Source organism: Zeus faber (genome assembly GCF_960531495.2).
Source record: "Zeus faber genome assembly, chromosome: 6".
Taxonomy (NCBI): domain Eukaryota; kingdom Metazoa; phylum Chordata; class Actinopteri; order Zeiformes; family Zeidae; genus Zeus; species Zeus faber.
This window is the reverse complement of record NC_137201.1, coordinates 33009677-33153855: the sequence shown is the minus strand read 5'-3', so window position 1 is coordinate 33153855 and position 144179 is coordinate 33009677. Positions and strand designations below refer to the sequence as shown.

General features: G+C 44.6%; 5 protein-coding genes and 1 pseudogene across 6 annotated transcripts in view; 1 reads left to right on the top strand and 5 right to left on the bottom strand.

The window, feature by feature from the left end:
- Positions 1-1629, bottom strand: part of stra6 (signaling receptor and transporter of retinol STRA6) — a gene marked incomplete at both ends in the record, with an annotated part of 15821 nt that extends 14192 nt beyond the window's left edge. The window contains 2 exons of the mRNA XM_080002958.1: positions 206-272; positions 1559-1629. Coding sequence (XP_079859084.1) covers positions 206-272; positions 1559-1629 — 138 coding nt within the window. The remainder of the gene's footprint in view (positions 1-205; positions 273-1558) is intronic.
- A 51106-nt stretch (positions 1630-52735) lies between these two features.
- Positions 52736-56061, bottom strand: LOC307232077 (cholesterol side-chain cleavage enzyme, mitochondrial-like; the record flags this gene model as incomplete). Its single annotated transcript, XM_080002957.1, has 9 exons — positions 52736-52858; positions 53079-53270; positions 53454-53532; positions 53622-53788; positions 53875-54035; positions 54804-55007; positions 55108-55307; positions 55402-55557; positions 55793-56061. The coding sequence occupies 9 exons, from the start codon at positions 56059-56061 to the stop codon at positions 52736-52738; spliced, it is 1551 nt and encodes a 516-aa protein (XP_079859083.1).
- An 830-nt stretch (positions 56062-56891) lies between these two features.
- stoml1 (stomatin (EPB72)-like 1) lies at positions 56892-63870 on the bottom strand. The gene is made up of 7 exons (XM_080002170.1): positions 63635-63870; positions 62692-62798; positions 62449-62598; positions 59579-59782; positions 59019-59229; positions 58641-58838; positions 56892-58477 (listed from the first exon to the last, which is right to left on the bottom strand). Exons 1-7 carry the CDS (start codon positions 63786-63788, stop codon positions 58281-58283), a joined length of 1221 nt encoding a protein of 406 aa, XP_079858296.1. The 5' UTR covers positions 63789-63870; the 3' UTR covers positions 56892-58280.
- A 2057-nt stretch (positions 63871-65927) lies between these two features.
- Positions 65928-68710, bottom strand: LOC307232076 (photoreceptor-specific nuclear receptor-like; the record flags this gene model as incomplete). The annotated part of the gene is made up of 8 exons (XM_080002956.1): positions 65928-66060; positions 66177-66282; positions 66383-66623; positions 66753-66940; positions 67313-67570; positions 67727-67830; positions 67944-68094; positions 68515-68710. The coding sequence occupies 8 exons, from the start codon at positions 68708-68710 to the stop codon at positions 65928-65930; spliced, it is 1377 nt and encodes a 458-aa protein (XP_079859082.1).
- Positions 68711-90925: 22215 nt separating this feature from the next.
- Positions 90926-95069, bottom strand: LOC307232075 (beta-hexosaminidase subunit beta-like; annotated as a pseudogene). The gene is made up of 5 exons: positions 95020-95069; positions 93047-93160; positions 91757-91835; positions 91389-91461; positions 90926-91122 (listed from the first exon to the last, which is right to left on the bottom strand). The product of its transcript is annotated as a beta-hexosaminidase subunit beta-like (transcript).
- A 1380-nt stretch (positions 95070-96449) lies between these two features.
- Positions 96450-113550, top strand: arih1 (ariadne ubiquitin-conjugating enzyme E2 binding protein homolog 1). The gene is made up of 14 exons (XM_080001781.1): positions 96450-96856; positions 101872-101939; positions 102059-102206; positions 104160-104252; positions 104343-104398; positions 106774-106840; positions 106989-107095; positions 107664-107706; positions 107976-108047; positions 108608-108738; positions 108942-108999; positions 109978-110238; positions 110804-110916; positions 111253-113550. The coding sequence occupies exons 1-14, from the start codon at positions 96554-96556 to the stop codon at positions 111335-111337; spliced, it is 1605 nt and encodes a 534-aa protein (XP_079857907.1). The 5' UTR covers positions 96450-96553; the 3' UTR covers positions 111338-113550.
- The last annotated feature ends 30629 nt before the right edge of the window (positions 113551-144179 follow it).

Here is a 144179-nt window from a genome sequence, read left to right as displayed (position 1 = left end):
GAGGTAAAGGCAGACTTTTTGCAGCTAAAGGTTAAATGCAAACTATGGGAGTCTGATGGATCCAATAATGAGAGTTATGTGCAATCCATCTGGTCGACCAAAGCAGACTTTATGGATCCGGTCATTAGCTGAGCATGGCATGCTTTAGCCAAACAAAACGTTAAAAGGTCTGGTTGCCAGTGGGCCGGAGCGCAGTTCAACTCACAGATATCGCAGAGATGCATACGTGGCAGAGCCTCTCGTCGGCGGTGGGGTCACATGGCGGGATTATTCTGGGGGGGGGGGAGAAATAGCATAACAAAACAATGGCAACCTTTAGGAACTGGAAAGTGAAAGCTGCTTCAGTGAGCACAGCCACGCCGCTAAACCCCTCACACCTCAGTGTCAGAAGACCATTTGTGGCGAAAACCTCGCAACTGAAATCGCATACCAGAGATTTACATTTAAACGGATTGCTTTCAGCGTGACAAGGAAAACAACAAATGTCTACGTTCCGTTTCGTGCACACCATGAGCGCCGGCTCATGAGACCCTCGGGCGCCGCGCGGCATGAATCAGGTCTTCAGGGCGGTTCCAGCCGGTCCCTCACCTTTAAGAATACACACGCCTGCCCGCGGTCAAACGGGGGGCGGCCGCCGCTACATACTTCAAAACCATCCCCGACCCGTCCAAACAGTCTGCGCTTTAGTAAATTTGCACCCAGGATGCTGGTGTATACTACATTTTGAGATTTAAGGCCCTGTCAAATGACCCAATTGTGTAACCAGAGAGTTGGAAGCACGGAGAAGGAAACTCAACAGGACATTTGCATGTTTTAAACGGGCGCCAGATATGTTCTCGTCGCCCAGTGTTGCGTGAAACATTAGTTGTTCACTCGATCCAGGGGAAGTAACTTCTCCTCAGACCACGGCTCGCCAGAGCCTTTCGATTTACAAGACAGAGGGAGGATTTATTAACCAACCATGTGACTTGGTGATGTATTAACACATTCCATCTTTCCTGTGTCTAATAAGCACCTGTAGCCTTTTCAAAACCCTTTCCAGAGTCTGTAGTTTTCATTCTGTTTCAGCAGAGTCAGCGGAATTTCGAAAGTGAGAATCGAATTCAACTTTAGCACAAATAAATTGAGTGAAACTCCTGCACTGGACCCAGTGCAGTGTGGACGGGCTGATGGTGTCAAAAATGGGCAACTCCAGCAAAGCCCCGTTCCCCCTGAAAACATTGGATCTGGGTGAGGCCAAAACGGACACTTGGATTGAGGAGAACTTGGAGTGCGCACATGAGAGATATTGAACCGACGTGCCAAGTGTCATCTAATACCTCCGTGAGAGCGCGTTGCCCCGCGAACGTGAGGAGACGCGGCAGGAGCGTGACCGGCGACTCCAGCACCTCAAATACACACCAACCCGGCACGTCGCCCAAATACATCCCAGGGATTGTCCTCACATTTTCTTTGACTTATCTTGCAAAGTAAACGGATTCAAAGCACGGGGAGTGTGACAGACATGGAAGAGCAGGAGTGTGTCATGGTGCCAAAAACCAAAGAACCATGTACTCACTCCACTTGGACCTTGGGGGGAAGCGGGTCCAGCGACGGGTACTCGTAGTCGAACAGAGCATCCTCCTCCATCCTGACGGGTCTCGCAGTGAAGGGTGCGGAGCCGCGATGCCCTCGAGTCAAAGGGAGAGAGTTTATCCCAAGTTGGGCTGCGCTGCTGCAACTGTGTCTCCCAGTGTTTGCTCTCCCTCCCTCTCTGCCTGCCTCCCTCCCTCTCCCTCCCTCCCTCCCTACAACTCCCACTGAGCCTGTGTTCAGGTGCCCCGTCCCACTGTGGCGCTGCGGTGACGCGGCAAGGTCCCAGACTCCACACTCCACGGCTCTTTTCTTCTCCCGGGGAGGATTCAGCGCTGCACCGGGAACCTGGGGAAGAGGAAGAGTGTGAGGAAGGAGTGGCAGAAATGATACAATCCGGGCGGCCAATCGGGGTGACCCGTGCCGGGGTTTTCCGGGGGATTAGATCTACTTCCGTGGGGCCGCGTTGCGGGAGCCACGGTCCTTTTTAAGAACGCAGGCGGTGTACTGGGTGGGCGCTGCTCCTATCAGCGTTCCATCCAGATAACCGGGGGAAGCCGGGACTCGTTCCGTTCGGCCGCTGTGTTTATAAGCAAAGGTTGCGTCTGTCGTCAGGGAGCCACTTTGGAACCAGACAGCCGAGCTGCGCCTTTCCTCGCCTCTGTGCCTCCATCTTGATAAAAGAGCCGCAGAGAGTTCAATCACCCCAGAACTTCTCCTTCAGCAGATTAAACCATTAGGTTACCGATAAAATCTCTTTGATTTACAGGAAGATGACTGATGTCAAAATTGCCATTATACCTTTTTTTATGACACTTTTGAATGAATTAAAAGCTCGAAAATCTGAAGTCGTTCCAAAATGCAGCTGATGCATATGGGGAGAGAGCAATGCATCTTTGGGTAAACAATGAAAAAATTGAAATCACTTGGACCCACATCGGCACTTAAAGGGGCATTCTGTAAACATGACTTTGTATGAACAGCACACGTCACACACTTCTCAAACTAGTCAACTGACAGAACTGCTGCCGATAGTGATATTGGATTGTCCGATGCTGATAACGTTTCCCTGCATTTCCAATGGAAACGGTTTAGACATCGCAACAACAAACAAACTCTAACGACCTATTTTGGTCCTTTTATGCCAATGCCACATTCACAAGGAGCCAATAACAACAGAAAGAACCACGGGAGTAAAAACCAAACACAAGATAAACCAAACTGAATCCTAAAACTATCTTCATTAAGTGCAATCGCTCCTATCCAACATAGTTTTGTTTTCCCGGGCCCCTCTGCAAACCAGCGTTAGAATAATGAACATGTAGATAGAGATTAGTTCTGCCTCTGGATTCAGTGCACTCATTATACTGGGATTAAAGTCAGGGATTGTAAAAAAAAAAAAAAAAAAGCAACCAAAATCCATCTGAAAAACTCCTGAGAAAACAGGGTTGAGCGGAAGAGCGAGCCACCGAATCAGATGCTGCCCCAGACAAAGAGAAGGAGAAGGATAGAGAGAAAGAAGGAGGACGAGGAGGAGGGAGGCTCACGGAACAAAGAATGCTTTGAAAAGTCAGAATAGCCTCAGAGAGATGGGAGCTTGATTATGTCTGACGCTTTAGTTGTTTCTGTTTGAGCTGCAGGTGTTAAGTTGATAATCCTCTGATAGAAGGTAATTAGATAGATAGACAGATAGAAACTTTATTCGTCCCCAGGGGGTTATCTCAGTGGCATAGCAGCTCTAAATAGGCAACAATAATAATAATAATAATAATAATAATAATAATAATAATTATAATAATAATAAGGCAATAGAAAAACATTTTTGAAAAGAAAAGGCAATGTGCGATAAACCTCAAAGTTAACTAGAGGATGGAAAAAGTGGGATAACCTCACAATCAACAATAAAGTTGAATAGAAAATATGTAAATATATAATAATCCTGTTGATAAACAATACCCAAAAAGTTACAAAAAAAAACAATACATTTACCAAAAAATTCATAAATGAGAAAAAATGTCAATGTAATGGATCAATTTGCCATGTGTAATAAACACAATAAGTGAAAAATAAAATAAACCTAACAATAACTTATATACACACACACACACATACACACACACACACACACTCATGATAAATGGCTTTTCTCCAGTGCTTAATTTTAAACAAGTTAAGAAGGTGGAGGCTGTGATGGTGCAATATGAACTGGTGTTTATTATTGGAATAGAGCAGGAGGAGCTCACAGTGGAAGATGGATGCTCCTCTAATGACTTTCATTTGCAGCATCATCAGTCAGGCTGCAGAACACCTGCATCCATCTCATCCTGACACTTCCACCATTCATCTGCTGCACGTCTCTACAATCAACACACTGCTTTGTCTCCATGTTTGCATTTGGTTAAACTGTAGTTTGGAGTCAAGCAACTTAAAAAAAATAAAATAAAATAAAATAAAAAACTGGCATTTCTTCACTTTCTCAGGGATAAGAGTCGTTTTGACTGGATATAGAGACTGGATCCTGGATCCATGCGGTCAATGTTTTTATTTATTTACTGTTTTGGTGACAGTTTGTTCCAGATCGAGCAGGTGAGTCCACAGCAACTGAACCACCAACACCTGTGTGATCGATCCGACTTATTGGACTTATCAATCACTGATTAATGTTTTTTTTAATTATTATTATTATTATTATTATTATTACTACTACAGCATTTATATTTGAACCTAAAAACTTTAAAGCGATTTGGTTTGAGTGCGTTTCAAATCACATCAAATTAAAAATTGTGTCCAGGGAAACGCATGAAACTCATTTATTTATGATACATTCATGTTTGTTTGTTTGTTTGTTTGTTTGTTTGTTTTGTTTTTTTGCCTTTTCAGGTCAATAAAAGTAAAACAAAGTGCCTCGCAAACCTGCAGCTGCGGCACCAGAGTTTGATCAACTGAGGTCCAATCCACTGCACATACGTCCAGGAAGCTTGTGATGCTGAGAGCGCGGCGTCAACGCTGCTCCACCCAAAACCACAGCGTTGACGGAGGCTTTTGGTGCCGAGTCCTCCAGGTTCTCCTGCGCAGGGAACGAAGCCGAGCTCTTACCTCCCGGGAGACGCCGTCACACCATAAATAACCTTGAATAAAGTTCCATTTAAAGTGACAGGATCCAAAACTCTGTGAAGTTACACGAAGGATCCCCCACAGGAAACCTGTCAAAGTCGTTATCTGAAGAGAGCAGGTTGTAATACAGTGATTAAAATGCAGACTTCGACCTGAGCTATCTCACGTTTACAATGCATACAAGTCATGTTGTCAAGGCCTGAACTATGTGTGTGTGTATATATAATTTATATTAATATTTGAATACGTGTTTTCCTTTGTTTCAAACGTAATTTTGAACTAAATTCTCGGACAAGTTGTATTTCCGTCGTACATTGTTACGCAACTTAATGTTTCATGTTGTTTAAATATTGACCCTTTGTTGAAGACACCGGGGGTTCTCCTTATCTCTGTCGCTAAAGAAAGCTGTTAAAATATTGATTTGTCCCCAGAACACACGTCAAATCAAGTCATACAGATTCTGAAAGCACATGTTATTCCCGACATTTTACATTGCATTTGTCACAATACATTAAGACAGAAATGGACCGGCATAAATCTGCATTCTGTTTACCAAAGGGTGTGGCACAAAAATGATTCAAATGGCTTTTTATTGTAGAGTGGTTATTTTATTTATTTTTACATTCCCCCGAACTGCTGCTAGTGTTTTATCTTTTACGATGTATGTTTTTGCTATTCTCGCCGTATTTTTCTGGTTTTGCTCACATTTTCTCTTTTTAACAATTTTAATATGCCTTGTCACAAGACCTTCACTGGTCAGAATGACCCCGTTTTTCTGTGCATCTGATTAATAAAACACTTGATTGTAATATATTTTTAACACCTTGTTCCCTCCAGGAAGGAACCGTGATGTCCAGCTAAAATAGAACCCCTATTTAAGTTGCCATTTAAGTTGGAATTTCAGTGCTGATCGATCCCTCAGGATAATGGACGTGAGGTCACGGCAACATGGCGGCCCGCACCGTTAACGTCGTTCCCTTCGAATAGATCACAATTCATTTTAACACGTATGACGTTGTTTTTGAACAATTTCTGTAGATTGGATGTCATGTTAACATCGGGACTACCGACACGAATTCCAGTTTTCCGAGTTCCCTGGACCGCGGCATCACTTCCTGCTGCCTCTGGACCCGTTACGACCTCGCAGCGCTTTCCAATCCACCTGAAGCAGAACGGTGGAACAGGACCGAGTGAAACCAGCTGGTTCCAAAAAGGTGCGAAATAGAAAGTGCAAACGCAGACGCCCACAACTAAAGCAATCCCCCGTGCATGTCCATATATGGTCAATGACAAAAAAGAATGCGTTCCCACTAAATAAAATGTAATATATCTGAAAACATGTCCACTTTGTTTACTTGGGAAGGAAGAACAGACGCCGGCAGCTTGTTAACCTTCTTTTTGCTCGTTTTTCTTTAATATGAAGTGTTTGACTGCATTGAAGCCCGATGAGAAGCCTTCTGGTAGATTTGCGAACCCTGTCCCTTAAGTTCAGACACAGAGTGTAACTGAAAACCATGACTTCAGTTGTGCTTTGGCAAATTTTCTTTTCCTTTTAGAGAGAAAAATAAAAATAAACAAAATAGATGACTTGATTTTTGACGTGATTTTTCTTCTTCACGATTCATGTTTGATATTCATTAATGTATTTGGGTTTGGACTCGATCGGCCTTGAAATATGTTGAGTCAAGTCTGAGTCAATACACGAACCAGTCCACACTGGAATGCTATGACACTGCCCGCTTATAAAGAGGTTTGAAACATTATTTTTATGTTATGTTTTGCTGGAATCAATATTAAATATAATATCCGTTGGTCGTAAAATTCATTTCCCAGTGTTCCCGACCCAGATGGTGTAGCGGATAAATCAATCCGTATGAAAAGGCATCATTCTTTAAACTAAATTGGACTGTAACTATCATATTTATAATGCAAACACGTTTTACACAAATAACGCACTTGCTCCGTTAATTTGTCATTTCAATTATAAATTGTATTAAATCACCTTAAATGGAAATCCCTCTGGGACTTGCAGCTAATTGCTTGGGCCATTTTTCACGGCTCAGTCCATTTTTCCGGCTCCGTCGTCATCAACGGAGCTGCTAACAAGCGATCAGGAGGTAATTGGATCGGCGTGTGTTCTCGGTCGGCCCGACGACCCGACGCCAACATGACACCTGAAATGAGTGAGAAGTGGATTGGTCTATTTCAAAATCGGACAGTATTTCCCGTCATTCAGGCGTCAAGCTCATTGTGCTAAATGGCCGCAAAGTCGTGCACAATGCGCTGTGGGTTTGAAATGAACGCTGATGTAAACTCTTCTCGGACGCACTGTAATGGTCATATCGCAGCTCCACTTCCTTGAGGCGTCTCCCCTTCACAATGCATTATGGGATACGCTCGGCAGCGCAGTGTGCAGTGTTTGCATTATACGATATTTCACCAGATGTAGGTCATCCGGGTCATTTTCACACACTGCTCGATGCATAAAATGGTTTTGGAGATACTAAACACTAATTTGGCGAATTAAATAGCATGCCACAGTTGGATGATTCACTACTCTGTGAAAAGGTTCAAAATGCACCACAATTACAAAAAAAATGCACCAATCTGCCGAGAGAGAAAAATCAATTTTTTTGGCATGAAAACCTGACTGGAACTTTGTCACAGTCACTTGCACGTAGTTACTTTTTTAGTCGTATTGGTCGTTTTGGTTTGTTGTTTGATGTTACTTAAACGTTTTTTTCTGGCTGTGAAAGATATACTGTATGTACTGCATATGACCAGTGGGAGCAGGATGTTCCCACTGTGGGGCCTGGACATGAACGCCCCGTCCTGGTAGGCAACCACCGCTGTCACGTTCATGCTCAGATCGGCTGAATTTTGTCTCATAGTGCAAGCCCCAAACAGATATCAAATGCAAAATATGAAAAGGACTCAATCAAATGTTTGTGTATGTGCATGTGCATATATTTGGGGTGTCGTCAGGGTGACCGATTTCGTCCTGACTGTGACCTGTGTACAGTCCGTGTGCACGGAGGCTTCTGGGCGCTTTGTCTCTGGAGCAGATTGTTTTTTTTTTTGAAGACTGGACTTTCTGAAGATGTTTTCTAATCTCAGGACAAACACGATGAATAATCTGACTCAATCGGATCAATACCATGGATCTGACATTATTCATTATTTTTCTAAATTTAGATGGAAATAAAGTACACATTTAAATATCCGTTCGCCTCCACAAAGTACAAAGCATGAGCATATACCAGCGATTTGCATTCAAATGTTTTCTTTACCCAGATCATCCCAAGAACAGCGCTATGAATATTAATTTCCCTGCCTGAGCAATCTGCACTGCACGTCTCTTTCGGGGGTGTTTGCATTTGTTAATCCTGAGAGTTTTTAATTATAAATACATTCTCACCCGGCATGCCAAACATAATTCAATCAAAGGGGTGATTGGTTAAGATGTCCCAAACAAGCGATTGGGGTGCAGAGAACTCAGCTCTGTAAACGTCTGGTGTTTGAGCCCCTGCAGACGCCGTATTTCGGCTTCGAAATGGAAATTCACGAGGCTCAGCAGAGGCATGGAGATCCCATCTTTCTCGAATAATCACCAGTTTTGAATACATCAGCGTGCAGCCATTTTGATTACAGAAACGTTTGAATGCAAAACACACAGATTTATGGAATCGCAGGAACTCGGTGAAGTGTGTTTTAATCTTAGGATTCAGTGCAAATGTTTCTTTTTGAGGATTAGTGATTGCATTCGGCCTTGTTGCGCCTCCATCATCACAGCAGCCTTTTCTCCATGGAAACGGGTGATTGGGGGCTTCATGGAGGGCTGCCGTCTCGCTTTCCATCCAGAAGATTTCTCAGATGAATAATGGATGGTCGTCTGGGGCTGCAGACGGCTCTGGGTGTCCAGAGGTGTTTCAGGGAATCAGAAGCTGAATCAAAGGCCCGTCTTGGATTCCAGCAGCTGGGGGTGGTGTCGTGTTTTACGCCGAGGGATTTGGAAAGAAAAATATGGATTTTTGAGGCGTCTTTGCTAATGAAGCCCTTTCCCCAGCCACACAGGTCCCAAGCACGCCTCCCTGAGACATTTAAAGTGCAAGCACGTGAGATCATTTCTAATACTCTCCTTTCAGCTGCCATCAAAATACCAGCTGAAAACATGGGCATTCAATGTATTTGCGTTGTGCATGTGCTCCTCTTTTTGTTGCTTCCATCGGTGGTGGCGGGGTCCGCCGCCTCTCTTCTCTTCTAATCAATCCATCAAAAGAAAGCAAACCTCAATGAAAACAAGGCGACCGTCTTGGAGCGAAGAGGGAGGGTAAACCATGAGGTTTCTTGGAAAAAAAAAAAAGACATCACCATTTATCAGACGCTTTCTCCAAAGTGATTCATACAGCGATGGACACAGCTATCAGGAGCGTCTTGCTCAGGGACACTTCAGCATGCTCACTGGAGGAGCCAGTGGTTTAGTTTAGGTTTGGTTTACTGAGCTACCGCCCGTTCATAGCGTTGCACTTTTGAATGGAATTCTGGGACTTCCCTCAAACATAGACTATGTGACGGATTTCCACTTTAATGTGAACACAGGGGTTCTGTTTGGATCGACGTTTGCATATATTTGAATGCTGCCAATCTGAGATTGGTATTTGTTTCTTATCTCTTTCCCATTCGACGTCATGAATTTGAGGGAAAGTCCGGAGAGAATTCCTCCTTGTAGTATTTACATAGCACATCAGCGATGGTATTTAAAAGTCAGACCCCAAACAGAGGAAGTGGTTCCTGTTCACCCTGGAAACGCCAGCGGAGGAATAGTTTCACGAAAACAATTTGAGACAAGTTGAATTTGTTGGGGATGGTGACATCAGGAACGGTGCTGCTTCCAGGAGCTTATCTAATCCGACCTGTGAGTTCCGTCTCTGACAGAAGAGCAGCTCGTCCTAAATCTCCAAAGGAGTTTGACCCACAGTCGTAAAACGTCGGCGTTACGAGGTTTGTTGTTCAAGGCGACGTCTTCCCGGGACCGAGATAAGCAGGTTCCTCTGGGACTCGGCCACACAATCAATGCATGGAGAGATACGGTGTACGACACGTTCTGGTCCGTAACCTCTGGAGAATTTACGTTAAACACTTGGGAGTTTGTATTGGCAGTTTATATTATATTATATTATATTATGTTATGTTATATTATATTATATTATATTATGTTATGTTATATTGTATTATATTATATCATATTATATTATATTATATCATATTATATTATATTATATTATATGAAATTATATTGCATTATATTAAATTATATTATATTATTATATTATATTATATTATATCATATTATATTATATTAAATTATATTATATTATATTATATTATATTATATTATATTATATTATATTATGTTATATTATATTATACTGTACTTTCCTGGTTCCGAAATCCACATCAGGGCAGTTGGTTTCTTTGATGATTTATAAATGTGACAGCCAGATGACACTTGGTCCGGGTGGCCTGACCCTGCTGGGGTCCAGAGCCGCCCCCAGACCCCCGCGGAGATCACTCACACCGGCAGCAAAGGGCCGCCGTGCACACCTCACCATTTGAACGAAGACGCCTCCATGTGACAGTAACGGATTCCTTCCGGGTCATAAATGGGGTTTTTGTGTTTTCTCGTGAGAGGGGAAGGAGACCAGTTGGAATCCATCTTGTGTAGCTCGCATCCCGCAGCGTTGTGCCGGCAACCGTGTTGGGAGTTAAAAGGGTTCACACAGGAGATGAAGGCTTGTTCTGTTTTGAAATCCATCCTTCAATGTGCGCTTCAGTGGAGTCAGACTTCATTATAAATGGATTGTTCCACCTTCTGTTGAAATATCTGAATAAAATAAAAGTAATTACAAATTCTGCACTGTAGACATTGTATCTGATTTTGGATTGTAGATATAAAATATAAGATGACCTACTATCATTATTATTATTATTATTAATATTATTATTATTATTATTATTGTTATTACAGTATAAGGGTAGGGTTAGTGTATAATTGTTTATATAATGATTATGCTATATATTTTAAATACCCCATAATAATAATGTTATTACTGTATTATGATAATTTTGTATAGTTTTTAACATAATAATACACCTTTATTGTTATGCAGTATAAAAATAGCAATCCTAATTTACAAATGTAATAATACAGTAATAACGCTTATGATATAAAAAAAGTTATTATTATGTTGTAGTATTATAAAAATAACAATTGGCAAATACCAAATTTTAATAATACAGTAATAACACTTATATTACATATTATTACTGTAATATTATTGCAATTTTATAAAAAGGTATTTCTGATACATAATGTCATTACTGTATTATTATTATTATTATTACTTTACATAAAACTAATACAATAATACTTTATCTTCTGGAAACATCTGCTTTCATATTACATTACATGATGTGACATCATGGCTTCCAGTTTTCATATTCACCTGCCGTTGAACTGACATCATCGTCCTATTGATTCCTCGCGGTGCGTCACGCTTCCTGGAGGGGCTCCGCTCGCTGCCAGTAAAACCCCCCAGGGACACAGCACATCCGCGCTGCTTATCTTTCCTTTTTACTGAAATACTGAGTCTGAAAAGCTGCTTCACATTGACCCCACATCCCACTACGAGGCAGAGTCCTTGACTGCAGAGGAGGAGTTAAAGCAAAAATACACACACTCCCCGGGGCTGGAGGAGTCAATCAGCCTCCACTTTGTGACCTGGACCTTAATTAGTGAATTAGTACAGTAACAGATTGTCATTTACATATATAGGCCCTAGTGGTGTGTGTGTGTGTGTGTGTGTGTGTGTGTGTGTGTGTGCCTGAGGGCGAACGCTCTGCAGAGGTGATAATAACGACACTGGATGCACTTATTCTGTCTGTTTTATTATGCTGTACATAATTATCCTCACTCCCATGACATTACAATGCGTAACGAGTGATATGGAATATGATACACTCACAAAAATGTTGCTGTTTGGAGAAAATGTGAAAATTATATAAAAATATAATTCCATCATCACCATGTAACGGCTGGATCGTCAGACATGAGATGAGATAAGACGAGACTTTATTAATCCCTGTGGGGAAATTCAGGTGCAGCAACAGGAAAGGGTAAAACAGAAACACTCGAGAGAGAGATTAGAAGTAAGATGAAAATAAAAATGACATATGTACACGTCCACATTTATTTATATTGTCGGTTTTCCATCAGATTTCCATCATCTTAATTTCACCCGCAGGCAAAAAAAAACCCCAAAATATTCCAAACTTTATCTTCATTCACTTTGAAAATGTTTCTTTGTGTCTTAGCTTTATTCAGGGGGTCACAGTTCTCCTGGAGATTCTCCATCAGGAACCATGAGGGACCATGAGGGACCATGAGGGACCAGAGCCTTCAGAGGGTCCACCTCTCTGCTGCCTGCTGGCACTTCCTGAAAGCTGCATGGCGTGGTCTGGCTGCAGTTTGAACAACAGGAGCTGGTCTAAAATTCTAGTGAAACTGTTCTGAAACACAGAGACTTCACCGGTTTATGTGTCGCCCCGTCTGACCTCCAGGGAGCCCGGTCCGACCTCTGACCCGCGTCTCTGTTTTGTTTTTATCGTTATAATCATTTGTCCGGGGCTGGCTGTGGAACGCTAACCGTGTTATTTTAATGCAAACCCTCGTCCGCAGTGATTGGTTTGCTTTGAGGCCGCTCGCTCCGTGGCCGTTAATTTGATCCACTTTCCTCCCGGTGTCGCTGCGTCTGCAGGAGCGGCAGCCGGAGAAAGGGAAGCAGAGCGGCGTTTTGCTCCCTGTGCTGGACGAGTGGATGATGGACGGATGAAATCCCTCCGGTCCTCTGTTGACTTGTTATTGCTCAGGGTCGTTGGAGGCAGACCGCAGTAAGCCCCCCCCCCCCCCATCCCTCTATCTCCACCTGCTTCCACTGTGTTTCTTATTTCTTTCTGTTCATGAAATTTCTTGCCAGCGCTGAATTATTGACCAGGCTGAATCCTCTGAGACGGAGCTTGTCCGTCTTCTGCAGCTCCAGCACAAAGCAGCGGCCTGCAGGCTTATCCTGCTCACGTATCGCACACAGCCGCGCAAAACCCTGCACAATACGTGGTTTACCGTGAGAGGATGTTTTTTGGCATTGACAATCTCGTGTTATTTTCCCAGTTTCTGTATTTTTTTTTCCCATCATATTCGGCAGGATGTTCCCTGGAACCTTTCACCTGCTGCTGCAGAGTAAACAGTGTTCGTTGCCCATTTGGCTCCAGGACATATTGATTTGTTTGATTTGTTTGTTGCACATTCACACTTTTAACATTCAGGGTCAATTTTGCTCAAGAAAAACAGATTTAAAAAAGAAATGATCAGCATTCCCAGCTCGGTCACAATGCGACGGCCGAGCGGACGACGCACCAGGCGGCACGTCGCTCGGCTTGGAATACTTCAATCTGCTGGTGAGATGGCAAGAAAAATGAAGGGACTGTAACACGCCCCAATACAATGGAAGGAAGGAATCCTCTGGAGCCAAGTTTAGAGACAGACAGACAGACAGATAGACAGACAGATAGATAGATAGACAGATAGATAGATAGACAGACAGATAGATAGACAGACAGATAGATAGATAGATAGACGGACAGACAGACAGATAGATAGATAGATAGATAGATAGAGAGATAGATAGACAGATAGATAGATAGACAGACGGACAGATAGACAGACAGATAGACAGATAGATAGATAGATAGACAGACAGATAGATAGATAGACAGATAGATAGATAGAATGACAGATAGATAGATAGATAGACAGATAGATAGATAGACAGATAGATAGACTGATAGATTGATTGAAATTTGACAATTATAATACAGCAAAGGAATAAAGAAATAGAAAAAAGAAAACGGCAATTTATGGAAAAATGTGGTAATATACACTGAACCTAATGATAACCTAACAAATGATAACAGCGAAATATATAACCTAAAATATATACAGTATATATACAACTAAAAGATAAAAATGACCCAATGACCCAAAAAAACAAGCTGTTCAAGTGTTCCACGTCGTGTGAAGAGCACTATGTTGTTGAAGTGGACCCTCACATGTGCTCAGTTTGGTTTGCCAAAGGAAGGTTGGAAACTTTCCCCAAAAGGTGATTTTGGGGCCAGAGGTGTTAAATGGCTTCCCTCTGGGAAACGGGCGGAGGAGCAGCGGAATGCGGGGTCGGAGCTCCGGCCCAAGACGGATGCCGCGGCTTTGTCCCGGCGTTATTGTCGGGCTGTGAGAGCGGAGGCGGCTCCGGAGCCTCCGCCGCCGCCGCCCCGCGTTGACGTTCCACAGAAGGCGTGTGCGTGTGCCGGCGCCGTGAGATCAGCTGTTGCTTAGGAACCGACCGAGCCGAGAACTCGGGAGGACGCTCCGCCAAGGTCTTCCTCTCAAGACCGGGGGGGAGAACCGTCATTATTATTGTTTTTTGTTTCAGACGTTGTGGGAGAAAGGAGACGGTTTGATTCTCGCCTCCTCACCGTCAACCTGCTCTTTTGTTCATTTATTTACCAAACATAAAGAAAATATCTAGAAAGGTATATTTCCAAGGACGTTGTGGCTCGCGGTGCACTGCTGTGGCTTTGTGCTGATGTTCTGAGGCTTGAAGGACTGCGCGTGGACTTATATAACGCTTTTATAAGCGCTACGACCACGCAAAGCGCTTTAAAGTTAGCGTTAAATTCAGCCACATCACAACTTATCCGCCCGCTCTTCCAGAACGGTCTGGGGTTTGGTGCCTTGCTCAGGAGCACCTCAAACCGGCGACCCTCAGAGCTGCACAGCTGCAGCTGGTGAATAAAAAACCCGCTCAGCTTTGGTCTCATCTTGGTTCGGTTTTGTTGTATTGGGCTCATTTCCATTTGAAAAGATTCCAGCAGAGGTGTGAACACATGCACGGTGTGCGCGCGTGCGTGTGTGTGCGTGTGTGTGCGGTACACTCTGACGTGCACCAGGTTCCTGCCGACGCAGCAAGGTCAGGAACAGAGGATGATGCCCCGCCCCCCACAGAGCATCAACAACACCTTCTCACAGGAGGCGTGGTCATATCACAGCCTTCCTAATGAGAGGCCTGCTTGGCACAAGCCTCGCGTAATTAGTCAGAGAAAACAACTCTCATTTTGAACAAGGCAACAGTCTGGTTCCCAAGTCAGACTCCAATTTAAACACCAACATTTTCTAAAACGGCTTAAAATTCATTTTAAAGAGCGTCCCCTAGTCCACTCCATCTTGTTTATCTTTTTTCTTTCTTTCTCCTTCACCGAACAGCGGGCGTGTACGGGGTGTGACAGCTGGAGTCCCTTGTTCTCATAATACGTTTTTCATTACTGCAGCCAAAAAAAATAAAAAATGGAATCCTTGACTGGGCCAAAGATGGCGTCCAGGTCCTGAGGACGCCCTGCTCTCCCTGATTCGCACTCCCACCGTGCGCAGCAGAAGGGGGGCGTGGACACAGGCAGCAGACAGAGCGGCACTTCAAATGGAAGCTGAGTGCTTTTCAAGGCTTTTCAAGGCCTTTCAAGGCACAAGTCATACATTTTTCATCCGCGCCCCGGCGTTGGGGCGGCAGCGGGCGGGGCCGAGCGGGTTCGAGCGGAGGCTTCCAACGGCAAAGCAGCGCTTTCAGAGACAACAGGCGGCGGGGGAGGGGATCAAAACAACAGCGGACAGGTTGTTTTTTCTGTTTTTATAAATGAACAAAGGGATCAGACCCGAGTCGGCGTTGAGCTGTCGTACAAGAGGCCAATTATCCATCTGAGTGGGAGAGAAATCACAAGGCAGCAAAGAGTTGAACAGGAGAAGGGAAACAGCCAGTCGTCGCTTTTTGCTTCAACATTTGATGTCATTTGATATGTTCTACCTCTTCACACCTTTATCTGGGAGCAAAAATATCTCTAATCCATCCCAAGTTTTCTAAATCGTCCACGAATTCCTCATAGTGTAATATAGTGTATCACTATGATGCACTTTTTAGGATGAGAATGTATCACCAAGCATCTACAACCACCATCCGACACAAAACGATGCGGTTCGGCTCGGCCCAACATCCGCAAAATAAAACAACAAAATAAAACTTGTGTTTGTTTCAAAGGAAAGCCGTCGGTTTCTGCTCAATTATTTAAAAACATTTTTTTCAGAGTTGAACGTTCTGCACTTAACGGTTTGTTAATTCATGACGTTGTCAAAACACACACCGCTCAGGAACAAGAGGCAAATATATATTTTGGCACAGTATTTTTAGAAAGCGGCGTAAATATTTCATGCAGGCCGTGACGACCCCGTGACCTTTTCAAGGACGGAGACGGAGCCGCTCATGGGGCAAACTGAGCTCAGCTCCGGAGCCTGGTCCCAGCAGGAGGCGGTGACCTGAGCGGGCGGAGTCTCTCTGCTCCGACCAGATTATTTGACCCCATTCGGAAGGACTGTGACCGAGCGACGGCTTCCAAAGCAACGCGGCGCTGGTGACGTGTGGAGGATTATTCAGCTTTTTTGAGAAATGTCAAGATGAATCATTTCAGGGAAATAATTTGCAGATGAATGGACAAGACGCTCGAGTGTCAAAACTACAATTTGAGTGTGTTCATGTCAATGAAATGCCTCATGCGGTGGAACACACTTTAAAATGCCCCCGTGTACGGAAGAGACCACTGAAATGAACCTGCTTTGCCTCATCTCATCTCATCTCATCTCATCTCATCTCATCTCATCTCATCTCATCTCACCTGTTTCTCTGTCAAATACGAAAAGTGAACCTGAGTGCAGCGTGTCGGGGGGGGGGGGAGTCTAAAGAGCGGTTTCCCAGCATGCACTCTGGCTGGACGTTAATGCGGACTGACGTCTCCGTCCCCGTTTGAACAACCACGACGCACAAAACAAAACATGAGTAGGACCCTGCCTCCATCCGTTCAGTTCCACTGTCCTGCCGCTACGCTGCACATACGCCTTCCACGTGAGGATGTGCATCGTAAAAGGTGGTTTCATTATATCAAACTGAAGTCATCATGAAATGAACCTTCGCTGATGCCTTCATCCACACGATGCTCCCTCCCCTTGGTTTAGGAGTCACAACTGCTGTGTTTCAAGAGGAGCTTGACGGTCCAGTCGCTTCGGATTCACGGCTCAGATTTAACGTTTCGACCGATTTCTTCGGGTTTTTAACTTTTAAAGTTCAGCATTCCTTTATTTCCCTGGGAGCGTATTCCAAACGACCGAACCCCGGCTCCAGCTGCCGCTCACGTTTTCTTCCTGGGATCAGACGCCGCCTGCGCAGTTCCAACGCTGCTTCGGAACGCTGCTTCGGAACACTGCTTCGGCGCGCTGCTTCTGAACACTGCCTCGGAAAGCTGTTGGGGAACACCGCTTCAGAACGTTGTTTCAGAATGCTGCTTCAGAGCGCTGCTTCAGAACGCTGCTTCGGAACGCTGTTTCGGAACGTTGCTTCGGAACGCTGCTTCGGAACGCTGTTTCGGAACGCTGCTTCGGAACGCTGTTTCGGAACGCTGCTTCGGAACGCTGCTTCGGAACGCTGCTTCAGAACGCTGCTTCAGAACGCTGTTTCTGAACGCTGCTTCGGAACGCTGCTTCGGAACGTTGCTTCAGAACGCTGCTTCGGCGCGCTGCTTCTGAACGCTGCCTCGGAACGCTGTTTGGGAACGCCGCTTCAGAACGTTGTTTCAGAATGCTGCTTCAGAGCGCTGCTTCAGAACGCTGCTTCGGAACGCTGTTTCGGAACGTTGCTTCGGAACGCTGCTTCGGAACGCTGCTTCGGAACGCTGTTTCGGAACGCTGCTTCAGAACGCTGCTTCAGAACGCTGTTTCTGAACGCTGCTTCGGAACGCTGCTTCGGAACGTTGCTTCAGAACGCTGCTTCGGCGCGCTGCTTCTGAACGCTGCCTCGGAACGCTGTTTGGGAACGCCGCTTCAGAACGTTGTTTCAGAATGCTGCTTCAGAGCGCTGCTTCAGAACGCTGCTTCGGAACGCTGTTTCGGAACGTTGCTTCGGAACGCTGCTTCGGAACGCTGCTTCGGAACGCTGTTTCGGAACGCTGCTTCAGAACGCTGCTTCAGAACGCTGTTTCTGAACGCTGCTTCGGAACGCTGCTTCGGAACGTTGCTTCAGAACACTGCTTCGGCGCGCTGCTTCTGAACGCTGCCTCGGAACGCTGTTTGGGAACGCCGCTTCAGAACGTTGTTTCAGAATGCTGCTTCAGAGCGCTGCTTCAGAGCGCTGCTTCAGAACGCTGCTTCGGAACGCTGTTTCGGAACGTTGCTTCGGAACGCTGCTTCGGAACGCTGCTTCGGAACGCTGTTTCGGAACGCTGTTTCGGAACGTTGCTTCGGAACGCTGCTTCGGAACGCTGCTTCGGAACGCTGCTTCAGAACGCTGTTTCTGAACGCTGCTTCGGAACGCTGCTTCGGAACGCTGCTTCGGAACGCTGCTTCAGAGCGCTGCTTCAGAGCGCTGCTTCAGAACTCTGCTTCAGAACGCTGTGTAACGCCTACCAGCGCTGAAGTGGGGCTCTCAGGGTGTTTGCTTTGTGTGCGTTGGGAGCGTGGGGTGGATGTTAGGTGGGTGGAGGAGTCGGGGGGGGGGGCAGCCGGGGAGCGACGGCAGCAAATAGGATCAAATGATTGGGGAACTCTGCGTGGGATTGAACGTTACAGAGAACAAAGAGCACAACCAATAAGATCTGTCTGGGTATTTTATTCCCTTGATTCATTCTGTGATATTTATTTCTCTATTCCCAGGACGTGGTGGACATGTTGTTTTTTTTAAAACCACAAACTAAACCTGGACAGAGGAGACAAAACGCCGGCTTCTCAGTGTTTAAAATGCCAAAACATCATTGTCACGACTGGTGGAGCGACGGGCAGGACGACTCAATAGCACGACAGGGATCTCGAAATGAAAACCGGTCTTTACTTGCAACAGGTTGGGTACACAGGAAGTCAGTCGGTAGGTCAAACAAATCGGGCAAAGGGGAAGACAAAGGCGTGGTCCAAGAATGAAATCAGGGATCAAAAACACCAGGAGAACTCCATACGAGGAACGATGCCGGAACCCTTGCAACCAGGCAGACCAACTGGCACAGAGAGCCGGGAACACACGGAGAACATGCACCGGAGGGAAAGCTAACGAGGGACGGGGGAGAGGGATCGGAGCGGGATGGACAATCACACAGGCGGGAAACACACAAGGACAGGAAGTGATGTTGCAACCTTAACAATTATCATACCATTCATTATTATCATTACCATCATTCATCAGAAGTGTTATCATCCCAGTATCTCAGAATAAAACCAGCAGCACCAGCAGTTCAGTTCTCCGCGGTGTCTAATAAACCAAAACAAGATGTGTAGTAAGACCGCCATGTTTTTGAACAATTTAGATTCAGGTTTTTTTTTTTTTACAAAAAGATATCAACTGGCCATTTAACCAAAACACCAATCATCCTTTGCATGACTTTCATTTCACCTTCTCACTTTTGTTTGAACTGCCGTGATGGAAATGAAAACCCAACAGTCTGCTGGTCTGATGTCCCTCCCATTGAACATGACGATGATCAATTTTGTCTGTCTGAGAGAGAGAGAGAGAGAGAGAGAGGGAGAGAGATCAATTGTTGCACAAAGAATTTTTTCCTCTGTGCTTCAGCAGAAAGCGTTGCAGCAGAAAGCAAATCGCTGTGAAATTGCTTCGCCTCGATCCGCCCCCAGTGCTGCTTCCTGTTAAGTGACAGAATAATTACACACGAGGTTTAATGGCAGAGGGAGCGAGGGAGGGAGCGAGGGAGGGAGTGATGGAGGGAGAGATGGAGGGAGCGATGGATGGAGCGATGGAGGGAATAGTGATGGTCCAGACCTCGGAGGGAAGAGAGGCGATGCAGCATCCCAAACAGGCCATCGGGTTCCGAGCACATCGCTGCAGCACGGTTTGAGGAGCGCCGTTGATGATGACGATGATGACGATGATGATGATGATGATGATGATGATGATGATCTATGGTTTTAACCTTTACAAACTCATCTTAATGCTAGTGTTCTGTATTGGATTGGACAAAAACTGAAGTGAAATTACGTTCAAGGGGATCATTTCATCCAGACAATGTGTGTAAATGGTTATTTGGTTATTTTCTTATTCGGGTTTTTACTTATTTACTTATTCTGCTCCTCCTTCACCTGCTCAGTGTCAGGACAATGTAAAAACTCTCTGTTGACCTCATCCCGACACTTTGAAGCATCCGCTGCTCTCTGACGTGTCTCCCTCTGCGATCCCCGCAGGATCTCCGACGCTAAATTTAGCTCGTCCACCGGCCCGACGTGCTGCAGGCAGGGTACATTTAAGTGGAGCAGGATGGAAGTTTGGGTTCACGCTGAGTCCAGCGGTAGAGACGCTCTACCTCCAGTTATCTGCACGTGGCGTCTCCCCTCAAATGCTTTGGTTCTTGGCTCCGATTGGAATTTAATGCTTGAGATCTCTGACTCGTGGGAGGCATTTAAAATGTGGAGGGGGCGGCTTGAAGGGGGTCCGATGTCCATAAGATTTGAATGTAGATGTCTTTTCCTCTATTCTGGTACAGTTTAGTGTGTGTGTGTGTGTGTGTGTGTATGTGTGTGTGTGTGTGTGTGTGTGTGTGTGTGTGTGTGTGTGTGTGTGTGTGTGTGTGTGTGTGTGTGTGTGTGTGTGTTTTCGTTTGGCTTTAGCTGCAGAGACTGTGCAATGTGTCCAGATATGAGTAAGAAGGAGAAATACATCTCACATTGGAACACAGAATGATGCTCTAAAATTCAACATGCTGAGAGGGGGCTTTTAAAATGATAATTCAACATTTCCCCCTTTATAATAGACTGCTAAACCCATGTTGCTGGTACAATACAGTACGTATGTATATTTATCACTTTGGAATGGAGTACTTACACAGACAGAATTAATAAATCACAAACAGAGATCCTATATATGATATGATATGATATAATAATAATAATAATAATAATAATAATAATAATAATAATAATAATAGAAATAGTGATAGTAATAATAATACTAATACTACTACCGATAATAATAAAATAATAATGAGAATAATAAAAATATATATAATAATAAATAAAAATAATAATAATAATTATTATTATTATTATTATTATTATTATTATTAGTCGTAGTAGTAGTATTAGTATTAGTATTAGTATTAGTATTAGTATTAGTATTATTATAATAAAAATTATATAATAGCCTAATTCCTCTGAAGGGAACCTCGATTGCAGTAATCAGTTTGTGGCCGACCCCTCAACATAAAAAACATTTTTTTAAACATGTCTTTTTTAAAACATGTCTTTTTTAAAACATGACTTTTTTAAAACATGTCTTTTTTAAAACATGTCTTTATTAAAACATGTCTTTTTTAATGGTGGGAGGAAACCCACAAATGTCGTGTAAAGCTGTTTCGTGACTTTTTAGTTTTAAATGATTCAGGTCTCAATCTTCACCCTGATTACAGTGGTGATTTCAGGATCTTACATTATGAATTGTGCTTTTTTTGATTGTTCCCCCACATGAAGCTCCTTGATGCTTCTGCTCCACTTGTTATTTATCTGCATGTAAATCTGTAAAAACAGCCTGGATGTTCCCTCCATATCCACAGAAGAACCCCAAACCCACTCTGCTTCTGTCTCCTCTGTCCGTCTGCTGCAGGACTCCCCCTGTCTGTCTGTCTGTCTGTCTGCCTGTCTGCCTGCCTGCCTGTCTGCCTGCCTGCCTGCCTGCCTGTCTGCCTGTCTGCCTGCCTGCCTGCCTGCCTGCCTGCCTGCCTGCCTGCCTGCCTGCCTGCCTGTCTGTCTGTCTGTCTGTCTTCTCCTCTGTTAAATCACAGTTTGGATGCAGGCCCGTCTCAGACCACGCACCTCATCACATGGAGCGGCCGGAGGCTGAGCAGGAAGGAGAGATGGCCACCGGCACGATCCATCACACTGTGGCAACACAACATGAATAATCCATGACCCTTTACCCTGCACTGAACAAATACTCTGTCTGTCTGTCTGCCTGTCTGCCTGTCTGCCTGTCTCTCTCTCTCTTCCGAATGGACTCAGTTTATGGCCACATGTTTAAATCTTACAGTAAATTCAATGTAAACACATTGAGTGTTATTGTTGTGAATGACCGTAGAACCAAATGACGTTTAAAATCCAATAAAATGGAATTCTCTAATGACTGCGTGCAGCATGTGATCCTCCATCTACAGGGCTGTCGACGGTACATTAAGCGATTATACCCTAAGACGTGATTGTGAAGAGTAGACCATAATAATAAATATGCACACTACTGAGTGCTGTAGTTGCTCTTTTCAGTCATTAGACTTTTGACGAGACAGTATATTTACCTTTTCATTGATATCACTGCGGGCAATGATATGAGATGATTATTTAAAATTGTATTTTGCTCGTATTTTTTACCAAACCCTGGCTCAGTTTGAAGTGGACGTCGACACCACCGCAGTGTTTTAGCACCACCGCAGTGTTTTAGCACCACCGCAGTGTTTTAGCACCACCGCAGTGTTAAAACAACGTCCAGCGTATTGAGTGTGAAGAACAGTTTTTATGCTTTTCCCCCGGTTGAAACAATGTTTCGCGATCGCTCTAACGATGGATCTCTGGAGCGTTGTTTCAGCAGAGCGGTCGCCAGAGGGGCCGAGCTGTAACCATGTGTGGTGGTGGTGGTGGAGGACGGGGCTGTTATCACCACCAGTTCACCACTCACTTCCAGCCCCTGCGTGTTTCTACTTGAAGAACCCAAAAATCATCAGACATCAGACGATCACTAACTCAGAGGGAGACTGAGACGCTGCCTTTTACGTCTCCAGGGATCTTATATCTGCTTTTTGATACCTAGTCTCATAGTGTTTTGTGTTTATTCATGTGTTATCAGAGGTTCACTGCTGCTTTTATTGTAATTATTGTCTTTTGATTGATTGATTGATTGATTGATTGATTGATTGATTGATTGATTGGTTAAGTGATTGATTGAGTTCAAAACACATAATTACGACATGCTGTCAAAGTTCCTCGTACACTGAGGCTGGAATTCAGCGTCTCTCATGCCTCTGGGTTGTTTTAACTTTTAATGACTTTCTTGTATTTTTATCGACCTTGGAATCGATTGAACTCGTGCGTCTGTGTTTGTGTGACTGAATTCTATCCAAAAGGAGCCGGGATTTCTCAGGTGAGTAAATTCAACATTTGAGAATATGGAAAACCCCAGAACAAATCCAACTGATAAGGAGAAGATACACATTTTATACCTATAATTTGTTCTCTTGTCTTTCTGGAGACGTTTGAGAGAGAGATGTTCGGTTGGATGGAGCTGAACTGGGCCGGCGTCGTTGTATTTCACCAGGTTGGAGATAATCCTAAAGCCGCCATCGTTACAGGATTAATATGCAGGAAAAAAAAACATAAATTCAAAAGAAGGAAATAATAAAAATCTATAAATAAAGCAGATATGTAAAGCACAAAACACAGTTACTAAGAAAATGATATTCATGTAAATAAAAGTAAATAAAAGAGATATCCATTATTTATTCTTTTAAAATGAATACTAAAATATTGTTTAAATATTGAACATTTAACAGTAAAGCGGTGATAACCACCTTGTTGTCGTCTTTTAAAACATTGAATTTAATTCCTTGGAGGTGTTAATATCCAATGTGACACGACCAGTGGCTAATTAACCCCCACGTCTTGATTCAACACAGAAAATAAATGATTTGGCTGAAATAAGATCTCAGATCTCTTGACTAAGACACCAAAACCCTGTTTTTCCTTCTCTAGACACCTTGTCGTGAAAAAATAAGAAAGCGATGCAGACTTAACGAGATGCAGTCGGAATGTGCCGTCGGCTCCGCGGGCGTGTCGGGGCTTTCAGCGGCTTCATGAGGCTGCATCACTTATCCAGATCCCGAGCGGAGGGACGGGGCGTGTTCCCTTCACCACCCGCCCCGCGCTGCTGCTCCCCCTGCGTCCAGCGGGACCCCTGACCAGAGGGGTCACGCTCTGCAACGTCCTCTTCCCACGACACGGTCGTTCAAAGTCTTTTAAAAAACAATATTTGTAAAATCTCAACACTGTTTTTATCAAAGTGCATTGTATACGATTGTACCTACAGGGTAGGGTTAGGATTGAATGGTGTCGGCTGGAATCGTGTACTAACGTGTATATAAACATGTTGATCTCAGCTTTAACTATGTATTCTGATACACGGATTGAATTGCAGGAAGAACTAAAAAGTGAGTATTTCAAGTTCAAGTTCAAGTTCAAGAGATTATTTGTCACATACATACACATACGGTCATACATATATGCAGTGAAATGTCATGACACCCGGTGATTACGCACAATAAGCCCTATCAGCTGTAAAAATACTAAAAATACTAAAAGGTGCGTAATCGACACAAGGTGCGATTCTGGGTTTCTATAATTATATAATATAATTAATTGTTTGTGTAAATGAAACTTACCTTAACTTACCTCCAGTACTTACCTCACAGAGTAGCGTATTCGTCATCTCAATTTCAGTTTTTAAACACAGAATTAGAGACCTCTCTCAATATGAATACTCATGTCTCTAATGTTTTTTTAGTACTGTGGTTGTTTTCTTGGCCTTGACCCCTCTGGGAAAAGAGAATCCATCTCAATGTGGCGACCCTGGTGAAATAAAGGTTAAATAAAAGGAATAAATTATAATGAAAATAATCACCAGGAACATGGCTTTAATTCATTACATTTGATGGGGGCAGCAGTAAAAAGATGGAATCCAAAGTCATTTCTGTCGGTTACTATGAATGAACGTCCGCTTCTAGCGCATCGTGGTCAAAGGAATGTTACCAAGATATTTTCACCACTTTTCGCACGAGCAGATTTTGCTTGACTGGTTATTTGTCGTCACGGCGATGTGTTGGCGGTGCGAGGTGTCGGTGGTGGGGGTCGGACTGAGCAGCACTCAGAGTCACAGGGACCCGCGGCGTCTGGACTCCTTTACGTGAAAGCACTTAGCGGGTTTCTAATAATAGTGAAGCTGTTGCCAAGGCAGGCGTGGCGGGACTCCATGTTTTATTTATTGTTTCTCTCAAATGGATTTCCCAGCACGGCGTCGGGGCCGTAATCTCCCGGAACCTCGGCTGTCTCCGCCCACCTCATGTTTTCATTTATGGCCTCGGCGCGCAGAAATAACCGAGACACATTCCCATCCTTCTAGCGATGGAGGGAGGCGACCTCCATTTCCATTTCCACGCCGTTCATTTTTCTATCCATCACAAAAGACAAAACTGATGCCATCACAACAGGGACAACAAGCATTCCTTTGTGGAAATCCCATATTTGATATAGTGCATATCCCATATCTATTGAGCTGGCACTTAATAGGAAACAGGCTTTCCATGTATTGGCTCCCTTGATATGCTGTCTCCACTGTTGGTGGCGGGGTCCGCCTTTCCCGGCAAAAATGTAAAGATGCGGAAAAATGAGGAAGGGAGAAGAAAAGCTTTGGAGGGGAAACCTGGATGTCGTCACAAGTCAATGGAATTAAAATAATCCAAAATGTGCGGAATTCTGTTGGAGCAGAATCCACCCAGCGCAGACCACCTGATGGACTGACATTTCAACCTGAAACGCGTTTTGCTTTCTGAGATCCTACGTTTTGGTGTTTTGTTGCATTTTTCTTTCTTTTTGTATTTCTCATACAAACATCTGCTGCCTTGCATCCCTTAAAGGTGCAGTGTGTAGAGTTTAGTGGCCTCTATTGGTGCGGTTGCAGATCGCAACCAACTGAACACCCCTCCCCCCATGGCGGTGCAGCATGGCGGCCTCCGTGAAGCGTACCCGCCCCCTACCGAGATAACAACGCCTCATTCTACGGTAACGCCAACGCAACCATTCTTATTTTCATGGGATTATACACTAATCAAAACCTACTTGTGAATATAACATTCCATTTCTGCCAAGTCCCTTCTGTAAATTCTACACGCTGCACCTTTAAACAAAGTCTACTGCACGTCATTATCCCACCTCGCTGCACAGGACCAAACCCTGGTCTCGTCTTGGCCAAGATCCAGAGCAGCCAAATTAGGAAACACACTTTTCTGGGCTCCAGATCCGATTCAAAAGCCCTTCAGTTTGTTTGCATCAGTGTGTGTGGCGGAGCCAGTGGGCGGGGCGTGGCTCGGGCCCAGTGTGAAGGCGGGAAGCAAGAATATGGCAAAGCGACGGGTCCTCCGGTGCCGCTCTCCATCGCCGTCTGTCACGCCACCGCTCTGCCTCGCCTCCCAGAGCCCGGGCTCTGAAGGGGAAACGTGTCGTGGCTCTGTCCACCGCTAAAAAGCCCCGTCCTCCCCGGGGATCGACGCTCTGCCTCCGCCTATCGATCCCTCCGCCTTCGTTCATGCGCCTCCCCTCCATCCGTCTTCCCTCCTCATGGCTCTGTCTTTTCCCCGTCTCCCTGACCTGTTTGTTTTTCCTCTGCGTATTGATCAGAGCTCAATGTCCTCTGAATACCAATCAATGCGTCGTGTGCATTCTTACAATATTTATATTAATGGTGTTAGCGTGGATGCTAATCCAGCGTGGATGCTGTGGCGTTATTACAAGATGTAATAACAGCAGAGTGTGTGTGAGCCATGGCTCCATCCGCCTGTTTGGGTTCTGCTCCTCCTCCTTTCCAGTGTTCCTGGAGATTGCTCTTCCTTCCCTCGGCGTCCAGCCCCCGGGCGGCGTATTGATTGTTCCAGACAGTGCACTAATTATTCTGCATGGTCGGCCGCGTCTCTGCAGGACGCTGCCGTGCATGTGGAATCGGCACGTCAGCGGTTTTCCTGGATCTGGGTTCCATAAACAAAACCTTTTGAAGAAGAGGAAACATTTCCGATTCAGCCGTGTTAGAGGGAACACGGCATGCAACACGCTGTTGGGCCAGCAGATCAGCACCTATGTGCATGTGAGCGTCTATCAGCACACACACACGCGTGTGTGTGTGTGTGTGTGTGTTTGTGTATACGGGCATGCGTGCGTGCGTGCATGTGTGTGTGTGTGTGCGTGTGTGTGTGTGTGTGTGTGTGTGTGTGTGTGCACGCATGGTGCACATGGAACATGGCAGAAGCACAGATCTGTACATCCTCCTCTCCCACCATCTGTGCCCAGGCGGGCGGGCAGGCCACACACTCCACACTGTAGGTATGAATGGATGTTTTTGCTTATATTGTTAATATTGTTTTGCAATATTAATTGATTTGTAGTTTTGATGATTTGTAGTTTGTTGATTTTGATTTTGGTCATTAAATTGACGAAGGTAATAACATGGAGTTGATGCTGGTACAAGAGTTAATGATATTTTTCTGTCCAAAACCCCTAAACCTCTTTTTTTTTTCAGTACATCATTAGTTTCACACCAAATACAAAACAAAAAAGATTGTGAGGGATTGATGTGAAAAGATGTGATTGAAAAGGTACAAACACTTCGGTACAAAACAACATTTACACCTCAAAACATGGAAAAACCCAAAAGTGCACATCATGTTTCGCTGTCCAGAGTTGAAACCATCACCGTGAACATATTCAAAAACCCAAATCCTGCAGTTTTCATCTGCTTTGTGACTCGTTCCAAACTGCTCGGCCAGAGAGCTGGACTTGCTCGTCCTGTTGCTGAAAAAAACAACAGGAATCACTCTCCTCCGATCGCCGTCTGTTGACACCACTTTACAATTCAAGATGAACCTTTCGGACCCAAATGAATTGTCGTGATTTGCATGCAAGGCGGGTGTGAAATTGTCAGGTATGATGGGAGGAGATTGGGAATCAATACAGTGTTCAGCAGCAAGTGGCCGCTGACCTTTGTGTGCGCTCAGGGAGAACCAGATGAGCTCCCGTTTGGAAGACGACCCTCGCCGCCGCGGCCGCCTCCGTTCCTTCTGCAAACAGCGCTTGGCCCGGTGGAGCGTTGGGCGGCACCGGAGCAGTCGGCGCCGCATATTCAGCGCCAGACGGAAGTCAAGCACGGTCGTAGCGCCGCACGGGTGTTGGAGGCAGGTTGCGAAGAGAAGCAGACGAGCCAAACGTAAATAATTTAGCTGCGCGATGGAGCCTGCAGAGCAGCTCCGTAAACTCCAAAGAGATGGAACAGCTGTCCGCCTGGGGGCATGATTTGACCCTGTCTCACCCTCCACAGCCTGGTCTGGTCCACCCCCATGACCCCTCGCTCCACCTGGTACCAGTGGCTTCCCTCGTCACCTGCAGGTCTCCTCCTTCTGAACTCCACCTCTGGCTTCTGGGAGTGGGCTTGGTCCCCGCTGGGTGTGTGGGGACGTGCACCACGTGCCAGGACCATCTGGCAGCCCCCGGTAGGACTGGAGCCAGGTACTGGGACGCTCTCAACCCTGCGACGCCACAACAGCCCCGCCCGCTGGGAACAGCATTAGAAGAAGAAGACAGAAGAAACAGTCTTTATTCATCACACAACACACCACACTACAACACATGCTTGCACACACACACACATGCACATGCTTGATGGTGGCCGGTGAAATGGACTCTCTGCTTTTGACCCATCCTGGCTTGTCCTTCCTCCGGGGGCACAGCCAGGAGCAGTGGGCAGCATACGTGGACGCGCCCGGGGACCAGGTGATAAATGTCCATCGCTGGTCAGACCATGATGGGTGCATGTTTTTGAGGGGGGTCCTTACTGACGTGAGGTGGAGGAAACCCCATGTGAGCACGGGGAGAACATGCAAACTCCACACAGAAAGGCTCCTGTTTGGGAGATAACCCACTGGAGCACGGTGCCAACAGCGCCCCAGGCGGGAATCGCACCCAGGACCTTCTTGCTGTGAGGCAGCAGTGCAATGCACTGCGCCACCGTGCCACCGTGCTCCATTACCGTGCCAACTGTCGATCGGATCAGCCCTCGGTCTGATCAGGAACAGATTGAGTGCAATAATGTTTCACGTTGGGACAATGATGATGGCATTATGTCTTGATCAACACTGATCCTCTTGAATTAGTCTGCGTTGAATGATGTTTTTTTTTGTTTTGTTTTGTTTTTGCTCCTCCTCCTGTGCAGGTATCCTTGGTTACCGTCCCGGAGGAGCGTCCTGCACAGAATCGTGGAGCCTGGAGAGTCTGCTGGAGCACTGAGCAGTGTTAAAAAACGTCCAAGGTCTCGGGGTTACGTCTGCACCTTGTTATTCACCAGCTTGTGACGGCCGTAGCGCATTCTCTTCTTCTCCACTTTGTGTAGAGATAAGACAATATGATGTTCCCACACGCAGTACTTTTCCAAAGGAGGAGCTCCGTCTATATCACCGACCCTTTTACTAGAATGTTTTGACTGCAGCTTCCTTGCTGTATGCCGTGAAACTCTTGAGATATCTCAACAAACAAGTGTTTGTATTATTGTCTTCTGAGAGCCGAGGTTAGTCACTGTGTGGAGCTCAGACGTGAGTTCAGCTCCTCACTCTGAATTTCCACAATTCGGTTGTTTGTTTAATAATTATTTATATTATTTATATTATTTTACATATTTTTAATTGCATATTTTTACCCCTACACGGTAGGAGGTGGAGTGGGTAGGGGTGGAGTACAGGGAGATGGAGGGAGAGTAGAGTAGGAGCAGAGTAGAGGGAGGTGGAGATAGAGCAAATGCAGAACTGAGGCAGAGCAGAGGTAGAGGTGGAGCAGACGCCCTTGTCCCCTCTTCTGGAGGAACAGTAGATATAACTGCCTTTTGGAGTAAATCTGTTATTTTTTCATAACAGGAGTTTGCTGCCGTCAGTGATCGTTTATTATATCGACGTAAAAAATGATCAATGTATAAAAATGAGGACAGATAACATGCTTCCTGCTTCGTGCAATCCTCCCATTGAGCCACTGGCTCCGAGCGGAGACTCCTCCGCTCGGACCATAAAAGAAACGTGCTGGAAGCCTCTCCCCCTGGAGGGCACTAAACTTTATTGCTCTTTAATAATTCCAATACAACACTATGATCTTAATGCAGCCTCCTTTACGACCTGGAGGAGAGTGCGTGCAGTTTGCAGGCTCTCTAACTGAGAGGACGGGAGCATCTGTCTCCATCCCTGTCCCCCGTTCCAGCGTTCCTTCATGAGGCCTGATTCATCGGCATGCTGTGTCCATCTGATATTTATAGATCTGCACAGCCAGGATAAGCCGCTAGATAGATTCCAGCCTCCAGTGTTTGGCTACAGGAGGATGATATAAGAGGAGCATTTCATCATAAATGTTATATTGACCCCGCAATGACTAACGCTGTGTGTCCGTCTATTTCACAAGCTGCTTTGTGTAATACCGTTATTGCTCCATACAATTTGGGAAGTAAGTGATTGGTTTTCCATAGTAAATCTTGGCCTTGTTCCTGAGGTCATAATGCAAAGCTACAGGGAAAGAGTTCCTCCATACATAATGCAGCATTCCTCTCTAATTAGCAGGAACATGAAAGGGTGTTTCCCGGTTTCATCCTGATTTGCATGGAGATAATGGGGCACGTGAGAGGGTGAAGTCCGTCTGCCGTCCCCGGGGGTGGAGGAGGTGTGATAGCTGACACCGAGCTGTGATCACAAACTGAACGGAGTGGAAGGAACAAAGGCTCCAGAACCTCCCAGCGAGCAGCACCAACAACCTGACGTTGAGTTTGAAGCCGTTGAAAGAAAGGGTTGTTTTTTTTAGTTTTTTTAACCCGTGGAGTGATTTTGTGAAGTGCGTCTTTTGTTTTTATGGATGGACTTTTCTCCCGTATTTTTAATTTTGAGACAGTGCGTGATGTAAAGTGAACTTTGGGTGAATCTTTTAATTTCACATAATAAATGACCTTCCTGATCACATCACCCGGCAGCGCTGCCTTAATGCGAGCAGCTTTGATGGAGCCCTCTAACAGCTGTGTTGCCTACAAATGGGAGTCGTAAAATACAGATCGAATAATGGTGCTGATTTTGGGTGACGGGGGGGGGGGGGTGATACATTATTCACGGGGGCCGGCAGTGGGTGGGGGGTGGGTGGAGGAGAGCGGGCTTCTAAGTGCCAAATTATTATTTTTTCTTTTTTTCATTCCCAGTCCGACGGCAGAATAAATGGGTTCTACCATTCGTAAAATGCCATGTGTTCATTGTGACAAGTGTTATTGCTGCAGTGGTGTGTGTGTGTGTGTGTGTGTGTGTGTGTGTGTGTGTGTGTGTGTGTGTGTGTCTGGGAGGGTATAATTATCTTGGTTCCTCTGATACCAGTGATTGCTGGAGGGGCCGGGGAGGTGGGGGGTCCAGGGCTTAGCAGGTGTGCAGGTTTCCGTGCATGTCCTGCCGCTGCGGGTGCACGGAGGCATATGGACGGGTGGCGTGGTGCACGTACACATTATTTTTGTATAAGTGGGCGTGTGTACTCACTTCTCCATCGGCGCCTGGGATTAGTGGTTGCAGAGTACAGTCAGTATTTCAATGATTTCATTTAAAGGTAATAACCTGAGACTGACATATTGCACTGTTGGTAATGTTGTCATGGAAACCATAGGAGTCAATGCAGTTCACATTACTCTCATTTAACGTTCACATCTTTACATCATATTATGTAGATTAGCAGGCACTGTTGTCCAAAGCCCCTTACGATAAATACAGTTCAGTTCCTTAATTTCATTCCATGGATCAAAGTCTTATCTTATCTTACAGTTGTCAGCATTAATGGAACTATAGTCGTGGTCAGTAGTATATGTATTTCATATTCCTGCCATCAATAGAAACAAAAGACCTCCCTGTGTGTATAAAACAGACGCAGCAGACGTGCAGAGCCACACAGATCTGTTTTCTGTTCCGATTTCTACGAACCACATTTCACGCTCCTGCGTTATGATTCATGACATGTTCTGAATGGATTGGTGTCGAACAGTAATGTGCTGCACCGTGTAAAGCCAAACCTTAACAGGTGTTCCCATTTTTCCTGTTTTTAAATTCCACCGTCACTCCCGAGCAATTGTGACAGCCCGAAAAAAAGCAGAAGCACGGACATCTGTTGTGTTTCAAAGGAATGGCGCGGTCGCACATGAATACTAATGCAGGAGCAGCGCGTTCATCGGCCCGACGTTCAGCGACACTAAGCGCTCTGTTTATCCTCCGCCTCGCAGAGGAAATTGGAGAGACACGGCCCAGGTTGTAACTCACTGATATGAAAGATGTTTGCAACAGATAGAGTCGTAGGGATGTTCAGACACAGAGCGACTGAACCAGCTCAAATATTAGGAACTTTATGAAAAGAGATTGAACATTAAACTCTAATAGTACAGCCCCTCTCACAAAGAATAGAAAGAATCCAGATAGATAGATAGATAGATAGATAGATAGATAGATAGATAGATAGATAGATAGATAGATAGATAGATAGATAGATAGATAGATAGATAGATAGATAGATTAAGTACAGTGTTACAGCAGCTCTCATAACAATTGGGCAACAAAACAATAAATCTAAAAATAAACAACAAACTCGGAAACCTCAGTGAACAATTTGAAGTGTAAAAGTTGGGAACTGTGGATGTGTGCACGAATAAAGATATATTCAGTATGAATACTGTGTGTATACAGGACACAGGCTGTTTGATACGTTCCACAATCTGCTCTCAGCGTGAACGTCAGCAGATGTGTCCCCTTCAGACCGCTGGGTGAGCTCGCTTTGGGATGCACAGTTTGGGATGCACGCTTTGGGATGCACAGTTGCTCTGCTAATGAGCTGGATCTAGCCGGGGCACGGGGTGGGGGGGGGGGGGGGGGTTTGAACGTCTTTGTTGGGGCCTGCAGCCCCCTCTCAGCGAGCCCGTCCCAGGGGAGGCCTCCAGACGGGATAATTGAATCGAGTGCACGTGGTCCCTCCTCCTCTCGGAGCCCGGCCCCTCCCCATGTGAGGAGGAACACTCCGGCTTTAATGCTTTGTTCTGCTCAGCACCACGGACAGCGCCGCGGGCCGAGCTGCAACCGGTGGCCCCGCCGGGCGGAGGAGAGCTGCGTGGGTGGAGGACCGCAGCATCCTGCGACACGCTGAGGGTCTTACGTGTGAGTGTCTGTGAGTGTCGACGGCTCGGTTCTCCGGCTGGTTTTTCCGACTCCACTGAGCAGCTCTGCTTTGTCCAGGAGAAGCTGCAGCCCCGCCCTGAAGAGTGCAAGGCCCACATGTACAATCTGTGTGATTGAGCATCTGATGGCTACTGAGAGGACCGACACAGGGCGGGGTGCTTGTGGATATACCGCAAATCAGATACACACACACACACACGCACACACACACACACACACACACACGCACGCTGCAGAGATGCTTTGTAGAGAGGTCTTCTGATTAGATTGTCTGCAGAGGGCAGGTTAATGGAGCTGGGTTCTGTGTTGCAGGATGCAGAGCAGCCTTTCCACGTCCGTCCGGCTCTAACGACTTTAGGCACATCATTGCAACTCTCTTCATTCCCTCTGACGTGCTTCTCTTGCTGTATTTGAACTCTTAAACTTTGATCTGGTTCCTTGTTCTAAACAACATCTATTTCAGGGGTTGGATTATAATGGGTTTAATCTGTATGGTACGTATGTATGTTCAAACAATTTGCACCAGATGGAGTTCAATGGAGTTTCATTTCTTCATTTGAATTTGTGTTTTTTTGTTTTGTTTTTTTCCCTGCTGCGCTTCGTATTATAAGGAGGCATTTCGTTCCCATTTTGACGCTGCAGCCTTCGGGTGATTATGACAAACGAAGGCCTTGATATATTAACACGTTCTGTATTAATATGGGGGGGTCATGTGTTTCATAGTGTAAACTCACATAATTGTACTTTCATGCAACTCAAGTCACATCCAGAAAGCACAGTTAACTTCTATCAGCTTTTTCCATTCCCAAATAAACGTAAAACTGCAATTACATAGCTGTGTTTGTACTGCAGTTTGCAGCCCAGCCTCCCTGTTAAATGTCAGAACCCCTTCCATCGATCACTGTCCATGGTTAAATAATGGTATAAGTACGAAAGGGTTAACATATAATTGTGTAATATGAGTTTAACATGGAATTGTCTGATGGTCTGAATGCATTCTCCTGCATTGGTTTTCCAGCATCATTTTCCTTCTGCATTTTATGTGCACATGGGCTCGTTTGATGGAGACTGATCAATATTTTGCGTGGGTACAAATTTCACAATCATCAGGCCTCCTTATGTGGCATTGATTTTTTGCGACTGAATAGACAACAGAAATCTTTTTTTTTTTTTTCATCCATCGGAACAAACAGAAGCCTGGCGACAGGCGTCCTGTAGATCTGCCGAGATTCCATTATTATGTCCATTAGGAAACCTTTTTTTTTGCGCCTCCTTGAAGAATATGAATGGAAATGGGTCCGAATAGTTATACACACACAGTACTTGCACTTCAGTGTTGTTATGGTATCTATTTATTAGCTTTTTATTTCTATGCTTTGATTCTTCATTGCTTTCGTATAATGTATTTTATGTGTCATGTGAAGCATTTTCAGTTGCCCTTGTGTATGAAGATTCAAGATTCCAGATTCAAGTGGTTATTTGTCACATACATATACATACGGTCGGAAATGTGCTGAATAAATAAACTTCCCGTGTCTTGCAGTGTGGAGAAAAAAAAAAATCAAATGAGCGTACTGAGCGTTTAAAAAAGACACGCAGGCTGACATCGCATTGACCTTTCCAACAAGTCAGAATTTAATTACTACACAACTTGTCAAAAGGTATGATTAAGATGTGCGATTACCATACAATGGTGTAAAGCTGGTGGTTATCCTATCCACTATATGCGTTGCACGGTCATTTTACAGGATAAAACTCGTTAGAATCCTGAAATGAATGCGTGTGAAATCCTTTCTGTGTATTCAGCGGCAGGGCTGGGGTTCAGCCTGGAGGCCGGACACATGCTTCATTTTCAGTTTAATGAACGTGGCTCTCCTCCAGCTGCAGTGTGCAGTGTGTGTGTACGTGGGGGTGAAACAGGTCCTGAATAGTAATGTAGACGCAGGCACTTTCCACATATTGCAGACACAGCGGTGAGAGCATCCCGTTACAGGAACTCTAGTCTCCAAGCGCTAGAGCAGGGGTGTCAAAGATAAGGTCCGCGGGCCGAAAGTGGCCACATCTCTGCGCGACTCGAGCCTCGGTTGGATGCGTTGCGCTGGAATGAGGCCACAGTGACATCTTGTGGTATTTTGTTTGTTGAGCGCCGTCAACCCCAGAGGAGTCATTTCATATTTTGTTCAATTATTGTACCATATGAGAATTATATGAGCGACTGTAAACACACTACTTGAAAATCCGCCACCATGTTAATTGCCATCATCACAGCGTGTTAAAAAAGCTGCTTTGTTTGACGGAGCCGCTGGAGCGCAGCGGCTCCAACCCTGATCCCCGCTGTCATGACGCGGTGCACGCCTCCGTCACCTTGAGCGTCTGGGTGCCTCCTCCGTATCTAACATGTTGTTTTTCTCGCGGCGCTTTCCGTGCGTGCCGGCACCGAGGGAATTGAATGATGCCGCTCCCCTATGTCACCGGCTGCAATATTCCCAGAGTTAGATTATACGAGGAATAAGGCCAAGAGGTGTTTGGAGGAGAGACGCCTTCTTTGGATAGAAGTAGTGGGGCTGCAGGCCTTGAGCCAACGAACTGAGAGAGAACCTTGAAAGATAAAAAAGCAAAGCGGCTCTGGAGAGGATGGAGGGGGGTGTGGGTGGATGGCAGATGCGTCCTGCTCTGAGCGCTGCAGAGACCTTAACCAAGGTTATCAACCGAGTCAATGACAGGCCCTGATGCACATATCACCACGACCAGGAATGCGCAGCGTTTACCGGAATGCAACGCTCGCATTTCCCCCGGAAACAGCGCCCCCCCCCCTGCAGCGGCCAGGGCTCGGCCACAAAGCGCTCACGAACGAAGTCCCCGCTCCTCGGTTTTGAGAGGCAGCGGACTCATTAAGGCGCCTGACACGGTGTTTGTTTCCCGCCGTGTCGGGCGAGCCGCCATGTGGCGCCCAGATAAGCGACGCGGGAGGCGGGGAGCTGCTCCGCCACGGCGTTTCAAGAGGCGGGCGGGGTCCGTATCTGCACGCCGCAGATGGAGGACGGAGCGCTCAGAGATTTAGAGCCTTCCCCCCGTAGTCGCCCTGCCTTCACCTCTGAATACAGATGTACGGCGGCACAATGAAGCCGTCCCAGCGCTGTCAGCCGTTGTTCCGCTGCCTTTTTTTCCGGCGCTGCTGCGGCTAATAGTCCACCGGGAGGCCGGTGAACAGCACAACGTGGCCATTAATGATGCCAACATCATCCAACACAAAAAGGGTTGAAGGGTTAACTGCTTCATTCTGTGTTTTATCCGATTTTAGAAATGTAAATGCCGCACCCGGAGTGCAGCTTCCCATCAGCCCCCGCTGCCTCCGCCCCTCTTGGTTGACAGGAGGCTGATGTAGGTCTTTAACCTCGCCTTGGACCCCCTTCACTCCCTCTGCAAATGACTGATGGGCTTTTACGAGGCTGCGTCGGAGCTGCAGCTGGGGAACGGCCGCCCAGCAGGAAAACAGCCGCGACCTCCGGCGCTGCGTGGGACGCGGGAGTTTATCTGCTGATAATGCGCTTTTTTTTTTACTTTTATACTGTTCGATTGTGTTTCTCCGCTTTCCCGTCCGGGCGGAGGGAGGAGGAGGCGCCAAGAAACAAGGGCAAAATCACCGTAATGCTTCATGCCTCCAGTCGCGGCGGAGACATCCATCCCGTGACAGCTTCTGATGGGGGTCACGTGTCGCCGCCCGCTCAGCGCCTTAATCGCATCAGTTTGACTGGTTGACCTCTGACCTGTGCTTTAGGGGGGGGGTGTTGACATCATTGCGCCCCCCCCCCCCCTCGCTCTGCACCGTGATTTAAATTCAATCCCAGCGACGTTTCCTCCAAAACACCACTGATATATGGCTGCACGGACACGCCCGCAGCGCTCATTAATCATGCCATCCGTCCTGCCGCCTCACTTCCTGTTTATCCTCAACGACAACACATACATTCATATGGTTGTTGTTGTTGTTTTCTTTTTTGGTCTCCTTTAATCCAGTTTTAAGACAATTGGTCTCCCTTGACCTTTCTTATAAGTCTTTATAAGGTCTGCAGCCTTGACGCTTTTCATCTGTACAGTGTCCTGTGTATTACACCGTGTTTTTATATATTTTGTGTATTTATTTCATTAAGTGAAGTTTAATTCTTGATCAGCTGAATCCATTTCACTGCACTTTGGTTCACATTTGTCGTCCTTAAATGACAAAATAAACGTGACTTTCTATCCTCGGTGGCTGCCGACAGTCCAGTCAACATGACTCTGAGGAGTGTGTCAAACTGCTGGAACCATTTCAATAAATCAAATCAAAATATATATGTTTAATTTTGTTGTGAAAAACGTTACACTATAGGAACCTTGGTGTTGTATCCACATCTCTCGTCCCTTTGGGGAAGGAGCGACGTGACGGCTTTTGCTGTTTCTTGGACACGCTGAGCTGCCGGCCTGCTTGTGTAAATGTCAGCTGGTGTGTTAGTCATTAAGCTTTGGATTTACTGCGATTTGGAAAGGTCAGAATGAGCTTCTGGGGAAACACAGGAGCTGATACTGCTGCGGCTCAGCGTGCCGCGCTGGGCTCCAGGCTCCAGGCTCCAGGCTCCAGGCTCCAGGCTCCAGGCTCCAGGCTCCAGGCTCCAGGCTCCAGGCTCCAGGCTCCAGGCTCCAGGCTCCACGGTTCCACGGCCTCCTGGGACCTGCTGCTTAACTACTGCGTGACGGGAAACAAAAAGACTGAAGCTGTTAAACACAACATGTGGCTCGTCTGTTTGCCTGAATAATCATTTATCGTTGTTTACGCTGCCTAATAAATGTCGAACCTGTTGGTGTTTAATATTTGTCTTCAACTGGATTTCTTGTAAAGGACTCAATGAGGCATTAGAGCAAGACGCAGAATAATTAAAGCTATTTCAATCGATCCAAGGAACTCACAAGGAATGTACTGTTCAAATGTCTGAGTTGGAACGTTGGCACATTAAACCCATAAAAGCAAAGTGATGGGGACCTGCGTGTCAACAGCCTTCATCAGGGGAAATGGACGAGAACGTTTCCACGGCAACAACACCACAGTGACAAACGTAAAGACGAGACGGTTTTAACGCCAGCGAACAGACGTGCGCGTGTTGGTTCAGGTTCGTCCCATTTGAAGCTCCTAATGACCCTCCGTCGCTGCCCCGGGGCCCCAACTCCACCAGGCGGCGTGGGGCCGACCCTGCGTCAGCGCTGCCTAGTTTATTCACAGACGACGCCCCCTGGCAGGGCTGCCTTTACACAGGTCCTCGGCTTTACTGTTATTGTGGAGCTCAAATGGCTTTGGCTGTCAGCCACACGTCCTTCACTGGAGGCTGCTTGGTGACCTTGAAACACAGCCACAGCCACAGCCCCCCACCACCGCCCCCCACACAGAGTGAGAGCCACCCGCCCCCCCATGCAGCCACAGACCCCCACCCAGTCCTTCATACCTTCCACATCCACATCGGGTTACGAAGCAGTCAGCCGTGTTGTGGTGGGAGTCCAATTCACTTTTTAGGTCTTATTTTGGACAAACATTTCCATTATAGGAGCAAATTTGACACAATGAGACGGAATCGAGGGATTTGATTTGATGAATACAGTGAAGATGACGACGACCACGTCGACAGGAGCAGCTCTGGTGCGCGGACGTTTGCCGTCAGCCATGAAGAGGGTTTGAGGTCAAGAGAAGCAACGATCAAACAGGCCAAAAAGTTTCCTTTTCAGAAACTTAAATGTGAATCAAACACAGTTTCAGTCCTAGATGAGTTCAGTGTTTGTGTGGCAGTGGAATGAATTTCCTACAAATACAGCTGATCCTGAATAGAAACGATGCTTCTTTTTCTCATTTACGTCCCTTTCCACTCATTATCTGCTGCCATGTCGCCGCTCTCGTCGCCGGATCATTTATTTTGTTTTATTTATTTTTCAAACGGAATCCAAGCAGCAAATGAACACAAAGCCATTGTGGGTTACGCTCAGTGGCATCATCCAGCTCCGAGCTGAGCTGCAAACGCAGAGCCACATATTGTTCCGCTTCCGTGAGCACCGAGCTCTCCCGCAGAAACATCATCGTCTGGGCTGCGTCTCCATCAGCTCCGGCCCCGCCCGCGCCGCGTCGTCGGGAGGGTGGAGGGACGTGGGGTCAGTGGAGCGGAAGGAGGGAAGAGGGAAGTGGGACGGAGGAGTGGAGCGCCGGAGCGGGCGAAGCGAAGGGGGGAGGAGCGGGGGAGGTGGCCGGGCGGGGGAGGATGGAGCCGGCCCCGGGGGACCCGCCTGGCCCCGTGCGGGCGGGGCCCGGGGGCCCGTCTGCCGCGCTTTGCCGGTCGGTGGGCGGAATTGGGATTGGGACCCCGCCCGTGCCGGGTTGACCTGGAGCCACCGCCTGGAAACACACGCTGCCCTCACGGATGATGTAATGGTCCTGAGACGTTTCAGACCCTGGAATGCGATGCCTCCATACTCACCCAACTCTAACGGGGGGTGCGTTATTCTAACACCACATGACAACGCAGTGTGATGATGTTGGAGTAAGTTAAACGGGGTGTGTTTGTAGTTTTATGGCGTTTCATTGCTGGGACGTTAGAGATTATCCCTCCAGCCGAGCACATAGCTGCGAGGTCGCGGTGAATAATTCATTGCGTTTAAACAGTCCCTGATGAAAATATTGATGTAGAATCTGAGCAGACCCCGGATCAGGCTCAGGCGGGTTGTGCGGATGAGTTTTTGGGTGTAGGTGGACAAGCGGCGAGTTGTGAATAATATGGATCCGTGATTGAATAATCCTAAATAATCTTTTGGGTTCAGGGCTTGAAAAGACTGCTGACGTTTTGGCTGCGTTATACCTGATTTGCATTCGTTCTTTAAAGTCACGTTCATTTGTATAAATCGTATATATATTTACATAAAATCTTCATTATGTATTAATTTAGATTCTGTTAATTATACAACTTTTTAGCTCCTGTTTGCCGCAGAGCTGCGTGATGTTAAGTGTACACATAACATTGGTTCATTGTGATAAGTTCTTCCTGTAATAAATAAGACTCGTTGCTCCTCGGGCTACATTTTGGGAAAAGGTTGCGCCCGGACTCCGTGATAAACACTTGTAATAAACAAGACTTCGCTGGGTAAAAGTTGAGCCCGTGTGCCGTGACATTGTGATCCAATGCCGTGACCCGGATTCGAACCGGGGTTGCTGCGGCCACAACGCAGAGTACTAACCACTATACGATCACGGCGAGCTACCGGGGCCTGCAGGGCTGGAGGGGGGCCAGGCCTGAAGGGGGACGCGCTCCGTGACGTCATCCGGCAGTGGACGACAGACGATATTCTGTGTGATCGTCATAGTCGATGCTTCACGCGGGGGAATGAGTATAACTCGTGGTACGATCGTCGTCACTGCGAGCGGAACATTTTCATACTGACGTTTGCAAACTGTGGTGATCACGGGTGAACTTCAGAGTTTGTTTCTGTTTAGTCAATTTACATAGTGTAAGTTATAACCTCCACCTTGTTACACACAGTGTATGTATATATATATATATATATATACACTGTATATAACATATATACTGTATATAATACACATAAATACTGTATATAATACACATATATACTGTGTATAACATATATATACTGTGTATAATATACTGTATACGCAGCATTTCGTGCATAGTTTACCTGCTACTACCGCCGCCTCCGTGCTGCCCCCTGTGGCCGGAACTCGCGTCGCAGCTGATTTACCGCCCAGAGCCCTTTGTCGTACGTCACGGTGACGTGGCTTGCAGTACAAGCTCCGGCCACGGGCGGCGCAGGAGCGTCACAGCGTCCTCCAGGGGGAGGAGCGTCCTCGGGGTGAGATTGTTCGATGTTCCTCATGACGGAAGCTTAAAAATGAACAAATGTTAGTGTGAAAATGTTGTGCTTGACGTGACGAGGACTGTTTTAGAGTCATTTCAATGCTGCTGCGATGAACTGTGCTTACTTTAGCGTAGCTGCCACCTGTCATACTGTGCTACTAATTAGCATAGTGCGACTAATTAGCATAGTGCTACTAGCATAGTGCCATGTTAACTTGGAGTGGATGTATGAATTATGTTATTTTTATTTCATCTGTTGTTTTGGACGTGGCCCCTGCTTGGCAGCCTTCACAAATGGGGCAGTAGCCCCGCTCCACTGTGTGCTTGTGGAGAGGAGCAAACCATGGAACACGTCATAGAAGTTTGCCCTCTTCAAAAACTGAAAGGAGGAGTAGTCACCTCCACACAGCAGCGGGAGGCAACTGCTTGGCTTAGGGACTTTGCATTCGCTAAATAAATAAATAAATCTGTTGTTTTTGCTGTAACACTTACATTTTTAATAAAGTTAATATTGATAATGTCTTCATTCCTCGATTGTATCGTGTGATAAAGTAAGCCTTCATCACACACACGTTGTGTAGCTCCCCCTCGTGCCGCCACAACAGCTCTGACCCCTTTCTATCATATTCACTTCACTCCCCACGTGCATCAATGAGCCTTGGGCCCCGTGACCCTGTCGCCGGTTCACCGGTCGTCCTTCCTTGGAGCACTTTTGGTAGTAACCACTACACAGCGGAACAGCCACAAGACCTGTGCTTGTGGAGATGCTCTGACCCAGTCGTCCAGCATCACAATGTGCTCCTTGTCAAAGTGGCTCAGATCCTTACGCTGCTTCAACACATCAACTTCAACAACTGACTCTTCACCTGCTGCCTCATGTAATAATAATATACAACACTGTATATATAATGTTAATATACAACTGTGTGTGTGTGTGTGTGTGTGTATATATATAAATAATATAACCTGCCCCTTGACAGGTGCCATTGGAACCAGATGATCAATGATATTCACTTCCCCTGTCAGTTGTTTTAATGGGGTGTGTGTGTGTGTGTGTGTGTGTGTGTGTGTGTGTGTGTGTGTGTGTGTGTGTGTGTGTGTGTGTGTGTGTATCACATATATGGAGTATTGCATTTCCCTCGCACTGGTTTGACATCATGGCCTGCTGAGCTAAGTGCTCAGCAGGTTCCTCACAGCAGGTGACTCAGTCTCCATCCTCCTCCATCTCCATGTTGATGAGCAGGGCAGCATCTGGGAGTCTCCCTCCATTACAGTGATTTCACATGAATTAAAGACTCTTCTTGCAATATAGCATCAGTATCATTATGTTGAAAAACAAGGTCTTTGTGAAAAATAACATTGCAGAATAGTATAGTTGCTATGTATTGAGGGTGGAGGGTATTGCAAGTGGGCCACCAAATCATGGGCAAAACACCCATTTTATTGAAAAAAGAAATACTCAATTATTAATTACAAAAATGTTTTCTCGTGTAAGAAAAGGAATAATCATTTCATGGAATTCTTCTTTAAAACCTTCAAAAATGCATCATCACTGATAGAAAAGAACTTATGGTAGGGTGAACTACGTCCAAACCAGCCCACGATGGACGTGGCCCTGTACATTTTAGAACTTGAGGTGATAATCAAAATGGATCGGACCGGCGGGACAGTCCCCGTCGAACAGAAAAGAAAGATTCTGAGAAAGTACAGCGCTGAATATTTATCATTGGGATTTCTTTGGACACGCGCTGAAGACGAACCGTCACCTCCACACAAAACACCAACAGCGCACGTCCAAGCCGCTTGAATTTTTCCATAATGAACTCAAGGAGAATCAGGGCGAGAAGAAAGTCATGGAAATGTCATGCGTGGGCACCGAGAACGCAAAGGCAGCAGAAGCGTCCAATCAGGTCGCCCGACTCATAGCCAAGCCTGCTAAGCCGCGTACAACGAGGAGAATTCAACTCTTCCTGCCACAAAAGAGAGGGTGGGGGTGGGGCTGGTGTTGGGAGAGAAGGCGTGCGGGACAATCAACCTCACGTCAATGTCTGATTACTCAGTCAGACGCAGGACTGACCAGACGGCAGAGAATGGGTCAGAACAGCTGATAACAGTGAATGGACACAACCTCAACCTCATCTCCAAGGGAAAAGCAGTGACCGTGTTCAACATCCAGAATAAAATAGAAGCGACCGTAAGAGAAATTGACACGTGGACCAGGCGAGTTGAGCCGTCAAACTCTGACCCGTTTGAGAATCCGTCCGATTTTTTGACAAAGGAAGAAAGGCGGCTTCCTGTCACCGTGATCAATCATGTCAAAGAGCATCTGCACAGCTTGAGGACCAAGCTGAATACTTCCCCCTCCCAGATGTGCAGTGCAGCTGGATGGAAAAGCCCCTCTCCAGCCACAGTGACGAGACCCTCACAGGCCTGAGTCAAAAGAGAAGGACGGTCTGTGGATCTCTCCTGCGACAGCGCATTGTAACTGTCTTTCTCACAGAAGTAACTGACAAACTTTTGGCATCATGTTGCCTCTGAGTATCCAGATCTGTCCGACAGAGCTGTGTGATTTCTGATCCCTGAACCCGACAACGTACAGTGGGGCAAAAAAGTATTTAGTCAGCCACCAATTGTACAAGTTCTCCCACTTAAAAAGATGAGAGGCCTGTTATTTTCATCATAGTTATACCTCAACTATGAGAGACAAAATGAGGAAAAAAAATCCAGAAAATCACATTGTCTGATTTTTAAAGAATTTATTTGCAAATTATGGTGGAAAATAAGTATTTGGTCAATAACAAAAGTTAATCTCAATACTTTGTTATATTCCCTTTGTTTGCAATGACAGAGGTCAAACGTTTTCTGTAAGTCTTCACAAGGTTTTCACACACTGTTGCTGGTATTTTGGCCCATTCCTCCATGCAGATCTCCTCTAGAGCAGTGATGTTTTGGGGCTGTCGATGGGCAACACCGACTTTCAACTCCCTCCAAAGATTTTCTATGGGGTTGAGAGCTGGAGACTGGCTAGGCCACTCCAGGACCTTGAAATGCTTCTTACGAAGCCACTCCTTCGTTGCCCGGGCGGTGTGTTTGGGATCATTGTCATGCTGAAAGACCCAGCCACGTTTCATCTTCAATGCCCTTGCTGATGGAAGGAGGTTTTCACTCAAAATCTCACGATACATGGCCCCATTCATTCTTTTCTTTACACGGATCAGTCGTCCTGGTCCCTTTGCAGAAAAACAGCCCCAAAGGATGATGTTTCCACCCCCCATGCTTCACAGTAGGTATAGTGTTCTTTGGATGCAACTCAGCTTTCTTTCTCCTCCAAACACGACAAGTTGAGTTTTTACCAAAAAGTTATATTTTGGTTTCATCCGACCATATGACATTCTCCCAATCCTCTTCTGGATCATCCAAATGCTCTCTAGCAAACTTCAGACGCGCCTGGACATGTACTGGCTTAAGCAGGGGGACACGTCTGGCACTGCAGCATTTGAGTCCCTGGCGGCGTAGTGTGTTACTGATGGTAGCCTTTGTTACTTTGGTCCCAGCTCTCTGCAGGTCATTCACTAGGTCCCCCCGTGTGGTTCTGGGATGTTTGCTCAACGTTCTTGTGATCATTTTGACCCCACGGGTGAGATCTTGCGTGGAGCCCCAGATCGAGGGAGATTATCAGTGGTCTTGTATGTCTTCCATTTTCTAATGATTGCTCCCACAGTTGATTTCTTCACAACAAGCTGCTTACCTACTGCAGATTCAGTCTTCCCAGCCTGGTGCAGGTCTACAATTTTGTTTCTGGTGTCCTTTGACAGCTCTTTGGTCTTGGCCATAGTGGAGTTTGGAGTGTGACTGTTTGAGGTTGTGGACAGGTGTCTTTTATACTGATAACGAGTTCAAACAGGTGCCATTAATACAGGTAACGAGTGGAGGACAGAGGAGCCTCTTAAAGAAAAAGTTACAGGTCTGTGAAAGCCACAAATCTTGCTTGTTTGTAGGTGACCAAATACTTATTTTACAGAGGAATTTACCAATTGATTCTTTAAAAATCCTACAATGTGATTTCCTGGATTCTTTCCCCCCATTCTGTCTCTCATAGTCGAAGTGAACCTATGATGAAAATTACAGGCCTCTCTCATCTTTTTAAGTGGGAGAACTTGCACAATTGGTGGCTGACTAAATACTTTTTTGCCCCACTGTATCTCTGTGAGACTGAACTTTTTCGGCGCTTGAAGACAAAATACAGGAATAAAGTGAATGTTGATCCAGATCTCCTCCTGACTCTGTCGTCCCTTAAGCCAGACGTCAAGCATTTGGTGTCTGCCATGCAGCATCAGCTTCTCATGAGGTGAGTTCATATCAATGTGCTCCTGTTACTGTTGGTTTTATCAGCGCTGGCGTGAGTCTTTAGGCGACATTCAAAACAGCGCCCCCTTCAGACGCCGCTGACTAGACACTGTTACTAACGTGACGCAAAAGTTCCATAGACATAAGGTTATTTTTAACCCTGTTTTTTTTTTTGTTTTACCACTACTGCACTGTATGTATGAGAATGCATGTGATTGTTAAAATAAATGTCCCCTGACAACGCACTGTTTGTCTCCTGTATCACTTGTGGTGGGATGTGGCCGCCAACACTTTGAGATTTTCAAATTGGCCGCGAGTCCCAAAAGGTTGGGAACTGCTGGAATACAATATACCAATTGCTTTTCATTTATTGTAAAACCATATATTTTGCATAAAACATTTACTATTATATTTTAATATATCTGAATAGAATGTGTTGTACATTAATTATATTTTGTGATATATTATTAAAATAAATTACAGTGTATGGGCATGTATTACATGGCTAGTGAGTCCTACCAAATTTCTATATACAGTATATATTTTCTAATGTATTAGATTAAAGTAAACAGCATAGAGCATAAACCCAGAGCTGCCAGCTTGATTACTTTGTATTCTGTGTTGTGTTTTATTTAATATATTCTCTGATTTCAGAGCGTGAATAGAATTTCAAATAATGCTTTGTTCACCATCGTTGGAGTCTCGCTCACTGAGTTGAAACGTCGCCATGGAGTGTGTTGTGGTTACCTGATAACTGTTGATATTTGATGGAAGATCTGTCATTCCCTCCCTCAGTAACATGTTCACGTTGATGATGAGCAGACATTTCCTCTCTGATGAAGACGTCAAAAAGCACAAAGTCACTTTGAAGCCATTAAACCATGAAGGTAGGTTTCTATTTGACTTGGTTGACTGAATTTGGGGCTTGTTGGTACTGGAGAGAGGCAGTGGGCACAGATAGAAAATACAGTCTATACTGTGTGCTTCATATCACCTTTCTGCTGCCTAGCAACCGTAATCATCGATGGACTTCCGTGTGTATTTGAAACTTAGATGTATACAGTACATTAAGAACCTGCTAGAGTGTAGTTTTACAGAGAAACACAACATGCAGAAGTACAGTAGTTTTCGCTGTGTTGATAACCCTGTTTACATAACATTACACATGGAATTCTATAGAATAACAGTGGCTTGCAGATCCCTTCAGTCATTGTTAACATTGTCAAATACAGTAGTTCCACACAAATTGAGTCAGATGAATTCTTACAAAGCTCGCCAGGAGGAGATACAACCTTCCATCCCCTGACGCTGTGGCTCGGATCCTGCCAGATCACAGCACCAGAGAGATGGAGCTTTGCGCCTCGGGGCGTGGACCTGCACCCCCCTCTAGCCACAAGCAGACCTACCAGGTGCAGCAACCACACAAACGGTAGGGTCACAATACACCTTCAACTTGATTTTTACTGGAGCAACACAGTGTGTAACTATACAGTGTGTATATATATGTATGTATGTGTATATATATATATATATATATAGTTATAGTTTTATATACATACACACACACACACACACACTAACTTTGCAATTTTTATGTTTAGGAATCTCAAATGTATTTTTCAAACCTCAGGCCTCCCCTTCCTGACTTTCAGGGGCAGCTACACGCTGCAGCGCTCACTGACCTTCAGACAAAGGTGAGTTAACATCAACCACATGGAAATTCTCCAGGTGAGTTCATCCTCACGAATCTGCCGTGGCCACTCCTTGAGTTGTGTCCTCATGAGGAACGAGTCACTTATTTCTATTTGTTTTTTTGGCTGGAACTCTTTCTGAAAATCACTTGAGTGGTGATCTTTCCTTCCCTCGGTCAACTGTCTTTAAGTTACGAAGGACAAATTGATTGAAAGTGCATTTTCACCTACGGGGGTCTCAACAAACGCCATAAAATTAAAAAGGACAATAAAGACAAATAGAAGTGCATGTACATGATAAGGATGCACCAGCACAGCCTATGACAGTCATAATGTACATATAATACATAAGCATATATACAAAGTCACAAATGACGCCTAAATGCCTAAAAATGTGTGCACGCAAGTAGAGTACAGTTAGTGAAACAAAGATTAAGGGTCAATGCTTTTTCATTAAAATTGTTTTATTTTATAATGTTTTGATGTGGATCATAATGTTAAAGCAAAAAACATTTTTAGGTAAAAATCTTTTTTTTTTTAGAAATTTAGAAATTGTCAAATATTATATTGTATAATATTTGACAATTTCTAGTTTTCTGAAGTGAATTGTAAACAGTCTTTGGTATCCTGTTCGTGGTTGAAAATATTTTGGTTTAGTCAAGATATCCACTTCCAAATACCTAATGATTTACAGTTTTAGGTGACTGCAGGATTACTGCCAAAGAAATGGAAATATGAGGCCTGTGTTCCTGTGATGTCCAGAGGGACTGGCCGTCTGTCTCTTCTGCAGAGACGGAGGGAGAGTCAGCTTCACGCCGAGGGGAGAGGAAAATAAATTAACATTTCTTTAAAGATTGCGCTCGCGGCTGGGGCTGCGTTGCTGAGGCTGATATTTGCGTCATTGGGAAAGGTCCAAATGTCCTTTACTGTGCACGCCCTGACATTTCCTATCATTTAGCTTAGTTTGCTTTTTCAATTTCCTTTTTTTTTTGTAATTGATGTGGGGTTATTTTAGTTTATTCACACTTGGTTTGATGTTTACTTTATATAGATAATCAGAAATTATTTTCGTGAAAAATATAACCTACAACAATAATGATTAAAGATGATTACATTGTCTAACAAATTACCATGAATACACATAGTACGCAATAACATGCACACACCCACACACCACATTCCTTGGAGCCACAATGATTTTGCCAGCCTGTCGGTTTCACTGTCTTCAAAATAGGGAAAATGGCGGATGATGATGATGGGGCTCCCCAGACCCCGCCCGCCCCTCCCGCCCCTCCCTCCCAGACCCGCTGTCTCCAGTCTCATCTTCAGTCATGATTGTCACCTTGTTCCTGCCCTTTCAATTAGATGCTCAATTTCACCCTGGCGTCCCCAGGGGGCCGCAGACACGCCGTCCAAGATTGGAATCTGCTAATGGTGGACGCCCTCCTGCACGGGCCCGCTCTCAGTCCCCATTCAGGTCCCTGTTCTGACCCCCGCTGATGGAGTGCAGCATGTGACACAGAGGGAACAATGCACCGGCATGCTGCTGCACAATAGGCGCATGTTTCAGCCGGACAAACGCCACAATGAAAGCTCTCTATCAATGGAGCAGGAGGCTTTAATTGATTTCCAGCGGGAAATAAAGCCATTGCGGAATGGCTTATTCTCAGGAATGCATTTTCATCACTAAGGAGCAGAAAGGGCAACAGAATGGCAAGCAAGGTTTTTTTCCAGGTATGTTCAGGGAAGGCAATTACAACTTAGCATAACCACATTTTTTTTTTTTTGGGGGGGGGTGGTAAAAGTCCAGCATTAGTGTCTTGTCTTCTGTCAAGCTGTTGAGCACCTGTCTGTGTCTTCCTTCACTGGTCTGAAAAAAAAAGCTTTTGCGGGAAGCCACTTCATGCAGCAGGGTGCAGCTCTAGGGTGCATGCCAATAAAAGTCCTTGAGGTGATAGAAGATGATTCTCCCTATTCATTTGCCAAGCAGGAGTCCTAATCCCATTGTAGATAAGCATGGCATCAACTCCTTATTTTGTCTCACTTTTAAGTCCCAATATCCCCAAATACACCAGTGATAATTATTTAGATTTGAAGCTCCATGAAAATTGTCTAACACGATTTCTTTTAAATCCTGTTTGACTCAGAGGCATTGTCTATCCTGCTGAGGGTTGCTGATTAACCTGTTAGCAGATGGGGCTGAGGGGCCCTCTAGTGGCCCTCTACACGTATTTCAAGATTCAAGATTTTTATTTGTCACATACATATACATACTTCCATACATATATGCAGTGAAATGTAATAATATTACTGAATCAGTCCAGTTAGGTTGTAGCACAAGTGTAGTAGTTGTGAGAAATATCTCATTTTGTTGTATGCACATAGTTTTGCATTTATTTCTGTGACTGGATTCCCAACAATACCCAAGCTAATGCTGGTGGAGATTTAAGGATAGAGTCGCTATTATTCAACCCAGGCTTTAAATGTTGGTTCCCTGCATCTGTACGCTCTACAATTGAGAAACATTCCACTAAGCTGCAGCTTTAAACACATATGCAGTACAATGGGGCAAATGTTAAAGACTTAAAAATAACGGTAAGTAGTTTGTTTTCCTCCACGTGTAAACGTCTTTCTTTAACCATCTCAAAAGTATTCCAAAGGCCCTAAACTTTTCATCACCAGGAAGTGGGGAACTACCGTTCAGCCTTGCATCGAATGGCAGACGACATGATAACCTTGAGGACACGTGTGGTGACCCTGGAAGCAGAAAACAAGCGGCTCCGCGGTGATGTATCTCTGCACCGGGACCTTGGCAGAGAGCTGCTGCACGACAGCGACACGGACGTCATGACCAAGGCTGAGCTTGTTGACCGGATCTGTACGGTTTAAACCTGCGGCAAACTACAGCCTTGTCTCCTTTACGATGGCTCCGGGCATGTTTAACAACGCCATTGTTTGAGAACGGTTTCATTCGGCCGATTCCAGAGACAAAAAACACTGCAAATGTATATATATTTTTTTATCAGATACAATTTAGGCTTTTAACTGGCCGAGATACAGAGAAATGTGCTACTTAACTACCCATTTAGTGACTATAGTTGCTTCCCAGCATGCAGATTGCATATCCATTTAATTTCCATCCCCGTGAAGGAGTGAAGTGTGAGGCAGTCTGCCTGTCACACAGCGATAGGGCAGCTCATTTAGGCCACAGAGCCTGATAAGCCGTGCAGGTTGCGCCTCCTTATCTCCTGAAGGACAGTTTGTGACCCACAGGAAAGGACGCTGCCAAAAACCTTTCGCTGACATTAAAGCAAAGGGAAGCGATTAATTCTCCCTTAAAAGGAAACAACTCTGTTTGATTTGCTTCGATGAGCGCTGGCTTGTTTCGGTGTCATTCAGATGGGCGAGGCCTCAGAGCAAACAAAGATGTTTTGTCTGACTTAAAAGACCAACAAGGACTCAACGCTTGTTGTTCTTCAGCAGATATTGAGGACGCTTATTATAGCACGACCTGTGTAACAGACATAAGAACCGACTCCTCCTTTGTATTGTGTTTTTCCTGCACCGAAGCCGATCTGAGGTTCCGGCTGGCCAGGGAGACTACGAAGGCTGCGCGGCACAGGGACAAGGTCCAACAGCTGCAGAGCGAGCTGATCAGGGTCAGGACAGAAACACAAACCAACACAAACACAACGTGCACTGCACTGGAGTCTGTGCGTCCGTTGCATTAGAAGTGGAAACACACCGCGGGTGTTCACACTCTGATTTCTGCCCCGCAGAAGAATGTCCGGGAGAGAGAAATTGTCAAGCTGCAGAAAGCATTGGAGCAGCAAGAGCTGAGTGGTCTCCAGAGACGAGCTGCTCAGGAAGTGAAGCAGCAGGAGAAGGTAGACACCGTATGAGGTGGATTGATAGACACATCATCAGGTTCATATCCTTGTAAATCATTTGCTTGAACACTCTAATCAGGATCTGCATGAGCACCTATCTGCAGGGAAAGGTGCTTGTACTTTATGAAGTGTTGTTACATCAGGACACTGGATGTGAGATGTACTTTAGCGGAAATGTCAACATGAACTCACTTTTACTGAAGTCATTTTGTGTCAAGCTATTTGCAGTTTTATTTCAGTAAAAAAGTCAGAGGAGTTCTTCCACCACTGACAGATCGTAGCTGCATACGTACAGTAGTCTTTTATTTTGGAATGTCATTGGGCAGGTCAACGGGGGGATGGAGCACCTTGTAGACAACAAACCAAGAAGAGAAGAGAGGAGAAGACAGAACGGTGGGAAAAGCTGTGCCGTGAAGAAGCCACCAGGTGAGACCGTCAGGGAAAAGAACAAAAATCAAAACTTCAAATGTTACTATTTACCATTAACAGCAGCGTCTCCATGCTGCGTGCAGAGGCTGGCTGCAGGACGGAGCTGACGGAGGCTTTTCTGGCGGCAGAGAACGCGCGCCTCCGAGGTGAGCTGAAGAAGAGCCGACGGGAGCTGGAGAGGAAGGGACGGGCGCTGGACGCCGTGGTGCAGCAGGTAGGACGACAGGTCCATACCCAGAGAACAGACGACATGCCGCTGGTCAGACAGGGTTGTACCTGAAGCTGTTGGCACCCAGATCTAGTTTGATCCTGTTTTGTGAAGCATTTGTAACATATTTTAAGGAAGTCACTGTGTGGGGGGAAAAAAAACATGTATTTACTTACTTACATTTTCACCTTTAAATGTACAGTGTATTTAATTGTGTTGCTAACCGCTCTTAGCTGAAGGAGGCTTTTCCAGATGAGGAGAGACTCTGTTTGCTGAGCCAAGTGGAGAAATGTGAAACAAGGATTAAAACACTGGAGACTCAGGTAGAAACTCCCAGAAAACGGAATTCTCCCAGAAGGACGGAGAGCAGATATAATCGAGTGGTTTAAAAAGTTCATTTTTGAAGATCTGGGGAATAGCTGTTCAAGCTCAGCTCAAAGTCGATTCGACTGTCATCGCTGAGTCCGTTCGTCCGTCCGTAGCGCTGACACACAAACAATCTGACTTTGTTCACATGTGCCGGTTGGTTTGTCGCCCCTACACCGACGTACCCACGTACAGCTGGAGGAGACGTCTGCCTTGTGGGGAAAAGAGAAACAAGAGATGTTGACCAAACTAAGTGAGCGGAAGCTCGGCTTTGCCTGAACAGCCACCAGGACGCCTCCGCCCACAGGTGGGTGGAGCTTTCCAAGGTCAGATATGACATTGTAACATGTGAGGTTGATGTACATAAAACAAGAAGTGAAATACCTTGTCAACGGAAGTAGAGGGTTAAGAGGTTAGTACCAATTCAATTAACAAGCCACATATAAAATATTGTGAAGACTGTACTGTTGGAAATATGCAGCATTTTACCTTTAGAGGTACAAGTAAATACCAAATTTGTACCAATGAAGTAGAACAGTGGGGACCCTCATGATGCGTCCAGGGGGTCCCAAGCAAAGTGAAAAATGTTGAGAATCCCTGATCTCCAGGTTACTGCCGGTGTGCCAAGCCACTGTAGCCCTAAAGGTACAAGGCTGCACTTTATGTGTTTTGGCTGATGTATTTAAATGATAATGTGTGTTGTTGTTTATTAACAGTGCTTCCTGTACCCGTGCACCAGCTGCACTGAACACACACCTGAAAGAATCTTAAACCCACATCAAACAATGGACAAATAACTTATTTTGGCAAGGATTTATTGTGAAGATTATATTGATGTTCTTTGTAGACATAAATTGTAAAAGCCGTTGTGTTGTGGTTTATGACTTTGTAAGTGATAAATGTCTGTTTTCTCTCTATAAAAGTCCATCATAAAATCCTTAAAACGATAAATATATAATTTTATTTTGTTTAATACATTCTGCAGTTACTGAGGTCATTTATTTAACCCTGCACTGGACCCGTCTGTCACCGATGTCCTTGCAGCGGGTTCAGGGTCAGTAGAATCGGCTTCTCTGGTAAAAGAATGAGCTCGAAGGTGCTTTTCACCTCAACCTGCTGCTGCTTCTCCACTCGGAAGTTCTCCAGCATCTGCAAAAGCAGGAGACAAGACGGAGGCCGGGATCAACACACTGCGAATACCTCAAGACCAATGGATTATTTCCAGGTGGTGTAAACGTGTCTGACACGGACAATCTATGTTCATTTGCTCCATGTGTGAAAGGGGAAATCCGACCAATGTCGAGATCAGGTCCGGATATTATCCGGAATGCATGTGTGAAAGCAGCGTCAGAGTCTCTGTATGTCTCACATGGATGAGGAAAAGCTGCATCTCCGTCTCTGCTACCCTGCGCCCCAGACACTGGCGAGGGCCGAAGCCGAAGCCCAGGCTCTGAAAGTAGTGGCTCTCAGTCCTGAGCCAGCGGGACGGCCGGTACTGCTCCGGTCTGGAGAACACCCTGGGGTCCCGGCCCATGGCATAGAGACCTAACTGGACCAGGGTCTGGCGCGCACGCACGCACACACACACACACACACACACACACACACACACACACACACACACACACACACACACACACACACACACACACACACACACACACACACAGGTGAGCTGACCTCATCGCTGCTTGAGAAAACTGGGCAATACACAAATCACAAAAGCAAATAACTGTTCTCTTACTCCAGATGGTATGTGGTAGTTCTGAATGATGATGTCTTTTGTGATGTATCTCTGCAAGCTCACCGCAACTGGATGTAGCCTGAAAGGTTAGAGTAATGTAACCCCTACGAGAAGGCATTTCGGGTGTCTCAAAATCGAAACAAGCGCTGTTTCCTTCCGTACTCCCACCTCAGCGTTTCCTTCAGGGCTCCTTTAACCAGGGGAACTCTCCGCAGCATTTCCAACATGTCTCCCTGGGCCTGGGCCCGGGCGGCAGCCACCTCGGCCCTCAGCTCCTCCTGGAGGTTGGGGTGTCTCGCCAGCTCATACAGCGTCCACAGCAGAGTGATGGAGGTCTGAAATGCACGGGGTAGTTTTAATGGAACCCCTGTTTCAAAGTAATACCTCAAAGAATCCTCGGCTGTCTGTCCTGTGTGGGCACCGTGTCCACTCCTCCTGCCATCAGCTCGGTGACACTGGCCTTAATGTCCTCGATGGACAGCTTGTCCAGCTTGAGGAGGTTCGCCAGGACGCCAGGGTACTTCCTTGGCGCACCTGCCTCCTGGCACAACTTTCTGTAGATGTTCTGAATGCAGTAATCCGCTGCAGAGAAACACAGTAAGAAAAATATAAAAACAGAGTCATTTGATCAATGAAAAAAAACAACAAAAAAAAAACAACACTTTTCATCAATATCAAGTGGAAATCCATACTGTAAGATCGTCTGTGTAGGCTGGATTACACTAGTCACGAAGTCCCACATCTGAACGTCTTTCTCTTTGTCACTCGAGGTGGTGGGTTTATTTTTTTTGTTATTCTTGTGAATTTTCATCCATATTGACAGTTTCATGATCACAACTAGCTACACTGCTTTAGCAAATTCACTGTGGCTGGTGTTCACTTCTTGTACGTGCCCGGTCAGTGCATTTTTGCCTGGAAAGGCCGACCCCGCCACCAACAGAAACAGCATATAGAGGACCACATGCATAACGCAAAAACATTGAATGGCTGTTTCTGAAAAAGTGCCAGCTTAAAATATATATATAAAATATGGGATTTTTCACAAAATAGCCCTACAGGTTATTATTATTATTATTATTATTATTATTATTATTATTATTATTATTATTAATAATAATAATAATATAACAACAATAATAACCTTTATTCCTATAGCGCCTTTCATAGACGACATGTGCTTTTACTACTTTAAAGTGCTTTTATCACTAACATTAAAAAATAAAAGTAGAAAACCCCAAAAATACAGTATTAAAAATTGCAGCATTTTTTTTGTGCCCATACAATCACTCATTTACAAAAATCCCATCCCAATGCCAGCTATGAATTCTGCCTCATAACACGTTCTCTCACCGTGGCTGAAGATGCCGTCCCAGGCCTCCACGTGGTTCCTCCAGATCTTGGCCCCGATGCTCCTCAGCAGCCATGGGGGGATGTACAGCATGGGGGAGGTCGTCTTGAACATTAGGGTGATACAGTCGATGAAATGCTGGGCCTCGGGGTTGATGTAGTCCTGCATCAGACCCAGGCGCTCGCCGTACAGCACCGAACTCACCGCTTCAACGGGAAAAGCAGGTGAGACACATTACAAGGAGCGTAATGACGAGATGGAACAGTTCAATTAGAAAACGGCGGGTGAGAAAGGCGCTGTTCTTACACTCCAGCGCATATTTGAAGAGTTCATCAGAGAGGTCAGTGGTCCATTTGTTTTGGCCGCTTCTCTCGATTTTCTTGTGAACCCTGGCCACAAAGTCCTGCCCAACTTCGTCCAGCAAGGGCACAAAGTTCTCAAGCACCTTTGGAGAGATGACCTCCTTGTTGAGGATCACTCTGTTGGACTTCCAGTCCTCCCCGTCCCTGTTGCGGATTACAGGATGATTCAATTCACTTCACCGTAATGTTTAAAGAGAAATTCATGACTGGACCAAATTGGCCGAATGGAAACGCGTACTTGAGCAGAACTCCATATTTTCGATTCCTATAGTCCCTATAAGATGTCCAAGCTTCTATTTTGAGCCTCTTGGGGTAGTAGCCCTCCGCTTTGAACAGTGTTGCTGCGTCCTCAGGATTGATGATATTGACACTTTTGTAATAACCTATCTTCTCCCTGTTGCATAAGAAGAAAACATCTGCAGTTTTATCAGACTGTAATAGATAACCTTGAATGCAATTCACAATCAGGCAACAGATGTCATGAATCAACCACATCTCATATTGTAACTTAATAGAACATGAGATCAGTTTATTTTCTATTATTACATATTATACAAAATTATTTGGGCAAATATTTATTTCTGCCATTTATTTCAACCCTCATGTAGGTAGTAGGCCTTCGTCTTTACCTGTAAATGGGTCCAAAAGTGTTGAAGTTGTGGACCATGAAGCGGTGAAGGTTTTTGAAGCCGCTCATTTTCCAGAAATGGTAGATGTTGGTGATCCCGTTCCTCCAGAGTCCAGGGATCTCATTGAATGGTCTGACTGTGGTTCTGATCTCTGGGAAGCCTTCTCTGACTGGCATGTTGCTGCTGCACCGCAGACCCAGCATCCCCAGCTCCTCCACCGTGGACCGGGGCAGAGCTGAGGCGCTGCGCCAGACACTCCACTTCACCATCCTGGGAGTGTGTGATCCTCCTCTGCCTGCCTCCAGAGGGATATCTGGCCAGGGCAAGGGGGCTGGTCTAAACCACCTGCACCCTCCCTTCCCTCCTCACTGTTTGAATGATTTCCACTTTCTTGTACCCTGGTGAGGAGTTAGTTAAATGTTTTTTTTCTGGCTAACAGATAGATACAAAGCAAGGCCACAGCAGTGAAAGCTGGAAGGACACTTTTTCATCCTACTGGAAGAAATCCCTCCCAATTTTCTTTGGCATTGTTGAGACCAGGAAATGAAAAGCATCTTGGATGATCCATCACGTGTGAACGCACACAAAACACATCAGACCTGTGACATACCGTGGCTACATAATAGACAAATTCAGATTGGATCTAGATCCAGTTGGATTGCTGTTTGTGTCAGAATCCCTGCACTGGGTGGAGGTGACGTAAGGTCCTCACCTTACGTTGGAGGTACTGAGGTAGCGAGGTGAGGCGAGGGCCTGAAAAACCTGAAGATTTGTAAATAAATACAGCAAATTTGTATAAAAAAAAAAAAGTGAAGCTTTGTTAGATAAACACGAATGACAGACAGTCCAAATATATGAAAATTGATGATAAACTTAAACAGGTCAGGACTGAGCTGTAACCCTTATTGGATTCCACAGTTCTTAAAATTTAATTTAATTACCACTGTTACAATAGACAATAAAAAATCTTAGTAACTTTAAAATAAATCTTGATTTTATAAACATAGGCTTTGTATGAAAGCTTAAAAAAAAAGACTTAAAAAGCAAGTTTCACTGCAAATGTCTGATAAATTTATTTAAGATTTATTAAAACTTCCACATCTGTGGTTCCCGTAGTTTACTCAAGTATAAATCGTTTCAGTGTTTAAATCCTGCACACAGGAATACACATCAATAATATGCAGTAATTAAAAACAAAATGTTATATACAGAATAAAATAAAAATAAAATGTACTGGAGAATAAATTATAGCAGATCTAGGGAACCTTTTGTTGGTTGGGGCCGGGTTATTTATAACATTGGATTGACTGCTGTGAACTACAGCCAGTACTGGAGTTCCAGTGTTGTGGTTCATCATTTTGTTTTTAAATAAGTTCAACTGACAACTTTATCAAAACAGAAAAATAGAACTCAATTTCAGATGTAGGAAACACCGAGCCTGCTGGTCTTAGGTTCTACACCCCTACTGTATAGTGTAGTAGAATGACTCAGTTCTTCTCTCAGATTTGATGTGGTTCAGTTAAACTATACCCGGAGTGAGAGAATACAGGTCGTCAGAGAGACGTCGGAAGGCATCGGGCGGCACTCTCCGCAGCCCCGCCAGGTCACAGCACACCTGAAACCACCAGGTGCAAGCCGCCAGGACTCGGGCCCAGTCAGCAGGGGGTCCACCCGGCCACCCTCCGGCCAACCACGGCCCCGCACCAACCCACCAGCGACCCGCCACCCCGTAAAACCCTAGTGCTCAATGTGAGCTGTTGGCTATTGCAGTTGAAATTGCGGGATGTTGGGGGTGCGAGTCCTCCAAGCATGTCGAAGCTGAATCACTCGCACCCCTCCTGCCACGCAGACCCTGGTCTGGTGGATCAGGATTGGTGTGTGAGTGTATGTGTTCTCGGCTAATATCCCAGGAGGTACACAGCAGCCCGGTGCGGCGACAAGAGTCCACCCCCACCAAAGGAGACCATATGGGGAGCCCCGTATCAAGCACACCTGGCCCCCAGTGAGAGAGAACAGTGAGAGCAAACGTCTTTATCCATTTTGAACATTTTGTGTTTGGTGATATGAGCTCTGTGCTGAATATTATATTGGATGAGTTGCATTTTGGAATTGCGGGTCATAGAAAAGGTGTTGCAAATAAGCTTCCACGGGTTGATATCCATGGAAACAGCAAGGTCTCTTTCCCATTACATGATAGGTAAAGATAAAGTGTCTAATAAAAGTGTTTTAACAAAAGTTTGTATATTCTGGAAAAGGGATTTTTGATATTACTAATATGATTAAGATGTTCAATCATCGGAGGTGGATGTAGGGGGAATGGGTTTCTCAACAGTCAATACCTTAAAATCAACTGTCCTTAAATCTTTCCCTTGTTACTCACTTTTAAACAATTTCTTTACATCAAATATTTTTTCTGCACAGATGCACCATCTACCCTGAAACAACCAGGATGAAACGAACAGCAGAAGCTGCTAGGGTGGAGCAAGAACTATCTCCTGAGCAGCTTCAGGAGCTCCTCCAGCTTCATGGCGGTCTTCAGGTCTCCCTGGACTTGTAGCCTCCCACTGGTGTAGGCAGCGTACGGCCGCAGACTTCCTTGGAACATGGCGAGGAGATCGCTGTCACTCATGCTCAGTGTTACATCGGGCTGTCGGCATGGCAACCCTGAACCTGCTGTACCGCTACCTACAACAAACACGCAAGAGAAAACATTCAGCACTTCTGGAAACACCCATCATTACTTCTGCTGCTGTTAAGTGGCTGTTTTATCACATGTATTCAACGGGAAACTCACATGAATATGTACATCTATCTCAAAGTGCCTTCAAGCAGATACATGAATATTCACCTTCACTAAGGTCCACGTAGTAGCTCTTTGGTTGTCCGTCCTGTGTTTTGATGAGGAAGTGGAAGCAGGCCCCGACCTGACTCACCAAGGCCTCAGAGAGAAGCAGCTTGATCCCCCCAAGCAGCTCGTCCACAGAGCCTGGTGACGTCACCTCCAGCTGAGTAGAGTTGAGCTCATCTGTAAATGCAACGCTGTCCTCTGAGGACACAATCATGTAGACTTAACTCTCATAGCAGAGCTGGAATTCAACTGGAAAAATGTGAAGCTTTTAAAATAAAAGCAATTCAACAAAAGGAACCGGATTGCTGCTTCGAAACAGAGGTACTAGTCTCTGCTACAGAACAGTTCCAGTAGGAATCCCCCAAGACCTGGATGTACCTTTCTGAGGCAGCGAGCTCCCACTGTGGGCGAGGAAATGCATCGCCAGCTGCTGAATTTGTCCAGTGAGGCCCTCCAGTCCAGGCACCGATGGGGGCATGAGGATGGCTCCGGTGGAGTCTTCCTCGGGGGCCTTGAGAACCGTGCCTACCGTGAGCTCTACTCGGTCCACCTCCAGGCCCCAGGACCGAGTCAGCTCGTTGATGTCCATCTAGAGAGACAATGCCCTTCTGGATTAACACTTTTAAAGAGGATATTGTGGAGCACTGTCCCAAATGCTACTGTATTTACAGTGCAGTACAGATTTTAAATTTGTACTGTACGCATGAGGCTAGCAGCTACCAGTTTCGAACAACAAATTGGATCATATGGGTATGATTTAAAGATAAAAACCAAAGACTACTCATCAGAGTCATAGCTATTTCAATTATTAAACAATGAGTTGCCTTCAAAAAACCCTAACAGTACAAAAGCAGTTAATTCTGAAATAAACTGGGGAAAAAATGGAAAAATTCTGCATTCATCCTTAAGGAAAACCAGCACTTTGGCCAGCGCCTCACCCCGAGATGTTCACCCAGTTTGACGCGCTGGGACTGGATCTCTCGGACGCTCTTCCTGCTCAGGCTGTGGGTCATGGCGTTCTGCGCCGTCAGTCTGGTGGAGGCATTGAGGTCCTGAACCGACACCACAGACAGGACTGGGTTCCAGATCCTGAACTGGATGTCTGCTCCCACCAGCAGTATGCCCCTGTCCAGCGTTGTCACCTGTTTAGATGCATTACAAAACCGGTGTACTTCATTCCTCTTTGGTCGTATTGTTAGAGCTTCAAATTTGACTCAAAATATCTCTGGCTATGGCGCTATGTTGCAATAGGTTCCAGTCAACGCTCTACATCTCTGACAATAACATTAAGGGCCAAAAACTGTAAAAATTGTTATTTGACAGACCTGCTCTCCTGACCCGAAATCATTTAAAAGTGAGTTATGATAACCCAAGCTTGCACAGCCACACACACACAAGTAAATTAAAAAAAAAAAATCACAGATTCTGCCTCTTTGTGATTAAACGAACTACGGTGGTTTAGTTGGTTACTGTGTTCACTATCACTCTGTTATAAATAGAAGCTGGTGTTGCTACTGTGTGACCACAACCAAATTTTCGGCCTGGAGAAGAACTGAAGTTGAAAATTGTCCGGTGTTGGACTTGAATGCTATTAAATGAGTAATATTGTAAGAAACGTATTTTGCACAACAACTTAACAATGGAATGTTAAGACGTATCCAGATAGTGGAAGATAGATGTCAAGGACGGTCTAACGTCTAGTCTTGGGCCCTTAACATTTGAAAGGCTTTCACTATGTTGATTTGTTTATAAATGGTTGATAAGCAGAAACTCCCGCTCTGAAATATTGGTACATCACTTATCACTTATTACTGACAAAAATGTACTATCTGTTCAATCTGCTTCTTATATAAGACAATGCAAAAATATCTCCCTCCTTTACCATAACTGTATTTTGGTTCTGTACTTCAGTGTTTTTCAGAAGCCAAAAGGGTTGTATACCTCAACAAGTGATCGTACAGCATACAACTAGTGCCTGCCACACGCCACCCAAGTGGTGTTTTCAGGGCCCTCCGGCACAGAGACATAGAAGACGATGGGTTGTAGACACCAGTTTATTGTAGAGAGGAGGCTCGGTGAAATTAGCCAGGAGCAGATCGAACTTATCATGACACAGGGCTCGTCTCCTGAGTGTGTGTGGGGATGGGGATTTAACCTGTTGTTCCTTAGACCAACCAACGAGCAACAGGTATGCAGCCACTCTGATCCCGGGTCCCTAATGACCTAGAACCAGGTCAGGTGTGGCTGCTGAACCACACCACATAGAGCATTTCATTTCAATTATGTTTTGATAATTTTATTTGATTATATTTGCTAATATCAAGACATTAACGCATGAATGTCTGGGCACCACCTCAAGCTCAACCTCGACAAGACAGAGCTCCTCCTTCTCCCTGGAAAAGACTGCCCTCACACAGACCTCTCCTTTATTATCGAGAAAGCCAAAGTATCCCCTTCTCTGCCCACATTTATGTGCTGCCCATTTAGGGAAGATGTTGAGGTTGATTCACTCAAATCAAAAATTGCAAAACTGTTTCACCCGAACTGGTCTGCAGTAGAGGATTGTTGACACTACAGGCTGACATTCAGCTGAAGACCAGGACTCATGGACAGTTTTGGAACTTACTCACAAAGGAAAAGTACCCAAACATGAGGAAATGTGCTACCTCCTTGACTGCATTATTCAGCTCTACTTATTTATGCGAGTCAGCCTTTTCCAACATGAAGATTATTAAGTCCAAGTACCGTTCCACCATGACTGATGATCATTTAGAAGCCTGCTTAAGGCGAGCTACCGGCAGCTACTGTCCAGACTATGCAACCCTGGCTGACTCCATTCAGTGCAGGTCATCAGAGTAAGGTAGTGACCGTAAATGTATTGTATTGTGCCCAAAAGGGTTCATGCAGTGATGCAAGGTACGCCAACACACACACACACACACATATATATTGGGTTTTTTTTTGTTTTTTGTTTTTTTTGTATTTTTTAAAGCAGGTAGATGATTTTGACCCGGTCATTTTAAAAGAAGCTCGCAAGCCCAAAAAGTGTAGGCACCCCTGCTCTACAACATCTTTAGAATATGGCCATACCTCGCGAGGGACGCAACACAAGTTCCGGTCCAGGCGCTTGTCATCTCCCAACTAGCCTACTGCAACGCTCTACTGGCTGGACTACCTGCCTGTTCCATCAGACCTCGCTCACTCGTCACTCCCCTCCATTGATCACTTCACTGGCTTCCCATCTCTGCTCAGATCAAATTTAAGACGCAGGTGCAATGCTGCTCCTCCATATCTCCAATCACTGGTCAGGCTCCAGACTCTGACTCGTTCGTGCCTCTCCTCCACCCTTGCTGCCTGCTTCGCTCCTCCGCCACTACGTGGTCTCAAGGGTCGTTCATCCCAGTCGCAACTCTTCTCATCCCTGGTGTCCAATGGTGAAACGAGCTCCCCCCTGTGTCAGAACGGCTGAATCGCACCCCATCTTCCATCGCAGACCCATCTGTCTCCACTTGGACCCTACTTGCACCTGTTGCACTGACTACTCGTACTGCTTGTTGAGAATGTTGAGCTGATGACATACAGTTGTTTTGATACTGTCACAAATGTACTTATTAAGTTGCTTCTGTTAAAATGATACAATGTCATGTAATATCATTATTACAACAACAACAACAACAACAATAATAATAATAATAATAATAATAATAATAATAATAATAATGCATCAGCTGAATTATACTGTATGTATCAATAATAAAAAATAGTTTTATTATCATTATTATTATAACAGATATGTGCTGTGTTGTACCTGGCAGGGGGGGATGTTAAAAGCCCGCGTGCGGAGGTCGACCCGCTGCCATTGGTCGATGAGAGGGAGCACGAGCACCACACCAGGGCCTTTCGGAGCACAAACACGACCCAGACGAAACACGACGACCCTCTGGTAGTTAGGAACAGTCTGAAACAGGTTCACAGAGTTTATTGTCAAGTACAGGCTTAGAGGTGAGTGGCCGTCCTGTAGTATTTCCTGATAAAGATCTTGTGAGCTTACTTTAAGCACAAACCACCCGGACACAGGGAAGCTTACAAGTGTGCAGATAAAGACCAGAAATGTGACGATCAGGTTGCAAATCCAAGAAAGCCATCCCTGTGTTGAATCTTGAAAAAGGGGAAATAGTTAGTTTATAATAATAGTGCACTGAACACTTATTGCTTTCTGACTAATGTGTATACACGTATGCCTTAAAACAATTATGAATGGTCAATTAAAAATGTCCTTCCTCTGTAGCTCCTCGGTAGAATTCTGTTTTAGGGTCCAGGACTGTGTGTTGAGGTTCACTATGCTCCGTCACCGGCCTTATTAAAACGCTGTTTTCCATCATTTATAACTGTTGATAGCACAACCTCACTGAGTGCTCGACCACTGAGCAGGTTTCCGCTCTGCTGAAGCTTCTCTACAGTGTTGAATTGACCCCTTTGCACTTCTGCAAAGCCAACATTAGAGACTATGAACAGGAAGTTGCGTCGCTTCTTACTGGCAACCTACTGTAGCAATGTAACGCTCGATAATGTGCCCAGTTGGAAGAGGTCGTTTGAGATCAAATGTGATATCACTGTTATTCAACACACTTTGACACGTAACAAATTATTGTGAATTATTTGTTGTTCCTTTGCCTACACTGGAGCACAGTGAGCAGAGGCAGCAGTGGTTTCTCAACAGCTTCCTGCCGCGAACAGTTACGGTTTATGGGAAGCAGCGTTCGAATGAGGCCTGGGTTGGTCAAAGGGGCAAAGGGAGCCCGGTTCTTGAGCAAGAACATTCACCACATGTGTTTGGCCGCTCATCACACACACGCCGGATGGATTCGGCTGGAGACGTTAGTGCCGCTGCAACGTGAAGGGTTAACGCAGGGAAGACTTGAAAGGAGCTCGGGGCCCCGTTAGCATCCGCGTTTTAGAGACACCGGCGAGTTAGACGCCGCCAAGCTCCTCACCGGACAAGCCCTGGTCGCCTCCGGGGACGTAGTCGGAGCAGTGCTCTCTGGAGCGCAGATGGTCCTCATCTGCAAACAGTCCAGGAGTATTATGGGATGCAGAGTTTCTCTGGGGCAGAGCAGAATAACTGTGGCCAGAATGTCTTCCAAACATCGCCGTAATGCATTAAATATCGTATCGTTTGATTAAAACCCCCCAAAACAACAGGTCTGTGTTTGAAAGCAGCTTCCTTCACAGTCGGATCCTTTTCCCTCAACATACAAACAGCTGCACTTCCGGGTTTTCTTCTTCGCGTTTCCGCGTTGAGGGTCCAAATGCGCGGTCACTCATTGACGCCCCCTGGCGGTTCCAGTTGGTCCGTTTCGGTTAAAGCACAAATACCCTGAGAGAAAACGACTCAAGTCAAAGTGAAATGACCCCATTGACATGTCCACTCAAGTAAAATTATACATGCACTTAATCCTAAATGTGAGTATTACAGGTAAAATGACTAGTGATGATGGTTTTATCCAGTGCCCTGATATAATACTTCATAAAGTACTACCCAGCTGTGGAAAAAGTACTCGATGGCCACACTTGAGTAAAAGTAGAGATATCTTAATTTAAAAATGTGGTAAAAGTGAAAGTCACTCATTGGTCTGAAAGTAGATGATATTAAAGGTAGTTAAGTATCAAAAGCAAACGTGAATGGTGTGGAGAAAAAAAGCCAGACTTTGTTATTTCTCTCATTTTATTCTGGTTGCAAATATTTCCGTATTTAGTTTGAAGGATGAGAGGAACTTCATACACTAAGATCTTTAACTCAATTACAACATTTGTTGTAAATATGGCCCCAGGTGTTCGCCTCCATCAGTCGCTGCAGGTGCAGGTGCAGGTGCAGGTGCAGGTGCAGGTGCAGGTGCAGGTGCAGGTGCAGGTGCAGGTGCAGGTGCAGGTGCAGGTGTAGTATTATTGGGAGTATCTGTACTTTACTTGAGTTATTATATTTATGTGGACTTGGAGAAACCGGAGGAAAATAAATAAATCTACAATAAAATCACTGTTTTTATTTGCTTTGTTTGGAGAGCGATGCTCGGTGTAATGGTACGGTCCACTTTAGGGGTGTCTGAAATCCTATTCTGAGATTCTTCCAGGCATGCATATGGGAAATATTGTGTAATGTTTATGATTACAGATAAGAAGGATATATGAACGTTTCAATCTCCCTGACTTCGAACCATGCCCCAACCTGCATCCAAGAAGAACAACCCGCTTCAACAGAGGCCCAATTCCGTGGGAAAACCGCGGACCTGGTAACTCTGAAGAACAGCTTGAGAGTGTTTGTTACTCTCAGCTCCCAGATGATATGACCCTTGATTTACAATATGAACCTTGTGAGAACTGGCTTCACTCACATCACTGGCTCCAGTTTTCCTTTTTATTTTGTAGCGTGTAACAAAGTTGTTCATGAGTAAAGGTATACGTTTTGGGGCTTAATGTAGTCGACAGAAATATAACAACTCCAGTAAAGTACAGATACTGCCAAAAAATACTTAAGAACAGTAATGAAGTATTTTTACTGGTACTACTGCCTCTTTTTTTCTGTGGATGATGTTCAAACAGATCCTGATTACAATTGACTATTGAATAGTACAGGTGGAGTTATAGTCATTTACAAGCTATTAACAACTAAATAAAAAATTTGATCGATATAGTCCCTTTTTTTGTAGCTTTGCCTTGCTCTTGTTATATATAAAAATATAAATCCTCTATTAATAAATAAATAAAGTAAAACACAACTGTGTTAGAAATGTAGAAGTAAAGATATTTGCTTTGAAATGTAGTGGAGTAAAAGCCAAAAATCTCCAAAGCTGAAGATACTGAAGTAAGTACAGATACTGGTACTTACTGTACTAAAGTACAGTCAAAAAAAAGTGGTTTACTGTCAGTTCTTTGGCCCCCCCGCTTCAATACATGGACAGGAGCAAATCTTTAGTCTAATTAGTTGAATTCAAATTGTTTTCCAGTTCTCTAAAACTTCCTTTGTTTTGTGGAAATTAATTTGAACGTAGCGATTGCAAAAACCTAAAGCAATTTGCGTTAAATAATAGCTCCACAGAATGGAACCTATTCAGTTTTCTATTACAGTAACAATTATCTACACTATACTCAACAATTACAACAGTCTTTTTATTTGAGGGGTAGTGGCTTTATTGATTATCATGTTAAAATCATTCACAACGAATAACAACTTCTGTCAGAAGTAGAAAATTCACAGCAATACATAGGCGTGCTGAGTTGTATTTTGCTTATTTAGCTTCGGAACATGTCGCACAGCAGCTTCTCCATGGGCGTGTTTCCGATGGTTCTGTGAAAGAACAGCTGCTCGATTTTCTCTGAGCTCACAACGCGGAGGGATGGCAGCAGCAGCAACAGTCTCCCAAACCTTAACCACCGCGAACAAAGAAGAAAGTGATTGAGGACGCGTGTCATTTCACTAAAACACGGGTTGTTTCATTACTAGTTAGCTGCAGTGCTGCAGCGTGTTGCCGCGCGGCTCACCTGGCGCTCTGGCTGGGAAACATGGACTGGATGTGCTGACCCAGCAGGACCTGGGACTGGCCCTGAAGGTTCTCGACCTGATCCGGGTCCTTCAGGCCACGCGTTTCTGCTCCAAGGGACCAAACAGCCAAACATCAGCTTCTATGGGCCAATCGAACGTCTGAGGTCGATGCTACATAGACTTATATCCTACCCACATGTCCTACCTGGCTTGAACAGCACCACCGCCTTCAGGCATGCAAACTCGGTGGGATCTACAGCCAGAACTTTGAAGCGTTTGAAGACCTCCTCCAGATGGTGCAGGTCGGCTGCAGGCGGGTTGAGCTTGGAATGTTCGGAGGGGGAATGTTCTGGCAGAGCGAGGAGGGGACAGCGGTCCAGCGGCAGGGACCACTGGATGGCACACAGGAGGAACATCTCGCTCCAACCCTCCTCCAGTAGAATCACCTAGAATTGGGAGTAGAATACCTCCGTCAGGCTCTGCTGCAGCCCCACAACACCTTTGGAGTGTCACAGCTTAGTAAAGAGATCTTTCAGACTTTGTCATTTTAGTATATTTGCCGAGATGCTTGTTACCTGGTCTCTGAACGGTAAGTGAGAAAAGACAGGCAGGTTCTTTGCCCATTTGACCGACATGAGGAGGAGGTGTGCAGAAATCTCATACACGCTCTCAGGATAAGTGGAGTTATAAGGAAAAATACAACTGTCCGCATGGGTACGCTCCTTCTCTGGCCCGTTGGTGGTCACGTCGATATTTTCTTCTACTGGAAACCATAGAAAATAAAAATGAAGGCAGATAGAGGATGGTAATTCCAGGTTCAGAAAGCAAATGTCCTGCCATGTTTTTCCCCCAGCCATGCACTCAACCAGCCTGACTTTCTTCATCCTGACCCTCCCTGTGTCCTGAGGTACCAACCCGGCAACCCCGCTTTTTTGTGCTCCGAGTCACAAAAACGATTGTATCAAATCGTGTTTTTTGTGCTACACAAAAGGAAATTGAAACCAATTCATTTGAATGGGGATATTTTCTTTGGCTTTAGAAGGGAACGCAGCAACATACGCTAAAACTAAAACCGACATTACATTCACATGGAAGTGAATGCTGCTTCTAGCTGGTATCCATCAGATGTTCTCACCATCCTCGGGCTCCAGCTTGGTGCAGGTCTCTGCCGTCAGCAGGCTAACCATGAGGCGGTGGTGGCTGCTGGGGCTGCTGCAGGGCGGCTTGCTGGCCGGCGGGGTGGCCAAGGGTGTGGCCAGTGGCCGGCTGACCGACAGCGTGGCCGAGCCGCTGGGCTCCCACGTAGTGGCCAGATGCTCCTTCTCACTGTCCAGACTTAGGGAGTCCAGACTGACCTGTGCTGTGCTTCGAGGCTGTCGCTCGTTCTGTACAGCTTCAAAAACAGAGGAATACCCATTATATATGGATAGACATAGCCCAATGGTTGACACTGCTGTGTGAGATGCAATGACTTATTCACTTATAAGCTATTTAATTAGCAATTTCAAATGAACCACATTTTGTAGAAGCTATTTTCTTCTTCATTCACCATCTTTGTTCATGCCAGCTTGAAGACACCTTTTCAGTCGACAAGCCTGGCATTGGTTGCGATGAGCTTTGTCAACAGGACACATCCCAGTTCCGGCCTGACACCTGTTAGAATCACATGCCGTAGTTTGTCTCAACACGTAGACCAGAGATAATACTGATATCACATGGAATGGGATTATCGTCAGAACAATGTGATCACTTTGCTTCCTCTTCACCTGTAGATGAGTCTTCGTCTCACGCTGCGTTTGAAGAAGCCACTGCAGCCGTTGCAGGCATAGATTCCGTAGTGTTTACCGCTGCTTGAGTCAGCACAAACTTTACAGAGAAGGCCTTGGCCGAGGGCTTTTCCTTGCAAAGGAGATTTAGCTGTCAGTGTACAAGAGAAAATCCAAAGTCACAGACATCAACACACTGATCAAACTTCCAACCTACTGTTGAATTTTTCATTCTATTCATTGAAGAAGTCTGGCTTGAATGTATTAGTCAGCTCACCTGTTTCATTTCCACCTTGGATTTGCTGCTTTGAGTCCTGTAAGTTTACAGAATTTGATGTGTGGATTTTGGACATGTGGTCTTCCATCATGAGAGGTCTCCAATGCAGTATGATGCGTTCCTTGCTTAGCGATCCTCAGGGGAGGTTTCAAAGCAGCCTGCTGAGATCTTTAAAAATAAGTCCTCAATTCCTGCAGGGTTTCTCCAGGCGAGCGTAGAACAGAGTCTTCTGCCTCGAGGTTGGACATGAAATGAGATTCTCAGAAAGGAGCTTCTGGAGCAGTCTGCTCTGACCTGCTCTGCTGGTGTCCTCTGCTCGAAGCTCCCGAAGTATCAGGGTGTTACTGGGGTTGGAGGAGTATCGTGGCCCCTCGTCCCCTCTCCCGCTGTCCACCAGACTGAGGGTGTGAGCCCATGTTGTCTGAGGCTTTCTGAATGAAGGCAAGAAGATTAGCCCCAGGCGCTGTGTAAGCAAATGCTGACTTGTCATCCTCTTAATCTTTACTGTCCATAAGGGTGAATCAATCAGTCACACTTATAGAGGGAGAACGGCGTTCCTGGGAAAGCAACAGATCTTTCCAGTTCAGCCTCCGATCTGAGGTGTCTGGAAGGTTTGAGGTGAATAGGTCACTGAGCTCCCAAAGCTGAGATATAGTGCAGTCATAATATTAACTATGTTATTATTAGATTTATTGCTCAAGAACGAGAACGTCAAGGTTCTGTTTAGAGGTCCTATGGGAGAGGAATTTTGTTTATTCCTCCAGCTCGACCAGAGGAGGAAAAGTTTCGATTTATGACAGGACATAGGCTGAGCAGGCACCTATGGGTTGGAACAAGAGATGGTATGTTATCTCTGTACAGCTTTAAAAGCGAGTGCAGAGCGTCACTTGGCAGAGATTCCATCCGGCTCGGGTCTCTCCCAGGACATCCATGGCAAGTCTGGTTTGATGCTGATTTGTGTAATAAAACTATTATTTTATTCAAGTCAGTGTCAGCGGTCACTCCTTCATTCTTCAGCACATCACACCCATCAAGAAACTAAACTACAAAGTGGCGTCACGAACAGGATCTGTTGGGCCTCATCTGCCGATGCTGCCTGCTCCAGCGAACTGCCGCTCTCAGGGTGAGTGACCTCTCACAAAATTGAGCTGTTATGTGGGCTAGGAGCAGTTATGTTTTTGGCAGGGAGGCTACACTGAGATTATGCGGTGATGGAGATGATGTGTTGATGTGTGAAGTGAGTTTCCGTCTAAATTGGGGTTAATTAAGATGTAAAAGACGTAAATAAGGGGAATAAGAGAATAATAAGTGAAGAAAAAGAGAATTAAGTTGAAATAGAGAATAGAGACGAGAGAAATAAAAGTTAAAGGTTAAAAGTTGAAATAGAGAATAGAGACGAGAGAAATAAAAGTTAAGAGTGGAAATAGAGAATAGAGATGAGAGAAATAAAAGCTAAAAGTTAAAAGTTGAAATAGAGAATAGGGATGAGAGAAATGAAAAATGAAGTTAAAAGTAAAAGTTAAAGGCTTCAAAGATGTTGAGAAAGTAGAAATAAAAAGTAATTGTAGAATGGCAGAACTAGTAGCCAAAAGTTATTTAAATAACCATGCAAGATAAACGAAGACAGGGCCCGTATCTCGTTAAACAGTAAGACATGTGTACATTAAATGCTGTGTGAAAGTTGGCCGAATGAAGATATAATATAGTCAAATCTAGGTAGGAAAAAACAAGAGGAAATAACCCTGGCCAGGGGAATTGACTCAAAATAAAATTATATGAATAAAGATGAAAAAGAAGAAAGTAAAGTGAAAAAAGAGATAAAAGATAAAAGCCTAAAAGTAAGATGAAAAATATGAAAAGTGAAACAGAGATAAAAGTTAAAAGCCTAAAGTAAGATGAAAAGTGAAAAAGAGATAAAAGTTAAAAGCCTAAAGTAAGATGAAAAAGATAAAGTGAAATAAAAAGAGTTACAAGTTAAAGGCTTAAAGATGAAAAATAAAGTTTGAGCTAAAGTAAGATGAAAAAGATAAAGTGAAATAAAAACAGTTACAAGTTAAAGGCTCAAAAGATGAAAAATAAAGTGGGGAAAAACAGGGCAGAACCTGCTCTGGAGAACTAGTGAACATGCATGATGAGAGAATCTGATTAAAAAGAATTTGTTAAAAGTGTGGCCAAAGTAAAATTTTAAAAGTCTGGCCAAAGTGAAAATTTTGATGAAATTAGAGAAGTATAAATGAGTCGACCTAAAACATAAAGCTAAGCGCTGTTGAAGTCTCTGGGGATTAGATGTTCTGCTGGTCAGACATATCTTTTTCTTTTTTTTTCTTTTTGTGTGTGTGAGTGTGAAAGTGCCGCGGCTGCAGAGGTAGAAGAGCTTTGTGTAATGTTTTGTGTATGTGTAAGTGATATATATAATATATGTGTTATTAAATAGGTATACATATGTGGTGAGCAGTTGAATAATACATAAAGAGAAACATTTCTTGCCCCTTAGTGATAAACATATATGAGCCTGTTTACGGACTTTGTAAAGTTGATAAATATATATGAGCCTTTTTCTCTAAGGACGTTTGATAAATATATATGAGCCTTTTTCTTTAAGGACGTTTGATAAATATATATGAGCCTTTTTCTTTAAGGACGTTTGATAAATATATATGAGCCTTTTTTCCAAGGACGTTTGTGCATTTGATAAAGGATATGAACCTTTACAGGACTTTATATAGTTGATAACAAAATGAGCCTTCTGAAGGACTAGAGCCACAGTCTGCCTACACATACATGTACACATCCAGAAAAGAAAAGAAAATCTCCTGCTCTGAATTGGAAGGAGGATTTGTGATTTGTTTGATTGGCGTGTGGGTTTTTTCTTTTTCTTTTTGTCTTGGGGTGTGTGTGGCGGTGATTTCTGTGAATCCTGTCTGGTTAAAAGAGCAGATGGTCGTGTTGGGGTGAAAGGAGACTCTGGTTCTTGATGCAAGAAAAGAGGTTTTGTGTTTCGACTGCTGAGAGAAAACAGCTTTGATTTACGACTGTGCGTAACTGCATGGAGCTGGGCTGTCCCTACGGGAGCCAAAACAGGATGTTCACTCGCTGACGACCAGTCCATACTGGAAGTCTTTGCTAAACTTAAGAGGTGGAGCAAGGGGTGGTGCTTCACACAAGAGTGGAATTTAGTTAACTCCTCCTGACAAGAGGGGCTGGTGAGCCCCCCTCTCTACTCTTTTCTCTCAGTAGTTAGAAGAAAGAATAAAAAGGATAAAATACAATTAAATAGATAAATAGAATAAAAATAATTAAATAAAATAAAAATAAATAGATAAATAGAATAAAAATAACTAATTAAAGGTGATATCAGATTGACTAATATACTCTTTGGACTTTAAATGCATTGCATGATTAAAAGTAACCATTGCTTTATTTCAAGTGTGCGCAAAATAAAAAGCTGATAATGTATGTCACACTGAATTGTATCACAGTGTGTATAAGAATTTAGAGTGAGCCTAAGGCATTGAACTTTTCTGTCGTTCTTTTTCTTTCTTTCTTTCTCTCTTTTACTATGCTGAGTGAAAGCTGGGGAAAGACAGAAAAGATGGAATGAGTCTGAACTGAATCATCCATAGGGCAGATGACAAGACATCTGGCAGATCTTCACAGACACTGAGGCTTGCGGATGACAACGTTCTGGAATCCTGAATCCATCCAAACCAATTAAAGGCCAGTACGGTTTTATCCACAAACTCTTTCAACAGACCTCACCTGCATTTACCTATATACCTATAAATATTAGTTATAATAAATGTGTTTAGCTTGTTTTCACATATGGGTTTGTAGTAGTTCTTTTTCATACATTGCATTTGCAATTATTTAGTGAGAGACTTGGCAACAGACTGACCAATTAAGGCATGCCTAATTAATAGGGTATTATTGACTGATTGATTGATTGATCATGTGGAAAAGCTGATTTGATTTAAATACTGTTCTGTGAATATTGGTTTCATTATCTGGGTATGATTTATCTATGCATTTTTGAAAATGAACACTGATATCATTTTGATAATTGAACATAAATGAGTGTGAATGATAGTGAACAAGTGAATTGGCTTTCACAAGTGGGAAGCGATTGGTCTCCTTTGGGGTTGGCAAATTCAGCTGTTGTTGGTTGAGTGTGATCACACGGTGCTTTATAAAGACATTTTTAAAATAATTCAATTTGATTTACAATAAAAGAAAATAAGAGAGTCATTAGGATGTCAAAAATGGATACTAAAATTACAAAAGTAATCACTCCTATTGATGTAGTGCAAAAGAACAATCCCCTTATTAAAGATATTGCAAAAATATCAGGAAAATGGAGCAAGCGTTGGCCGGACATTGAACAACCATGGCCAGTTGAAGGAACTCTTAACCCGGATGTGATTAAAACAATGCAGGTGCTTGTGTCCACATATAAAGTAAATCAAAAGAAAGGCAAGAAAGGAAAGAGACGCACGGAGAAAAGACAAACAGAACTTGGCGTTCTGCAACTGTTTGCAAAGGAGGGACAGACATGGTTCGAAGCTGCAAAGGAAAAAAGAGAACAAAGTAGACAAGAAATAAAGAAGAATGAAAAGGAAACAGAAAGATTGATGGAGAAGATTACCACGCCCTTCTCACATACAGCATCTTTACAGAAGCCCCCGCCTTATGAGAAGGAGGTGAAGTTTACTGATGTTTATCCCCAGCTCCCAGTGATTACACAGGAAGGCAACTATCTCTGCAAAGATGAAGATGAGCAAATAATAGAAATGGGCAAGGCTACAACAACCATAAAGATGTATCCAAGCTCCAACAATACCAAGAGAAGGAACCGTCTGGGAAGCCAACAACGAGTCAGAAGTCTGGAAATAGGAGAAAAGATTGGGAGTGACTCTGACGAAGCTATTGGAGGATACGACCCAGCAGTCAGACGGATGTTGGCTAAAGCAGAGAAAAAGGGAGATCGACCAGTGAGGAAAATGTCACCAGGAACGGACGACACGGATGAAAGTGAACAGGGTGAAAGCGATGAAGAATCGGAGAAAGAAGGTCCTTCCTGTTTTCAACCATTAGCAGCCAGCACTGTGGTAGGAGATGACAGACGCATGATTTTAAGAGAGATTGAGAGGAGTATAGACAGATGCCTGGAGGACATAAGTGACTCCACCTGTCCAGAAGTTCAACAAGTATTGGAAAGGCAATTACACGAATTGCAAATAACAGAGAAGAAACTCCAGAAGAAAAAGCCTCAAAAGCCAGACACGTTGAGGTATGGGTTACGTCCAAGAAAAGGAAAGAGACCCAACAAAATGTGTCCAGTGATAATTCGAGGACAAAATTTAGAATACAAGCCTTGGCAGAATACAGATATGTCTAACATACTTGAAAAGTTACCCACTCTTCAAGATGGAGCACATCCATGGATCTCAAAGCTGGAAGAGGTTTTGGTGGGAACACAGCCTGCCATGGGAGATATTAAGAGACTTCTGGCTAGCCTCATTGGAGTCCCAGCTATGGAAGAGATCCTGCAGACGGCAGGCCTTAACAGATACGTGGCAACTGCTGTATATGACCCAGAATTGTTTGCTGCAAGCAGAGGTCGAATGTGGAGAGCATTGAAAGATGCTTTTCCAACAAACGTACACCCGGACAACATCTTTATCGAGGCATTGGGCCCACAGGAAAATCCAAGAGCTTATGTGTCAAGAACTCATCAAGTGTGGAGAAATGTCACAGGAAATGATCCAGAACTGAATCAAATGGAGAAATCGATTCTCCGAGCTAAAATACAGAAGGGGCTGCCTCTACAAGTGAGGAGCAAATTGGCCGAAGTGGTTGGTCTTGGAAGCATGACCAAAAGTGTTTATACGGACCACATAGCACATCAAGTAGAGCTATATCGGAAAAAGGAGCATGACCAGAAGGAACAGGACCAGGAGACTCTCAGAAAACTCAACCAAATACAGTTGGTGGATAACAAGAAGAAGGAAAAGAAACAAGCTGTGGTTATGCAGAGCCAGTCACAATCAAATCAAGTACCACCACAACCACAGCAAGAACAGATTCAGGTTCTACCACCTGTGGTCCCCACTGTCTCCTTTCCACAGCCAGTTTTTGACCAACCACAAACATGGAGAGGAAGAGGCCAAGGAAATTTAGGAAGAGGAAGAGGAGGAAATTTCCAACAGTCTCAAGGAGCGTGTCATAATTGTGGACAACAAGGTCATTTTGTACGTGACTGCTACAGGTTCAGAGGAGGCTTCAGAGGAGGCTTCAGAGGAGGCTTCAGAGGAGGCTTCAGAGGACAACCACAGCCACCCAGAGGACCAGCGAACCCTTACAGGGGTCCGGAACCTGGTTTCTAGGGGTGCCCAGAAGACTCGAAAGGGAGGTGTCAGCTGGTAGTATCAGGGCCGGAGCAAGATCCAAAAATAGAGGTGAAAATAAATGATAAGTCATTGGAAGTAATGGCAGATTGCGGAGCAGCTTTCACCTGTGTTCGGCCTGAAGATGCTATACATCTCCCCATGTCTGACCAATTGGTACGGACAATCGGGTTTGAGGGTGTGAAACAGCTGATTCCTCTCACAAAACCAATAGAGCTCTGCTGTAGAAATCGGAAAATCACACTACCTATTTTGGTGTCAGAACATACGCCCATTGCACTCTTGGGAAGAGATGCTATGTGCAAACTAAATTGCACAATACGGTGTACACCGGACGGCTGTCTGGTGGATGTGCCACCTGATGTCTACCACCAATTATTTAGCGCACCAGAGACCGAGACTTCTTCAGTATATTGGATTGGAAATCTTAGTCCAGAGCTATTAGAGCCAGCCAAGATGTGGGAGAAGTTCATTGTGGCAAATATGCCTGATGCTAAGCCCCCTGAGTATCCACATCACTGCACGTTGAAATATTTCAAGAAAACTGACCAATTGGATCCAGAAGAATGGTTGAGTAGTCAACCGAAGCATGTTCAGCTGACCTCATGTTGCATAATTGTGGGACCACAAGGAGCAGCTATGAAGATAAACATCAATGAATATCTTGAGAAAGAGTTTGACATTGTGAAAAGTGTGCCACATGTGACTTTAATGGTGGCTGAAGGATTTGAGCAGAAGCAAATAGGAGAAATGATGGCAGAAGCTGAGGAAGCCATTTTTTCACCAATAAAGGAGAATCTTGCTATCTGGATAAGTGAAGAACAGAAGTTCATGAAAATCATGATTTCAGCTCAAGGACAAGGACAACCACAAGTGATACAGATGACATGAGTCAATGTTCAGCGCTAAATTGGACTCAGACAGCATGAGAGAGGAGATGCTGCAACAAATTCCAGAATGTTTGTGGTGACGACATAGTACGGACATCGGACTTGTGAAGTCAGCCCAACCGGTGAGAGTTGAACTGAGACCAGGAACCAAACCTCCTTGGAAGAACCAATATCCACTAAAGGAGGAGGCAATCAAAGGGATTGAACCACAAATTGAAGGACTGTTAAAAGCAGGTGTAGTGGAAATATGTTTGGATCCTCAGAGCAATACACCTATATTGCCTTTAAAGAAACCAGATGAGTCCTATCGCTTGGTACATGATTTAAGAGCGATAAAGAAGTGGTGCAGGATTTTCCAGCAGATGTACCAGATCCACATACCTTGTTAGCCCAAATCCCTCCAGAGGCTACACACTTCACAGTGTTGGATTTGTGTGGAGCATTTTTCAGTGTTCCACTGAGCGAAGAAAGTCAAGGATTGTTTGGGTTCACGTACAAAGGACAAACCTTCAAGTACAAGAGGCTCCCTCAAGGATTCAAACACAGCCCTCACATTTTCAATAAAGTATTGCAAGATGACTTGGCTGGAATTGATCAGATCTTGAAAAGTACTGTCATTCAGTATGTGGACGACATCGTCATCTGTTCACCGGATAAGGAAACATGCCATGAGGATTCAATCAAACTGTTACAGCAATTGGCAGACAAAGGTCACAAGGCCTCTCAGAAGAAGCTACAGTATTGTCAAGAAAAAGTTGTTTATTTGGGTCAAACAATAACCCATGGACACAGAAGCATCTCTGAGAGTCATTTGGAAGCCATTCGAACGGCACCAAAGCCTAGGACAGTCAGAGAGATGATGACATTTCTTGGCATTGCGGGATATTCTTCAGCCTGGGTAGAAGATTATGCCTGCCTAACAGGGCCTTTGAGAGCCATGATAAAAGAGACTGGGAATGCTCAACTCCATTGTAACCTCACCTGGACCCAAGAAGGTCTTATGGCATTTGAAACGATCAAACAGAGGCTACAAGAAGCTCCAGCGCTAGCGCTGCCAGACTACTCTAAGAACTTTTTGCTGTATGTGGCCACGTCCATTGGAGGCAAATATGCATGTGCAGTTCTTTGTCAGCCAACAGGTACAGGGACAAGTCCTCAACCTGTGTCATACTATTCTACTGCCTATTCAGAAGTAGAATCGGGGCTACCACTGTGCTACAGAGCAATGGTGGGAGTTTATCTAATGTATGAGAAAGCATCATCAGTAACTATGGGTTACCCAGTGACAATTCTTACCCATCATAGTCTCAGAAATCTTTTGAACTTCGGTAAATGTACATTGACTATGTCTAGGCTAAGAGACTATCATAGGCTCTTAGAGCAGGAAGATGTCACCTTAGTAAGGTGCGTCACGGTAAATCCAGCTGATAATTTACCAACACCAGGGGATGGAGAGCCACATGATTGTATTCAGGAAGTAGAGAGATATGCAAAGCTCAGATCAGACTTGCAAGCTTTCCCACTGCATGTGTCAGATGTGGAGTATTGGACTGACGGGTCCTGCTATCGAATAGGAGACACATTGAGTGCTGGTTATGCAGTAGTCAAAGCCCAGGGAACTGAATTTGTTGTTGAGAAAGCAGAAGTAATACCACAACCTGCTTCTGCACAGCTTGCCGAGCTTGTGGGCCTGACTGAAGCTTGTCTATTGGCCGAAGGCAAGCGAGTGACAATATATACAGATTCGGCATATGCACATAATGTGTGTCATTTATTTGGATCAGTGTGGAAAAATCGAGGATTTAAGAAAACCGATGGTTCTCCGATACAGCATCATGCCCAAATAATGAAATTGTTGCATGCAATGATGAAACCAAAGGAAATAGCTGTAGCTAAGTGTGCAGCACACAAAATAGACACGTCAAGGGTCACACAAGGTAACAAAGCGGCTGATGAGGCTGCTAAAGCAGTTACAGGAGCAAACAAAGCAGGCAAGGTTCTTCTGGTCACTCATGAAGTGGATTTGGAAGATAAAATCACGCTCAGAGATGTGATCGCGATGCAAGAAGCGGCGTCAGCCATAGATAAACAATTATGGTTGGACCGAGGGGCCACACAAGATTCTGCTGGTCTGTGGAGAAATCATGAAGGACTGATGGTAGCACCCCCTGACCTACTAGGTCTGATGATTCAGGAAGCACATGGGTTAGCCCATGTTGCAAGGGGGGAGGTAAGGAGAAAGATCACGAAAGAGTATGGTTTTTGGGCACCGTACTTGCTTGAGCAAATTGATTATGTCATAGGCAGATGCACAATCTGTCTTAAAAATAACGTTCGGAGGGGTGTGTTGAGTCCACCCGGTCACATTCCAACTCCGACAGGTCCTATGCGTGAGTTGGTTGTGGATTTTGTTGACATGATAAGACCAATAGGAGGTAAAAGATACATGCTAGTCGTCGTGGATAGATTTTCACGGTGGCCTGAGGCATGTCCAACCAAGCGTAAAGATGCTCAGTCGGTTGCCAAGTTCTTGTGTCGTGAGGTCATAAGCAGGTGGGGACTTCCAGATCGGATATCCTCAGATAATGGGAAAGAGTTCGTGGATAGAACAGTAAAATTAATTCTGCAAAAATTGGGAATTAAACAACGTTTAGGAGCTGTTTATCATCCACAAAGCCAAGGAGTTTGTGAAAAAATGAATGGTGTGCTGAAAAATCGCATTGTTAAAATCTGTCAGCACACAGGTCTGAATTGGGTAGAGGCGCTTCCGTTGGCATTAATGGTGTGCCGTTCAAGTGGGCTCCGTGATTTGCGCATGACACCCCATGAGTTAGCCACGGGTAGACGGATGCCAACACCATGTTTGCGCACAAGTGGAAAGGGTCCAAGCTTAGCCCTTTTAGAAGATGAAATGCGAGTGTATGTTAACTACATGGCTACACTGCATAAGAAAATACACACATATGTCTCTGACAGGCAAAAACAAGAGGAGGTGCTAGAGAGACTTGATGAGCAAAAGAGGAACGCGGTGCAACCTGGAGACAAGGTATTCGTGAAAGTGTTTAGGAGGAAATGGTTTAACGAACGCCGCGAAGGACCATTCAAAGTTGTTCGCAGTACAGGAACTGCGGTTCAGGTTGAAGGTTCTCCTACATGGTACCATTTATCGCATTGTGTTAGAGCGCCAAACGAAGAGGCGCCACGATCCCTGAGCAGAAATGTTGAAAGCTCAAGAGAGCCAACAGAAGCTGCTGAAACAACAGAGGTTCATGAGGACCTCAGAGGTCAAGACCCAGAAGAAGGGATTGGCGATGATGTGGGGGTGCTTAATGTTGATGAGCACACTTTTGATGATCCCAGGGATGAATTGTCAGTCCCTGAGCAAGAAAGACACTTCAGGGACATTGATTTACAACATGTCCCAGACACAACAGAGTCTAATCCCAGAGAAAATGAATTGTCAAAGACTCCAGAGGGCTGTGACACCTCTCCAGGAAAGTGTACCAACCCAGTTGGACCCAGGAGTCCAAGACAATCTCGAAAAAGGGTTAAACCAAAACGATACGAGGACTAGAGTTGAAGTGATTTTGGGAAAGTCAGTTCAGCTGCCATGTCAGTGTACCAAAGAAAATTATGAAAAAGGGGAAGTTCAAGTCCAGTGGGAAGATAACCATGGGAAGGTAATTGACTTGTCGGGAACGTCACCGCTACAGAAGTATGTGTTGCTAAATGATCGAAGAAGGCTGAAGATGAAGGATGACTGTAGTCTTTATCTACGTAGACCCCAGATTGAAGATCAAGGAGACTACAAGTGTTCTTATTTTGATCCTAAATTGGTGATTGTGAGAGAGGATGGAGTGCAAAGAAAGCCTGACTACAGATATAAAATTGTGACTCTTGTGGTTTTGAATGAAAGTAAAATTGTAGAGCCCACAGTTTTTGAAAAAATAGGAAAATTAATAACTGAAGTATCAACTCCCCCACCAACTGAAGAGACAAAGCAGACGTCTGCCTTGTTAGGTTTGAAACTCACCAATGTTACAGAGGAATTGCAGTTAACTACTGCTGTGCCTCAGATGATTCCAACAACTTCAATTTCAGTGAATACTGTGATTAGAACTAAATTAGGAAATACAGCTAACCTTCCATGTAAATGTAGTAAATGGAATACTGGTGGAAATATCTCCCCCAAATGGAAAAATGCGCGCGGTGAAGACATAGTGCTAGCAGTACCTGAGGTTAGCAGTGTGCCTAGCAATCAACGAAAGTTTGTGTTGATGAATGACAGGAGAGGGGTTAAAGTTAAAAATGACTGTTCACTAGTAGTACATAATGTACTATGGGAAGATCAAGGAGAATATACATGCACATATTTGGATCCAGAGTTTAAATACGTCCCAAGACAAAATTATTGGGAAGCGGGATACAGAACTCGTAAGATAATGCTGGTAGTAAAAGGTCTGGTTACTAAAGAAGTAAGCATGATTGCTAATGAAACCCAAAAACAACTAGTCACACCAAGGGTGACTGTTGGACCAAGGACATCTACTTCCTTAGCTCGGGGAATAACTAGTAGCATTAACGTATCATTGTCAGTTACCACTCTAGCCCCAACATTGGCAGAAAATGATGTTACTACTACGACGATGACAACTTCTACTTCTGTAACTCTCGGTAATCATACAAGAGAGGTTGTGAGGATGAGATCCACCACCTATAAAACACTGATGACTTCTTTGGTATCTAAAATGTCTGTAGATAAGACACTGACAACTGTCGCTACATCCCCATCATCTGAGAAGTGGATAAATATAACTCAGAAGACTATGGCGAAGTTGGAAATTAAGTTAAATAATAGCAAGGAGAGCTCTGTAATTAGAGAGCCAATTGCTGAGGAGATTGATAGTAATTCAGGAGAAAAAGCTCAGATGACGATGACAAAAGTGGTCAATGATTTTCTTGAACCTGAGTGGACATCAGAAGACATGACTGATCATCTTCATGCTTTAAAGAAGCGAGAAACCCAGTGGAAAGCATATGGGTTTGATTCCTCGGCGATGCAAATAACAGACCCATGGGCTAAGAGAAATCTGTGGTTCCAACAGATAACTCACTCCGTTAGAATAACTACTAATTCCAATTGTCCGTGTGTAGTGAAAGTTCCAGCTCCGGGCACATGGCCATCAATTCTAGAGACAGTACCGGAACCTTTGACGTCTGAATGTCAAAGTAATGCATTATCGTGGCTGCTATTCAGACAAAAAGCAGCCAATGATGTATGGATGGCTCTGTCGGTTAAGCTATTTAGACCTGAACGTAAGTGTTCCTGGTTGAGAGAATTGCCATATTTAAATCTTCTTGATAAGTATGAAGATATTAGAACAGCAACACCTGAAGCGATGGAAGTGACACCTGCAAAAGGTATGGACTGCTTTTGTTCTAATGACACTCATGAAGGAGATGGTATGTTTATGGGGATATCAGAATGTGAAATCTACATGATGGAATTTGGAAAAGGTATAGAAAGAACAACTGGTGAAATTTATAGAGTGACCTTTCATGCGCCAAATAGTCGTCACAGTAAAACATTGAGCGTAAAGAATCAAACTTTACCGGGTAATGTGACTATAGGAACATTCAAAGATATTTGGTGGGTATGTGGAGATAAAGCATACTTATTTCTGCCGTATGGATGGACTGGATGTTGCTATATGGCACAGTTGAAACTTCCTTATGATGTTTTTGTCCTTCAGAAGGGACAAAAGACAGATGAGGGTGATTCTGCAAAGACTGCCAAAAGTAGGAAGAAAAGAGAGTTGGCACAATTTCACAATTTGGAGTCTTATCATTGGAGGATATCTTTAGGAGAAAAATGGGCTATAGGATTGTTTCCATGGTACGGGGTTACATTCTTAGCTGATCATATTGATAATATCACGTATACTCTACAAGGGTTTGCAAATGAGACCATAAGAGGTTTTGATTATTTGTCAAACGCACAGAGGAGTCATCGATTGACGTTGATGAAACACGACATGGCTCTTGATTATATTTTGGCCAAACAAGGTGGCCTTTGCGTGGCTTTAAATCTAACCGGAGATGACTGTTATACGTTGATTCCTGATGGCTCTGACAATATGACTAACATCATAGATGCGTTAAAACATATACGGGATGCGTTTGGGCCATCAAAAGGAGCTGGGTGGTCAGCTAATGCTTGGCTGCAAGACAAATTAGGACCATTAGGAGCTATAGTAGCTCAGGTTATGGGAGCTGCTCTTTTATCACTGTGTGTGATGTTTTGTTTTTGTACGTTGGTGTTGACCTTTGCTAAGGCCATGATATTGAGATGGGTAGGAGTTGTAATGCCGGGAGAAAGTGTTCAGATGCCACTCTTGGGTGGTAAGGACGTCGGGGAAGATGAGGAGGAAATAGTGATAAAAGAGGAGCTAACACTAGCAGAGAAATACCCATTTTGAATATCTGATTCCATCATTTACTCAACACTATTGTTAACAAGGGAAATACATGGACAAAGGGGGGAAAAGGAAAAAGTTAATCATATATTGGAATAATGTTAAAGTATAATGCGAAAGTGAAATTATTATACTGTATTTGATGTTTGTGCAAGATACTGGCTGGTGATTCTTTCTTTCAGGACCAGTCAGAGGATGGCTGTGTCCAGAGATCCTAACAGCCTAATGGACTTGAACATTCAAACATGGACACTCGAAAATGGAGGACGAAAATGGACAGCGGACCCTGAATGAAGACATCATGATCAGGAGTGTCGAGTGAAATATCATTAAAAGTTGATGGTGTTAAAAAGCAACAGTTTAATACATACATGTGTGTCCTGAATGTTTTTATAATATTGGAGTTTGTTTACTACAATGTAACCTGTATTATTGATGAATATCCTGTACTCTATGCTAGATATTTTTAGCAAGACATATTACTTTGATTTGCTATTGTTTTCTTTGAGTTGTCTGTAGTAGGATGAAGTGAATACATTGGGACCTCAGGTATTTTCTTTTTTTGCGGTTTTTGAGGGACATTGGTGTTAGGCAGGGAAAGGTCCACTGGAAGGTCCGATGGGTCGACCAGCCTGACTTTGGACAAATTTTTGATTTATTTCTGAGGCTCTTAATGTATGCATTTATATGTAACATCCTATACAGTAGTCTAAACCCTTCGTCTTTTTCTGTTAATTGATTTGGAGTACCTTAGGTGGTTGCCTGGGGCAGAGGGACCGTGAGAGAATTTTCCTGTCTTGATTGATTGATGGATGTTCTAAGAAAGGAAGCTGCCAGATGGGTTTTTCGCTCTCACACTCCACAAATTTGCTGTATTGCTATGACTAAGCATGGTCAGAGGGGTATATTATAACCAATTGTGTTTGTTATTAAGTGATTTCTATTAAGCCAATTAACATCGTATGTTCAATTACTCTTCTCTCTGTCGAGACTTTGTGTAGTCTCGAAGGGGGGAATATGAGGTGTCTGGAAGGTTTGAGGTGAATAGGTCACTGAGCTCCCAAAGCTGAGATATAGTGCAGTCATAATATTAACTATGTTATTATTAGATTTATTGCTCAAGAACGAGAACGTCAAGGTTCTGTTTAGAGGTCCTATGGGAGAGGAATTTTGTTTATTCCTCCAGCTCGACCAGAGGAGGAAAAGTTTCGATTTATGACAGGACATAGGCTGAGCAGGCACCTATGGGTTGGAACAAGAGATGGTATGTTATCTCTGTACAGCTTTAAAAGCGAGTGCAGAGCGTCACTTGGCAGAGATTCCATCCGGCTCGGGTCTCTCCCAGGACATCCATGGCAAGTCTGGTTTGATGCTGATTTGTGTAATAAAACTATTATTTTATTCAAGTCAGTGTCAGCGGTCACTCCTTCATTCTTCAGCACATCACACCCATCAAGAAACTAAACTACAGATCAGAGCAGGACTTGTCTGTTAAATGTGTCTGTGTAATTAAGTTGGCTAGATGTGTAACCAGTTTGGGTTAGGGTTAAGATTTGGTTCGGGCTAAGGTTCGGTGACAGTGTGCTTTTCCACCGCCAGCCCAGAATATCATCAAATTATTTTGTCATGACATATTTCACATGTTCCTTTGATGAGTGTTAAAAGCTTCACTCGATAAACAGTTTTATATTACTTCCCATCCTGTCCTCTCCATCCGTCCGTCACTTCTTTCTCAGGTGAATGTAGGTCATCTATCTCAAACAATCCATTCGGTGACTCATGCTAATGCTGCACCAGTTCACTTGTCTGAGCATCCAGTGATCAGAGCCTGATTATCCCTTTGTTTTGGCACTACCACTACCATTATAATATTCTGCCAAATTAATGTGTTGCTATATTTTTAGGCTGTAATGTTGAAGCAGAAAGTTTGACTTTCTTGCATGGCAGTCTTGTTTGGCTTCTTGGCCTAAAAGGCACCCTACAGTGCCACTGCTGCCATTTGGTCTTGGGAAAACACAGCCTCCCAAATCAGCAAAGTAGCTTAAACAACCGTGAAATGTGGTCCCCCTCTCTGCGAGGGACGGTGGAAGAAAAACAATTAATCCTCAGATTGAAAGAGCAGTAACGAGTTGACCCTTTAGTCCGTTCTTGTGCCATATGGTAGCTGCTCTCTGAATCCCCAGTCTTTCTAATTAGTGACCGATGTGCAATTTACTGCTAATTACAGCCCTGAGGTCAATGCTTTTTTTCTCTGACATGCAGATAAACCTAAAGGTATTTCACAGCGCGGGAACACAAATAACACCAGAACCGCTTACTGTTCTCTCTGAAGTCAGGATTTCTCACCCATGTTCTCTCCCTGTCCACAAACTGCTTTTTTCATGCATAACATCCTGATTAAGTCACTCTTGATTTCAGCAGAAGAACATTGTCTCTCTCTGTTGGCCCTAAGTCGTGTGTAACAGGATTACAGATTCTGAGGCTGCTAGACAGAGGGATTTCAACTGAGATTTCTGTTGTGTCTGGTGCTGCTGTAATCTGGGAAGAGGAAAGAGTGCATATACTCCATTCTGCAGAAAAGTGGTCATTTGATTTCTGAAAAGCATAATGTGAAAAATAAATCACATGATGTGTGATTTTGTGTGATTTGTTTCAAGTGATGAGTAGCCAAACAATCCAGTTCAGCTTGCATACAAACAGCTACTGTACATTCAGTGATGTGAGTCCACATCATCTCACTTATAACAAAGAGCTTTTCGTTGTACTTAATTAAATTCGATTTTTTACGTTTTCTCTACAGTGAAAATATGTTCTCTTAAGTTGGGCTTTTTGTTGACCAATGTGTCTATTTCCATTCAGGGCATCCACCAACTTAGTTATTAAAAATATACTTTTTTGCACATCTCCCTTTTTTATTTACTGTGCCAGCATTCAATACCAATTCTTCGCTTTTTGGAACTGATTGAAAAAATCCTTTAGGACAAACTATTAATGGACTGAATTATATCTGTAATATATACACCGATCAGCCACAACATTGAAACCACCACTAATATTGTGTAGCTCCCCCTCCTGGCTCCAAAACAGCTGTGACCCGTGGAGGCATGGACTCCACCAGACTCTGAAGGTGTCCTGTTGTATCTGGCACCAAGACGTTAGCAGCAGATCCTTTAAGTCCTGGAAGTTGTGAGATGGGGCCCCCATGGATCGGGCTTGTTGTTCCAGCACATCCCACAGATGCTCCATCGGATTGGACCCTAACCCCACCCATCCACATGATGTAGAAGGAAATGTGATTCATCAGACCAGGCACCTTCTTTCATTGCTCCATGGTCCAGTTCTGACGCTCACGTGTCCATTGTAGGTGCTTTCAGGGGTGGACAGGGGTCAGCATGGACACTGTGAGCGCTCCCATACGCAGCAGGCTGCCCTGCACTGTGTGTTCTACACCTTTCTATCATAGCAACATTCACTGTTTCACCACTTTGTGCTGCAGTAGTTCTTCTGTTGGATTGGACCAGATGGGCGAGACTTCACTCCCCACGTGCATCAATGAGCCTGTGACAGGGGCGCCACCGGTCGTCCTTCCTTGGACCACTTTTGGTAGGTACTAACCACTGCACAGTGGGAACAGCCCACAAGACCTATCGTTTTGGAGATGCTCTGACCCAGTCGTCTAGCATCACAATGTGGTCCTTGTCAAAGATCCTTACGCTTGCTTATATGTTCATCTGAATAACTTCATGACAAACATTTATCTCTGTGGTGTGGGGATGGTGTGGTTTGAGCAGCCACACCTGACCTGGATCTGGGTAATTAGGGGCCCAGGATCAGAGCGGCTGTACACCTGTTTGTTGGTTGGTCTAACGAGCAGCAGGTAAAACCCCCATCCCCACACACACTCGGGGAGAGGAGCCCTGTCATGACCTGAGCCCATCTGCTCCAGGGCTTGTTCTATCAAGCCCCCTCTCCACAATAAACTTGTTTTCTAAGACCCCATCGTCTGTGTCTCTGTGCCGGAGGTCTCTGAACATGGCACTTTGGTTCCGTGTGGTAGGCCAAACTGGCACACTGGCACCTGAACAGGGACTCTCTGGCACGGGGAAGGAGACGTCCGAAGATGCCCTGGAGCTACCAGCAGATCAACGGCACCAACAGCACCAACCCTCTCCTGACTGGCAGCAGCAGCACCCAGGAGGTCCGCCGGAGGACCAGGGAAGAAGTGGCCGCAGCAACCACCACAGGTTACTGCTGGCAGCTAACTTCTCCGCCCAGTAGCCACCGCCGGGAACATCCATCAGCCCAGCAGCCAGGCCACCTCCCCAAGCAGCCCCCGCAACAGCCAAGCCCGGCCACGGCTCCATCAGCCAACAGAGCAGCTCGAGGCCCCACGCTCCGTAAGAGAGGACGGGAGTCTGCATCGTCGCCCTGACCTGGATCTGGATAATTGGGGACCCATGATAGAGTGGCTCCATACCTGTTGTTTGTTGGTTGGTCTAAAGAGCAACAGGTTAAGTCAAGCCCCCTCTCCACAATAAACTTGTGTTTTCTACGACCCCATCGTCTGTGTCTCTGTGCCGGAGCTCCCTGAACACGCCACTTGCGTGGTGCGTGGTAGGCGAAACTGCCAAACTCTCATTTGCAGCCTCTGAGCTGCTTGGCTTCACACCTCAAATTTATAATTAGATCCTTTATGTGAAATGCTCTATGAGTACAACTTGTGATTTTCCTTTGATACAAGAAAACAAAGTCTACAGCTACTTTGACGCCTCTTTCAAATTATGGTGATATTTTGTACATGTCTGCCCCCTAACCCTAACCCTCTATACGCTGGATACTTTTTACTTTTTTACTTTTTACCAACAATGTCACCAACTCTAAAGCACTAACTCACCATTGCTCCCAGTTCTTCAGGTATTAGTTATCACTGGGGAGCGTAAACCATTATTAACCTTTTATTTATAGCGCCATACTTGGTCATTTCCCACAATACCTACGTGTGTTGCTCAAATAATATCGATAGCCTACGATCAAATAGTTACATTGTGATGGAAGTCTCCACGGTATGAACAGCGTTTAAATTCTCTGGCCCTGAAACTGCAGCAGTTTGTCTCTGAAAGAGTTCAAAGCCGCAGTTAAAAGTGTGAAGCAGGAGATTGTTTTACTTTCTTGATTTCCACTTCTATCAAGGTGTAAATGTTGTTTTGTAGTGTAGTGCTCTGCTTTTTATGTCATGTTTTATGTTGTGTATTCAGCTGCTTTCTTGTCCAGGTCTCTGTAGTAAATGAGATGCTGAATCTTAATAGACTAACTTGGTAAAATCAAGGTAAAATTGGCAAAATGACTACTTATTTGACAAACATTTTGGTATTAAACATTATGTGCGCAGATCACATACAGAGATCTGGACTTATGAGACCTATCAGACGGGAATTATCTGGGATTTGCGTCACGTTGAGGATGAAACCTCTCGGATCCTACGGTCTGAGCAGTAAGACATAGAGAACTGAGATGCACTGGATGCGTATTTAATGACTTGTGCATAAAAAGTAAGCATTGTTTTCCTTGGACTATGAAATCACACATTTCCGATGCTGACACAACAAAAATGTGGATTTCTCTCTCTCTCTCTCTCTACACACTAAACCAAACACATACAAGAAACTAACGGATCTGATGTTCTTCTATAAAAGGCCGCCTGGTTTCATGAAGATCCATCACCGACAGCAGAACCGCTCTTTGTCTCTGGTTCTTGTATTTCTACATTCAGGTTGTGGCTTTTGCTTGCCCTTGAGAAGACGCCCTTGAGAACCAGTTCACATTTCTATGCAGCAGCATAAGCTGCTTTACATATAATCTGATTGAATGTCTTGTCAAAGAGTGAGATAAACTTTTTAAGCAGAAGGTGGCCTCATTGTGCGCAGGTAGTAGCTGCCTCAAGTTACAACTTTCAAAGACGTTAAAACAATGAAAAGTGTTTATCACCTGAGTAATGCATGATAACATCAGACTGTTGGAAATCCTTAAGAAAATGAAATAATCCTGCATTCATAGAATACAAATATATATTTCATACTTGCAGCATATAACCCATTTGTCGCGGTATAACATGTAAATCCAGCCTGTTTATTTCCTTTCTAATGAGCAGCTGTTCATACATGAGTTCAGTAAAATAATCAGATTGTCAGTATTCTGTATTCCTTATGAAGAGATGCTGATCTGATATTTGTTATTCTCTCGTTTTTCCCACCAATACTTCAAAACATATTACAGCTAATCGGTGGGAGTGGGCGGACCATGTTGTTTAACTGAGCCAGGTCTATTGTCCCCCAGTCAGATGGAGCGGGAGCAGATTGAGGTGTCAGCACTATGGCCACCCGGCCCCCGCCCGGCCCCGCCCAGCCCCGCCCGGCCATCTGCTGCCATATAATCCACACAATGAGAAAATTAATTGTCTCAGTCCACATCACTTACCTGTCAGCTCAATTCCACACGTAGAGGAGCTGCTGACACAGGAGTTAATACCGGAGGCCGAAGTAAACACCAACCTAGGTGAAACCTGACATTCAAATGAGAAGGCAACGTGGGATCATAACCGTTCCAACATCTGAAAACTCTTTTTGGTTTGGTTGTACCCTTAATTAGTAGACATTGCTAAGGGTCCGCTCTTCAAAATATTTTATCATGCCCTGACTGATTTTTAGTAGAAAGATTTCACACATTCATATTTTAATAAAAAAAAATATTGTGACATTGACAACCTTAGTGCAGCATGTGACAAGATGTTACATCTCATTTTCTGCAGAATATCAAATATCAGCAGGATAATGAACAACCTGCATGATTCAAAACGTAAAATAAATTCAACACCATGATGGTATGAAAGCATAATCCTCGAGTGGACATGTTGCAGTGCATCCGTCATTTTAAGATTTCACTCCATCTAAGATGCTCCACATAAATGTTAGAGGAACATAAAATAAATATAAATCGGTTGAATGTGTCTTCCAAGCTCCTGGTACTCATGTCTGCAGTGGCCAGTGGATGGCAGCTCGGCCTGGACGCCGCGTCTGCAAGAGGAAGGTCAAAGCACGTCAAGGTTCAATACTACTGCTTGGAACCAGAGTTAATTATTCTATTGTAGTATTTTATTGCAGTTTTGCATGAATATGGAAAGCGTTGTGCCAGAGCAGCCTGCAGCGGGAGGCCTGGGCCACCCTGGATGTCTGCTGCTCGTTGCTCCATGGTCGCTCCGCTGCCGCGCTTGACCAAACCCCAAACCAGGAGGAAGTTCAGAAGCAGGTTTGTACTTGAAGCAATGTGGAAGTTCTGGAGGAGGTTTGGCTGCTTATGTTCCTTAAAACGTCCGTATTCTGATGCAGAATTCATTTGAATATTCTCCTTATCGTTGATAAATCTCAGGGTGCTTCAGGTCTCTGATTTGCTCTTTCTGTTTTAGACCTATGGGTCATCTGGGAGCGCTCTACTCACTGTACTACTACTGTACTAACTGCACAACTACTGTACTACTAACTGTACTAACTGTACTACTATTGTACTACTAAGTGCACTAACTTTGCTACTACTGTACTAACCATACTACTACTGTACTACTACTGTACTACTAAGTGCACTAACTGTACTACTACTGTACTAACTGTAGTACTACTAACTGTACTAACTGTACTACTACTGTACTACTAAGTGCACTAATTGTACTACTACTGTACTATCTGTACTTCTACTGTACTACTACTGTACTAACTGCACTACTGTACTACTAAGTGCATTAACTGTACTACTACTGTACTAACTGTACTGCTCCTGTACCACAAACTGCACTACTGTACTACTAATGGTACTATTACTGTACTACTAACTGTACTAACTGTACTACTACTTTACTACTACTGTACTACTACTGTACTACTTACTGTTCTGCTACTGTACTACTACTACTTTGTGTAATGATAGGTCAGAAAGTTTGTGAGAAAGCAGCAAACAGTACTGACTTGCAATGAATGGCGGTGGAGCGGTGCCAGCGCAGGCCAGAGGTGGTGCAGTCTGTGCAGCCTGTCTCCACCCGTCTGCTTTGCGGTGATTGTCAATAGTCCGCGTGTTTTCCTGTTGACTCCAGTTCCATGCGGTGGTCCAGTTGGAATATATAGAAATAAATCAACGCTGTAAAAAGCCTTCTTGTAATCCTGGTATTGTTGGCGTCCTCCCTATTTGAAGTATTTTGTTTATACAGGGTTGAATCGCAACTGATCCAAACATTTTTAAGTGACACTTAAACTGGACGGGTGACTCATGCAGACGGTCGTTACAATATCCATTTTAATATTCATACATTCATTTCAGTGCATGGCAGGCACTCTGGCCTCAGAACCTGAAGCGTTGTGAAGGCAGTGAAGTGGCGAGGTCCAGTGGGTTGAAGAGCCTCGTGTCCATCATTCTGCTGAAGTATTAAGGTGTTTAGCACCACCTAGTGGGATGATTCGTCCAGGCATACCTCAAAGCAGGGATTCTGCGTCCCCCTGGTGGCCTGCAAAGCCGTTGCGGGTTGTCACTCATGATAGTGAGGTTGTTTTGAGAAAAGTTACAATTTCAAGTCACACATCTCAGGCTACAGATGCATGTGTGTGGGGGATGTACGGAGAGCGATAAAGAAGGAGAGAAAGAGAGAAAATAGCAGCGCGCTGTTAGGTTGCCACGGCCACCGAGGGGCACGCTCATGTGATGTCTTTGTGACATCACAGCTCGCCCACTATAAAGCTGGGTGTTGGGGGGGAGCGCCTTCACTGAGGTTGGACGCGGGGGACCGGAGGACCAGGTCAGTAGACGGGGCGTGGTCAATGGCACGTCTTCCGCCACAGGAGCTTAACAATAAATATATGCCAAGACAGGTGATGCTAGCGCCAAATAACTGAACCGTTCACAGCACACGAGTTCTGCCCTGACCCTTGAAGGCAAGGGGCCACACGGTGTAGTAGCGGGGCCCAGTCGTGTGTTGGTCCCGGCTGGTCCAGGTACCAGGGAGGAGGCCAGGACCACTCGCAGCCCCGCCTTAGTCACCCTGCGCACCTCACACAGGTAACAACCCCTCCTCCACAACCCCCCACCCGCAGCAGACTGTGCAGCAACACCAGCCTCTAGGTCACATGATTGGTTCATAACATAAATGGTTCATAACACCGTCGGACATCATTTTCTTTACAGTGCCGTCGAAAAATTGAGGTGTTTGGAATAAGAACATCGAGGGCAGAAAATAAAATGGCAGCTTTTCTCAGCAAGGTTATACATAAAGCTAATGGCCATATAAAAGCTTTTTAACTTTTATTGCGAATGTAGTTTGTAAATGAAATGTGTGGTGCAGGAGGATCTTTGAATGCAGTCACACATTTGTGGTAGTTCAAAACCTCCTGCCACACAATGGAGGTCTTGTTGAGCGCTGAAGTTATGTTCACAAAGCTGGAAAAAACACACAATGACCTTTGTTACATCAATGCCAACGTCCCGTCGTACAACAACCCTCCACACTGTACCACTGCTGCACAGCCTGCAGGACTGCTGCCCACTCCTCCATATGGAAGGACTCCAGTCTGGAGAAATCCTTCCCATCCTTACTATCTTCTTCATGACTAACCTAACTGGACTTCCTGTGGAAAATACATGACAGTAATCCAAACCGTTCTGGTTCACAAATTAGAAATCACTTCTTGCCACTTTTTGATCTTTTGCATAATTCTGTTGATTAAACTCAAACCACCAGCAGCCGAAGTCCACCTCGTCTCCTCCAAGGTGAATATAGGAGTCAGGGAACACGGAGGACACCTCCTTCAGGAGTCAGGGAGCACGGAGGACACCTCCTTCAGGAGTCAGGGAACACGGAGGACACCTCTTTCAGGAGTCAGGGAGCACGGAGGACACCTCCTTCAGGAGTCAGGGAACACGGAGGACACCTCTTTCAGGAGTAAGGGAACACGGAGGACACCTCCTTCAGGAGTCAGGGAGCACGGAGGACACCTCCTTCAGGAGTCAGGGAACACGGAGGACACCTCCTTCAGGAGTCAGGGAGCACGGAGGACACCTCCTTCAGGAGTCAGGGAACACGGAGGACACCTCCTTCAGGAGTCAGAGAGCACGGAGGACACCTCCTTCAGGAGTCAGGGAACACGGAGGACACCTCCTTCAGGAGTCAGGGAGCACGGAGGACACCTCCTTCAGGAGTCAGGGAGCACGGAGGACACCTCCTTCAGGAGTCAGGGAACACGGAGGACACCTCCTTCAGGAGTCAGGGAGCACAGAGGACACCTCCTTCAGGAGTCAGGGAGCACGGAGGACACCTCCTTCAGGAGTCAGGGAACACGGAGGACACCTCTTTCAGGAGTCAGGGAGCAAGGAGGACACCTCCTTCAGGAGTCAGGGAACACGGAGGACACCTCCTTCAGGAGTCAGGGAGCAAGGAGGACACCTCCTTCAGGAGTCAGGGAGCACGGAGGACACCTCCTTCAGGAGTCAGGGAGCAAGGAGGACACCTCCTTCAGGAGTCAGGGAGCACGAAAGACACCTTCAGGAGTCAGGGAGCACTGAAGACACCTCCTTCGGGAGTCAGGGAACACGGAGGACACCTCCTTCGGGAGTCAGGGAGCACGGAGGTGGGGTTAACGGGTCAGAAGGTCCCTGAGGGGGCTCCACCTCTGTGGCAGAGTGTCAACAGGTTGGACTGCCCTGAGGGAACGATGGAACATGATCCACAACGAGGCGACCTTTAACCACCGGGTCCATCTTTTGGTTGCACTAGGATTTGTTAAATATGTCTTTACTGCGTTTGAAATACAACTTAATACAGCTCTGTACGCAACAAAAAAATACACTTCATCCCTGTTTTCCACCCCCCCCCACATAATCCATGTGATACGGAGGAGGTGGGTTCCAGACTTTTCTCCAAACCAGACGCTTCAAGTCATGGGGGACAAATCCACAATCTGCATTAACAGAAAAGTTCCCAAATAAAATAACTTCAAATGACGCTGATCCATCTTTGCGTTTTTACCTTTTCCCGTGACTGGGCGTGGCCCCGGGGGAGTGGAACTCAGGCATGACACGGATCCCTCGCAGCCTCGCGTGTGAAATCAGCTTCCTCGCGTCCGGCGGTGCGGAGACGGGCCTGAATGGGTGGAAAGAACCCGAACACACAACGAGTCTTTGTTCGGGGGCAGTTGTTTGTGCGTCCTCACTCTTCTTTCTTATCGATATGTTCCTCCCTGCGGCGCCACACGTTGAAAACACGGATGGATCACGTGGCGTCAATCAAATCTCATCTTTTGGGATACGGCGGAACCAAACATGCGATCGGAGCGACTGATCATGGTGATTTTCGGCACCGTAAAGGCACCAGTATATCACGAGGAAGCAGAACTTTCCGATCAAAAAGAGACGACTAAGAAGAAAGTCTAATTCTCAGTGAAGTATGAGACGCTGGGTTGTTTTACATTTGGTCACGTGTCTGTTCCGTCGCCCAGAGCGCTTCTGCAAGTGAATGAAAGCAACGGCGTCTTCCCGGACGTAGCGCGTCATCACGTCGCCACTCCGCTTCCTGTCAGCCCGTTTTTATAGCGTTGCTTAAACTTTTACCGCCGTCTCGTCCTCGCAGTGCATTGTGGGATACGCTCGCCAGTGTGTGATGCATACCATACTGCACGTACTAAAAAGTATGAGAGCGCGCCATTTTGGACACGGCATAACTTTCCATAACTTTCCAAACGTTCCTTTTCGCCCGCCTTGCGGCTGAGCAGCGTCCCCAGGAGAAGATAGAAGCCATTCCTCACAACATTTTATGAGAGGTTGTTGTTTTATGAGATGGTGCGGTTGGAACCAGGGTCTTTAAAATGTCCGCCGCTGGTAAATACTGACATGAAGTGTCCTACAAGGTCTTCCATCTCAGTCTCGTTCACAAAATACAAAGAAAATAAATTCCCAAAAATGATCCAGGTGTAGTGGCCCTTAGGACTTTATGTAGTAATGTTTAATATGATATTGTAATAGTATTGAATAGTGATATTAAGGCTGATGGGTGTAAACCAGCATATTACTGCGTACAGTGCATATAATACTGTGTACAGTGCTCTTGATGCACCAGCTGAGTGAATGTTTCCAAATCTGTGTTAAAATACTTGTATTATCTGCTTCCTCTTGTTGCAGAAAGATTCTTTTTTATTTTCTAACCCTCACGTGCAGTTTGGACTTGTGAGGTAACAGATAAAAGTATGGTAACACAAGAGTCCAAATCCTTTGTGTTGATCAGGTCTTGTGTTGATGGATTCTTTTTCTTTTATAGTATGTTAGGAGGGCGTGTCACCTCTGAGAGTTCCCCAGGTGGTCCCCGCACACTCAGCAGGGGGGCACAAGGTGTGGCTGTTTGCTTCGTTATGAAATATTAGGGAATAAATGTCAAGACTGGTTTCATGTAGAAATTCCTAATTATTAAAAACAATTTAAAATTATTGTTTAACCAGATCATCAACATTATTGTGGATATGGAAACAGACAGACAGACAGACACATAGACAGACAGCAACAGACAGACAGACAGACAGACAGACAGACAGACAGACAGACAGTAAGCCAGCCAGCCAGCCAGCCAGCCAGCCAGCCAGACAGACAGACAGATAGATAGATAGATAGATAGATAGATAGATAGATAGATAGATAGATAGATAGATAGATAGATAGACTGATTCAATATTCAAGAGGTTATTTGTCACACACACATACGTACATACAGTCATACATATATGCAGTGAAATGTCATGACACCCAGTGATTATGTACAATAAGCTTTAAAAATACTAAAAATACTAAAATGTGCGTAACCGACACAAGGTGCTCACGCAGGCGGCTGCAAGGGGCGCCGCCACGATCAGGATTCTGGGCTCTATAATTATATAATAGTATTAATTGTCTGTGTTGTAGTAAAAATACATTTAAATCCTCCTAAATGAAACTTAACTTGCCCCCAGTACTTACCTCACAGAGTAGAAGTCCTGGCATGTCACAAAGTGTAGAAGTCCTTGCATGTCACAAAGCTTCAGATGGCTCAACGGAGAGAACATTCTCATATACCAAAGATATCTCATGCATCTCTTCACTGTTCTCAACCTCGTTCACTCTGTCAGTATTCACGACACTAGCGCTCACAATCGCCCTCACGTGAATTAACACAGGTCCTCGCCCATCGACCAATTATCTGGACGACCTGGTTGTAGGAATGGAACTCGGGGGTTAAGTGATGAATACCTGTAGATAAATAGATAGACACAGACATACAGACAGATTTCAAGATTCAAGGGGTTTACTCGTCACATACATATACATTCATTCATACATCTATACAGTGAAATGTCAATGCAACGCACCCGGAGATCATGCACAATAGTTACTAAACCAAACATAATAGCAATCTAATTCCTACCTGGCAACTAACTGAAACTGATTCCTAAAAGGTAATGCAGTAAGTGAATAGAATAATATCAATACAATAAGACTCAAAGAATACAAAGCAGGGGTACAAAATAGAAGGGAATAGAGTTATGTATATGGGATAGGCTATTTGTATAATAGAAAATAAAGATAAATAGACAAACAGACGGACAGATATATATAAATAGATAAACCGACAGCTGGATAGAAATAGACAGACAGACAGACAGACAGACAGACAGACAGATAGATAGATAGATAGATAGATAGATAGATAGATAGATAGATAGATAGATAGATAGATAGATAGATAGACAGACAGACAGACAGACAGACAGACAGACAGACAGACAGACAGACAGACAGACAGACAGATAGATTTCAAGATTTTATTTGTCACATACATATACATACTTTCATACATATATGCAATGAAATGTAATGATAGATAGATAGATAGACAGACAGACAGACAGACAGACAGACAGACAGACAGACAGACAGACAGATAGATTTCAAGATTTTATTTGTCACATACATATACATACTTTCATACATATATGCAATGAAATGTAATGATAGATAGATAGACAGACAGACAGACAGACAGATAGACAGACAGACAGACAGACAGATAGACAGACAGACAGACAGACAGACAGATAGACAGACAGGCAGATACTTTATAGTCCCCGGATGGAAGTTGTGGTTTTATAGTTTTAAACATGAAAACAAAAACCCTTTCAAAAGTAAAAAAAAAAAAAAAAGGATTAATAAAATACAAAAATACGTTCAATATTGAATAATATGTTTGAATATAAACACGGAACAGGGTCCAAACATTAAAAGTGTATTTTATTTAAACTGTTTTTGCAGCCTCCGTCTGACGTGGGGCTCGTCAGCCGGTGACGCTGCGGCTCTTTGTTGCTGCGCAGCGGCGGCTCTGTTGTTGTTTTCGCTGCGGGCGGACGGTTCCACGGCCCCGGACGGAGACGCACAAGCACCGCGAGGAGCTCCAGCGGCGGCGTTAACACCACATTTCCCCCCAGATAACGGTCGTCGGCTCGGGCTCGCTCCAGGAATGGACTCGGACGAGGGCTACAACTACGAGTTCGACGACGAGGAGGAGGAGGAGTGCAGCGAGGACAGTGGCGACGAGGAGCCCGAGGACGACACGCTGGAGCTGGGCGAGGTGGAGCTGCTCGACCCCGTGGTCGCGGGGAGCGAACGGGACGAGTGCGGCGAGACCGGCGGCGGCGGCGGCGGGGGAGGCGGCCACGGCCCGGGCCAGGAGGAGGAGGACTACCGCTTCGAGGTCCTGACCGCCGAGCAGATCCTGCAGCACATGGTGGAGTGCATCCGGGAGGTGAACGAGGTGATCCAGGTGCGTGTTCCGGGGGTTCTCGGGGTGCTGGACCCCCGCGGCGGGGCGCTAGCAATCCGCTAGCCGTATCCGGTTGGGTGCCGTCTACTTGCTGGACGTCGACTGTGTCAAAATGTCAAAATAGATTGTGGCTTTACGACACTTTTTCATTCATCGAGCCGATCAATTTGATTATATTTTCTGTGTTTTAAGAACAACAATCAATCGTGAAAAGAACGTGCCGAGTAACCACCATTTTAAGTTTGATACATTTAACCGAATCGCATGTACCAGGAAGTAGTCGATACCCCACGGAAAAAAAGAGCAACTTGAAATGTTAACTAAGCTAAAGGAAGCTAAGATAAGATAACGGCGATTAGCCAGCGAGCAAACAGCCCAGTGGGTCAGGCAACCGAGACAAACAGCGTTTAGTTGTGCGGTCCGGTTGCCCATGAACCACCGTATGATTTAGTGGATAATGTCGCTTTCTTGCCGCTGATGGGATGTTAACATCGGAGAGGCTCAGTCATCGAGCTAGGTGGCTAACGCTAGCGGGGGGCTACTTCCAGGTGCCCCCCCTCTCTTTTCGACCCGAACCACCACCTTGTTACGACTGGTTCGGTGAACGTGCTTGAAACCTTCCCCCGGTTCTTAACCCGCCTTGTCGCGTCTCGCTCCTGGGCAGCCCGCGGTGTTATGTGAACCGCTCTGGATCTGACCCCGTTTAGGCCTCGTCGGGAACACTGGAGGCTATCTGAACATTATCTAACAATCTGCCCCGGCCTCTTCATTCAGACAGACCCAGCAACACCTCCACACATGGCTATAACGGAATGTAACTCATCTATCGGATCAGATGGATTGATCGGTTGTAACATATATCTGATCGAATACGTCAGATGGGTATTGATTGAATAAACCATATGAATCAGATGCTAGCATGCACTCACTAGGAAGGAGTGGTACGTGGGCCTACTATAAATAGCTCCCAGGCCTAGCACTTGTCCAGGTTTTTGGAATACAACGGGACCATAACTGTCCAACACAGCAACCAATACACTGTGTTATTCACCGAACAACACCCAGAAGCTGAGTTTGTCACGCTAGGAAGTAGTGTTTGAAAAGGCAGCGGCTCCTCCAGAGACCTTCCCAAGTTGGGTCACTGGTGGGTAACATCATGCAGGGATGGCAAGTTTGGAAACACACTCAAACAGCGGATATTTCGGTTAAATTGCACATATGTATCTGCATTGACAACGTGGGACACCAAGTAAAATGCTTCTGGAAAGCATAAGATAAAACTTTATTAATCCCCATGGGGAAATTCAGGTAAATCAAAGAGCTGCAGGCTGAGTCAGGTAATGAGACAAAACATTAGTTTATGTGTGCTCTTACAACATTTTTAGTATTTCTAATTGATGATTTATTTGGATTTACTTGCGTTAGTGACTCTGTCTTGGGTCCTGGTAAAAGAAGGAATCGGGAGGTGACATGTCCTAGTTTTGAAATGAAACTCAAGTTGCATGGGCAGTAGTAGGATTTGGGTCTGTGTTGTTTTTGGCAACCATTTTCGGTTTCGGAGAGATCATCAGGAACACCTGTACACCTGCGTATTCAGGCAATTACTTAATTATCCAATGATGTGGCAGCAGTGCATGACATCATGCAGACACTGTACCGTCAACAGCTTCAGTCAATGTTCACGTCTGGGTTGGGTATTTCTTTTACTGATGATCTTCTGGTATTTTCACACACACCACGGTCTCTAGAGTTGGCTCAGAATGGTGCAACTGTTGATGAGAGCGGTCGCCGGTGAGCGGTCACACTGGTTGGAGCTGACAGGCTGCGGTCACTCAGACAACCGCTCTGTACAATGTGTTAAACAGAACCACATCCCAGAATGCACATCATGTGGAACCTTGAGGCGGATGGACTATAACGGCAGAACCACGTCAGGTTCCACTTCTGTCAGCCAAGAACAGGAGGCTGAGGCTGCAGTGGGCACAGGCTCACCAAAACTGGATGGTTGAAGACTGGAAAAACGTGGCCTGGTCTGATGAATCTCCATTTCTGATGAGTCACACTGACGTAGGGTCAGAATTTGGCGGCAACAGCATGAATCCCTGGACCCAACCTGCCTTGTGTCTCCATTCCAGGCTGGTGGTGGTGGTGGTCATGATGTGGGGAATGTTTTCTCGGCACACTTTGGGTTAATACAGATCAATCATGGTTTGAATGCCACAGCCTATTTGAGTTTTGTTGCTGAGCACGCGCATCCCTTCATGACAACAACTGACCATCTTCTAACGACTCCTTCCAGCATGATGGTGCACCGTGTCACAAAGCTACAGTCGTCTCAAACTGGTATCATGAACATGACAATGAGTTCAATGTTCTTCGGTGACCTTCCCAGTCACCGGATCTGAATCTAATAGAACACTGTTGGGGTGATAGAACTGGAGATTTGCAGCATGAGTGTGCAGCTGACAAATCTGCCTGAATTGCGTGATGCAATCATGTCAAAAACATGGAGCAGAATCTCAAAGGAATCCTTCTTGTGGAATCCATGCCAAGAAGAACTGGGGCTGTTTTGAGAGCAAAGGGAGGTCCCGCCCTATAGTTTTTCTAATAAAGTGCTCAGTGAGTGTATATCATAGACCGTTTTTTTTCTATAGAATAAGGAAAAGTGAAGTTAAAGACCCTGTTGAGTTTTTTGTGGTCAGTCTACACCCCTTTTCAGTTGACGGCACAGAAATTGCTTGTCAGGTATTTCACCTCTCTCTAGTCTACAGAAATTGGCCATGAGTCAAAAAAAATAGGCCTACTTATTCAAGCTAATATGGTCAATTCAAATGGGGTATTTGTTTCAGAGAAGTATAAGAGAATTTTGCCTAATACCACTAATCCTACACATGGCTCATTTGAAACCTCAGATTGTATACACAAGTGATTTTCCTGATTGACATGACTCATTGAAAATAAATTTTACAGTGCTCAGAATTAATGGTACCAAATAAATTATAAAATAAACAAACCTATAAATGAACATAGAAAGAAATGTCGTAAATAATTATGACATTTCTTGTTTTATATTGTATTCGGCACAGAAGAGAAAAAAACTAATGTTTTAGGCAGGAGCTTTCTTCAGTGCGTTGAATGCGCACCAAAGAATGAATGTGCTCCTGTAACATAAAACTGTAAATTACAAAGTTCCATTAATATGTTGTTTCCTGTGCCACCCACTCAAGGTTGAAACAGTCCAGTTAATTGATTATTTACCAAGTAAAGAGCGTCAAGCTAGTTTGGGAGTGTAGTCTCTAGAAAGTCTCAAATTAACATACGTTTAAACCCTGAACAATCGTTGTCAACCAATCATGGAATCATTATCAATGGAAACTACATAGTATTTCAGAGTGAAATTAGGTCTTGTGGGTGCAGAATAGGGAGCTTGAGTGAAAATTAAAAACAAAGGCTCGAAAAATATATGTTGTGATGAACGCAATTGACAGATCTCCAATGAATATCTAGATTTTCTAAATGTTGCACTGCTGGATGACCTGTCATCTACTTTTATTTCCCTGTTCAGCAGGTACCCTGTATGTGTGTCAGCGTTACACTAATGAACTTGTGGCAGTTAACAATTTTATTTGGAAGGCTCACCCAGACAAAGCATCCAAAACCATAAGATTTGGTCATCAAATCCAAATTGCAAAGTAATTTTATGTTTCAAAACGTGACAGCTAAAAACACATCCATTTTCATTTTAATTCATATATATTTATAAAGAAAACCCATGTTCTGCTTTTTGAATCTGAATTATTCAAATTAGAACATGGTTGACCATTAAGTCAAGATTCAAGAGGTTTATTCGTCACATACATATACATACTTTCATACATATATTCAGTGAGTCCGTCAAATAGCTGAGATCGAACTTTGGCGGAGCTTGTTTTTTTTAGTATCTGCCGGTGGTTAGAGTATGGCATTGAAAAATTGTAAAGTTTCCTCTTGTTGGAGTTATTCGAGTAAATGTAATCGTCGTTTTGCTCAGCTCGTGATAGTGTGGTGATGATGTTGGTCAGCCATTTTGACCGTTTTTTAATTTAGTCCTGAAAACACCTCATGTTGCCTTGGCTTGATTTTTATTTTATCGTCAAACTCGAACGCAAGATTCCAAGTACAACTGTGTAATTTCCGATCTTAATTGCATTTAAATGTACAAGAAAAAGTCACCAGATATGTTCCAAGATTGTACGCAGAGACAATGAATCAAGAATGTGCTTTTGACGGTGAGATGAAAGTCAAATGCAGTCTAAGCATCCGGTAATAAGCAAGATGTAAATGCTACGCTAACATATCATTCAAAATGGCCACCATCTGAATGTTTGTATCTGAATTAGCAGTCTCCATGGCAACATGACATTGTTCCTTCATCGTCTATTGCAATAATGGATGATTGTTTCTTGAGTAATGCAGTTTATTTTTTACTTTTTTTTTATTGACATCATTTCCATAAACCATTTATGCAAAGCAAGCACTTTGCTCCCCCAGGAGGCCTCGGCTTGGTCTCGCATGGTATCCATCTAATACTGTCACTGACTTACAGCTTTAATCTGTTCAACGGGACCGTTGTACAGTTTGAGTTTAACTCCTTTTCTTGTCCGAGTGTTAATAACCCTATTTTTGGCAAGCAAGTCTACCACATTATATATATATATATATATATTTTTTTTTTTTTAGATCAGTCAAAATTAATTTAACCTCGGTACGTTTTAACTAACAACTAAATGTCTGTGAGACTGGCCTTTTGAAAGTCAAAGTAGGTCACTGCAGGGTGCTTTTATTTTGTTGAAGGAGTGGATTTATAGCTCCACTCCTCCAGCCACACACCATTCCTGTTGCTATGAGAAGACAAGTTGTGTGGCTGTGCTAATTTGGTTATCCAGCAAGCTAAACGTGACTCAAGCACAGAAGAAGACCCACTGCTGCTGTGTGATCAGTTGTTCACGTATCAAAACTTCTCCTCTTCCTCTTAGAACCCTGCGACCATCACACGCATCCTGCTCAGTCACTTCAACTGGGATAAAGAGAAACTCATGGAAAGGTATGTATCTGCCTTAAATTCCTCATTCACTATTTGTTTGGGGAAAATAAAATATTTTCTTGATTTTTCACGTTATGGATTTTAAACTCTACTATTGATATCTTTCTTGAATCCTCTAGGTATTTTGACGGAAACCTGGACAAACTCTTTTCCGAGTGTCATGTCATCAACCCCAGTAAGAAATCTCGGACCCGTCCTCCCATCAACACCAGATCATCTGCGCAGGACATGCCGTGCCAGATCTGCTATCTAAACTACCACAACTCTGTGAGTTCCCCGGCACCAAATGTCTGTTATTGTAATTCACTTAAACGGGCTCGGGGCAGGTCATGATGGGAAGGCGTCCTGCTGAAGTTATACCGTCTGCATATCGCAGTCGCTAGAGGATTCTGGGTCCCCAACAAAATGACCGTGAAGTTTCTGTAGTCTGGAAAGAAGCTGAGCTGTACAGAAACAGAAAGCTGTGAAATGGGAAAACATATGAAGAAACAAACTTGAACTTGAAATATGACGTAGCAGAGGTGAGAAGAGATAAGATCTGAGCTTGAGTCACAAAATGTGTGAATGATGTAGATGATCTTATAATTTAATTTGAGCATTTCTTCAAACAGTGGCTTTCATATATATATATATATTTTTATATGTATATTTATATTTGCTCCCATTAAACATTTATGTGTGATTGGAAACATTCAGGAAGGAATCACGCTGATATGGCTTCTATTTCGAATGTCTTAGTATTAATGCAAAATGAGTAGAGCCAAACCTCATTAACACGATGTTTCAGTACTATTCTAGACCCGATCAGCTGCTGATTATGACCATTATATATACCAAAGCTTATTCACATAGATAAACAAGTGTCTGACAGAAATATCATATCGCTTTTGTTGGCTGAGTGTGCCACGGGGCATGTGATGTCAAGGGAGTCCACATGTTTCATTAATCCCACGTTGGTTTGTCATTGGCTCTTTTCTTAACAACAAAAAGTTTTGTGACTCCGGTCGCGCTTCATTAACTTGTCTGGCGTTGTGCATCAGGTATTGATAATGTTCGATTCCTCGTTACGTTGCTTTCTCAAAAGGAGGACTACCTTCCATAAATCTTTGTTGAATTTGGCGCACCTTTTGTGGTAATACAGACACTCCTCACTTAATGAGCTACCTGTTGAAAGACCATCTCGCCGACCACTCGGTGTTCTACGCTGTACGAGAACTTTGGTCGTGGAAAACGGCAGCGCGGCGACTCCCAAGTCAAGCATCTCCTCTCACTTTCTCAGTCTCGTTCCCGCAGTCAGTCAGTATTCACTAAACTAGCGTCTCCAAGACTACATAATTTGGCTTTAAAATTCCTCTATTCTCTTTTTAACAGGATACAGTATGCTACTGTATAAACATTTAAAAATATACTAAAAATGTTATGATGCAAAGGTGACATTAAAACAATATCTAAAGATGACACAAACCCACTACCAGAACAGTATGCTTGAAATATCTGTTAAAGCTTTAAAATTGGCTTAATGACCTGGTCGTAGGAACAGGGTTTGTACAGTCATTTCTGATGCTTGTATTCTAAAGACCAGTGATGTACGCACAGGGAAGCACAGATCACAGGCGTCCCAATGCGCACCATCACGGGTGTGATCTGCGCTCCGCTGTGCCTCTCTCTTTGTCCAGAGTGGCAAAAAGCCTAGAACCTGAGCTGGGGCGTCCATGTGCCTCCTTTTTCTCGTTTTTTTGTTTCTTGTTTTTTTGTTGTTTTTGAGCACCTGCCCCTTTTTAACGTCTCTGCATGGGCCTGTGGAGCGTGGGAGTGAGATCCGATCACCGGTGGTTACTTGTCAGCTCTGAGCAGAGAGGGGGAGAGCCTCTGCCCCCTCTCTCTCTCCCCGCTCCAGTTTCACAACACAGTAAACTGCACTTACACCGTTTCAATGCTCGTTTTTTTCCTGGCCGAATACATTATTATTATTTTTTTTTAATCTAGTGTTTAGTCAATCGCGATCAATGGAGTCGATTGCCGACAGACTGTTTTAATCGTAAATCTGCCCAAACAGAGTCTCGATCAAGTTGGCCCTGTTTCTCTATAAAAACTAAACAGTTCTCCGCTGATGCTGTTGCCTCCTGCTATTATCGTCTTAAATGTACTGGTGTACCAGAAGCCCATATGCATGCCACCATGTCCAGTCTATATTTACACAGAATGCTTTGCTCTTTGTAGTACTTCACCGGCCTGGAGTGTGGACACAAATTCTGCATGCAGTGCTGGGGAGATTACCTGACCACCAAAATCATCGAGGAAGGAATGGGCCAGGTATGTAGCACACACCAACATGCCGCAGGGCCATATGAGGCCTTCATGTGCTGTCGAGCTAATTCTGGGTTTTTTGTGTTATCTTTCCAGACTATTTCTTGTCCTGCTCATAGTTGTGACATTTTGGTTGATGACAACACAGTCATGTGAGTATCTGGTATTTCTTTGTTTTGTTATTGCCCTGAGTTTCAGCTTTTATGTAAACAGCATCTAAACCAGCTGATGTTTCTATCATTTTGTGTTCTGGATTAGAAGGTATGAATCCACCTGAAATGGTCTTGTTGGACCTGCTTTCTTTATGCATTATCCCTTCTAAAGCAAAATATAGATTCCAAACTTCTGCTTCTGCTTTAAAATACATCATAGTTCGTACCTGTGCATTTGTTTTATTGTTTGGAAGTACGTTTTGACTTGAGTTTCATAAAGAACCCTGGAAACGAATCTCCTGACCTTGTGTAGAGGTCGACTAATAGTCTTAACCTAGATCCTGATCTCAGCCACAACTAAGATGGTGGACACTGTTATCAGGTTAGAATGCACTGTGCACACAAACATGTATGCCTAACAAACCCAGAGAGGCATACAGATATAGAAAATAAATGATTTATCTTATGTTGATTGGCCTGAGGCATCATGCCATTGCTCTTTGTTTTGTATAATAATTATTTATTTTGGTTTCTGATGAACAAATGAATATAAGAAACTTATAATGAAATGTATTTTTCATACAAAGCTGCCCCACCTCCCCTTTAATCACCATCACATTGATGTAAAACAACAGTCATAATGCAGTGTTTCCCCTAGATCAGAGTTGTAGTAGCGAAGGTGAAGCACATGCAAAAAAATGTTTCGTGCGCATGCATACTATGTGCGGTGGCCCTTGCTCTAATTATTATTATAACTATTAATATTACAATAATAATAAGATTCAAGTGGTTATTTGTCACATACATACAGTCATACATATATCCAGATACATATATGACACTCGGTGATTATGCACAATTTGCTCTAAAAATACTAAAATGTGCGTAACCGACATGAGTTGCTCACTCAGGCGGTCGCAAGGGGCGGCGACCACAATCCCGATTCTGGGTTCTATTATAATATAATAGTATTAATTGTCTGTGTTGTAGTAAATATACATTTAAATCCTCCTAAATGAAACTTAACTCCAGTACTTACCTCACAGAGTAGAAGTCCTGGCATGTCACAAAGCTTCTATTTGACGTCCATTAAAGCTTCATCCTAAACCATTGCAATGTTGTAGAGCGCCTGTAGCCCAGAAGAGCACTATAATCTTCAACTTGCAAAATAATAGCTCGTTAGTGGCGTTAACTAAGAGGCGTCACATGGCATGGGTGGCAGGTCGATGTACACTTAAAAAGAAGTTGGAGTTTTGGACTAAAAAGACGTCTTCAAAATAAGACAAGAATAAGGACCCAAACACTGGGTCCATAGTGCCCATTCATCTCCTAAATCCACTTTGGTAGCCACCATGCCTCTTTTCTCCAAGAAATACATTAGTCTGTCATCTAGCATCCGTTCCATCAATGTACAGATATTTGAAGGCAAGGCAATAGTCCTGTAGTTGGTTGGCTTACTGGGATCCTTCCCAGGTTTCCTTATTGAGATAACTACCACTTCCTTCTAGCTCTCTGGGATTCTTCCTTCTTCCCACACTTTATACTTTATACTTTATTTATAATATCTACACCTTGTTCAGTCCCTTCATACTTAAATGTTTTGGCGTGATGTACCAGAGCTCATCTTTCCCTGGTACAGTGCTTCCCAGTTTTAGCCAGCGCCTCACTTAATAATAAACACGTATCCAAAATACTTCTGTGTCTTCATAAGCTTTTGGCAGTTAATACGCGTTACAGCCACCCGGTGTCCCAGTCTACTACACACCTGGAAGCACTGCATGTGCTACTGTGCGTTTACACCAACGCTAACGCTTAGCACCTGCTCGCACTACTCCCCCTCAGCCTGCGGCTTTTGGGTCTGTTTTGGGAGCTTCCGGTTATAACAGGCTTTCTGTTGACTGTCCACTTGCCGGCACCGTACCAACAGTGCGGCGCGCACAGCGATACTCAAGTGAAGTTGCAGGTTTTCCCTGTTGCCCTTCGGCGAATGATAATCCTGAATCCGTGATCAGCATTGCTTGCTTCATTGTGGACAACTACCCGGTGCTTGTTGTTATAATTGTTGTGCTGATGTTATCAGGTAAGCACAACGATTCTGGTTTATAAGATTTACTCATAGATGTGTGAATTGACAGAGCCCTCTCCTCTCGTAACAAAAAAAGGATATAATAATTATATATATTTCATCAGCACAGTTCTGCTGCTGCTGGGTGCATATAGGGGAAACACTAAAATGTGTGCCACATTACTTGGGATTCAGCAGGTTTGCTTGCATTTGTACTATGTTGACATTAGCAACACACTGCAGTGTGAGTGCAACGCAAACCCCTGATTTTATGGAAAATAAGCACATTCTTTTTTTACTTTCCCTCTAGGCGACTCATCACAGATTCCAAAGTGAAATTGAAGTACCAGCATTTAATTACCAATAGTTTTGTAGAGGTAAGCTGCTGCATTTCTTCCTTTTCCCCTTGGCCTGTTGTGCAAGTATGTTTATTTCCGTTACATGTGTAAAAAGGTTCTTTCGATCTATTATTAGTGTATTATTAGAGTATTAGCATGTAATTCTGCTGCTTGTGTCTGCTCATAGTGCAATCGACTGTTAAAGTGGTGTCCTGCACCAGACTGTCACCATGTCGTCAAAGTGCAGTACCCAGATGCCAAGCCTGTACGGTGCAAGTGTGGCCGTCAGTTCTGGTAAGAAAACAATACTGTGATACACTGTCTGCTGCATCAGGGCTGACACCTTGATGGTTTGCTCATAAAAAAATGCCCGGATACAAACGCAGCTTGTCGTAATTGCGTCGAATTCCTGCTTTAATTTTGGAACTTGTGAGTTTCATGTTGCGTCTGATTTTGTTCAGAACCACTGACTAAATTGTTTACTGAAATAACAAACGGACCCTACATCCTATATGATTCACGAGAGCCACCGAGTTGTTTCATGAGCCAGGCCCAGCCACTTCCAGCCTGTGGTACAGATGCCAGCGCCTCCCAGTGGCACGCTGCTCAGCCAGCCTCCTCTGGGCTGCCTGTTGGCAGGCCAAACATAATCCCTGTAATTAGAACGGGGCTATATTTTAATACAGATTACACAGTGACTACACAAGTCATTCACATTGTAATTTAGAGCAGCTCTCATGAACAGATAAATATTACACGATTGGAAGCTTTAATTTAAAGATGAAGAAATGGTAGTATTGAAGATTTTGTGAGATTTAAGTGTTTTTTTGTTTTTTTTTTCCTTAACCTCTTGTCATTGCAGCTTCAACTGTGGAGAGAACTGGCACGATCCTGTAAAGTGTAAGGTATGTTAGCAGGCTTCATACCAGCCTGTTATGTGTGGATAACACTCACACACACATCACACAGCGTGAGACGCTCCGTTCATGTTCCTGTTTAGGAAGCACGTTTTTATTTTAGTCTGCACATAGAGCCTCCCACATACTCTGCTGGAGGACGCCTGGCAGCAACAAAGCATTTCTGATGAGAGCATGACGAACCTGAACGCTGTCACACGACCAGAATATCTCACCAGCTTGTTCTGTGTTGTCTTTTTTTTTTTTTTTTTTTTAAGTGGTTGAGAAAGTGGATCAAGAAATGTGATGATGACAGTGAAACCTCAAACTGGATTGCAGCAAATACCAAGGTGGGTGGCAGCCCAGTGGGAGGAGGTGGAAATAATAAAGTGCCACTTCGTTGTAGATTTTGGATGTTTTTCTAGATTTAAGAAGCAATGTGCCTGCTTCAAGAAGTTAAACTCATTCAGCATTTGGAGGTGTCAGATTCTCAAGCTTAATTCTTAATTTAAACCCCAACAGACACAAGGATTAATGATGATGATAATTGCATGGAGTGGAATTGTGGGGGTCCAGTAAAGAGCGGGTGGAGAAGGGGTGGAGTAGTACAGATCCACATGGAGCAGCACATTTAAGGCCTGAGTCAATCTGTTTAGTGTCAATGGCTAGAAAGGCTTAATATTTGATTCATACATGTTTCTCACATTAAATCTATGTGAAAGGAGCCTCAGTGCAGCAGGTAAAAACAACCACACATCATTCAAATGGATTAACTTCAGTTTGGCGGAAAACACACGAGGGAAAATTCAGATGTTCAGAAGACACTAAAGTAAACCAGTTGAAGTGAATTTATTCACTTTAACTAGTGGTTGAACTAGTCTTTCACTATGCCCCCCCCTCCCCCCGACAGGAGTGTCCAAAATGCCATGTGACCATTGAAAAAGATGGCGGTTGCAATCACATGGTTTGTCGGAACCAAAACTGCAAAGCGGAGTTCTGTTGGGTGTGCCTGGGCCCCTGGGAGCCCCACGGCTCAGCCTGGTGAGTGAGGCCGACTGATCTGCAGCAGTTTATCTCGCACGGTTCTCACCTTCATATCCTGTCACGAAGCTGAGCACGTGCTGAGATTCATCACTGGACTGTGTGTGTGTGTGTGTGTGTGTGTGTGTGTGTGTGTGAGACCCTGGAGTCATGTCAGTTGGTCAGTTCCACTTCTTTTAATAATGGGAGGTTTTTCTTTTTAGGTACAACTGTAATCGCTACAATGAAGATGATGCCAAGGCAGCCAGAGATGCACAGGAGGTGACTTCAGATCTGTTTTTATAGTTATAGTTTTCCACATCTTAACCCCAAAAGATATTTTTAGTGTTTATTCACCTTGACCTGTGGAACTGGATCCATTTCCACGCGTTAGACTCTGGAGGTTTACAAACATATTTAAGTGCTACGTAGTATAATCCAGTTGAAGCATTGCGAGGGGTTTTCTCAGTCTGCATATTTCTGCTGATGCGTTTCTACAGTGTTCTAAAATGATCCCACTGGCCACATGATTGATCGATTCATTACAAGGAAATTCATTAATTAGGCCTCGCTCAGTTTGACGACAAAATCTGCTAAATCAATTTACAGATGAAGAATAACCACAATAAATGATGTTATTGATTTGTGTGTTATTAAACATATAGTATAAAATATTATATTCACACACAGTAAGAATATCATACATATCAACATACATTTAGCAGGTGGATTTCAAAACAGTTATGTCATTAACGTGAAGCTATTAACACTCAGATGTCAAATATGGTCTGAAGAATCACCCGAGCAGTCTGGAATGTTTTAAATGGAAAATGTTTAGGACTTAAATTGCTGCTGTTTTTCATCTTGCTGCCTGGTAGAGATCCATTCACACCTTGGATTCCTATACGGTAGACGTGGTTCTCAGCATGGGGTCCGGGGACCCTCAGGTGTCGTACAAGAGGTCGAGGGGGTCCCCAGCAAAACGGTTAAAGTTTAAATTTCTCCCATTATTTAATTTACAAACGGTCCGCAGCATTTAAGAATGTACAGTAATGACTGTTTTGATCCTAGTGTTACTGATGTCGTGTCTATATTCTAGTCATGGAGACCTTCTAATTATAGTAAAGACACTACATAAACTAAATCATCAAATGTGGTGTAATGTGTCTGGAACGGAGCGCGTCGTCCTGGTCCCAGTCTGTGCAGTCCTCCATCAGTCCAGCAGGGGGCAACGTTGTAACTGAAGTGTCCCCCCTGCAGCGTTCCCGGGCCGCCTTGCAGCGCTACCTGTTCTACTGCAACCGCTACATGAACCACATGCAGAGCCTGCGCTTCGAGCACAAGCTGTACGCTCAGGTGAAGCAGAAGATGGAGGAGATGCAGCAGCACAACATGTCCTGGATCGAGGTGCAGTTCCTGAAGAAGGCCGTGGACGTTCTCTGCCAGTGTCGATCAACCCTCATGTTCACCTACGTTTTCGCCTTCTACCTCAAGAAGAACAACCAGTCCATCATTTTTGAGGCAAGCGTCGAGCGTCTTGCATGGAATGTGACGCGTGACGTCAGTTGGTGCACAACATGTTGGAAGTGACTGGAACTGCTTTGTTTCAATTTTAAGAGGCACATGACCTTTTAAGGATGGCTAGTGAAGGTTCTCCTTTGTTGGATACCATGTTTTTGGCAAATTGAGTTTTAGCCTCTGTGCTAGTCCACACACACACTTGACATGGATGATGAGTTTCCTGATGGCTCCTGTTCTTATTGTATGTAATGTGTGTATTTGTTAATAGCATTTGAAAAGCTGGGAGCACCATTGCTTTAACCTGGAATTAAATACAAAATGAAGTACCTCGCAATAAGTTACCGAAGTTGTCAGCGGGACGAGGTGATAATTCAAAGTTTGCTTTCTCGCCATATTGTTCGAATTTACCAGCCCCCAAAAATAGGACCAACAAATAAGTCTGATACGTCAACTGCAAACTAAAAGTAAGATTTTAGTTTGAGCAGGAGAGAGATGTATTTCAAGTCCAAAAGAGACCTGGCTGAAGTCTAATTTGTTGAACGTACGTTCCTGTATGTGTACCCAGAACAACCAGGCCGACCTGGAAAACGCTACTGAGGTCCTCTCCGGCTACTTGGAGCGAGACATCTCCCAGGACTCGCTGCAGGACATCAAGCAGAAGGTCCAAGATAAGTACAGGTTGGTCACTGAAGCCCCGCCACCAGAACAGCTTCAACTCAAACATCAGCTCAAGTCGAGTGATTGAGTCCGTGGGGCCTTAATTTGACCATAAACATTTAGTCTGATTTTATTTATCCATATTTATTTGTTGTTTTGTCACAAGTTCTTAAACTATTGAAATTAGTTCTCTGATACGTCACCGGATGATCTATCCAAGAATCCTTTGGATCTTGTTAAAATGCATTTTGCTTGTCGAAAGGTATTTTTTTTTTAGAGTGTTAAATTGAATTTGGATGTCTCGCGAAAAATTGGTCAACGTGTGGAGCTCCCACTGACGCCGCTCTCCCTGTGCAGATACTGTGAGAGCCGACGGAGAGTGCTGCTGCAGCACGTGCACGAGGGCTACGAGAAAGACCTGTGGGAGTACATCGAGGACTGAGCCACGCCCCGCTCACGCTACAGACTCTGGGGCGTCTCGACGGACGCAGCGCGGACGCAGCGCCGCCCCCGAACGGCGCCGAGCGGCCGGGATGTGTTTAACAAAACCTTCAAAAGCAAAATTATATTTAAATAAAAAGGTAGTTATTAAAAAAAAAACAACAAAAACAACAACAACCAGATTAAGTGTATTACAGTATTGTTAGCGCCGGAGTGGAGTCTGAGAACGCAGAAGAAGAAACATCCTCTCCCCTGAACTCCTCCGTCTCTCGTCATTCATTTCTGATTTAGAATTTTTTTTTTTTGACTTTCTTCTGTTTGTGTTTTTGTTTTTACATTTTTATTTTATTTTGATTTTTTTCATTAGTGTGAAACAGTTTTCACTGCAGCTTTAATTGTCCCGGCCATGAGATCCCTGTCTGAGTCGCTGAATGTTAAGTGGCGGATGCAAATGGACAAAGACTTTTTCTTTCTTTTTTTGGTTTGTTTTTTGGGGGTGGGGGGAGTTAGGGGGGGGAACTAAACAAAGAGCAACAAAGTGAGTTGTATTTTTTTCAATTTGTAAATAATCCATATGCATGGAAGTTTAAAGAGCAAGAGTGGCACGTGTTTGCATAATTTTAAAATTAAGAAATTATTATTCGTTGACCAATATTAAAAAAAGGTGTATATTTGCTGTAGGTTGAGTCTCTCCACCCCCCCACCCCACCCACCCCACCCCAAAACCATCCGAAACCCCCGTCAGCTCCAGCCGGTCGGACGTCTCGCTCGGTTGGAGCCGGACGGGGACGCCGGGTTCCAGGGCCCCGTGTGTGCGCACAGCGGGTTCAGAGAAGCCAACAGCGAAAGGAACGCGTCGAGTAAAACTCCGGGCCGTGGTGGAACTCACTGGGCGTGTCCCTCCGTGCTGAGCCCCGCCCCCTCCTTTTTTAAGAGATGTTTAATATTAAATACAGTACTAATTATTTACAAGAGCCAAACTGAGTGACATTCACTCTTTTTTGTTTTGTTTTGTCTTTGTCTGTTTTCTCCCGACGTGGCTTGGAGTCGCCTTCTTTAAGCCCAGTTTGCACCTTGGGGATGGGATGAGGAGGAAGGAATGTATGGACCTGTGTGGACTCTGCTCTAACCCCGGCAGACACAGGAGGGCCCTACAATTATTTTATAACGCTCTTATGCTTTTGCATCTGAGGCCGCGGTTTTCTTTTCGCACATACGTCGAAGGTTCTGACTTTGGCGGTGAGGCGTCGGCGCCGGTCCTGCAGGTGTCGCGTTGTTCTTTCTGTGTGCTGGTTGCTCCGGATGTCAAGCTCTCCGCTTGTAAATGCTCGCATTATGTCCGTCGGTCTGTACGAGACTCCGGGGGAGGACATGAATATACTGCTACTAGTGCAAGTCAGAAGATAAAACAATGTGTCTGACGTTTTTCAAACACATCCTTTTGCCCCATTTTCAGATTTTGGGGAACTCCCAAATGCTTATGTGTTTAACAAACTATTATTTTACCCTAGCAAAATACAAAAAAAATGTATTGTTTATTTGAATAAATGTCATGAGAAATCTTATTATTGGGAGTACTGTGTGAGTCATTAGAATAGGTTTGGCCTCAGTCATGAGTTACCCAAATGTCCATATAATGCATCTCTGCACAGTGTGTTTTATTTGTTTCCGATGCAGTGTGTTCTACAGACTGGCAGAGCGCTGCGCCCGTCTTCCAGAATGAGGGGAAATAATGATTCAACTAACTTGTGTGGTTTGTTTTTTGTTTTTTTTGTTTGTCAACCTGCCCATGTCAAGCTTTTTGCACCAATTTGACTCAGACTGTCTAAGGGCAACGCGTGGTTGTGTGATGTAATTTTTCAGTTTATTTTATAACTGGGTCTTGTTCATAAAAAAACAAACAAAATGGATAATGATGAACTGGGACAATTTTTTTCTGCACCGTCTCACAGGTACAGAACACCAGCTTCAGCTGTGACCATGAGCAAGGCACTCTCTCCCGCTCTCGTGTCTGGTCGTGGTTCTCAAGCGTTTCGACTTAACATCTTAGCTCATACAAGCAAATGCGTTCATCTAACTGAGACATCAACTTTTAATACTTTTCTACATGAAGTTTTCCTTTCTGCTTCATTTATCATTTACATAGTGGAAAATGTGGGGGGGAAAGTAGTTGTCTGTTTTGGAGAAATATTAAAGTGCAAAATATTGCAAATATCCCTTTGGCATGGGTGATTGTTTAATGATGTGCACAGAATACACCTGTTTGGACATGGACCTGTACATTATTGCTTTGTGAGATTAAAGGGCCAATCCGTAATTAGAGAAACAGCCACCTGCAGGTGTACCCAATCAGTGGAGAGCAACCAAAACATTAGTTTGTATAATATTTTAATTTATGACTTACGTTTTGCTCCCAGACTGGTTTATGGGGTAGGGCTCGGCTCTGCCTGACAAACTGTCATGATTGTGTGTCCACAACTGGGCCGAACAAACACTACAAATATCTTAAACCTTGATGACAAAAAGTGCGGATCTCAATGCAACAATAACATTCACGTCATCAAATGAGGGTGAGTTTATATTTGTGGAAAAAAAAAATACTAAAAATGTATAGAAAACATTTTTGAAAAATAATCAGACCGCCTCCAATTCCTCCAATTAATTAATAAAAAAATATATCATGTTTATCATTATTTACATTTTTCAATCGTGAAAATGTGTGGGAAAAACTGTTAATAAAAAAAGTTGCCACATCCGTATGTATTTTTGTCCCAATCCTTATTTGTATTTTAAAAAAAATGATATATTTATATACGTAATTTATTATTTTATTTTTTTTAAAGGTACTGTAGTGACCAAGAGGGTCCAGACCTGGGCCACTAAAAAGTCTGGATCTCTGGCCAACACTTCAATCGGTTCTGGTCTCAAAAAACTTGGAAGATAAACGCAGGAACCAGTAGAGTCTGATGCCAAAGGGTTTAATGTGTATCTGCAAATCAAGGACAGCAATAAACAGTGAGTGGGCTCCAGAGCCCGAATGACTAACTGCACTAACCTATTTATATACCCAAGATGTTTTCTGTTTTTGGTACCTGCCCCGCCCCTCTCGGTGCAGGGAACCAGTCACAGTCTTTCGGGTGCACCTATTTTTCCAGGGAATCCTTAGAATGAGCCATTTTTATCTACATTTTTATCTACACGCGGGTACGCTTCACGGAGGCCGCCAGACACTCTGGTGAGAAAGGCGAGGCAGCGTCTTTACCACCTCAGGCAGCTGAGGAAATTCCGGGTCTCGGTGAGGATCCTCAAGTCCTTCTACTCTGTAGCAGTGGAGAGCATCCTGACAGGCAACATCACTGCCTGGTTTGGGAACTGTACTGCTCTCGGCCCTGCAGAGGGTGCTGCGTTCAGCCAAACGTACCACTGAAACTACACTCCCCTCCCTGCAGGACTTATGCACAAGGGGGTGTAGTAGCAGAGCCCGTAAGATCATGAAGGATCTTCACCACCCCAACAAGGGACTGTTCCAGCTGCTGTGGTCGGGTAAGCACCTCCGCAGCCACACAGCGAGAACAGAGAGACTGAGACAGAGTTTTTTCCCGCACGCCATAAGAACTGTCAATGCTGACCTCACCAGGGGTCCTCACTGAGACGCACACATAGGCTCCACTACCTCACTGGACTGTATGTAGAATACTGTACCGCATACTGTGTCACTGTTCTGGGTTGTTCGGTGATGCCGTATTGCTGCGTACTGTTGTATACTGTGCTGTATACCTCACAGACACAACCTCACTTTATTCACATGCCACTTTAATGCACATATCTGTATATACATAAATAGTCTATCCCATATATGGGATATATAATTTATCTATTCTGTACCGCCACCCTGCATTACCCTTGAGTTCTTATTTTATTTTATTCTATAGTATTCGACTTACTGCAATACATTTTAGGAATCAGTTAGTTGGTCAAGTAGAAATTCTTAGGTAGCTACCTCAGTCTAGGACATACTGTGTGTTATCACCGGGTGCGTTGCATTGACATTTCACTGCATATATGTATGAAAGTATGTTTATGTATGTGACCAATAAACCCCTTGAATCTCATGTTGCACCGCCATGGGGCGGGGCATTAAATTGGTTGTGATCTGCAACCTCACCACTAGATGCCACTAAATTCTACACTCCGCATCTTAAATAATCTTTTAAACAGCAATGTTGGCATTTTTCTATTTTAGGTTATCCCCACACACACACATGTAAATTCTTATGTTGTGTAGTGTTCACTGGTGCTGACAGGTTTGAACCATAAAGCACGACAAAGAGACCGACCAAGGAGAGTTCAGAGAGAGGGAGAAGTCAAAAGCGGGAGATCGGTCACTCAGGCAAACAAATCCAACAGGGGTCGGGCAGGGACGCCAAGGTCCGGAAAGCAGGCAGGGCGATACAGATACCTGTTAAAACCAGTGAATGGCTGCACGCTCTGTGGCACATTTGAAGAAGCCAGCTTTTATACCAAGAGGAGGTTGGGCGTGCTATGAGACACGCCTTATGATTCGCTTGTTGTCCTCAGTATCAGCTGACAACTGCTTTTACAGAGAGAAACAATAAAACACTATCTGTTCCGGAAGCATACACTGCGTGTTTACACAAAGGATCCTTTTACGAGCCGTAAAACACAGATAACGTCAAAAACAGTTCTACCATTGTGGGCAGGAATGTGAATTCTTCAGACAGAGAGGAGCCGGGAGTCATACAGTCTTTCACCCACTTGAACACAGGCCTTAAACAAGAAAAGTATTCCCCTGAGCATTCAAGCATCATTTGATTATAAAACAATATCAGTCATTATTATTTTTATATCACATGACATGGCAACAAAAACCCAGATGAAATAAACAAAGAGTTTGTGACGGCCTCGCTCTCTCTCTCTCCTGCTCTCCATCCCGAAATCTCTCTCCCTCTCCGGTCGCTGCGCTGTCTCTCTCTCGCCCTCTCTCCCTCTCTCTCTCTCCCTCCCTCCCTCCCTCCCTCTCTCTCCCACTCTCTCTCCCTTCCTCCCTCCCTCTCTCCCTAACCCTCCCTCTCTCTCTCCCTCTCTCTCCCTCTCTCTCTCTCGGGAGGGCTTCTGACTTTCCACCAGGCTGGTCAGGGGGGGCCAAAAGGAAGCCAGTAATGCGGGACGGATCCAGGATGCTGCGGCCGTAGTCCTCCCGGTCCACCAGGTACCGAGCTGCCCAGCGGTGCAGCGGGGTACAGGAATGCGGTGTCAGTTATTGGACCGATGAGTGATGCGTAGGAGGGCGGAGCCAGCATCATACCCTGCATCCACGTGCGCCGACACCGCCAGGTGAACCCCTGGACTGAGGGGACGCTGGACTCTGGGCAGGGGGTTGTGGGCGTATTCTATCCAGGGAAGTTGTTTGGAACAGGATGCAGGGTTGCGAGAGGTGAGACAGCGCACAGCCGTCTCCATCTCCTGGTTGGTGCGAACATCCATCATCTGTTAATGCCTGACCATCCGGTGGCCCCCCCGAAGGCTGCAAAACTCCAGACCAAAAACGAGAGGTAAACTGTGGGCCCCGCTCAGAGACACTGGGAGGGCCATGCAGGAGGAACACATGTTGAAAAATAATTTGGGGTTTTTTTCTGGCAGTGGGTAACATGTGTAATGGAATCAACTGGGCGGTCTTAGAGAATCCATCCACAACTGTGAGGATAACAGTATTACCGGCAGAAGATGGCAGGCCAGTGAGGAAGTCCAAAGAGATGTGGGACCAGAGGCGACGAGGAACAGGTCGGGGATGAAGAAAGCCGGAGGGAGCTCGGTGAGTGCTCTTATGCTGGCCGCAGATCTGGCAGGCAGAGAAGTATCCCTTGGTATCCTCCTCCATGGAGGGCCACCAGAAGCACCAAGGGGCGTCTCACCCCGGGGTGACAAGCCAGGCGGGAGGAGTCCCTCCGCTCCTCCAGTGCAACTTTCACCGCCAACAGTTCTCAGTTCCAAATATGGTAATTCCTCTCCGCCTGAGACAGCTTTCGGGAGAAGCAGGCACACGGGTGATCCTTCTGATCCTCAGCCGACCGCTGAGACAGGACCGGCCCCACTTGGGTGTCCGAAGTGTCCACCTCCACAATGGACCGGTGAGAGGGATCTGGGAAGATGAGAGTGGAGAGAGGTGAAGCGGGATTTTAACTCATAGCCGCAGCCACGGAGGACCACCGGAATGGGAGATTCTGGGAGGTGAGAGTGGTGAGGGGAGCTGCCGCCGAACTGAAACTCTGGATGAATCATCTGCAGAGAAGCCCAGAAGGCTCCTTGCGAGTGGGGGGAGTAGACCAGTCCATGACCGCCCTGGTCTGGGCCGGGTCCGTCCGGTTGTTACTGCCCTGGATGACAAATCCCAGGAAGGACACGAGGTGTCAAACTCGCATTTGTCGGCCTAAACGAAGATTTGATTCTCCAGATGCATCTGGAGGACTCACGTGCACGTACGTGCAACACATGTTCCTGTTCGGACTTGGGAAAAAGTGAGTATGTCATCCAAATATTCAAAAACAAAACCTCATTGACCAACCTCTGGAAAAATGTGGGGGCATTGGTCAGACCAAAAGGCACGACTCAGTACTGATAGTGTCCGCCAGGAGTATCAAAGGCCGTCTTCCACCTGATGTCAGTGGGAGAGGGTACCCATTCTCCACGGTGATGTCATTGAGTCCTCTGTAGTCGATGCAAGGGTGTAGGCACTTGTTCTTCCTCCCCACAAAGAAAAACCCATCTCCAGCTGGGGACGATGAAGGGCGACCGATCCCCGCTGCCAGGGAATCATTAATATACAAAAAAAATGCCGAACACCCAAATGCTGGGTTCGTGCTGCTGGGTTCTGGGTGGGGTTGGTTGGACCCAACATTGGGTTAGAAATAGTGGCCCAGTGCAGTGGTTTGGAGAAGGACAAGGAGCCTGAAATCGAGGCTCATCATTCTTTGCAATCCGCCATCAGTGTTGCCAGATTGGGTGGTTTTTCGTGGCGGCTTTTGATCACATCGGGCTGGAAAAAAAGAGCATTGGGCGGGTACATAAAATTTGGGCTGGTTTTGTGAAATTAGGTGTCTTGGAATGTGTGGCGTCCAAAGACAGCCCCATCGTATAAGATAATTACTAAGAGACGGTGCCAGGGGTCCCCAGAGAGAGAGCACATCACCAAGGGTCCTGGTGATAAGGGAGGTGAAATGTGACCTGTGACCTATGTAGGGGAACCAAATGGTCAACGTTGTCTTTGGGCCAGCATTAAAGACTCCCCCGAGTTTCATTCGACAGAGAATCCATCCGGCTCGGTTCTCTCCCGGACGTCCTAGGCAAGTCTGCTCTGATGCTGTTCTTTTGTAATAAACCAATTATTTTACTCAGGTCAGCGTCAGCGGTCACTCCTTCTTCATCAACACATCAAATTCATCAAGAAACTACAGAAATAACTGGTGTTTTTTTTCCTTTACAAGAGGGAGTGATCGTGTCCTTGTGCCCCATTCCTCCAAATAGAACTGATAAAAATTGTGTTTTTATGTTAGATGGATTGTAATTTTACTTAATTTCCTCATTGAACGAAACAAAAGACGCACCGTGAGTGTCGGGGACACATGTGGGTGGAGACCCCCACATCGATACTTTGGGTTGTTTGGTAGCATTAACAAATGCAAAAAAAGTGCCCGTTGTTGTAAAGTCCAACTTCAGGTGAGAAGGCAATGCCGGCGTCGTCGATTTTGGACGAATGCGCGCGGCTGAGGGACTGTCATGGCGCCGGCTGTGAAGCAGAACATGGACGTTGCTGCACTTCCAGTCTGAAGACGGGAACAGTACGCTGCGTACGTCGTTGCCAGGTGGCAGACGACGTGAGAACTGAACATTTTGATGTGTAACACACATTCCACTGAATCATTGCGAGGTCGACTACGATGCAAACTTATCCGGGGGGAAGCTCCGTCGTGCTTCCTGACTGCGGATGCGTTGGAGGCCGGACTCGCCGCATCTTGGGCTCAGTGCCCGGGTGCGAGCTTCTCTCTCTCTGGAACTATTTCTAAAGGTATTCACATTTTTTTAAATTGTTTTTTTGATTCTTTATGAAAGAGAAAGAGACTTTTATATATCACGCAACACACCACACTACAACACATGCTTGCACACACACACACACACACACGCTTTGATGGTGGCCGGTGAAATGGATTCTCTGCTTTTGACCCATCCTGGGTTGTCCTTCCTCCGGGGCCACAGCCAGGAGCAGTGGGCAGCATAAGTGGACGCGCCCGGGGACCAGGTGATTAGTGTCCATCGCTGGTCAGACCATGATGGGTGCATGTTTTTGGTGGGGGTCCTTACTGACGTGAGGTGGAGGAAACCCCATGTGAGCACGGGGAGAACATGCAAACTCCACACAGAAAGGCTCCTGTTTGGGAGATAACCCACCAGAGCACGGTGCCAACAGCGCCCCAGGCGGGAATCAAACCCAGGACCTTCTTGCTGTGAGGCAGCAGTGGAATGCACTGCACCACCGTGCCACTATCCCTGGAGCTGGTTGTAATATTTGGGCCTAAACCTTTGTAGTTTCTGGGTGATTTTGATGTGTTGATGAAGGAGTGAACGCTGACGCTGACTTGATTAAAATAATAGTTTTATTACACAGATCAGCATCAAACCAGACTTGCCTAGGACGTCCAGGAGAGAACAAAGCCAGAAGTATTATGTGCCAAGCGACGATCGGCACTCGCTTTTAATAGCTGTACAGAGATAACATACCACATCTGGTTCCAACCCATAGGTGTCAGCTCAGCCCCTGTCTTGCCATAAATCTAACATTTTCACTTCTCTCCTCGCTGGGCCTCCAATGAACACACTCTAAAGTTGACTTTCTCTGTGTAACTTTGTAAGTAACATATGTTAATATTATTACCGCACTATATCTCATATTTGGGAGCTCAGTTGCCTATTCACCTCAAACCTTCCAGACACCTCACTTGTCAATCATAACCTTTCAGAGTGCAGCAGTGAGACCTTTACACTTCAGTCGTCTTTTTGCGAGTTGGAAAAACAATAATAAAAAATAATAAATGCAAACCTCAGTTTTCAGGTTCAGTAATAACAAAGGTCCTATATCGGATTAATGAAGATTACTTGCATTCTGTTGAGAAAAATATTCGTTCTTGTCGCTCTGCTGAAAATGTTACTGCACATTTGGAGTTAAACCTGTTGTTAAAACTTTCAAGAATCTTGTTTTGTTTTTTTCCAGATTGGAACTAACATGGTGGACGACCTGGCCAGAGCAACAACAGAGAACCCACATGGCCTTATGGAAGCATTTGTGTTGATAAACGGGGCAGCCTAGGAGCACCCATCTCTTTTGGGCGCGGTTCATTGATGTTTCAAGGAATTTTTTTGTGCTTGATCTCAATTACCCGAAAGCAGGTGTGCCCAGGCTCGGGAGTTCATTCAAACCGTCATGGTCTGATGTCTGAACCCAAAAGCACGACAGAGAGAACGGCCAAGTAGAGTTCAGTTTACTAAAGTCAACAGACCAAGTCAAAAACGGGAGATCAGTCACTCAGGCAAACAAATCCAACAGGGGTCAGGCAGGGACGCCAAGGTCCAGAGAGCAGAGACGCAGGGTGGAGGCAGGGCAGGGCAGGGCAGGGCAGGGCAGGGCAGGGCAGGGCAGGGCAGGGCAGGGCAGGGCAGGGCAGGGCAGGGCAGGGCAGGGCAGGGCAGGGCAGGGCAGGGCAGGACTGAATGACGCTGAACCGCTTGGCAAAACACGCAAGAAAACCTGGCAGCAAACGGAGGGAAAGGGCCGGTAAATAAGCTGAGGGACTAATGAGGGAATGAGCTGCAGGTGAGGAGAAGGGAAACCAGGTGAAGGGAATGAGGCGAGAGGGAGGGGCGTGGCATCATAACAAAAACACAGGTAAAATAAGCTCGGGGTAAGGGCAATTTGTGACATATTTCCATTTGCTTTGGCAATGTAAATGCCATAAAGGGAGTATTACTTTCTTTCTTTTTTTCAAAAATCAGAAAATCAATTGCCAACTTTGGGTAAAATGGAATAATATAAACCTAACAGCCTTATTTTGGCGGGCACCACCCTGTGACGAGAACTCCTTTCCCGACATTATATTTTATAATCACAGCAGGAGAATAACAGAGCAACCACAGTGTTAATTACTTTTTTACTTGACTTAAATGACAAGTTTATTCACTGGGCAAAATATGAATATTCATAAGGTCCGCTCATTGGTGGAACTGGTTGTAGGAAGAAAGTAAGTGATGGAATAGGTTTTTACAATATGTGACAAATACGTAATCACCTGGTTTTAAAGTAATAACAAATCTATTCATTTTGTGGTTAACCTTCCCATACAATTAGGAACGTTTCACATAAGGCAAAATATTCCCAATAACCCCCTAACGTAACAAGTGTTTTTTAGTTGAAATTGACATAAAAAAAGTCAGTGGGGTTGACAAAAAAAAAAGGTTTACTAACCATTGAGATTTATGAAGACTTTGGTAAGTCCTAAATGCTTTATTTTGAGTATTTGATGTATTATCTTGGTATTTACGTAGTTGTTTATATGTATATTGCATTTGTGTTGTTTGGATGCTAATGATGTCTGAATGGTTGTAATGTGCTTTATAATGATTGCTGTATTATCAAATTATCATTATTTTTATTATTAAATATGGACAGAATAGGTTGGTAAACTATAAATACATTTACAAGCTCTTCAATAATTGGCCTAATCATTTATCTTTATATAATTAATACAATTATAAAAATTATATTTATATATAGCTATAGCTATTGCTTAAACATGTGATTTATTGAAACTTTGTTAAAACATAGAAAGTAATATGTTCGAATACCTCATTATGGTTAATTTGAGGCTGTTTTGGAGACGTCTACGTCACATTACACCACATGACCGTTTCTCCAAATCAACGTACAATAAGTACATTTTGTCCCATTATCAAACCAACTGTATATCACACTCACAACTGAAGCTTCTCTGGGAACAAGCAGCGTTACCAGACAAGATTTCGAGTTTTTATCAAAAACGTTTTTTTACCGGGAAAGTTAGTGAGGTGTCTGGAAGGTTTGAGGTGAATAGGTCACTGAGCTCCCAAAAGTGAGATATAGTGCGGTAATAATATTAACATATGTTACGTCGAAAGTTACACGGAGAAAGTCAACTTTGTGAGTGTGTACATTGGAGGCCGAGCGAGGAGAGAAGTGGAAATGTTAGATTTATGGCAAGACAGGGGCTGAGCTGGGACCTATGGATTAGAACCAGATGTGTTATGTTATCTCTGTACAAGTATAAAAGCCATTTTTCTGACGCCACTCGAGAGAGAATGTATCTGGCTCCTGTTCTCTCCCAGACAATCCATGGAAAGTCTGGTTTGATGCTGATTTGTGTAATAAAACTATTATTTTATTCAAGTCAGCGGAGACTCCTTCTTCATCAACACATCAAAATCACCCAGAAACTTCATTAGAAAGTGAAGGAGAAAGAGATCCTCACGGGGTCGACAGGTCAGTGCAGTAGAGCCTCGGTGCAGTTTGAGCAGATGGGTCTCCACACACAATAAATCGTTGGTAATGTGGAAATACAGGTTGAAGCATTCATTAGAACAGTCTATGAAGTTCATAACATTATATTCTTCACTCTGATTACAAACTAAAAGACAACATTTAACTACATCCCCGTATAATGATAACACCTTGGACAATATATACATATAGTCTATTGCCAAAAAAGCTTGAATATAAAGCATAAACCATTCAAAATGTACAATCAATACAGATATTTTCAATATAAATAGTGAAAATAACTCATTTCAGGTCATGTATGTCACGTTTGGATTAAGTAGGAAACAAGTTTTGGGCTTTTTTTTAACACACTGTAAAGAGATGAAACGTCATTTTGGCTTTCCTGTGGGTGATCGACTTAGACAGAGACAAGGAGAAAGAGCATCTGAAAGCTCTCACAGGAGGGTTTTGGAGACTCACTGTGAAAAGCTTGTTTCTGGTTCATTCTCAGAAGGCTTGGTTTCCCTCTCGCTCCGTGTTTCTCACCCACAGGAAAGCGAGGGGAAAACATATAATAAAATATAAATATACATTAAATAGTGTATTTAAAAAAAGCCCAAAAGTGGTTGAAATGTTTCCCCCTTAACCCAAATGTGCCATACATGATCATTATACTTTATTTTCAATATTTATATTTAAACTTGGTTATGTTTCTGATGTTTAAATATAAAACAGTTTGAATTATATACTAGTTTTGCTTTCATGTGAGTTTTACAGACTGTGAGGAAAAAAATGCATGTATATTTTTTATTCTTAATAATATGTGTCAGAAGCTCTCTGGGCGCTTTTATACGTGTCCTCGGGCTGCAGGCTTTCAAAAGCTTACGGTTACAAGCTCCCAAACTCACTCAATGAATCAGAATTTTTCTCTGTATATTTCCATATAATACGTTTTCCTCTGTAACATGTGCCCTGGTTGGTGATGGCGTAAGTTGTTGATGACCTGTTAAGCAACACCTGTCTCCTGTGTTTTGTAAATGTTGTGTAGCCGCTGCGTTAAAAAGCCCTTGAAAAGATGTGAATGTTCCAGGCTGTTGGGTTCTTAGGGAGACTCAGTCTTATCCACCACGAACAGAATCCAGCATTGTAACAACTAGATAGTTCTTTAAGCGCGCCTTCATGATTACCCTATACACTGTATATTTCTGCTAATGCCACAAACTCTTTGTACTTGATTGAAGATTGAAGATTCAAGATTCAAGATGTTTATTTGTCACATACATATACATAGGATCATACATATATGTAGTGAAATGACATTGCAACGCACCCGGAGATTAAGCACAATAACTAGTAACTGGTCATTAACTAACTGGCACCATTACTAACTAATTAACTAACTAAACTAACTGATTCCTAAAACCCAATTCAATTAATAAAAAGAATAAAATAAGAGTAAAAAAAGGTTAATATACAAAGTAGGAATACAAAATATAAATAAAGGGAATAGACTATGGTATATACAGATATGTGCACTAAAGTTGAATGTGAATAAAGTGAGGTAGTGTGTGTGGAGATATACAGTACACTATACAACAGTATGACACTGCAATACAGTGCAGTATGCAGTAACCCAGTGCAGTGGTACAGTATGCTACATACAGAACAGTAGGCAGTGGAGCCTATGTGTGTGTCTCAGTGAGAACCCCTGGTGAGGTCAGCGTTGACAGTTCTTATGGCGTGCGGGAAGAAACTCCGTCTCAGTCTCTCTGTTCTCGCTGTGTGACTGCGGAGGCACATGCCTGACCGCAGCAGCTGGAACAGTCCGTTGTTGGGGTGGTGAGGATCCTTCATGATCCTCTGGGCTCTGCTACTACACCCCCTGGTGTATAAGTCCTGCAGGGAGGGGAGTGTAGTTCCAGTGGTACGGGATGCTCTCCACTGCTTCACAGTAGAAGGACTTGAGGATCCTCACCGAGACTCTGAATTTCATCAGCTGCCTGAGGTGGTTAAGACGCTGCCTCGCCTTTGTCACCAGAGTGTCTGTATGTAAAGTCCATGTTAAGTCCTCCGTGATGTTGACTCCCAGGTACTTGAAGCTGCTCACCCTGTTGACAGAAGTCCCATTAATCATCAACGGCGCATGCGTCCTTGGTTGTAATCCTCAACTTAAGCCCACAATCAGCTCCTTAGTTTTGCTGACGTTCAGGAGGAGGCTGCTGTCCTGGCATCAGAGTGAAAGGTCAGCCACCTCCTCATGGTAGGCCTTCTCATCGTCGTCGGGTGATCAGGCCCACCGCGACGGTGTCATCAGCAAAGTTGATGATGGTGTTGGAGCTGGACCTAGCCACACAGTCATGTGTGTACAGGGAGTACAGTAGGGGGCTGAGGAAGCAGCCCTAGGGGATCCTTTGTTCAGGGTGAGGGAGCTGGACGTGTGACTTCCCACCCTAACCACCTGGGGCCGGACTGTGAGGAAGTCCAGGATTCAGGCACACAGCGGAGTGTTCAGTCCTAGCTCCAGCAGCTTGACGGCCCCTTCCGGCCATCCAAGTGCGTGAGCGTAGTGTGCAGTACCTGGGAGACTGCGTCCTCCATGGATCTGTTCGGCCGGTATGCGAACTGCAACGGGTCAATGGTGCGGGGGAAGAAGGCGTAGATGTAATCCTTATCAGCCTCTAGAAGCACTTCATGACCACTGAGGTGAGGGCCACTGGACGGTAGTCATTCAAGCAGGCTGGAGAGGCATTCTTCGGCACAGGAATGATGGTGGACCTCTTGAAGCAGGCAGGACCACGGCTCACGTTGAAAACCCAAGTGAGCACAGGGGCTAGCTGTTTAGCACAAGTCATCAGTACTCGCCCAGATATCCCATCTGGGCCCGCAGATTTCCAGCCGAGAAGAACTCGACTGGACGTATGGTGTGGTCTGGCACCAGCAGCCATGTCTCTGTCAGACAGAGGATGCAAGTTTCTTGTGTCCCGTTGGAATCTGATCTTCGCCAGAAGGTCATCAATCTTATTTTCCAGGGACTGGACATTGGCAAGAAGGATGCTGGGCAGAGGTGGACGATAGAGTGGCGGACAAAGGTGCGTGGTCAAGCACCGGCTGCAGACGACAGCACAGTTCCCTTTACCCGCGGCCACCAAGATGCCTTAAATTGGTCCAATCAGCACCCGCACGGCGCTGATTGGGCCAATTCAAGGCAGGGAGTTTTCTTAATGTTTTGTCTGTCTTACAGAGGAGATTGGCGCACGGGCTGGTGAGCATCCCAGGAGCGGAACGCTATACCTCCTGCACACGAGAGGACTACTACGAACCCATATATATATATATATATATATATATATATATATATATATATATATATATATATATATAATGAGGATCTATTTATATAAGGCAGCTTGGTGGCCGCGGGAAAAGGGAACCGTGCTGTTGTCTGCAGCCGGTGCTTGACCACGCCCCTTTGTCCACCACAGTAAGGTTGCATCCTCAGTCTGGTCCAAATGCCTTGTTTTCCGCTGTGCTTCCTCCAGCGGCACTTCCGTGGAACAGCTACTCCATTGTTGTTGTTGTCTTTGTTGATCTTAATGCCGTGAAAAATCTCCACCAACCACAGCGGGTAAAGTCTCCCAAAGTTGTTCTTTCAGGGAATTCTTTATATGAATTAATGCATTGTGGGAGTCCCCTGACGGGACTGCATTTGTGCACATGGAGCAGAAATGCAGTCGCAGAGGATGGTTTTCTGTTCGCGGAGGATGGTTTTTTGCTTGTGGAGGATGGTTTTCTGCTTGCGGAGGATGGTTTTTTGCTTGCTGAGGATGGTTTTCTGCTTGCGGAGGATGATTTTCGGCTCGCTGATACTGTTCTGATTGCTTATGAGTTTTGAGACTAATTTGATGCAAAACATCTACCTCAGAGGCCTTAGGAAGCTATAAGAGGAAAATGCCACCAGGTGTGACAGACTGACTGCAATCAGATGTTTCCCATTGAGAAGGATTCTGCTCTGATATGTAGAATTAAGGATGACTACAGAAAAGGCTTTGTCATGCAGGTTTAATCATACGGCTGGGTTCAGTCCTCTATCGCTATCAAGCAGAGACAGGGACTATGAACAAAGGGGACAGCTCACTTATATCGCCGTGAGTAAACAACATCTGTTTCTAATAACAATGTTCGAGTTACATACATTGGACCAAAACACATCTGGAACCTATAGGCCATCGCTTGGGACTAGAGGCCTCTCAAAACAAGTCAAGGCTTTCTGGTTCCTTACCCATGGACACAAAAACACACATAGGAATATCGGAATATGACCGACCCGGTCTTATCACCGACCCGGTGGCATTGGTGCGCTCTGGCTCTGGTCTGGCTTGATTTTCACAGGATGGTTCTTTCTTTCTGGTGAAGCAGTTAGCTCGGAGAACTGAGTGGACACCAGGCAGGTAGTCATCAGTGTTCCAAAGGTTTATTGTGAGCACACTGTATTTATGAGGTATACAGAATAGAGAACAAATGGGCGTGGTTTAATATGCAGAAAACAAGTCTTTATCTGTGGTTTAACAGATGAGGGAGACATCCTGTTTCATCTTGGTGGAACAGGCAGAAAAGAGGAAGTACTTGAAACAGAACAGTAGTTGACCGTTTGACCATTGAGAAGCATCCCTTGTGACTGTCAATATAATGCTTTCATAGGTATGTCTGGTGGACAGAAACAAGTCATTGTTCATCTGAGAGTACATTTATAAGAATATCATAACAGACATTGTAGTGTGTGGATGGGATGGTTTGAGCTGCCACACCTGACCTGGATCTAGGTGATTGGGTCAGGGTGGCTGCATGCCTGTTGCTCATTGGTTGGGCTAACAAGCAGCAGGTTAAAACCCCCATCCCCACACTCACTCAGGGTAGGCACGCTGTCATGACATGTTCTATATGCCCCTGGCTAATTCCACCTAGCCTCCTCTCTACAATAAACTGATGTCTACAACCCATCGTCGCCTGTATCTTTGTGCTGGAGGGCCCTGAAAGTGCCGCTTGGTTGACGTGTGGCAGCAGAGCTGCCACAGACATCAATACGTGATCCTGAATGAATGAGGAGGTGAGAACACATTATTTAGAGGTCCAGGACCTCTAAGGAATGATCTCCGCGATCCAGTATCGATATACAAACGCACCGATTCTTTTGAACAGCTCTTTTGGACCAAAGGGAACTGAGTCTCGCTGGGTGATGAACTGCTGTTTTTTCCCCCAAGTTTTACAGTTTTATGTCATTATTTAAGTTGCTGTCTCCTCTACTATTTTTTTTCCCAATCACATTGGTACCATGACACGCCCCTTTGTTCGTGACATTGAACGTGACAAACCAGGAATAAACGGCATTTCTCCTGGCAGTGGGAAAGGTGTCAAGCGCCTATTTTAGCGGGTTTACCTGTGTTTAAAAAAGTCTTAGTATATATAGTATACCTGCTAATTTTCTTGTAAAAACGGCATTAGTGAGTTTTATCTCTATCTGGTTTAGAGGGGAATCTCTCCCCCCTTCCTTTTGCTTTTGTCTGTGTTATCTGAGCTTGTGTGTGTGTGTGTGTGTGTGTGTGTGTGTCTGAGAGCAGAAAAGTGTGCGTAACAACTGCTTGGGAAAATAGGCCTAATGGGTTTCAAGAATTCGAAAAAAAAAAAAAAAAACAGGATCCAAAGCATCTTACTGGTCCCGTGAAAGGCACGGTCGAAAAATATGGACAGGATACAGTATCACAATGGCCATTATGGGAACAGTTTAGGTTTTCCTGAAAATGGGAGTTTTAGTATTAACCAACTGAAGGTACTGGAGACAAAGGTAGGAGAGTGTGAGGAAGGAAAAAAACAAGTACATTGAAAAAATTATTACAAATGGTAATGACAGATGACAGAGGCCGGGAGCCGGGAAAAAAGGCAGAGAGATGGGAATAGGAATGCTGCCGAGAGAGGGAGAGAAAGAGAGAGAGAGAGAGCATATGTATATATTTATAAACAAACAAATTAATAAATCATATATTCCATGTGTATAACGGCCTCACAGTTGTGATTTAATCAGGGTCATTTTCATGTGATGTTTTAGATGGCTCTGTTGGCCCTCACAAACAGAGACAGTACTACAGGTAGTACTCGTATACTGGTTAGTGCTACAATACTAATTACCACTCAAATCTCCAGGTCCACTGGAAGTTGTGTCTCCTGCCTGCTGTGTGAAGCGTACCTCACCCCATTTCTGCTCCAGGGCTCTGAGTTGAGCAGGGACCCCAAGAACCATCACAAACCATTTTGGAACTTGTAACACATTTTAAATAAATGCTTAAATAACTTTGCCGTTAACCGCAAATTAATTAAAATGTGTGAACATCTTCTGTCACACACACTGGGCCAACTCCAAAATGTCATTTAGATGTTTTTGAGCTGGGGTCATCTGAGCCACACTTCATAATTAGTTAAGCTGTGGGAGGGTCGGATCAAAATCTCTCCAAGGGCCCCACGAAGGCCAACGTGTGGCCAAAAAGTGCAGAATAATTACAGTACAAAACCCTAACCCTCATCATAGTCCATAAACACCCTAACCTTCTTGGGCTTGGTTCTCAGAGAGAGAGGGACACTTGTACCAGAGAGAGCCTTGTACTGATATCCATTTGTCAACCAAATAGTCCAATATAAATATTATATATATATATATATATATATATATATATATATATATATATATATATATATATATATATATATATATGTATATGTATATATATATATATAGGTATATGTATATATATAGCAAGCCAGTGGCTTGATTGGCTATATCTGCTGTGTCAATCAATGATTTATCTAATTTATATATACTCCATAGTCTTTATTGTATATGCATCATGGTCCGTTATTTTTTCAAGCCTTTCAACAGCAATTTACTTTGTGTATTTGTTCACTGTCAATTATCTGCTTTTCCTTTGGATGAGGAGTGCGGTTATTATTACTACACTTTTATTGTGTTTACACTGGCATAGTGACATGAAAGAAAAGAAATACACAACAAAAATCCAAATCTAAATAATTTCTTTGACAATTTCTCGTAAACCAAATTGTACTTATAATTGTGACAGGGCTACTGTCAATATTTTTCCCTTTTTTTGCTGTGTTGTTGCCTCAACGCTGGTTAACACACACACACACACACACACACACACACACACACACACACACACACACACAAACACACGTAATGTTGTTCTCTGAGATCCATGCATGGCGGTTGCGTCTACCCTGAAAAAAACCCTCATTCTGACAAATTGTCCTACCCGAGGCTCCGTAGAGGCCGGTATGCGGTGCCTTGTTGGGAGGGAGGATATATAGGATAGGATAATATGCACCTGACGGCGGCAGACATGTCGACGTCACCCGGCGTAATGTTGCTCATTAAACGCCGCATTGCAACAATTTGCGGCGTCCTGTACGCATTTTTTTTTACGATCACGCAGGCAATTAATGAACCATTTGGTGTGTGAACCATTTGGCGTGTGCTTTAATGCTACCCTGCACGTGCATGTATATTCGGCATCAGCATTCAGCATCCCTCAAAGAAAATATGTTCCCCTGCCCCTGGTCTGTTCCATTCCTTGTTGACTCCTTGAGCCGCCAATAGTACGGACAATAGAGACTTTTACAAAACCAATTAATGTCTTTGACCCAAATGACAAGGAACCCATACAGCTAAAACATACATTCCTACTGTCCAATCCTGTGCATTGTTGTGGTCGAGACTTGATTTGCAAATTGGGAATGACTGTAATCTGCAATGAAGAACGCTTGCAAATAAGTAGAACACGAGATGAACAAGATGGATTTCATTTTTTTAAGACACATTATGGACCAGATACCCTAGAGCATTATTATGCCTGGGACGTAACAACATCAGATATTAACGAGGCCATATTAAAGAAAGTCAGGGGAGTGTGGAAAGGTAAAGGAGACTGGAGAAGGGAGAGATGGGAGATTTGAGGAAATTGATTGCGAAACTTATTTACATAGTGAAGGACAACTCTGCTCGAAGGAATATGCTGTGCTTTGACAATCTGACACCAGATCCATTGAATTTGTATTCAGTCTCTCAAACTGCCCCTCACGTATCAGGAGCTAAGCTAAAGAAGGAAGGGGGCACGGATACATACACTAAAACTAAACCTGATGGAAGTACGCCACCGCGGGGAGGTGGGGGGCATGGATGTGTTAAAATTCATAATGCATGGGTTTATATTTCACTAAATCACAAAATAAAAGCAGGATACTGGTTTCACTTTCTCTCTGTTGAATGGTCTGTATTCTCCCAAGGTTGGATGAGAATAGGGATATAGGTTTATACCCTCAGTATGAATTTCATTTATAGATACAATATAACTGGATATGATATCAGTTTGCGCGCCTGTGTACCCAATGTACCCATCAGCCAGTGCGGTAAACATTTCCATGGTAACAGCAAAATCCACCAATCAGAGATAAACTTAAACTTATAATTATGGGTAGAACAGCACATTTTTCTTAAAACATGGTTCATATCATACAGACTTGTGGCTTCTACAGGAGCAAAAACGAATTATTATACACATTGCATAATATTTACAGTAATATATAAACTTTTAGTTTAAATCATAGTTTGAAACCCAAATGGTAACCCTAATCCTAGGAACTAAAAAAATTCTGTGCCATTTTGTAATCCATCTTGATGGAATTGCCTCATGGGTTAAGTAGTTGTATTTTTATAAACCTAAAAAGGAAAAGGAGGTATGGGTGAAAAACGACATGCATGTGGTACTGGGAGTTATTTTGGTTGGGGAATATACCTGCCTTGGCAGAATTTACACATGTCATTTGCACAGTCCTGAATTCTATGGTTAGGCCATTTAAGTGGCGCTCCCTGTTGACACTACCACCCGTCTAAAAGTACATGTCCATGTCAAATTCAAGTTCAAGAGATTATCTGTCACATACATATAAATGTCCATGTCTGGCCTGAATACAACACCTTTCATCAGAATTTTAGACAGAGTTGTCTGCAAATCACGATTTGTCACTGATATGACTCACCGTGATGCCACGTGGGGCAATGGTAACGAGTGACGTAATGACGTGGTGACGACTTTCTGTGGATTATTTATAGTTTTCCGTGTCCAGGTTTTCTGAGGGGTTTCTATTCCGTGAAACACATTATGGACTCCTAAAGTTTGTATATTACCACTTCTTCCACTCCTGAAACGGGTTGACATCTTCCTGTGATTATTTATAATTCTCCAGGTCCTAGTTTTCCGTGGCGTTCCAAGTATAAGAAACGCATCATGGACTCCCACAGTTACGTTACGACTTCAAAGTAAGGAGGGACACAACGGCGCATTCAACACTGGGTTAGATGTGAAAAGAATGCCTTACTTTACAAAGAAGAACAAAAGAGATAAAATATCAGACAAACAGCGCCGCCCACGTCAAGCAGGTAAGATGAGACACCGACACACATGCAGTTTGTAACCACTACAAAAGTACAAAAGTGGAATCCACACAGCACAGCTCACAAAATGCGAGCGGACGTTCAGGGGCCACAACCTGCACATATTACATTTTATTTATTTAGCGGACGCTTTTATCCAAAGCGACTTACAATTGTTCAAACACCGACGGACGCAGCCATCAGGAGCAATGAGGGGTTAAGTGTCTTGCTCAAGGACACTACAGCATGCTAGCAGGAGGAGCCTGGGATCCAACCAGCAACCTTTAGATTACTAGACCACCAGCTCTACCGCCTGAGCTACCATCCCCCTTAATGTGGATGGAATTGGAATTGATGTCACAAAGCGTCTTACTCATCTCACTCCACCATAACCGGAAGTTTTACAACCTTGGCGTGTCGGTGATGCACGAATGTTCAGCTTCAATAGGGCCTCATTAATATCTGCAAATTTCATCGGTTTTTCACTAGTTCCTGCTCCAATTGTGGATCGATATGGATGAAACTTGAACCATGAGAACTCTGTGACATCCCGGGTGGCAAGGTGGAACAAGCCCCGAGCAGATGGAAGGCATGTCATGACAAGGGCTCCTCTCCTGTGTGTGGGGGGATGGGATATTTATCTGTTGCTTATTTATTGCTCTTGCGAGCAACAGGCAAACAGCCACCCTGATCCCGGGCCCAATTACTTAGGCCAAAGACAGGTGTGGCTACTTCAATCACACCACCCCCACACCACACCAGGTATGTGAAGTGTGGCCCAGGGGTTAGACTCCAATCAGGAACACACTCCAGCAACCACAGGTTTGGTTGGATTCAAACCCGTGGTCCAGCACTTCCTGTGCATCAGCTTATCACACTGAGCTGAACCTTGTGCTGTTCTCAGGAAACTTTTGTATAATCAGGTCAAGTTTCTGTTGGAGAAATTCTCCTGCGTGGTCGGCGAGGTTAATCTGCCACTAACAGGAAAACCAAACTGAGAGGATTTAATCATCCGTTAACAATTTGGGGAATTTAAAATGATATTTAATTAAGGGTTACGACAAGTTCATTTCCCATTTCTCATTTCTCACTTCTCCCTTCCATATAACACTCTGTCTGCAGCGTTCTATTCTTCTATTGAACAGTGCAGGGTGGGGGCAGGGTATCTGAGTTGTCCCAGCCCACAGGCAGGGACAACTGATTGAGTATATATACAATCCTAAAAGTTTGGCTGTATTGATTACATTCCAGCGAAAAAAGCAAAACAAGTAAAAAATAGAATCTATGCGTGAAAATAGCAATGATCGCCCTTTTCATCTTTGTGACAAAGCATTTTCCAGCTTATCCAAGATTGTTTTTTTTATAATTTATTTAGCTTAAGAAGGAGGAGAATTTTCTCAACCCGTAAAGGAACACATAATATTTCAGTTGATCAAAAACATTAAAAATCACCAAATTTGGAAATACATAGTTTTCACTGGACAGGAAGGGTATGAAAAATTGTAATCTGAGAACTAACTTGTAACTATAACTATACTATAGTATATAACTGTTAGATAAATGTAATGGTGTACAAAAGTACAATATTTCCCTCTGAATGTAGTGGAGTAGAAGTATAAGATTGCATGAAATTAAAATACTCCAGTAAAGTACAAGAACCTCAAATGTGTACTTAAATACAGAACTTGAGTAGATGTACTTGAGTTACATTCCAGGTGCCATGCCATTGTTCCGACCGCCCATTATTCCAAAACACCAAGTCTGAAAAATGTCCCTTTGGACGTGGGACACCCTAAGGACGTGGGATACCCTAAGGATTTGGGACACCCTAAGGACGTGGGATACCCTAACCTTCTCGAACCTTACACCCAAACGTAATCATCTCCCACCTGGAATTTGTTGGACAATTGGGGTTTCGGAAAAATAGGCCGTGGGAACAATGGCCAATCCCTGTCCAAAGTCTTCTAGCGAGGCTCTATGCTGGCCCTGGTGCATTCTTTGCTTGGACCCTCCCCGTGCGCACACGCACACGCACACGGACCCGTGTGGCTCGAGGCATTTTGCCGCTCTACCCAATCTGTCGACGGGGGGGGGTTCAGGAATGGACTCAAATAAAAGTGGCTAAATCCAAAATCAAAAAAGACAGTTTTTTGATCTGGAGGAACAGGACAAGGGGACGCACACAGAGCGCATCGTTGGGGCGCACTCAAGGGTGCACTAGCACGCCGATGGGATGGGCCCCCAGCGGCCACGGGGCCCCCGGTGCAGCTGTGATAGTTATACCACCGAGCGATACCATGCTCATGGTTGAGAGTGATCATTATATTTAAAATAGGAAACAGAGACTTTACGGAGGAGCGGTTCCCCGTGTTAACCCCGCCCCAACCCAAGTCCAAACCAATGAAATCGACATTTAAGCTAAAAGTGACAGTTAAAGAAATCGGGGTGGGTGGGATTTAATGTCCAGCGTTGCAGCCTGGTACACCTGAGTCCCCCTGAGGGGGGACGTCTTCGGTACCTTAATCAGTTTCCTACTGCCTTTGCGTACGTTACGCTTCTGAGCGGGACTGAACCATTTCGCGTAAATATAGGGGGGGCGGGGGGCAATACAAAGACTGTCTGGATTGTGAGTTTGTGCCAAAAAATGTTACAGAAATGAAAGGTTGGCTTTAATCGGCAGCTTGTCAGTCGGTGGGTTTCGATAAAGAGGGGGACAGACGCTGCCTTTTACTTGTACGAGGGTCAGAGATGTGCTCCGGAGCAGCTCTCGTGAGTCGAACAGCTTATTTTCAGGGAGTCAGAGAATATGTGATCAGCTCCACCTCACAGGTACAGAGAATAATTGGTCAGGTCAAGATGGGGCAAGCTTTGAGGATGGGGCACCTTCTTTGGCCGGAACCCGAGGGAGAGCACGATCAAAAAGGTGTGTGAAAGAATGAAGCCTGTGTGCTGGAATAAAAGTGTGTGACTGGGGCTTCATGAAGTTGTTCTTCATTGCGTGTGTGCATACATGTTTATGTCATTACATGTATTTAGAATATTATTGTTACAAAACAAGATGTTGAAGCCTTTGGTTTCTAACCCTAATCCAGTGAATGACCATTTCAGTGGCTAAAACAAACTATTATTTGAAGGCCTAACCCCGCCCCCCCATACAGTGCCACTGATGCTCTGTGAGGTAAGTGTGAGGTCAGTGTGAGGTAAACCTACTTCACTTTCAGGAACAAAACTGAGATTGTTGTTCTATTGACAACATCTATTTTGCAAGATAAGAGACAATAAAGTGATGCAGCAGTGAAGCAGTGAAGCAGCCCTGTCTGACTACAGGAGGTCGGAGTCAGTTTTTTTCTACACAGTCGGCCGCATCCCTTGAGCAGCACCCACTGTAACGTTACGTTTCGTGAAGCATACAATAGTACGTGATGCGAGTCCATTAAAAGTAATGAGCAGTGCAGTTCAGGTGCAGGTGCAAGATAAGAGACATGCCAAAGCAAACAGTTGTCTGACCACTGTGATTGTCTCCTTGGTTCAGAGGGATAAGGGAGGAGTGTCTCAGAGAGATAACTGGGGAGGAAGGGAGTGTCTCTAGATGTCTCGAAAATAATGAGCAAATAGGGAGTGACGCTCTTACTGAGCGTGGCCTTCACTGACTGCAGAACTGCAGACACAGCAAAATACAGACAGGACGAAATGAGACCTATACAGGAGATATAATATAGAATTATATGAGAATACAGAATGTTATATCACAATACAAACATACAGAATAAGATTCTTTATTCGTTCTACGGCACACACACTTATGCGGCGACGGCGACCAATACACACACACACACACACACACACACACACACACACACACACACACAAACACGCTTTCAAAGGGTGGCTGGTGAGACTATGCTTTTAAGGCATCCTGGCTTGTCCTTCCTCCAGGAAGGACATTACTGGTCAGATGATGTTTTTGGTGGGGGACCTTACTGATGTTACGGGGAGGAAACCCCCTGGGAGCACGGGGAGGAAACCCCCTGGGAGCACGGGGAGGACAGGCAAAGTCCCCACGGAAAGGCCCCTTATCTGGAGATATCAAACCCAGGATCATCTTGATGTGAGGCAGCAGTGCAATGCACTGTGCTACCGTACCCACAACATACTGTACATACTGTACATACTGTACATACATCATCATTTGAACTAGTAATCATTTTGCTGGGGACTCCCTGGAACCTGTTCTGGCAAAATATTTCTTGGGACTCCCGCGTCCACAGGGAGCTCCAAGTGTTTTTTGTGGAGAAATTGAGAGAAAAATGCACATGATTAATTCTTTGAATGATGTTTGACATGTTCTATATCGGACAATGGCCTTTTGTATGTTACGTCGTTTTTTTAAACACATTGCCTCTGGGTTTTAATCTGAGTCTCAGAGTTTATATGAAGAGACTGTTCTTTCTCAACAATGTCAATAGTATTGAGGAACCAGATCACATTCCATCTTCACTCAACCTTGTGTGGAGATAAGGAAAACCCCAGGGGGCTTAAAAGAGCGCTGTGTGTTTGTTTCACGGCATAGTAGGATTGTATCTGTGAGCGGAGTTTGATTGTTAAATCACTGTTTGAGGGAAATACCCGGGGAGATGCTTGAGGGTCACGGTCTTGTGAATGACATCTGACCAATGGCACAACCTCTCTTTGGTATAAAACTCTCTTGGTCAGTAGTCGGGGTAAACTGATCAGAACGCTGCTTTGAAGCATGACTGTATCCTTCTCTTTATTCTGCAGAATAAATATCTTTACAAAACAAATATGTATTATTGTTTTTCTGTTATTGTATAACTGTCCCTATATTTCTACTGTCACGTAAAACCAATGGTGAGGCAGAAAACAGAAATATGTTTAAGAATTAACATTTTATTTACAAGTCAGGTAAGAAATTATATGAACATTGTCACATCTAGAAAATAATGGTAAATAAAGTATAAAAACACCCTAACTGCAAATTTGAAGAGTACAGTTCACAGTAAAAAATTCCCTGAAACCTGCATTTTGGCAGGAGACTTTTAGCAGCTTGGATCACAGGTACAGTCACATTGACACTCACTCACTCACTCACACACAGTTACAACTAGAATCACTATGTCCAGTCTGGAGCTCATCCACAGTATATTGTATTATGCAGTCAGTGGGCGGAGGAGTCTAGTTGAAAAGAAAGACAATTTAAAAATAATAAGCAGTGACCCTTATTCACATTTAAAACATGAAGTACCCAACAGTTGGCGACTGACATCTATCTCATCACCAAACAGAAAACAGTTTTATGAAAGTATAAGATGGAATGCAGTGGGTTGAGGCCCTGCAGCAAGATGAGGCAGGAGGAACCGGAGCGACCGGAGGAAACAGAACGACAGGCAGAGCGACAGGAGGAAATATGTGCGAAATTTACCAGTACATTTAAAATAAATATGTTCATTATATTCTACCATTAAATAAGAAAGAACATTCATTATCCTGCCCATATGCTATATTAATGAAGTAAGTGTGCGTGAACAGGGGTCAGCAAAGACATGGTGTTTCAGTCTAAACAAAAGTAGCAAACAGGAATAAGTGCTTTGTTAACCGTGAGCCATATGACATGGGAAGGTTTGTTAATGCAAACATCCCCATTAAAATATGGCCTGGATTAGCGTCGGAAGGTTTGTTAGTGTAACTGAAGTCAAAGACTGCAGAAAAATGGGTTCTTTGCACTACTGACAGTGTAGGAGTAAGGAAGGGATTCTTATTGAGAATAAACAGATGAACAGATGTACATTCTGGACCAACAGAAAGAGGTTAAAAAGAAGGAGTCCGTGAGCGGCTCAGGAGTTCTTTGGCAAACCAACTCAGATTCTGTTACTTCTTGCAAGTGATAATAAAGTCTCATATCTTCAGACCTCGACTCTCTCGAACCTCTCTTCTTCGGTTTAAGTATTAGATGCGTTTTTTTCAACAACAGAAACAGAGCGACAGGCAGAGCGACAGGAGGAAACAGAGCGACAGGAGGAAACAGAAGGACAGGAGGAAACAGGAGGACAGGAGGAAACAGAAGGACAGGAGGAAACAGAGCGACAGGCAGAACGACAGGAGGAAACAGAGCAACAGACTGAGCGACAGGAGGTAACAAAGCGACAGGAACCTGAGACCTCCGGGTGGAGCGAGGCAGAGGAGGCTAGCCCTCCACCTTCAGCCAGCCCTTCTTGTAGTCGAGCAGCAGCTCCAGGTAGTACTTCCACTCTGGCTCGCTGTCGTACTGGACCTCGAAGATGGTCTTCAGGGGGTCGGGATGGGCCTCGTGGACCCGCACCACCTCTCCCCGGTACCACACCTCCGACTTGTCATCCTCCTCGTACAGGTGGAGGATCCTCTTCCCCACCAGGTCGGGGTACAGCCTCGCCGAACGCAGCACCCAGCGCCGCCGGGGCTTGGAGCTGTGGCAGGCCGACAGGTAGGGGCAGTACCGGATCTTAAGGGGGGAGTGGGCCACGCCCTCCTCTCCCTGCCGCCTTCTCCTCCTCCTCCGCCTCCCCCCATCTGTCTCCCTTCCTCTCTCTCCATCCTCGGGCTCAGGTGGCGTCGCCGGGTGAGGCACCGCCTTGTAGCGGGCGTTTCCGCCGTCGAGGCCCTTGCTCAGCAGCACCCTGCGCAGCTTGAGGACCATGCTGACGGGTTTCCTGGGCGGAGGTCGCATCTTCTCTCCGTCCCGCGGAGGAACCGACGCCCCTTCCCCTTCTGAGTCACTGGGGGAGGAGGAGGAGGAGGAGGAGAACGAGGAGGAGGAGGAGGAGGAGGAGGAGGATGACTCCTCCGAGGTCAAAGGGCACGTCCAGGGCTTCTCTCGCTTTTTCGCTGGATCTTTATCTGCCGCTCTGCGACCGTCCCTCCCGCCTGGAGACCTCGCCCCTCGTCGCCCGCTCAGCTCCTCCTCCTCCTCCTCCTCCTCCTCCTCCTCCTCCCCCTCCACATCCCCCCCGTTTGGAGCCGGTCGGCACTGGTCAGCTCCCGCCTCCTCCTGCCTCTCGTGCCCGTCCGGCGTGGCGGCGACCTCAGGGCGCTCCTCGGCACTCTCCTCTGACTCGCTCTTCACAGGCCGCCGCAGCGCTACGCCTAAAAACAAAAAAAAAAACGGCGAGAGCCACTGTGAGCAGGAAGCAGCAGGAAGCAGCAGGAAGCAGCAGGAAGCAGCAGGAAGCAGCAGGAAGCAGGGCATAAAATGTTAAAAAAAAGTGAATAAAAGGCTGTGAGTCAGCAGAACATGCTGAGAGTTTGTGTGAGGTCAGTTAGAAGCTCATGGCAGGTCTGGGTGCGAAACTCAAGTCACTGCCAATCAGGACACCGACATGCTCACATTAATCACAAGAGGGTGAATTAGCAGATTATATTTGGGAAAAAGTGGTTCCATGCGTTTGCCTCATTTCCATCCTTTCAACCAGAGCAGCTCGCAGGCCCACCCCTCCGTCGAAATATTCAACAGAAGATCGGTCGAGTTGGGTACAAGCCACGTGTACATTCTTTGCATCCTGTGTCTGTCCAGGAATTTCAATTATTCATCATCACTGTGGCTTCCTGCTACGGGTCGCCATGGAAACACTCCGGTTCAGCTGGTGAATCAGCTGTTTCCGGGTCAGATGCACGTGTTGTGAATCTCTGACCTTTAGGTGCAGAACAAACACCAGGAGCACCGTGGCTAAGATGTTTACATGCAGTTCAGCGGGAATATCATCAAATACTCTCTGCAAAGCGGAATATTCAATATAAGTCACATCAGATATTTGGAACGCGGTGTTTACATGACAGCTATAATGTTTGGAATATTGCACTATTCTGAATAAAATCAGGAATGAAAACGCATTGAAAGAGAGCAAGCGATGAGCCAGACGGCGGCCTCCCATGACCGCATCATTACGTAAGTTCATAGATGTACTATTACAAGAACCTCAGCAAACAAGTGATAGGAGTGTTTACACAGCCCCGCCCCCCCAAGCCCCGCCCCCAAGCCCAGTCTCATGGGATCATCAAATTGTGACGCTTATGTGACATTTTGAAGAATCTATGTATTTTTATTTTATTTTTTAATCCATGACGACGTCACAGACAAACATGAAATCCCTGAACTGGAAGATAAAGAGAGAGGGTCACAGGAGTAAACTCTACCTCCGCTCTATCGAGAACTGATGAGGTCGTCTATTTTCATCAATATGCTGACAATATGATATTGAACACATCCTTAAATGACCTCTTCATACGATTTTATGAACTCTCACTTATATATAACCAATGAATCAGAGCTGTCCTCTGTATATTTCCTTATAATGTGATTGTCCTGTCCCCGGTGTTTGCAAAAGTTGTGTAGCTGCTTTGTTAAAAATGGCCTTAAAGAACTATCTAGCAGTTACAATGCTGGATTTTGTTGGTGGTGGATAAGACTGAGTCCCCCTAAGAACCCAACAGCCTGGAACATTCATATCTCTTCAAGGCCTTAAAAAAAAAAAAAAAAAAAAAAGAGGCAATCATATTAGAAGGAAATATACAGAACAACCTTGTGATTCATCGGTTACTTAAGTGAGTTGCTAAAAAAAGGTCATTTGAAGAGTTCATGAAAAGGTAATTTCAGGATATCTTCTTCATCATGGTTTGATTGTTAGATTTGTCAATGTCAAGCCGTAATACGATAAAATGTTCTCCATCATCTGATGTTTATATCTGATGATGAGCCTGAGCAGCCTCTGACCCTCTCACCTACAGTAGGAAACACCTTGAGCCAGCGACAGCAGCTCTGTGCAGGTCAGACGCTGCAGGAGAGACCAGTGAGAACGGAAAAGCCCAGAAGGAGGAGCAGGAGCAAAAGAAGAGCGTGTGAAGACCAGCAGCCAACTGAGATGACACCCCCGTTTACCAAATTCTGCTGTAATGCACTTTGTACGGTAATTAAACAAACACAAAGAGTAAAAGGCTGATTTCTACGACTGCGCTGCTACTTGGGAGTTTGTTCTGATTGACATTATCTTCCAGAAAATCAACTGGAGGGTTGAGGGCAACTAGGTTTAACACTTTTCACCGTCCAAAACAAAAAGGCAAAATTCATTGTGAAAAAGCTCATTTGTGAATGGGAATTTTTTTTTAATTACAAAATAAAAATATTAAAAAGATAATAGATTTTTAGGTTTCAGAATGGGTTAACGCCTGCTGTTCCATTAAAAAAAAGACATCTCATACGCATAATTCTGAACCAGTCAATTTATCCCCAAAGAACAAAAAAGGGACAAGAATTTTTCTTTTTGGATCTATTGTTTGTTTTCAGGATTGTTCAGATTCCAGCGTGTGGTTTCCTCAGTGCCGACTCTGCCAAACGGTGGCGGAACCCCTTCCTTCCTACGGGGAAGTGCCCGTCAGACACTCAAGCTTGCTTCACACCAAATCCGACAAATGACAAGTCCATTCATTCCTATGGAGAGTCAAGACTTCACAGTGAATTGTGTGTATTTTTATTTTTGTACTTTGCAAACACCACATAAAGGGAGTTTTAAACTCTGAATGTGGTAAATGTCCAGCTGAGCCAACTATTTTGGTGCCGTTCTGGAAAAAACAAGCTCTCCCATTTTCCCTGGCATATTTTGTGATGCGAAACCCAGACACCCAGTCGGTCTGACAGCCAGTAGGGGAGGAATGTGGCTGTCGGACGCGGTTGCAGATTCGGTGTGAAGCAAGCTTCAGTGCGACGCTCAGTCTGCTGTGTTTCCCACCATAAAGGGTCAGTGCAGTTGCGGTATGAGCAATTTATTGCAGCTTGTCACAAATTATCAGCTGCAATGTTATTAAGGCAGTGATCAGGGGAAAAAAGCAAACAATAGTAAAGATGAAAACATAACTAAAAAAAAAAAAAGAGATATACCTGGACTTTCTTTTGGGCATCTGGTGTGGACGATTCTGTAAAAAATAAATGGATTTGAAATGGAATACTCATCGGCTTTGCTCAACTTCCAACATTAGGGCCCAGAACGCCAAAAGATGTGTACTATATTCAGTGTATTCAACGTTTTCTTTCCTCGGTCACATTGTCAAGTTAAGAACAATCGATGTGAGCTATGATCGACGTGGGTTTTCGGGGGAAAAAATAAAAATAAAAGAATGATTTCCAGGAACCAAAAACGAGGATGCAGGAAATCATTACAGTCACAAACAGATCACATGATGGAAAGCAGTGAATCACACCGGCATCAGGTCAAAACCTCCACCGCCTTCAGAACCCCTGACGTCAAATTCAACGCCATCATAAGAAATGACTTCACTGTGAATTTCACAGCAAAACATAAATGACATGTTTTAGCCGAAAGGGCGCCTCCCCAAGAGAAAGTCATACACTCAGAATTCGGTTTTTAAAATGCAATGGAGGGTTTTTCTTTTCCCAAAACTAATTTACATCATTTTAACCGTGCATCAGTCCAACTGTGGTTGATTCTTAAGCGCCACAGATACTTACAAATCTGTGATTTTTTATTTAATTTGGATTGGTTTGCTTGTTTAATTGTCATAGAAGTTTACTGTAGGCACAATATCCTTAATAATAGAAAAGCAGGAGAAAATGTTTGTGTGTGTGTGTGTGTGTATCACCATTCGGTATTGCCAAACTCTGATCAGTTCCCACTGACCATTTACTTCCTCACTCTTTTCTAAACATTTGTTCATTCCAATAGTGCTGGAGCATTTTGCTGAGCATTGCCTAACCCTACGGAACCTATGACAAGACAACCTGCAATGTAACTGGTTCCTACTCCGCTCTTATGGAAATTATCTCACCCCGACAAAATTGGAAGCCACACTCACTCAAAGGTGCACGCATTGTTTTTTTTCCCCTCGTACTTTGCCGAGATGATAATGAGCATTTAAATTCAAACGTATTTAAATACTGGAATGACAACTTGAATAGGGGTTCTGGACACTTTTCTTGTTCAACCAACTCTTACCGAGGTGCTTGCAGACGCAGACGTGATAGAAAAGGTTCATCACATCAGTGTAGACGTCAGGGAGGTGTTTGAGCGAGAGCAGTCTCCGTAGGGCGGAGGAGCAGACTTGCTTGTGGAGCTGGGTGAGGATTTTCTCCTCGGACAGAGTGGCGGGTCGCAGCACCACCTTGTGCTCCTGGAAGACCTGGTTAATGAAGCTGCCCTGGACCTGGGGAAACAGCAGCTCCTTCAGCACCAGCACGGGGATGAACACCGCTCCCGCCCGCATCACGTGTGGGAAGGGACAGTATTCCTGGGTCACATACTCTCCCAGCCGCTGGAGAACCGTGGTCAGGGCCGTCCTGACCTCAGCACTGAGCCACACATCTCTGGCTCGAACACCCAGAAGGCTGGAAACTTTTTGGGTTTTGGTAGAACGGGACGTAGACTCGGTCAGCTCCAGATGAGAAATCCAGCTTCTAAGTTCCTTCTCGGGAGAGACCGACACCAGGTCAGAGACCTGCTTGCACAGCGAGCGGTGGAGCTGGAAGAAACGCTGACGGACCGGTTTCTGGAGGTTAGGGGTGCTCTCGACATCAATGGTGGGCTGAACAGGGGGAGTGTCTGGGGTAAGGACTGCAGCAGTTTGCAGGGTGTAGGGCAGCACTAGATTGTAGGTGAAAGGTTTAAGACTTTGTGGAGGATTGTTGCGTAGGTTCAGGGTGCTCTCTGGTGACTGTGGAGAGATGGTGGGTTTGGGGGACCTTGGACTTGGTACGTCCACTGTTGTATT

Bases quoted from the DNA above. Each gene is read 5' to 3' on its own strand.
- arih1 (XM_080001781.1), top strand. From the start codon at position 96,554: ATGGACTCGGACGAGGGCTACAACTACGAGTTCGACGACGAGGAGGAG. The intron at 102,207-104,159 runs GTGAGTTCCCCG...TGCTCTTTGTAG, and splicing joins ATCTAAACTACCACAACTCT to TACTTCACCGGCCTGGAGTG. The intron at 104,253-104,342 runs GTATGTAGCACA...TTATCTTTCCAG, and splicing joins TCGAGGAAGGAATGGGCCAG to ACTATTTCTTGTCCTGCTCA.
- stoml1 (XM_080002170.1), bottom strand. From the start codon at position 63,788: ATGTTTGGAAGACATTCTGGCCACAGTTATTCTGCTCTGCCCCAGAGA. The intron at 62,599-62,691 runs GTAAGCTCACAA...AACCTGTTTCAG, and splicing joins CCGGGTGGTTTGTGCTTAAA to ACTGTTCCTAACTACCAGAG. The intron at 58,478-58,640 runs GTGAATATTCAT...TGTTTGTTGTAG, and splicing joins CTACGTGGACCTTAGTGAAG to GTAGCGGTACAGCAGGTTCA.